Raw genomic sequence first — 108,399 nt, forward strand, 5'->3', positions numbered from 1 at the left:
TCCAAGATTTACTCACAGTTCTTAGACAGTCCACAGGTGCACTGTACTGGTGCAAGCCTCCCGCGTCGCACTGCGTTCTCTGGGCAGGGGTTCAGTCTTTCCTCAGGCAGTTCGGGTGTACCTGGCAGAACCCCACTTTCTTATGTACCTCTCTAGACCGACTTCACGCTGGGTCTTACTCCCTCCTGCCCTGCCCTTCCCACTGTGAATCCTGTTCGGGTGCTGCGAGGTCCCCCCTGTCCGTCGGAGTTGCTCAGACCTGCTTGACCTTACTTGGATTGAAGTGGGGGTTTGGCTCCTGGCTATAGAAGTCAGAAGCCTCCGGTTTTTCCAGCCGAGGCCTGAAGTAGCACGACTGGGCCAGGGGCCGGTCCTCTTCTTGCGGCCTAGATCCTCCTGACACTTGGCAGGTTCGGGGTGTACGGGTGCCGCCTGCACTTGCCGTACTCCCCTAGGATCCCTTTCACAGAACGGAGCCTACTCCCTGCTCCCCTCCTGGGCCTCAGTCCTGGGCCCTTGTAGTGGAGCAGAAATCCTACAGAGACTCTGCTCCCAGACTGTTCCTCTGAACTGTCCCTACTCCAACTCGCTACCGTTAAGATGTCTACCTTTTTAAATATCTACTGTATGAGTGCTCCCATGAACTACTTCCTCCACCCACACCCACTACTGGTTCCCCCTACCTTTGGGTTCCCCCCACCCCAGCCAGGGTCAGGGCTCAGCAGAAAACTACATTGCGTCTTGCCCCTCCTGCTGGCCTGGGGTAGTGTAGTGTTGGATGCACGTGTTGGGGTTCAGGGCAGCACTCCCTTCTTACCTGAGAGAAGGGAGACACCACACCTCTGGGTGAGGTGCAGTACCTCTGTGGCGACCAAACCCTCAGGGGCGCCACACCTGCACTACAAGTCCCAGCACCACCCACCACCAAACTCCACACTGCCCCGGGGGCCCGCTCCACCTGTGGGGAGCAGAAACACCTTAGCTGCCATCCCAACACCCCCAGAGGTCTGAAGCAGCGCTGGTAATCATTACCAGGTACCACAGGTGGCGTCACAAACTATTTACTTTATTTTTATTGTCTATCCAAGTTCCAATCCCCTTTTTCAAGAGTGACCCCAGGGTACGGGCCTGAGAGCCGACCACCGCGACATCCCCAAAACCCGGCAAAGGCCCGGGTACCGAGTCATCCCCATCCCCTGGGTGCGACACACCCCCTTGGTCTTAGCATAAAATAGAATCTAAACTTAACAAGCTAATATCCCTGCAATGGAGAGAAGTTTGAAAAAATAGGTTTTATTCAGCTGTGCAGCCACTATTCTTGTCAGCAGGATTTCACACCCCAAACTATTTATATGCGCATATACTGCAGCTCTTTCAAAGACAAGTCTAGTAATACCTTTACATGGCCAGTCCTTTCCTCCATTACTGAGAAGTTAATCAGCTTTTAAATTGATATGCAAATGAGGCTGAAGAGTTATTTGTAGGTCTGAAACCTCTGTCATTCCAGTTCTATTCTCGACCAGTATTGTCTCCTCCTACTTGACTGACAGCTCCTGAAGTCACACAGCATAGAGGCTGTCAGTCAAGCTGAAGGAGGCGGCTCTGGTCAGGGAATAGAGCTGGAGTGACTGAGGCTTCAGATCTACAAATAGGACTTCAGCCTAATTTATTTATCAATTTAAATGCTGATTTCTCAGTAATGGAGGAACGGCCTGGCCATGTAAAGGTATTGCTGGACTTGTCTTCAAAAGAGCTAAATGAGCATATACTGTAAATAGTCTGGGGGTGAAATCCTGCTGACAGATTCCCTTTAATGGTTCCTTTTCAGAAGAGGCACACAGCATAAGGGTTACACATCCAAAAATGCACACAGTCTTTGTGATTAAACATTCAAAGAGGCACAAAGCTAAATGATTATATATCCGAAAAAGAGCAAGTCTGGGTGTTTATTTATCCGAAGAGGCACACAATGGTGAGGCATCCAAAGAGGCACATATTCTTAGGCATGACACATCTGAGGAGGCACTCAGTCTTAGTGATGACACATCCGAAGAGGCACACAGCCTCAGTGGTGACATATCCGAAGAAGCACACAGTCTCAGTGGTGACACATCCGCAGAGGCACACTGTCTTAGTGGTGACATATTCGAAGAGGCACACAGTCTTAGTGGTGACACATTCGAAGAGGCACACAGTCTTAGTGGTGACATATTCGAAGAGGCACACAGTCTCAGTGGTGAGACATCCGAAAAGGCACACAGCCTCAGTGGTGACACATAAGCAGAGGCAAACAGTCTCAGTGGTGACATATTCGAAGAGGCACACAGTTTTAGTGGTGACACATTCGAAGAGGCACACAGTCTCAGTGGTGACACATCCGCAGAGGCACACAGTCTTAGCTGTGACATATTTGAAGAGGCACACAGTCTTAGTGGTGACACATTCGAAGAGGCACACAGTCTTATTGGTGACACATCCGCAGAGGCACACAGTCTTAGCGGTGACATATTCGAAGAGGCACACAGTCTTAGTGGTGACACATCCGCAGAGGCACACAGTCTCAGTGGTGACACATCCGCAGAGGCACACAGTCTTAGCGGTGACATATTTGAAGAGGCACACAGTCTTAGTGGTGACACATTCGAAGAGGCACACAGTCTTATTGGTGACATATTCGAAGAGGCACACAGTCTAAGTGGTGACACATTCGAAGAGGCACACAGTCTAAGTGGTAACACATTCGAAGAGGCACACAGTCTTAGTGGTGACATATTCGAAGAGGCACATAGTCTTAGTGGTGACATATCCAAAGAGGCACACAGTATTAATGGCGAGACAGCCAAAGAGGCACACAGTCTCAGTGGCGAGACATCCGAAGAGGCACACAGCCTCAGTGGAGACACATCGGCAGAGGCTAACAGTCTCAGTGGTGAAACATCCGCAGAGGCAAACAGTCTCAGTGGTGACATATTCGAAGAGGCACACAATCTTAGTGGTGACATATTCGAAGAGGCACACAGTCTTAGTGGTGAAACATCCGAAGAGACACACAGTCTCAGTGGTGAAACATCCAAAGAGGCACACAGCCTCAGTGGTGACACATCGGCAGAGGCAAACAGTCTCAGTGGTGAAACATCCGCAGAGGCAAACAGTCTCAGTGGTGACATATTCGAAGAGGCACACAGTCTTAGTGTTGACACATCCGCAGAGGCAGTCTCAGTGGTGACACATCTGCAGAGGCACACAGTCTTAGTGATGACATATTCGAAGAGGCACACAATCTTAGTGGTGACACATTCGAAGAGGCACACAGTCTTAGTGGTGACATATTTGAAGAGGCATACAGTCTTAGTGGTGACACATCCGTCGAGGCACACAGCCTCAGTGGTGACACATCCGCAGAGGCAAACAGTCTCAGTGGTGACATATTCGAAGAGGCACACAGTCTTAATGGTGACACATCCCAAGAGGCAAACAGTCTCAGTGGTGACACATCCGCAGAGGCACACAGTCTTAGTGGTGACACATTCGAAGAGGCACACAGTCTTAGTGGTGACATATTCAAAGAGGCACACAGTCTTAGTGGTGACACATCCGAAGAGTCACACAGTCTTAGTAGTGACACATCCGCAGAGGCACACAGTCTTAGTGGTGACATATTCGAAGAGGCACACAGTCTTAGTGGTGACACATCCAAAGAGGCACACAGCCTCAGTGGTGACATATTCGAAGAGGCACACAGTCTTAGTGGTGACATATTCGAAGAGGCACACAGTCTTAGTGGTGACACATCCGAAGAGTCACACAGTCTTAGTAGTGACACATCCAAAAAGGCACACAGTCTCAATGGCGAGACAGCCAAAGAGGCACACAGTCTCAGTGGTGAGACATCCGAAGAAGCACACAGCCTTAGCAGTTTTATATCAGAACAGACACATCTCTTCCTTTCTCTGAGGCGTCACGCTCGCTATAACGCAGGTAGACTGACGTCTCTGATTTCCCGGGACACACGATCAGCACACAGGAAAACTCTCTTCTTCACCTGCCTGTACTTCTAACACAGGGACCCTTCCATGGTTGTCTACAAGGCCATAAACATTATACACTTGACAGATGAATTCTATCTCTCTAGATCCCCCCCCCCCCATAAACACCCATGGAGATGTATGCGCAGCTGAGCATGCATATGTTCTGTATGGGGAGAGAGGGGTTAGCGGATGCCAGACTCATGGGTGGTGGCTTATCTGCCCTAAATACAAAAGGATTCGGCATGTTAACATACAACTGTCCAATACTTCTCTTCCCTGAGATCTGCCACCAGGGGAGAGTAGGAAGAGCCCCGTGCACATTAGACAGTTGTCCGATCCTGATGAAAACACTGGGTTCTGCCGACATTAGTCTCATGCACATGCGCAAAAACCTAATCTCTTGTTGCATTTTATTCTGTTCCGACTCTGACACACAGTGCATGACCTCGGCTGTCAGGAGTGGGATGGCATAGCTTACATTGGTAGCTGTCACTTTCACTAGTGACTGGTGATAAGGATTATTGCTCCTGCGGTTAGTACATGACAATGTGATCTATTTATGGCGGCTTTACGAGATTAGACAAATAGCGTGATACATCCCTGGGTACATACTCAGGGTATTCATGTGTTAAAAGTAAACAGCCTTTATTTCTAAAGGAGCCCTGTAAAAGTTATGCCAGGAAGAACTTCATATTTACTTTTATGACTTATTGTTTGCTGAAGTCCTAAGGTATTAAGAGCTCCTCTACGTCAAACATGACACAGTGGTAATAGCGGTAATGTACCTGTGTACACTGCGGTAATAAATCATAGGACATGCATGACAGACAGCAGGGGCCAATATGGCTGCCATCCCAGCGCCTCATAGGGTTTATCAGCTGTACCAGACCCCTCTATAACATGGTGATACAGATCCAATCATCAGGGCTCTAGGAAAGCTGGATGACAAGCACCGCAGAGCTGGTATTCTTGCAAATAACAATTCTGGAACAACTCTGCATTCTGCTGCTCCTCTGTTATTCCTACAGGAAATACATGAATAAATTAATTAATGCAAGTTACCATTCCCCTTAATGGGGTTGTCCAGGATTTTAATATTGATGGCCTATCCATAGGAGGTCTGATCGGTGGGGGTGCGGCATCCAGCTCTCCCGCCAATCAGCTGTTGCCGGTGTCGGCCGAAACTGCTCAGTTGCGGAGCTTCACAGCACAGCTCCCTCGACCGTACAGTGGCCGCGGCCGGGTACTGCACATCTGCCCCTATTCACATCAATAGGTGGAGATTGTGCATCGATGCAGCTGTCCTGTGCAACTCCGCAACTGAGCAGTTCTGGCTGCTGCCAACACCGGGAGCAGCTTATCGACAGGGTGTCACACCCCCACTGACCAGACATTGATGAGCTATCCTAAGGATAGACCATCAATGCTAAAGTCTTGGACAACCCCTTTAATAGGTTGTTCATAAAGGGGGCTCCCAATAGGACCCTAATGAGAGAATGGCTTGTCTAGGTATGACAAAGGGGATTTTTTATTTTAGAGGTAAGTCCTCTTTAAAGGGGTTGTCTCAATATCATAAATGGTTAAAATGGTTGTCCACTACTTTTACATTGATGATCTATGCTTAGGATGGGTCATCAATGTCTCATCAGCCGGGGTCCGACACCCAGGACCCCCGCTGATCAGCTGTTATGTCTGATGGAGGAGCTTACTTGCCGAGCTGCTCCTTCTCCTTATAGTGGCCGAGGCTTGGTACTGCACATCCGCCTCCTATTCAAATCAATATGAGGCAGATGTGCAGTACCCTGGGCGGCCACTATCAGAAGATGGAGCAGCTCGACAAGTGAGTACTTGACATCGATAACTGCTGATCGGCGGGGGTGCTGGGTGTCGGACCCTGGCTGATGAGACATTGATGACCCATCCTAAGCATAGATCATCAATGTACAAGTAGTGACAACCTCCTTAAAATCGCAAAGCCCTTGTAATAACAAGCAATTCTTCAATTTCCCTTCCATTAGAACTCATCTTCGTTCTCAAGAACGGGGCCTTTTTAGTCGTATAGTTTACTGCTCGATGCCAAGGTTACCAGCCACCTCTGCAGTGTATCAGCAGTGGAGGGTCTCCTGGACAAGGAGTGCAGCGCTTACCAGCTCTTTGCTATATAGCTTGTTAGCGCTGCTCTGAAGCTGCCGGATTGCTGGATCCAGCCTATGTCTGTGCACTCTCCGATGCTGCAGAGGTAAAGCTGCTTGTGCTTTTGACGCGCCCCCTGGGCCATATTCTTTAGGGGAATACCCGGAGCCGGATCAGATGGGGGTTGTAGTCTCCGAGTGGCTGTGACCCGGTCCGTGCCCAGGGTGTCAAGCTCAGAGTATGTGGCAGTCCTACAGATGTTACAAAGTTCGTTATGTCGACTACGCCACCCGTTGGATTGCGGTCACTACGGCCGCCGCTGCAGCAGGGTCCGCTGAGGCTGATGGTGTTGGTGCAGCTTTAGATAGTATAACCCCCAACGGGAGGGGTATGGCCTCAGGGGGTCAGGTGCAGAGGATGGGGGTTGTGGTGGTGCAGCGTAGATGATAATTAAAGACAGAGTCGGGTTGTGCAGTTCAGGGTGTTTACTTACTGCAGATATTCCGGTCACTCCGGCCTTAAATGACCACCCGAGCCGTGCTGCGTCCACCAGGTCCTGGATTCAGCCAACCCCCAAGCAAGTCCGGAGCGTGTCCCTGAGCTCCCGTTCTGACCTGTCCTCGTCTCTGGCCTTCCCCACCAGGGATCCACCTATGTCCGGCTCCCTCGGGCCTTCTGTTGGTAACCCTTGACTCTGGGTTCCCTGACCCTACGCGTGGTCTGCCTTCCGGGTGGATATGGTGGGTGGCCGTGGCAGATGCTGCCCACGGCCTCCGGTCTCTGGCTGAGGTATGCTGTAGCCCCCACCAGTTTGGGATCCGGTACCCTGTTGCCAACTCTTCACCCGGTGATTGTATTTGGGCTCTCAGAGTTCCTTCTTTCTCCCCCTCTGGGTCTTTCTTTCTCCTCTCTCTCTCTGGGCCTGGGGCTGCTCTGCTCCTCTGCTCTCTTCCACTCCTCTGCAAAGACTGATGTCTCTCTGTCTTCTCACAGACTGACTGTGGCAGACTGACTGACTGACCCTGATCTTAGATGGTGCCCACCTTAAATACTCCCTCTATGTGTGAGCTCAGGTGACCAGCACCCAATGAGCTCCTATCTTTACCCAGGCTGCTCCCCCTATCTGCCCCTACACTACTGGGATGTACCACCCCCCTCCCACTCCAGCCAGGAACAGACTCGGTCGTACCTGCACATTTCTAAGTGGGAGTACCGTTGGTCTGCTCCTCGGAAATGGGATGTGTGTAGTGCATGCAGCTTTCTGAGCTCAGTTCCACACTCCATCCTTACCCGGGAGTGGAATATCACACCTCTGGGTTGAGGTGCAATACCCCTGTAGCAGCCGAATCCTCAGGGTGCTACATTCCCCCCTGGTAAATCACAGCACGTCCTCGGGCTGTAAGATACAAAAACACCAAAACATACAATTTTTGCATAAACAACATAATAAAACATATAAAACTTTTCATATAAAACTTTTCATAAATAACACTCTTGTCTTCTGGTACCTCCTCCTCCGGACACTGTGCAACGTATGCCCGGGAAAAGTGCGACAGTCTCTTAGAAAAATGGTTTTCCTATAAAACCGGTAGGGGGCGCTTTAGGAAGCGCAACTATATACAAGGGATATGGCCGCTCTCAGTCCTCGGCCAGGTATTTAGGAAAGGGATGACCGTTCTCAGTCCTCGGTCAGTGGGGATAGGGACACACGGGTTAACAGTTCAGTTCTCTGGTCCCAACGGGGACTATATTAGCAGCAGTAACAGTTCACTGTGCCCCGACGGGCAACTATATACAGCTTCTACTCTGCTGTACTCAACGACGACGTCCTCCTGCTCTTTCTTTGTGGACAGTTTCAGTTTCAGACCCGTCCGGGCACGTATGCTGGGCAAATAAATCTTCTCCCAGATGCGGCACTCTTGGTTTTATGGGCGCGGTGGTGGTGGCGCCCGGGTTGCCCAGGCCTTGCGGCCAGGCCTGGGGCACCTGGAAAGTGAAGGGCACCGTAAGGACGGCGGCGCCCTGGGCTACTTGGCCCTGCGACCAGGCCGGTGGCTCCGCGGAGGTAGGGGGCGCTGTTGGTATTGCGGCGCCCGGGGGTACTAGGCCTTGCGACCAGGCCGATGGTACTTCCTGCTTGGTCACGCTCGGGGTCGAGGCGTATGACGTCACAGGGGTCGCGGCCGCGGCTTCCGGTTGAGGCCTAGTCTGTGGCGGTGACGTTGCGGTTACGGGCACGGCAGGGGGTACTTCGGGCTCTGCGACGGGGAGCTGGGGCAGGTACGCGGTTTCCCGGTTTGGGGTAGAAACGTCCCCTTTACCTGCCTCCTTTCGTTCGGCTCCCTTCTCGGCGCCGTCTCCGGCCTTCAGTCCTCCTGCGCCATCCTCAGAGGCGGTCTGTCTCCTCGTCTCGGGTGGCGTGCTCCGCTGACGAGTCTCGGTCCGCTGGGCCATTTCTCGGCTCCACTCCGCCAACGTCTCTCGTTGCACCCGGGCCATCCTCCGTGCGAGGCCCTCCAGCGCAGTCTGTGCACACTCCCGATCTCGGGGGAGCTGTGCCAAGACCTCCACTAAGCCTAGTGGGGTCGTTGCTTCTAGCAGGCTCCTGACCAACGGGTCGGTGCTGCTCTGCTCTCCTCTCGTTGTCTCCAGCAGGCTCCTGGACAGCGGGCCGGTGCTGCTCTGCTCTTCTTCCATCTCCGGGTAAGCTTCTTCTGGACTCAGCTCTAGGCTTCTTGTCTCCGGGTGCGCTCTCTCCAGACTGCTCCAGGCGACACCCATCTTTGCTCTCTCCTTCTCAGTCCTCCCACTTCGAGGGCGGTCCCGGGGCCACTTGGTGATTGTCAGCTCCAGGGGCAGTTCTTTCACGCTGACAGACACCTCTAGCATCACAGTCTCTGTTGGTGGGGGCGGTTTCCACTTTTGGCGCCATTTTCGGTCCTGGCCCACGATGGGAGGTGGCCTCTTGCCACCCTCTGGCACGCCCATAATGGCGTCCGCTCTTCCAAGGCGGGAAACCTTTGGAAATGGCGGGAATCGTCTCCCAGTGGCGGGAAACTCTGCAGATGGCGGGAAAAAGCTGTTAATGGCGGACAACCGGCGGGAATCGATCTGTGACGGAGTCCGATGGCGGGGACCCTCCGGAACCGGCAGGAGACTTCTTTTTGAGGTAAACTTGTTCTTTTCTTCAGGCACGCAGTACCCGGGTGTTGCGGGCACGTAATCCTGCCGACTACGCCAAAGTTGACGCGCCCCCTGGGCCATATTCTTTAGGGGAATACCCGGAGCCGGATCAGATGGGGGTTGTAGTCTCCGAGTGGCTGTGACCCGGTCCGTGCCCAGGGTGTCAAGCTCAGAGTATGTGGCAGTCCTACAGATGTTACAAAGTTCGTTATGTCGACTACGCCACCCGTTGGATTGCGGTCACTACGGCCGCCGCTGCAGCAGGGTCCGCTGAGGCTGATGGTGTTGGTGCAGCTTTAGATAGTATAACCCCCAACGGGAGGGGTATGGCCTCAGGGGGTCAGGTGCAGAGGATGGGGGTTGTGGTGGTGCAGCGTAGATGATAATTAAAGACAGAGTCGGGTTGTGCAGTTCAGGGTGTTTACTTACTGCAGATATTCCGGTCACTCCGGCCTTAAATGACCACCCGAGCCGTGCTGCGTCCACCAGGTCCTGGATTCAGCCAACCCCCAAGCAAGTCCGGAGCGTGTCCCTGAGCTCCCGTTCTGACCTGTCCTCGTCTCTGGCCTTCCCCACCAGGGATCCACCTATGTCCGGCTCCCTCGGGCCTTCTGTTGGTAACCCTTGACTCTGGGTTCCCTGACCCTACGCGTGGTCTGCCTTCCGGGTGGATATGGTGGGTGGCCGTGGCAGATGCTGCCCACGGCCTCCGGTCTCTGGCTGAGGTATGCTGTAGCCCCCACCAGTTTGGGATCCGGTACCCTGTTGCCAACTCTTCACCCGGTGATTGTATTTGGGCTCTCAGAGTTCCTTCTTTCTCCCCCTCTGGGTCTTTCTTTCTCCTCTCTCTCTCTGGGCCTGGGGCTGCTCTGCTCCTCTGCTCTCTTCCACTCCTCTGCAAAGACTGATGTCTCTCTGTCTTCTCACAGACTGACTGTGGCAGACTGACTGTGGCTGACTGACTGACTGACCCTGATCTTAGATGGTGCCCACCTTAAATACTCCCTCTATGTGTGAGCTCAGGTGACCAGCACCCAATGAGCTCCTATCTTTACCCAGGCTGCTCCCCCTATCTGCCCCTACACTACTGGGATGTACCACCCCCCCTCCCACTCCAGCCAGGAACAGACTCTGTCGTACCTGCACATTTCTAAGTGGGAGTACCGTTGGTCTGCTCCTCGGAAATGGGATGTGTGTAGTGCATGCAGCTTTCTGAGCTCAGTTCCACACTCCATCCTTACCCGGGAGTGGAATATCACACCTCTGGGTTGAGGTGCAATACCCCTGTAGCAGCCGAATCCTCAGGGTGCTACACTTTCAGCATCGGAGTGGGAACAACCATGGCACTGATGAGCACTGGCATCGGGAACACGGCGCTCACTGGCAAGCAAAGCACTGGGAGGCAGGGGAGTGGTGCGCTCCTTGAGACCCCTGTAATACATACTCTGATCATCTTTGTCCCATTGTAAGAATGTTACAGATGTCCGGACACTACCTACCTGCCCATTTCCCTAGAGCCGTCCTGCTGGTTCCCATTGAGGAGCTAATGAGATGGTGTTGTATGACTCCGCAGGGATGTAGGATCATCAGTACAGTACCCTGATGAACTCGCTGGGCTGGTTCCTGCAGATTCCTAATGCCGTCCGTATAATAAGATTTTTCTGAATAGCACTGATGATGGAAATGCAGGAGTGATATATAGGTCATCTGGATGTTTAACACCCGGTGATAATAGCCGGACTGATGCGTAATAATGATCAGATGTCGTGTGCTGCAGTCAGCTCTCACCCCGCAGGAGGCCGATCAGACCTGCATGTACTGAGTGCTGGAGGGGGAGAAAACCTGTTCAATGAAAACAGAGCTACAAACAAGCGGCCAAGGGGGTAAGAAACCAGACCTCAAAAAATGCATCCTCAAAGTGGTGACACACACTGTTATGGGGCATCTGCGGCTGACGCACACTGTTATGGGGCATCTGCGGCTGACGCACACTGTTATGGGGCATCTGCGGCTGACGCACACTGTTATGGGGCATCTGCGGCTGACGCACACTGTTATGGGGCATCTGCGGCTGACGCACACTGTTATGGGGCATCTGCGGCTGACGCACACTGTTATGGGGCATCTGCGGCTGACGCACACTGTTATGGGGCATCTGCGGCTGAAGCACACTGTTATGGGGCATCTGCGGCTGACGCACACTGTTATGGGGCATCTGCGGCTGACGCACACTGTTATGGGGCATCTGCGGCTGACGAACACTGTTATGGGGCATCTGCGGCTGACGCACACTGTTATGGGGCATCTGCGGCTGACGCACACTGTTATGGGGCATCTGCGGCTGAAGCACACTGTTATGGGGCATCTGCGGCTGACGCACACTGTTATGGGGCATCTGCGGCTGACGCACACTGTTATGGGGCATCTGCGGCTGACGCACACTGTTATGGGGCATCTGCGGCTGACGCACTGTTATGGGGCATCTGCGGCTGACGCACACTGTTATGGGGCATCTGCGGCTGACGCACACTGTTATGGGGCATCTGCGGCTGACGCACACTGTTATGGGGCATCTGCGGCTGACGCACACTGTTATGGGGCATCTGCGGCTGACGCACACTGTTATGGGGCATCTGCGGCTGACGCACACTGTTATGGGGCATCTGCGGCTGACGCACTGTTATGGGGCATCTGCGGTTGACGCACACTGTTATGGGGCATCTGCGGCTGACGCACACTGTTATGGGGCATCTGCGGCTGACGCACACTGTTATGGGGCATCTGCGTCTGACACACACTGTTATGGGGCATCTGCGGCTGAAGCACACTGTTGTGGGGCATCTGCGGCTGACGCACACTGTTGTGGGGCATCTGCGGCTGACGCACACTGTTATGGGGCATCTGCGGCTGAAGCACACTGTTATGGGGCATCTGCGGCTGACGCACACTGTTATGGGGCATCTGCGGCTGACGCACACTGTTATGGGGCATCTGCGGCTGACGCACACTGTTATGGGGCATCTGCGGCTGAAGCACACTGTTGTGGGGCATCTGCGGCTGACGCACACTGTTGTGGGGCATCTGCGGCTGACGCACACTGCTGTGGGGCATCTGCGGCTGACGCACACTGTTATGGGGCATTTGCGGCTGACGCACACTGTTATGGGGCATTTGCGGCTGACGCACACTGTTATGGGTCATCTGCGGCTGACGCACACTGTTATGGGGCATTTGCGGCTGACGCACACTGTTATGGGTCATCTGCGGCTGACGCACACTGTTATGGGGCATTTGCGGCTGACGCACACTGTTATGGGCCATCTGCGGCTGACGCACACTGTTATGGGCCATCTGCGGCTGACGCACACTGTTATGGGCCATCTGCGGCTGACGCACACTGTTATGGGGCATCTGCGGCTGACGCACACTGTTATGGGGCATCTGCGGCTGACTCACACTGTTATGGGGCATATGCGGCTGACTCACACTGTTATGGGGCATATGCGGCTGACGCACACTGTTATGGGGCATCTGCGGCTGACGCACACTGTTATGGGGCATCTGCGGCTGACTCACACTGTTATGGGGCATATGCGGCTGACGCACACTGTTATGGGGCATCTGTGGCTGACGCACACTGTTATGGGGCATCTGCGGCTGACGCACACTGTTATGGGGCATCTGTGGCTGACGCACACTGTTATGGGGCATCTGTGGCTGACGCACACTGTTATGGGGCATCTGTGGCTGACGCACACTGTTATGGGGCATCTGTGGCTGACACATACTGTTATGGGGCCTATTATCATCATATGGCACATTGCTGGACATAGGTTAGCACACAGTATATGTGGCTGGTGCATTATGATGGGACATGGTACACTACTGAGGGATGTTCACAAGGAGTAAATTGATCTAAAAAAATATATATATTTGCTATGAAATCTTAGGCTGATGGTTGCTGCGTGCAATGAACGGTGCAGTTGTAGGACGGTGGCTCAGTGGTTAGCACTGTAACCTTGCAGCGCTGGGGTCCTGGGGTCAGATCCCACCAAAGACAACATCTTTCAAAGATGAAAACATGGTACAGTATGTACCCCAAATAAAAGGGGGCCCCCCCAGAGTACAAGGCGGCCCCCCAGAGTACAAGGCGGCGCCCCAGAGTACCAGGCGGACCCCCAGAGTACCAGGCGGACCCCCAGAGTACCAGGCGGACCCCCAGAGTACAAGGGGGCCTCCCAGAGTACAAGGGGGCCTCCCAGAGTACATAAGCAGCCCTCATACAGCTCCTCTGACGTAAAAATAGAAAGGTTACACATTTTGGGAAGTGACAAAACTAAAACGTTTGTTTAAAAAAAAAAAGAAAAAACTTTTACAAACTTTCTTAATTTTTTTTCGCCACTAAAATACTGTAATAATAATAAAAATAATAATAAAAAAAGATACAAGATTGGTATTGCTGGACTCGTACGACCCTGGAGGATCGGTTTACGTCGTAACGTCAAAAAAATACAAAACCTAAAAAAAAAATGTAAAAATCAAATTTTTTCATCATTTCTTCCCACTTGGGAGTTTTTTTTTTCCTTTGTGGCAAAGTGAATGGTGTCCTAGAAAACTACAACTCGTCCTGCAAGAAACCTGCCCTGATAAGGCTATGGGGACGGGAGAACTAAGAGGTGTCCGCCATGGGGCCGGTCTCCCTCAGTGTGCCGGTCTCACACTCTCCCTCAGTGTGCCGGTCTCCCTCAGTGTTCTGGTCTCCCTGTCTCCCTCAGTGTGCCTGTCTCCCTCAGTGTGCCGGTCTCCCTCAGTGTGCCGGTCTCCCTCAGTGTGCCGGTCTCCCTCAGTGTGCCGGTCTCCCTCAGTGTGCCGGTCTCCCTCAGTGTGCCGGTCTCCCTCAGTGTGCCGGTCTCCCTGTCTCCCTCAGTGTGACGGTCTCCCTCAGTGTGCCGGTCTCCCGGTCTCCCTCAGTGTGCCGGTCTCCCGGTCTCCCTCAGTGTGCCGGTCTCCCGGTCTCCCTCAGTGTGCCGGTCTCCCGGTCTCCCTCAGTGTGCCGGTCTCCCGGTCTCCCTCAGTGTGTCGGTCTCCCGGTCTCCCTCAGTGTGCCGGTCTCCCGGTCTCCCTCAGTGTGCCGGTCTCCCTCAGTGTGCCGGTCTCCCTCAGTGTTCTGGTCTCCCTGTCTCCCTCAGTGTGCCGGTCTCCCTCAGTGTGCCGGTCTCCCTCAGTGTGCCGGTCTCCCTGTCTCCCTCAGTGTGCCGGTCTCCCTCAGTGTGCCGGTCTCCCTGTCTCCCTCAGTGTGCCGGTCTCCCTCAGTGTGCCGGTCTCCCTCAGTGTGCCGGTCTCCCTGTCTCCCTCAGTGTGCCGGTCTCCCTCAGTGTGCCGGTCTCCCTCAGTGTGCCGGTCTCCCGGTCTCCCTCAGTGTGCCGGTCTCCCGGTCTCCCTCAGTGTGCCGATCTCCGGGTCTCCCTCAGTGTGCCGGTCTCCCGGTCTCCCTCAGTGTGCCGGTCTCCCGGTCTCCCTCAGTGTGTCGGTCTCCCTCAGTGTGCCGGTCTCCCTCAGTGTGCCGGTCTCCCTCAGTGTGCCGGTCTCCCTCAGTGTGCCGGTCTCCCTCAGTGTGCCGGTCTCCCTGTCTCCCTCAGTGTGCCGGTCTCCCTGTCTCCCTCAGTGTTGCCTGTCTCCCTGTCTCCCTCAGTGTTGCCTGTCTCCCTCAGTGTTGCCTGTCTCCCTGTCTCCCTCAGTGTTGCCTGTCTCCCTCAGTGTTGCCTGTCTCCCTCAGTGTTGCCTGTCTCCCTCAGTGTTGCCTGTCTCCCTATCTCCCTCAGTGTGCCGGTCTCCCTATCTCCCTCAGTGTGCCAGTCTCCCTATCTCCCTCAGTGTGCCAGTCTCCCTATCTCCCTCAGTGTGCCGGTCTCCCTATCTCCCTCAGTGTGCCGGTCTCCCTGTCTCCCTCAGTGTGCCGGTCTCCCTGTCTCCCTCAGTGTGCCGGTCTCCCTGTCTCCCTCAGTGTGCCGGTCTCCCTCAGTGTGCCGGTCTCCCTCAGTGTGCCGGTCTCCCTGTCTCCTTCAGTGTGCCGGTCTCCCTGTCTCCCTCAGTGTGCCGGTCTCCCTCAGTGTGCCGGTCTCCCTCAGTGTGCCGGTCTCCCTCAGTGTGCCGGTCTCCCTGTCTCCCTCAGTGTGCCGGTCTCCCTGTCACCTTCAGTGTGCCGGTCTCCCTGTCTCCTTCAGTGTGCCGGTCTCCCTGTCTCCTTCAGTGTGCCGGTCTCCCTGTCTCCCTCAGTGTGCCGGTCTCCCTCAGTGTGCCGGTCTCCCTCAGTGTGCCGGTCTCCCTCAGTGTGCCGGTCTCCCTCAGTGTGCCGGTCTCCCTCAGTGTGCCGGTCTCCCTGTCTCCCCTGTCTCCCTCAGTGTGCTGTCTCCCTATCTCCCTCAGTGTGCCAGTCTCCCTATCTCCCTCAGTGTGCCGGTCTCCCTGTCTCCCTCAGTGTGCCGGTCTCCCTGTCTCCCTCAGTGTGCCGGTCTCCCTGTCTCCCTCAGTGTGCCGGTCTCCCTGTCTCCCTCAGTGTGCCGGTCTCCCTGTCTCCTTCAGTGTGCCGGTCTCCCTCAGTGTGCCGGTCTCCCTCAGTGTGCCGGTCTCCCTGTCTCCCTCAGTGTGCCGGTCTCCCTGTCTCCTTCAGTGTGCCGGTCTCCCTGTCTCCCTCAGTGTGCCGGTCTCCCTGTCTCCCTTAGTGTGCCGGTCTCCCTGTCTCCCTCAGTGTGCCGGTCTCCCTGTCTCCCTCAGTGTGCCGGTCTCCCAGTCTCCCTCAGTGTGCCGGTCTCCCAGTCTCCCTCAGTGTGCCGGTCTCCCTCAGTGTGCCGGTCTCCCTCAGTGTGCCGGTCTCCCTCAGTGTGCCGGTCTCCCTGTCTCCCCTGTCTCCCTCAGTGTTGCCTGTCTCCCTGTCTCCCTCAGTGTTGCCTGTCTCCCTCAGTGTTGCCTGTCTCCCTCAGTGTTGCCTGTCTCCCTCAGTGTTGCCTGTCTCCCTCAGTGTTGCCTGTCTCCCTGTCTCCCTCAGTGTTGCCTGTCTCCCTCAGTGTTGCCTGTCTCCCTATCTCCCTCAGTGTGCCGGTCTCCCTGTCTCCATCAGTGTGCCGGTCTCCCTGTCTCCCTCAGTGTGCCGGTCTCCCTGTCTCCCTCAGTGTGCCGGTCTCCCTGTCTCCCTCAGTGTGCCGGTCTCCCTGTCTCCCTCAGTGTGCCGGTCTCCCTCAGTGTGCCGGTCTCCCTGTCTCCCTCAGTGTGCTGTCTCCCTGTCTCCCTCAGTGTTGCCTGTCTCCCTGTCTCCCTCAGTGTTGCCTGTCTCCCTGTCTCCCTCAGTGTTGCCTGTCTCCCTGTCTCCCTCAGTGTGCCGGTCTCCCTGTCTCCCTCAGTGTGCTGTCTCCCTGTCTCCCTCAGTGTTGCCTGTCTCCCTGTCTCCCTCAGTGTTGCCTGTCTCCCTGTCTCCCTCAGTGTTGCCTGTCTCCCTGTTTCCCTCAGTGTTGCCTGTCTCCCTGTCTCCCTCAGTGTGCCGGTCTCCCTGTCTCCTTCAGTGTGCCGGTCTCCCTGTCTCCTTCAGTGTGCCGGTCTCCCTGTCTCCCTCAGTGTGCCGGTCTCCCTCAGTGTGCCGGTCTCCCTGTCTCCCTCAGTGTGCCGGTCTCCCTGTCTCCTTCAGTGTGCCGGTCTCCCTGTCTCCCTCAGTGTGCCGGTCTCCCTGTCTCCCTCAGTGTGCCGGTCTCCCAGTCTCCCTCAGTGTGCCGGTCTCCCTCAGTGTGCCGGTCTCCCTCAGTGTGCCGGTCTCCCTCAGTGTGCCGGTCTCCCTCAGTGTGCCGGTCTCCCTCAGTGTGCCGGTCTCCCTGTCTCCCTCAGTGTGCTGTCTCCCTCAGTGTTGCCTGTCTCCCTCAGTGTTGCCTGTCTCCCTCAGTGTTGCCTGTCTCCCTCAGTGTTGCCTGTCTCCCTCAGTGTTGCCTGTCTCCCTATCTCCCTCAGTGTGCCGGTCTCCCTGTCTCCCTCAGTGTTGCCTGTCTCCCTCAGTGTTGCCTGTCTCCCTATCTCCCTCAGTGTGCCGGTCTCCCTGTCTCCCTCAGTGTGCCGGTCTCCCTGTCTCCCTCAGTGTGCCGGTCTCCCTGTCTCCCTCAGTGTGCCGGTCTCCCTGTCTCCCTCAGTGTGCCGGTCTCCCTGTCTCCCTCAGTGTGCCGGTCTCCCTCAGTGTGCCGGTCTCCCTGTCTCCCCTGTCTCCCTCAGTGTGCTGTCTCCCTGTCTCCCTCAGTGTTGCCTGTCTCCCTGTCTCCCTCAGTGTTGCCTGTCTCCCTGTCTCCCTCAGTGTTGCCTGTCTCCCTCAGTGTTGCCTGTCTCCCTGTCTCCCTCAGTGTTGCCTGTCTCCCTGTCTCCCTCAGTGTTGCCTGTCTCCCTCAGTGTTGCCTGTCTCCCTGTCTCCCTCAGTGTTGCCTGTCTCCCTCAGTGTTGCCGGTCTCCCTGTCTCCCTCAGTGTGCCGGTCTCCCTGTCTCCCTCAGTGTGCCGGTCTCCCTCAGTGTGCCGGTCTCCCTGTCTCCCCTGTCTCCCTCAGTGTTGCCTGTCTCCCTGTCTCCCTCAGTGTTGCCTGTCTCCCTGTCTCCCTCAGTGTTGCCTGTCTCCCTGTCTCCCTCAGTGTTGCCTGTCTCCCTGTCTCCCTCAGTGTTGCCTGTCTCCCTATCTCCCTCAGTGTGCCGGTCTCCCTGTCTCCCTCAGTGTGCCGGTCTCCCTCAGTGTGCCGGTCTCCCGGTCTCCCTGTCTCCCTCAGTGTTGCCTGTCTCCCTATCTCCCTCAGTGTGCCGGTCTCCCTGTCTCCCTCAGTGTGCCGGTCTCCCTGTCTCCCTCAGTGTGCCGGTCTCCCTGTCTCCCTCAGTGTGCCGGTCTCCCTGTCTCCCTCAGTGTGCCGGTCTCCCTCAGTGTGCCGGTCTCCCTGTCTCCCCTGTCTCCCTCAGTGTTGCCTGTCTCCCTGTCTCCCTCAGTGTTGCCTGTCTCCCTGTCTCCCTCAGTGTTGCCTGTCTCCCTGTCTCCCTCAGTGTTGCCTGTCTCCCTGTCTCCCTCAGTGTTGCCTGTCTCCCTGTCTCCCTCAGTGTGCCGGTCTCCCTGTCTCCCTCAGTGTGCCGGTCTCCCTCAGTGTGCCGGTCTCCCGGTCTCCCTGTCTCCCTCAGTGTGCCGGTCTCCCTGTCTCCCTCAGTGTGCCGGTCTCCCGGTCTCCCTGTCTCCCTCAGTGTGCCGGTCTCCCGGTCTCCCTGTCTCCCTCAGTGTGCCGGTCTCCCGGTCTCCCTGTCTCCCTCAGTGTGCCGGTCTCCCGGTCTCCCTGTCTCCCTCAGTGTGCCGGTCTCCCTGTCTCCCCTGTCTCCCTCAGTGTGCTGTCTCCCTGTCTCCCTCAGTGTTGCCTGTCTCCCTGTCTCCCTCAGTGTTGCCTGTCTCCCTGTCTCCCTCAGTGTTGCCTGTCTCCCTGTCTCCCTCAGTGTTGCCTGTCTCCCTGTCTCCCTCAGTGTTGCCTGTCTCCCTATCTCCCTCAGTGTGCCGGTCTCCCGGTCTCCCTCAGTGTGCCGGTCTCCCTGTCTCCCTCAGTGTGCTGTCTCCCTGTCTCCCTCAGTGTTGCCTGTCTCCCTGTCTCCCTCAGTGTTGCCTGTCTCCCTGTCTCCCTCAGTGTTGCCTGTCTCCCTGTGTCCCTCAGTGTTGCCTGTCTCCCTGTCTCCCTCAGTGTTGCCTGTCTCCCTGTCTCCCTCAGTGTTGCCTGTCTCCCTATCTCCCTCAGTGTGCCGGTCTCCCTGTCTCCCTCAGTGTGCCGGTCTCCCTCAGTGTGCCGGTCTCCCTCAGTGTGTCGGTCTCCCTCAGTGTGTCGGTCTCCCTCAGTGTGTCGGTCTCCCTCAGTGTGCCGGTCTCCCTGTCTCCCTCAGTGTGCCGGTCTCCCTCAGTGTGACCCCTGCGCTCTCTCCGCCATTACTCCTCGCTGTAATGTGAGCTCTGCTGCTGTTTTTTTTATTATTTCCGGTAACACACAGACTGCTCCATCTGTAGAACTAGGAAGAAGCTCTCACTGACACTCTCTGAGCCCCGCACTCAGGGGAGTGACCCCGCTGTGTGCACAGAGCCCTGCGCCATTTACCCGGAGCGCAGCGCCCCCCGCCGGACAGCGCAGGACACGGGGGCCGGAGCGGGCAACCTCCACGCTGCCCAGGTAAGGAGGGCTGCTGGGACTTGTAGTGAGCGCCTGCATATGGCTGACCCGTGAGTGCTGCACTGTGGACTGACAGTCCTCCCTGTGCCCTGTGGAGTGAGAGGACCCCCAGCTGCTCCACTGTACTAATGGGGTATACAGACCCCACGTGAAACATGGTGGACACAGACTGCCCACCATAATTGCGGACCACCGCGGTGACCACTCATACATTTCCGCTACAATCGCATGTGTTTGCAGGGCGACTTGTGTCTTTTATATCCCCTATTATGGGGCACAAATAATATATTGTGGCTTCATTATTTTATTTATTTTTTTAGGGGTGTGAAAAACAGTAACTCCTATCCGCCCCTCTATGGGGTTCTGTATTTAGGACGTGATCACTCCTCTGTGTTTGTGCAATTGCAGCCGTACAACATTGATATATTCTATATATTTTTAGGTTTTGTTTTTTCCTTTTTTTAAATACACTTTTTGTGTGACATCTTGTATTTTTACATTTTTATTGGTGGCATTTTAGGGTTCGTACTTTTTTTTTAAAATGTATTTTATTTTTTCCCAGTAGAGGATTTGAATAATATAATGCACTGCAATTGTTAGGTTTTCTGGTGAAATTTTTTTTATGGAGGACTATGTGGGGCACATAATATTGTATGGAGGACTATGTGGGCCCATTATTCTGCATGGAGCACTATGTGGGGCCCATTATACTGTATGGAGGACTATGTGGGGCCCATTATACTGTATGGAGGACTATGTGGGGCCCATTATACTGTATGGAGGACTATGTGGGGCCCATTATACTGTATGGAGGACTATGTGGGGCCCATTATACTGTATGGAGGACTATGTGGGGCCCATTATACTGTATGGAGGACTATGTGGGGCCCATTATACTGTATGGAGGACTATGTGGGGCCCATTATACTGTATGGAGGACTATGTGGGGCCCATTATACTGTATGGAGGACTATGTGGGGCCCATTATACTGTATGGAGGACTATGTGGGGCCCATTATACTGTATGGAGGACTATGTGGGGCCCATTATACTGTATGGAGGACTATGTGGGGCCCATTATACTGTATGGAGGACTATGTGGGGCCCATTATACTGTATGGAGGACTATGTGGGGCCCATTATACTGTATGGAGGACTATGTGGGGCCCATTATACTGTATGGAGGACTATGTGGGGCCCATTATACTGTATGGAGGACTATGTGGGGCCCATTATACTGTATGGAGGACTATGTGGGGCCCATTATACTGTATGGAGGACTATGTGGGGCCCATTATACTGTATGGAGGACTATGTGGGGCCCATTATACTGTATGGAGGACTATGTGGGGCCCATTATACTGTATGGAGGACTATGTGGGGCCCATTATACTGTATGGAGGACTATGTGGGGCCCATTATACTGTATGGAGGACTATGTGGGGCCCATTATACTGTATGGAGGACTATGTGGGGCCCATTATACTGTATGGAGGACTATGTGGGGCCCATTATACTGTATGGAGGACTATGTGGGGCCCATTATACTGTATGGAGGACTATGTGGGGCCCATTATACTGTATGGAGGACTATGTGGGGCCCATTATACTGTATGGAGGACTATGTGGGGCCCATTATACTGTATGGAGGACTATGTGGGGCCCATTATACTGTATGGAGGACTATGTGGGGCCCATTATACTGTATGGAGGACTATGTGGGGCCCATTATACTGTATGGAGGACTATGTGGGGCCCATTATACTGTATGGAGGACTATGTGGGGCCCATTATACTGTATGGAGGACTATGTGGGGCCCATTATACTGTATGGAGGACTATGTGGGGCCCATTATACTGTATGGAGGACTATGTGGGGCCCATTATACTGTATGGAGGACTATGTGGGGCCCATTATACTGTATGGAGGACTATGTGGGGCCCATTATACTGTATGGAGGACTATGTGGGGCCCATTATACTGTATGGAGGACTATGTGGGGCCCATTATACTGTATGGAGGACTATGTGGGGCCCATTATACTGTATGGAGGACTATGTGGGGCCCATTATACTGTATGGAGGACTATGTGGGGCCCATTATACTGTATGGAGGACTATGTGGGGCCCATTATACTGTATGGAGGACTATGTGGGGCCCATTATACTGTATGGAGGACTATGTGGGGCCCATTATACTGTATGGAGGACTATGTGGGGCCCATTATACTGTATGGAGGACTATGTGGGGCCCATTATACTGTATGGAGGACTATGTGGGGCCCATTATACTGTATGGAGGACTATGTGGGGCCCATTATACTGTATGGAGGACTATGTGGGGCCCATTATACTGTATGGAGGACTATGTGGGGCCCATTATACTGTATGGAGGACTATGTGGGGCCCATTATACTGTATGGAGGACTATGTGGGGCCCATTATACTGTATGGAGGACTATGTGGGGCCCATTATACTGTATGGAGGACTATGTGGGGCCCATTATACTGTATGGAGGACTATGTGGGGCCCATTATACTGTATGGAGGACTATGTGGGGCCCATTATACTGTATGGAGGACTATGTGGGGCCCATTATACTGTATGGAGGACTATGTGGGGCCCATTATACTGTATGGAGGACTATGTGGGGCCCATTATACTGTATGGAGGACTATGTGGGGCCCATTATACTGTATGGAGGACTATGTGGGGCCCATTATACTGTATGGAGGACTATGTGGGGCCCATTATACTGTATGGAGGACTATGTGGGGCCCATTATACTGTATGGAGGACTATGTGGGGCCCATTATACTGTATGGAGGACTATGTGGGGCCCATTATACTGTATGGAGGACTATGTGGGGCCCATTATACTGTATGGAGGACTATGTGGGGCCCATTATACTGTATGGAGGACTATGTGGGGCCCATTATACTGTATGGAGGACTATGTGGGGCCCATTATACTGTATGGAGGACTATGTGGGGCCCATTATACTGTATGGAGGACTATGTGGGGCCCATTATACTGTATGGAGGACTATGTGGGGCCCATTATACTGTATGGAGGACTATGTGGGGCCCATTATACTGTATGGAGGACTATGTGGGGCCCATTATACTGTATGGAGGACTATGTGGGGCCCATTATACTGTATGGAGGACTATGTGGGGCCCATTATACTGTATGGAGGACTATGTGGGGCCCATTATACTGTATGGAGGACTATGTGGGGCCCATTATACTGTATGGAGGACTATGTGGGGCCCATTATACTGTATGGAGGACTATGTGGGGCCCATTATACTGTATGGAGGACTATGTGGGGCCCATTATACTGTATGGAGGACTATGTGGGGCCCATTATACTGTATGGAGGACTATGTGGGGCCCATTATACTGTATGGAGGACTATGTGGGGCCCATTATACTGTATGGAGGACTATGTGGGGCCCATTATACTGTATGGAGGACTATGTGGGGCCCATTATACTGTATGGAGGACTATGTGGGGCCCATTATACTGTATGGAGGACTATGTGGGGCCCATTATACTGTATGGAGGACTATGTGGGGCCCATTATACTGTATGGAGGACTATGTGGGGCCCATTATACTGTATGGAGGACTATGTGGGGCCCATTATACTGTATGGAGGACTATGTGGGGCCCATTATACTGTATGGAGGACTATGTGGGGCCCATTATACTGTATGGAGGACTATGTGGGGCCCATTATACTGTATGGAGGACTATGTGGGGCCCATTATACTGTATGGAGGACTATGTGGGGCCCATTATACTGTATGGAGGACTATGTGGGGCCCATTATACTGTATGGAGGACTATGTGGGGCCCATTATACTGTATGGAGGACTATGTGGGGCCCATTATACTGTATGGAGGACTATGTGGGGCCCATTATACTGTATGGAGGACTATGTGGGGCCCATTATACTGTATGGAGGACTATGTGGGGCCCATTATACTGTATGGAGGACTATGTGGGGCCCATTATACTGTATGGAGGACTATGTGGGGCCCATTATACTGTATGGAGGACTATGTGGGGCCCATTATACTGTATGGAGGACTATGTGGGGCCCATTATACTGTATGGAGGACTATGTGGGGCCCATTATTCTGTATGGAGGACTATGTGGGGCCCATTATTCTGTATGGAGGACTATGTGGGGCCCATTATTCTGTATGGAGGACTATGTGGGGCCCATTATTCTGTATGGAGGACTATGTGGGGCCCATTATTCTGTATGGAGGACTATGTGGGGCCCATTATTCTGTATGGAGGACTATGTGGGGCCCATTATTCTGTATGGAGGACTATGTGGGGCCCATTATTCTGTATGGAGGACTATGTGGGGCCCATTATTCTGTATGGAGGACTATGTGGGGCCCATTATTCTGTATGGAGGACTATGTGGGGCCCATTATTCTGTATGGAGGACTATGTGGGGCCCATTATTCTGTATGGAGGACTATGTGGGGCCCATTATTCTGTATGGAGGACTATGTGGGGCCCATTATTCTGTATGGAGGACTATGTGGGGCCCATTATTCTGTATGGAGGACTATGTGGGGCCCATTATTCTGTATGGAGGACTATGTGGGGCCCATTATTCTGTATGGAGGACTATGTGGGGCCCATTATTCTGTATGGAGGACTATGTGGGGCCCATTATTCTGTATGGAGGACTATGTGGGGCCCATTATTCTGTATGGAGGACTATGTGGGGCCCATTATTCTGTATGGAGGACTATGTGGGGCCCATTATTCTGTATGGAGGACTATGTGGGGCCCATTATTCTGTATGGAGGACTATGTGGGGCCCATTATTCTGTATGGAGGACTATGTGGGGCCCATTATTCTGTATGGAGGACTATGTGGGGCCCATTATTCTGTATGGAGGACTATGTGGGGCCCATTATTCTGTATGGAGGACTATGTGGGGCCCATTATTCTGTATGGAGGACTATGTGGGGCCCATTATTCTGTATGGAGGACTATGTGGGGCCCATTATTCTGTATGGAGGACTATGTGGGGCCCATTATTCTGTATGGAGGACTATGTGGGGCCCATTATTCTGTATGGAGGACTATGTGGGGCCCATTATTCTGTATGGAGGACTATGTGGGGCCCATTATTCTGTATGGAGGACTATGTGGGGCCCATTATTCTGTATGGAGGACTATGTGGGGCCCATTATTCTGTATGGAGGACTATGTGGGGCCCATTATTCTGTATGGAGGACTATGTGGGGCCCATTATTCTGTATGGAGGACTATGTGGGGCCCATTATTCTGTATGGAGGACTATGTGGGGCCCATTATTCTGTATGGAGGACTATGTGGGGCCCATTATTCTGTATGGAGGACTATGTGGGGCCCATTATTCTGTATGGAGGACTATGTGGGGCCCATTATTCTGTATGGAGGACTATGTGGGGCCCATTATTCTGTATGGAGGACTATGTGGGGCCCATTATTCTGTATGGAGGACTATGTGGGGCCCATTATTCTGTATGGAGGACTATGTGGGGCCCATTATTCTGTATGGAGGACTATGTGGGGCCCATTATTCTGTATGGAGGACTATGTGGGGCCCATTATTCTGTATGGAGGACTATGTGGGGCCCATTATTCTGTATGGAGGACTATGTGGGGCCCATTATTCTGTATGGAGGACTATGTGGGGCCCATTATTCTGTATGGAGGACTATGTGGGGCCCATTATTCTGTATGGAGGACTATGTGGGGCCCATTATTCTGTATGGAGGACTATGTGGGGCCCATTATTCTGTATGGAGGACTATGTGGGGCCCATTATTCTGTATGGAGGACTATGTGGGGCCCATTATTCTGTATGGAGGACTATGTGGGGCCCATTATTCTGTATGGAGGACTATGTGGGGCCCATTATTCTGTATGGAGGACTATGTGGGGCCCATTATTCTGTATGGAGGACTATGTGGGGCCCATTATTCTGTATGGAGGACTATGTGGGGCCCATTATTCTGTATGGAGGACTATGTGGGGCCCATTATTCTGTATGGAGGACTATGTGGGGCCCATTATTCTGTATGGAGGACTATGTGGGGCCCATTATTCTGTATGGAGGACTATGTGGGGCCCATTATTCTGTATGGAGGACTATGTGGGGCCCATTATTCTGTATGGAGGACTATGTGGGGCCCATTATTCTGTATGGAGGACTATGTGGGGCCCATTATTCTGTATGGAGGACTATGTGGGGCCCATTATTCTGTATGGAGGACTATGTGGGGCCCATTATTCTGTATGGAGGACTATGTGGGGCCCATTATTCTGTATGGAGGACTATGTGGGGCCCATTATTCTGTATGGAGGACTATGTGGGGCCCATTATTCTGTATGGAGGACTATGTGGGGCCCATTATTCTGTATGGAGGACTATGTGGGGCCCATTATTCTGTATGGAGGACTATGTGGGGCCCATTATTCTGTATGGAGGACTATGTGGGGCCCATTATTCTGTATGGAGGACTATGTGGGGCCCATTATTCTGTATGGAGGACTATGTGGGGCCCATTATTCTGTATGGAGGACTATGTGGGGCCCATTATTCTGTATGGAGGACTATGTGGGGCCCATTATTCTGTATGGAGGACTATGTGGGGCCCATTATTCTGTATGGAGGACTATGTGGGGCCCATTATTCTGTATGGAGGACTATGTGGGGCCCATTATTCTGTATGGAGGACTATGTGGGGCCCATTATTCTGTACGGAGGACTATGTGGGGCCCATTATTCTGTACGGAGGACTATGTGGGGCCCATTATTCTGTACGGAGGACTATGTGGGGCCCATTATTCTGTACGGAGGACTATGTGGGGCCCATTATTCTGTACGGAGGACTATGTGGGGCCCATTATTCTGTACGGAGGACTATGTGGGGCCCATTATTCTGTACGGAGGACTACGTGGGGCCCATTATTCTGTACGGAGGACTACGTGGGGCCCATTATTCTGTACGGAGGACTACGTGGGGCCCATTATTCTGTACGGAGGACTACGTGGGGCCCATTATTCTGTACGGAGGACTACGTGGGGCCCATTATTCTGTACGGAGGACTACGTGGGGCCCATTATTCTGTACGGAGGACTACGTGGGGCCCATTATTCTGTACGGAGGACTACGTGGGGCCCATTATTCTGTACGGAGGACTACGTGGGGCCCATTATTCTGTATGGAGGACTATGTGGGGGCCCATTATTCTGTATGGAGGACTATGTGGGGCCCATTATTCTGTATGGAGGACTATGCGGGGTCCCACTATTCCGTATACTGATTGGCCGTGACTTTGTACAAGTTTTTAATTTTGGCTCTCTGTGTGTTTGCGTTTAACATCCCTATTCTAACTACTTAGATGCATAATCTAAGGGGTTAAACGGACGTTCAGGATCAGCATTCTCCCTAGTCTTTGTGTTAGGCCTCATTCAGACACCCTGGTTCGCAGCAGAAAAATTGAGACATGTCTGATTTTTATCCATATCACACATACAAGTCTATAGGGCCATGAGGAAAAAAAAAAATACCATAGATGTCATCCATGTGTCACCCGGGTGCTGTCCGATATTACTGTTTAATGGCTAGGATTCCGTGCTCATGGTTAAACTTGGCAAAAAGTGCATGAAAGTCAGATACAGAACACGGATCAAAATCGATGATTGGGGGTGTATTAGGGTGGGGTGTCTGCTGTTCTCCTGGGCAGCTTTTTCAGAGAAAGACTATCTTACAATATATTTTTGAGCTTTGTATGATAGAGTGAGCGGCCGGGTGACCTATAGCGAGCACATATGGGGCATCAGGATCCGGCACCTATAGAGCGGTGTAAGGATGAGGTTCCTTGTAGAATCCATCAATGGAGAATGAAGAGTAAGATCGGCGGCAGGATGTCTGCACGTTCCGGGGTGAGGGTAGTCCCTGTAATGGACCATGGTAGAGATATAGGGGGTACCGGCGAAGTCACATGTGACCCGCGACCACAAATCCATCAGGTTTTGGTTTGGCCCTTGTAGAAGAGCCTTTAATTGACTGCTGATTGTCTTGTGATATCAATGATCCCTTAGGTCACGTATGTGGTTGGTGCTTCCCTTCAGGGGTCTCATTTTTACTGATAGAAATCCCGATAGACCCCATTATAAGTCTGTGGGGTCCATCGGTTCTGGCAAACCGCTAGGTCCTTGTGGTTGGACAACTGGTTCAGCCTTGTGAGAGCGAAGCCATGACTGCGATTATCCCGCCTGCGGCAGGTCATTATTTCTAGTATTATATGTCCGTACAGGTGACTCTATATACTCCATGGCTCCACCGGGACCACCACGGCGGTGCACCAGTCTACATGTTGTCTTCTCAGCCTCAGGGTTTTTCATTTTTCTGTAATTGTCTTCTGCTTGATCCCTCATTACCTCCCAAGGAGACTGATGCAATATTTTAGTAAACTTTGTTATAATTTGAAGATTCTATTTTTCTTTTGTTGCACAATTAGAATGTGGGATGGTAAGACGGATGGCTGAAGACGTCAGAGCCATTCCTGGTGATTATGTGTGGATTAGGGTGGAGCGTGCGGGATTAACGCTGCAGTATTGTGCGGAGCGTGCTGGACTGGCCGTGTATAGCGGTGGAATCACACGGTATTAATAGACGTGTCAGAGACGTGTCCGCTACACGCAATGTGTTCCTGTTTGTCAGATGTATATTCTGTAGTAAATATGTGCATAATGTAGGGCGGAATAAACCTGTAAGGCTGCATCCATTGCACTACACATGTGGGCACTGCAGGGGCTGGGGGCCGTATATCTGACTATATGGGCACTGCAGGGGCTGGGGGCCGTATATCTGACGATATGGGCACTGCAGGGGCTGGGACAGTATATCTGACTATATGGGCACTGCAGGGGCTGTAGCAGTATATCTGACTATATGGGCACTGCAGGGGCTGGGGGCAGTATATCTGACTATATGGGCACTGCAGGGGCTGTAGCAGTATATCTGACTATATGGGCACTGCAGGGGCTGGGGGCAATATATCTGACTATATGGGCACCGCAGGGGCTGGGGGCCGTATATCTGACTATATGGGCACCACAGGGGCTGGGGGCAGTATATCTGACTATATGGGCACTGCAGGGGCTGGGGGCAGTATATCTGACTATATGGGCACTGCAGGGGCTGGGGGCTGTATATATCTGACTTTATGGGCACTGCAAGGGCTGTAGCAGTATATCTGACTATATGGGCACTGCAGGGGCTGGTGCCGTATATCTGACTATATAGGCTCTGCAGGGGCTGGGGGCCGTATATCTGACTATATGGGCACTGCAGGGGCTGGGGGCCGTATATCTGACTATATAGGCTCTGGTAATAATCACTATATGGACATGGTATGGAGTTAATAAAATTAAGACTGATGTAAGATAAAATTAAAGATATTGAAGACTTATCCTTAAAGGGGTTTGACAGTCAGTTGTTAAATTTGCCAGATGGGCACCAGACCAGAAGTGATGATGTCCCCAAATTTAGTGACCTGACCACTGTGCTCGCTGATTGGTTACAGGGTCACCCTCTCAGCCAATGAGCGACCACAGTGGTCAGGTCACTAGTGGTCGCTGATGTCATTGCTTCCTGTCTGGCGGTCAGTGCTGGAACAGAGTCCAGGAGTGAGAACTTCTTTTATTGTTTTACCACCGTTTCCCCTCTGGCAAAGTTAACAATTGAGTGAAGAACCCCTTTAAATCAGTGGAAGTCTGACCTCCGGCATTCATACTGCTATACAGTATGTCACCAGATCCTGTGATGGAGCAGCACGGCGCCGTACACGGTACAGTGGCCATTCTCGGGTACTGCATCTGAGCTCTTATTGATGTGAATTGGGGGCTAAGCTGCAGTACCCAATGACTGCCACTACACAGTGTACGGCACTGTTGTTTTTCGGCTATGTACACTTCTAGTGGTCTTGGGGTTGTCATTAATCCCCGTAGAGGGTGATTGCAGACTTGTATCCTAAGGCCGGACAACCCCTTTAAATACATGTATTGGGCTCAAAATAATTTTTGTAATCGGATTACATTGTAAATTGTGCAGCGTTTGTCTTCTATAGTCGCTGTGCTGTACTGTCTATTGCTGGCTGCAGAATGAGTGATCTGAGAATCTGTCAGTGAGCGCTATGACAGTCCTGTTTTCTCTTTTATCTGTCTTTTTCTGACCTCTATGTCCACAAACCACATCAAAGTTGAAAGTGCTGGGAAACAAGAGAGCCCATAAAAGCAGTGCAAATTGTTTAGCTAAACCCAATAGCAAAAATTATTTTTAACCCCCAAATACATACATTTAAGTAAAAAAAATGTCCCCAAAAGGTGGACAACCCCTTTAAGAGGATTGGACTGGAGTACAGAAAAAATGTCCCCAAAAGGTGGACAACCCCTTTAAGAGGATTGGACTGGAGTACAGCAGTAAGTCTGAGCTGTCTTCCTGGACCAGTTTAGGTGAAAAAACCCTTTGGTTTTCTTATTACCCTACATTGTGCCGTTCCTCTGTTATCCTTCCTGGAAATATATAAGTAAATGACAGCTGGGCGTTACCAGATGGAGGCGTATCTCTACACACTGGCCAATCAGTGCAGCCTGTGGAGGGACACGCCCCTTCAGAAGGCAAATTCTAAAACTCATTGTCAGTTTGTTTTTTGCATTTCCAGGAGGAGTAACAGAGGAGCGGGAAAATTATAAGAAAAGAGGCTCCAAAATTACAATTTATAGGGAACACAGGTACTAATACAGACATGTCAGGGGAGGGGAGGTGGAAGATCCCTGGCCGTGTTTTCTGGGGGGAATACTTATTCATTCTAGCTTTGGGGCTTTCCATTTATAGTTCCTGTGCGTCTGCTGTAGATGTGTAGATACGGTATATACATTGATATGTGTCGCTACACGCCCTGGTACGTCCATGTGAGATCCAGGCACCGGCATGTTCCTGCAGGACCGGATGCTGCCGCAATCTGATCTTGTGGGGGCTCGGGGTCTGATGCCAGGATTGTGTGTGATTTTCTGGATTGAATCCCACAATAATTACTCCCACAGTAGTGTGGAGCCGGCCGTGGGCACGAACAAAGGAGCCAGTGTGCGCGGCTCTGCTCCAGCTGCTGGATGTGCTGCAGACGTCATAGGTATCTATAGTGTCCATGTGTCAGTGGTCCCACTATAAGGCCCATTCATCGGCAGCCAGAAACGTCCTATTGTGGGGATGTATGGGATAACCGCGGCTCTTCCTCCTGAACGTCCATTACTATAAGAAGCACTATGGATGTGGTACTGATTGTGAGGGGCGACGCACATTCAGTATCATTTCCTATAGAAGTCCTCGCACTTTAATGGAGACCTTTATGGCGAGTCCATTTGTGCATTGGCTGGGACGGAGACTTTCCTTTAATTCTGCATGGTCTGATACTACTGATGGGAACGTAACTTAGCAGGGAACGGACAATAAAAAGAAAGATTTCGGCTTTGAAGTCTTCAAGATGTAAATGCGGCTCTGAGTTACAATACAGACTGAGGAGAGAAGTGCGGAGATGCCGTCATTTTTTCCCCCTTACTCCAACACAAAGACTAAAGCCTCTTCTGGTAATTTCTGGCCCCTGCCAGACCCCTATTGGTGCTGCCCAACCATGATCCACATCTTCATAAAGAATGTATTAAGCTTACACTGTATATAGATATGACGCAGGGGGGCACTTAGTTTCCTCCACAGCTCTGTGCAGAGGACCTTTCACCAAATGTTTCCTGTTGAATTGAGCAGGTGCTGTAATAGTGCGGAATAAAACATTTTTATTTTTACATTTCGCCTCTTCGTTGCGGAGATATTAGCAATCAAAGTATTTGGCGCCTAATGAGTTAACTTTAGTTATCAGACAGTTTTCATTGGGGGCGTGTACTTCTGCCTCCTGTATGACGCTGACCAATCATAAGCAGGCAGCAACATAGAAGTGCAGAAAGATCTGTGAGGTCAGCAGGGTCACATGACCTGAATCCCACAGGTCCTGGCAGCCGGAGTGTGCTGCCTAAATAACTACTGAAGATATATTACACCACACAGAAGTTAATATTTCCCCACTTCTCTGCTGTGTATTATGTATTGTTGCCCCTCACAGGCCGTACAGCATCGTATTCTGCAGAGTATAAGTGACTTCAGTCCGTAGATAAGTCAGAGCGAGGGATCTACGATATCCGTCATGAATTTATTAGCAGAGCAGATATAAGTAATTCTGTTTTAATCGTATGTCTATTTAGTAGACATCCCCTTTAACTTACGATGTGCATTTATGTCACCGGAAGTGTATGGAGCGAGCATAGGAGCTGAGCCCGCTTCAAAGATGGCGGGTGCCTGCTGTGTCACACAGCTGATGCCCCCCTGCCAATGCTCTGATACCGAGGTAGCGCTAGTGTCATCAGTTTGACCCCTTTGACACTGTGATCAATACTGACCGCAGCTTCTGAGCAGTGAGGTAAAAGGTGAGGGGTCCCCTCTGTTACTCCATCAACCAGCCCCTCCACACGATCATGGGACTTCAAGGGTTATTCCCTTCAGAATAAATGGTTAAAATTGCAAAGTGCTTGTAAAAACAATCGTAATAATAAAAATACTCTCTGTTCTCAAAAACTGAGGAATTTCTAGACCACCAGTTGTGGCTGTTCTCCTAGCGCAGTTCTTACAAGCTCTCTTCTATAAAGCTTGAAGGCGCTGCAGTGAAGCTCGACAGATCGCTGGATTCGGCCAGAGTCAGTGCCCCTGCGCTTCTCCCATGCTACAGAGGTAAAACTGCCTCTACTAACAGAGACCGCAGAGTGCGAGCTAGCAGCTGGTCAATCAAGCAGGAGCACGCTGCCCTTTTGAGGCCAGGGAGAGGTGCGCTCTCAGTCGTAGGGTCGTGCCCGGAGCAGCTCCAGTCACCGCTGACTATGCTGTGAGCTGTGACTGTAAGCTCGCCCCGGCATTCTGATTGGCAGCCTGCTCTGCACAGATGTGCTGCACCCCGAGCTGTCAATCAATCTGCCGGGCCGTGCTTACAGTGTAGTCACATGGCGGCTCTCGGGAGGAATAAAGCTCATTCTCTCCCATTACCATGCTTTCAGTAAGGCGGCTAGGCAGCATTGTGACACTCTTTACCTGCAGTTGACCCTATATCTGTAGGTAAATAAGAGTTTTTCAACCTGACAGGTTCCCTTTAAATAAAATAACTAACTCCAGTGACGGAAATATAAAATATTTTGGGTCTAAAATTAAATTTTTTTTTCAAGTTTCTTTTTTTTATGTTCCAAAAATAAAACTGTACCAGCAAAATAAATGTTCTGACAGTGAACCAAAAAGTTTGTTTTTTTTTGTACATTTTACCCCGCAGATTTTTTTCCCCTTTTTACCAGTACATTATATAATATACCATTAAAGAATATACAGTAAAACAAAATTAAAAATTTTAAGTCGTCTGAGTCGGCAAAAGATTAAATGATAATCTATGGCTGTTGGAAGAAGAGAAAGTAAAAGCGAAAGTGAAAATGAGCTATAATTGGTGTGGTGGTTAGAGGGTTAAGCTTTGCCCCAGGGGTGCTGGTAGAAACTCTGCCCCTCTACCTTGCACTGCCCGCTCCCGCCTCTGATTATCTGAGAGAAATACCACTTCCCCTCTCGCGCTGAACATTGTGCTGCGAGCTTGCCAAGAACAGCAGGCTGTCTGCGAGCTTCCTGCCCACAAGACCGCCGAGTCCTGACCGCCCGGCAGCCTGGCAGCACCTGTATCTCAGCTGCTCATGTCCGTCTCAGCTCCTTGGTTTGGGCGACTTGAGCATCTAGCGAAGGCTGACACAGCGCAGAAGGATAGGAAGGAGACATCTGCGGCCAGGTAGGAGGAAACTTCTGGTTTATGGGAAGGTCAAGGGTGCAAAAAGCGGGTAAAATCCATAAACCAAAGCTGTGAGCCAGTGATTATAGCGGGGTGGTTAAAGAGAGGATTAGCCTGATCCACAGCTGCTGGGCATCGTATCTGTGCCATCTCCTTTTCCGTGTCCTTGGATTAGTTTACCATAAAAGAAAAAGTTTTGAAAAACTTTTGGTGCTGTAAGTTTGATGCAGAATCACGTGGGTTTCCTTTTAAAACATGAGGCAGACATAACATGTTATCAGATGTCTGAGTGTCGCGCGTCTGACGTGCGTGATGAGACTTGCGTGCGGTTAGATTCCCCCCTCCCTTTCTTTGTCTAATAGACGCCACTCCAAACGCCAAGGGGAGTGAAATGCTGCTCACGTGGTGATCACATCTACGGCGGTTACTTGTACACGGCATCATAACGCTCTTCAAATACTGCACATCAGAACATATTGCGATTTTTGCAGATTCGATTATGGAGTTGCTTAAAGAGCAATTCATAATGTAGTGCAGTGAATGGAGACATTCACGTTGGCACTGAGATGAGTAGTTGGAGGGGATTCCTCACCCCCCAGAACATCTGTAGACTGAAGCTTCTAGTAAGTGCTGGTTCTCCTTTTAAAGGGCTTTTCCAAAATTGTAAGTTTTTCTCTATCCATATGATATGGGATAACTTGCTGACCACTAGGACCCCTCATGATCCTCCGAAGGGGGCTCTGCAGCTTCGTCTTGAATGGAGTAGAGGTGGTCGTGCTCGACCTCCGCTCCATGCCTTGTCTATAGGACTGCAGGGAGCGCTATTCTCTGCTTTTTTTTTTCTGAAAACACTACTCTTATAAAAATGTTAATTTATTGAGAAATACTTTTAAAAAAGGTGAAAAATATACTTTAAGCTACCTGACTTATTCATCAGCCAATGCACAGATATACACAAAGGGGTTAGAAGATCACTGTATTACAGTCTGGGTGAATAAAGATAATTAAGAAACTCAACGCTTTTCCACTTTGTCTCAAAGGTTCATCAGGAGTATATAACACTATGGTGCTTAGCTTGTATTGTTAACAAGAAATCATTCTTAGCACATATAGAGATGGAAAGATAAAGTGGCGTATACACAATGGTACTCAGCTTGTGCAGTATATTAGTTCTCGATAAGCTCATGGTGACAATGTAGTGCATTGGTGGTCAGTGCTGCCCCTTCCCTTTCCTATTAGACCAGGGATGTCAAACGCAAATACACAGAGGGACAAAATATAAAAATTTGGACAAAGTCGTGGGTCAACCCTAATATTTATTAAAAAAAATGTGTACAATTGAGGATGTTTTATTTTTAATGATCAAATATAAGATGAACCTTTTCATATGGAAACAAACTTAAAGGGTTTGTCCCACAAACAAAGTACATTTTAATTAATAGATCTTGCAATAAAATATTGGAATGATATAAAATGTTATGTAAGAACAGTAAAAAGCATATGTCTCAATAGCCTAATTTAAATATGTAATAATGGATTAAAAAAACTTGAATTAATAAGTAATACAGATAACAAAGTATGATGCCAACATAAATGCCCCCCAAACCCTGTATGATACCCCCATGGGGAATTCTTCCACAGTACCTTCCACATGCACAGTATGATGACCCTACTGTACCCCCACAGCAAAGTATGGTGACCTGAACTGTGATCACCACACAGCCCTTCACACAGAATAATGGACCCCACATAGTTCTCCATACCAAATAATGGGCCCAACATAGTCCTCCATACAGTATAATGGGCACCACATAGTCCTTCATACAGAATAATGGGCCTCACATAGTCCACCATACAGTATAATGGGCCCACATAGTCCTCCATACAGAATAATGGCCCCACATAGTCCTCCATACAGAATAATGGGCCCCCCACATAGTCTTCCATACAGTATAATGGGCACACATAGTCCTCCATACAGTATAATGGGCCCCCACATAGTCCTCCATACAGAATAATGGGCCCCCCATATAGTCTTCCATACAGAATAATGGGCCCCCCATATAGTCTTCCATACAGTATAATGGGCCCCCCATATAGTCTTCCATACAGAGTAATGGGCCCCACATAGTCCTCCATACAGTATAATGAGCCCATATAGTCCTCCATACAGTATAATGAGCCCACATAGTCCTCCATACAGAGTAATAGGCCCCACATAGTCCTCCATACAGTCTAATGGGCCCCACATAGTCCTCCATTCAGAGTAATGGGCCCCACGTTAAAAAAGAAAAAAGTAATACATACTCGCCTCTCCACCGCTGCTCTGGTCTCGGCAGTAAGAGCTCTGAAACTCTTCTCTGCTCGGCACAGCAGTTTCAAAATAGCGACGTCATTGTGTCTCTGTGTCTTGTCTCTTGTAGACTAGCTTATAAAACCTACCGTTCAGTTAAAGGGGATGTCCATATGCTATTTGGGCCTATGAACATCCTGGAGTGGGGTCCTTCTATCAGGACTCTCCTTTCTGAGACAGATCAGAGAGCCATTCTCTGTCCTCTTGTTACATGGACGGACAATTATTTGATTAAACTCCCATGTTATAATAAATAAATCTATATAATCCATTTCTAAATACCCTATTTTGGTTCTTGGAGAAGTTCCATCTTTCGGTACCCCCATCTCTTACTTTGCAGGACCCAGTGCCTTCATGCATTACATGGAAAGCTCACTAATTACAATGGTCCCTGTGTAATGCTTCATTCCTCCTGTGGTGGCGCTGCAGGGGAATTTGACTCTTGCTGCTGCTTTCCCAGGGGTCACTGACACAGCAGGCCCCATGAGCTGCTTTCCAAAGTGGACTACCCCTTTTAGAGAGATTTTGCCCACGTACCTATAACGCTGCCCCTTGTTTTGTTGGTGTTAACCCTTTGATAAACCCACCTTCGCTTGATCTGATATGAATCAGACATGTACAGGGGACGTCGGGGACTTCCATCGGCCCCGTGATGGGCAGCATGAATCACTGAGCCTTCACTATTCAGCCAGGCAGTGCTGTGCTGAACGTGGAAACATGAAGTCACCAATCGGCTGCATAGATTTCCTGTACCTGACACATTCGAGTGCGCTGGACGGTGATGCGCTTCCTCTGTAGGTGAGCTGATTTCCTGTCGGCCTGCTGCGTAGCGGACTGCTGACAGATAATAACACAGTCATCGGATCCTCTTTACCTCTCGCTGTGATGAGACACACTTCCTTCTTTTTCAGGGCAGATGTAACCCACAAGAGCGCAGGGTGACACTTCCTTCTGTTCTCTTGCCGAGGTCATTGTGCTAGTCAGGATTTGCACACAGAGCTAGCACTTGCAATAATTGTGATAGATCCCAACTCCAGGCGTGATGCCTTCACCCCTGCGGGTGCTGAACCTTCCTTAGCTAAGCTGTATTTCCTCAATATGGCTAACGCGAAGTCCACACAGGTCAGAAATTTTGCTTTTTTTTAGTTGCGGTCTTGCTCTCCCAATATCTGCAGCAGAATCCACACCACGTAGAGTATGTTGCAGATCATTGACAAATATCACTTGCCATAAATACGTAATTCTCTCACCTGGTGTAAATGCCGCTGTTCTCCTGAATCCGGCTTTGTTTTTCTTTTGTTTCTGCTCCTCTCCGTTCCGGAGATATGGCCTTTTCTTCCTTGTGTATAAAACAGGTGTTGTTAGCGATCTGGGTGTGGTCTTCAAGAAGAGTAGAGGGCAACGCCCACTTAGATAAAAGGGTTAGATTTACATACAGGAAAGAATGGGCCTTATCTCAGGAATGAAGAGGCCCAGGAACAAAAGATAAACTACGCCGGATTCAGGAGAACAGCAGCATTTATACCAGGTGAAAAAAAAATTATTCATGGCAAATGATGGATCCCCTTTAAACATGTTTTTTTTTGGTTTTTTTTTTTACAAATTTTTCCCAGTTGACTTTAAATTAGAAGAAACTGTTTGCCATCAAATCAACCTGTAATGTAAGGTTGCAGTTTTGCTTTGGATAATCCATAAATACGGAGTTTAAATCTAATCACCTTTTTCTTTTTCTGCAGAAGTAAATGCACAAGATATAGTGGAACAAATGCAACCCATGTGCGCTTAGCTTTAAGGATTTTGTTAGCTATAACATGGGCGCAGACTTGTACTGCAGGACTTGTCCAGGAATAGATAAAGTGACTGCTTTCTTCCAAAAACAGCACCACATCTGTCCACAGGTTGTGTGTGGAATTGCAGCTAAACCCTATTCACTCCAATAGAATGGAAATGCAATATCGGATACAACCCATTGACATGTGTGGCTCTGGGATAGTAAGCAGCCATGTTTTTCTAATCTTGGAGAACCCCTTTAATGTAGACAGGAAGGCTCTCCATGACACTGGCCGTCAGCCTTCTGTCTAGCACAGTTGACATTGCGGTAACCAGTAGTGTGCGGATGTGAGGTTTTCCTGTTCATCTGGAAGGAGCCGACGGTGGTACAGTGTTGTGGTATATGGCGGTGTGTGTGTGTGTATGTATGTATGTATGTATGTATGTATGTATGTATGTATGTATGTGTGTGTGTGTGTGTAAATATATATATATATATATATATATATATATATATATATATATATATATATATATATATATATATATATATATATATATATATATTCAGCTCTGGCCCGGGATAGCACGCGTGCGGGGTCACGCGTGCAATAGTTAAAAGTGCAGTTATACAATGGCAGTTGGACAGGGCAGGAGACAGGTAAGGTGCATAAGATATTCATACAAACATGCTTCTCGGTCAGTCATACTGCATTATGCATTAGTCTTATCAATCTGCTTTTTATTTGTTTTCACTTCTGCTTTCTCACAACTCGCCCACCCTTTAACACATTCTGTGCACTCTCTCTATATCAACCCCTCCCTTCTCCCCTCTCCCATGTATAACTCTGAGGCTCTACTGACATTCCTCACCCACTGCAAACCATCCTCTGCCTCTATACAGCACTCAAAACGTTCATACAAATCATTGCACCACCTGCTCTTTCTCTTCTTTCTCCTTTTACTAGTCGCAGGCTACATCTCCCCCAACCCTGGGCCCCCCTCCACTAGCATACATTACTCTCCTCCAGCTGCATATAGAAACCCTGCTAATCTTATTAACGTTCTGTGCATGCCCTCTCCTATCGATTTCCATTGTGCTCTCTGGAACGCACGGTCTGTGTGTAACAAACTAACTTACATCCACTAATTTTTCCTCTCTAATTCCCTTAACCTTCTGGCTATCACAGAAACCTGGATTCAGCAGCCAGACACCACCGCTGCTGCTGCTCTCTCGTTTGGTGGGCTGAAATTTTCACATACCGCCAGACCTGGCAACAGACAGGGTGGAGGTGTTGGTCTGCTCCTTTCCTCACAATGTGCTTTCCAGGTCATCCCCCCGGTTCCCTCACTTATGTTTCCTTCCTTTGAAGTCCACACCATCAGACTCTTTAAACCCTTCTCCCTGCGAGTGGCAGTTGTGTATCGCCCTCCAGGCTCCTCCCACCAGTTCTTGGATCACTTTGCCACCTGGCTTCCTCACTTTCTATCCTGTGACATCCCCACCCTCATCATAGGCGACTTCAACATCCCCACCGATGATCCCCTCTCCCAATCTGCCTCTCATCTACTTTCTCTAACCTCTTCATTCCGTCTCTCACAGTTTACTAATTCTCCTACCCATGAAGACGGGAATACTCTGGACCTGTTTTTTTCCAGTCTCTGCTCGCTGGATGACTTTACCAACTCCCCTCTCCCGCTCTCGGACCACAACCTTCTTTCCTTCTCTGTCAAGAATTGTCTCCTCACCCGGGACACCCCCACTTACCACACTTATAGGACTACACGTACCATTAATACCCAGCAGCTTATGGACAATCTCCACACATCTTTAGCCCCCTTCTCCTCCTTTTCCTGTCCAGACTTAGCATTGTCACACTACAATAATACACTGAAGAGCGCCCTAGATGAAGCAGCTCCTTCTACACGCAGAAAGACCCGACACAGACAGTGGCAGCCCTGGAACACGCTGCAAACACGTTTTCTTCAGCGTTGCTCAAGGTGTGCTGAGCGTCAGTGGAGAAAATCTCTTTTAGCAGAAGACTTCATCCACTATAAATTGATGCTCAAAACCTATAACTCTGCCCTTCATCTGGCCAAACAATCCTACTTCACCACCCTCATCACTTCAATGTCCAACAATCCAAAAACGACTTTTCGAAACCTTAAACTCCCTCCTGAAACCTAAAGCACAGGCCCCCACCACCAACCTCAGCGGGGAGGATCTGGCCACTTATTTCTTTGAAAAAATCAACCATATCCATCAGGACATCTCAGCCCAATCTCCTCAGCGCCTGGATCCCCTTCCCTGCCGCACTTCAAGCTCACTTGCCATCTTTGAGCCTGTTACAGAAGAAGTTACCCATCTCCTCGCTTCTTCTCGGCCTACAACCTGCAACAGTGACCCCATTCCTTCACATCTCCTGCAGTCCCTCTCACCGGTGTTCAACACTCACCTGACTAAAATATTTAACCTCTCTCTTTCTTCAGGTATCTTTCCCTCCTCATTTAAACATGCCATCATAACCCCTTTACTTAAAAAGCCATCCCTGGACCAGAACTGCACTGCTAACTACAGACCTGTCTCTAATCTTCCTTTCATCTCTAAACGCCTGGAACGCTTGGTCCACTCCCGTCTAATCCGCTATCTCTCAGATAACTCTCTCCTCGATCCTCTACAATCTGGTTTCCGCTCCTTAAGCCCCCGTCTCACATAGCGAGATCGCTGCTGAGTCACTGTTTTGGTGACGCAACAGCGACCTCACCAGCGATGTCGCTATGTGTGACCCTTTGCAGCGATCAGGCCCCTGCTGTGAGGTCGCTGATCGTTGCAGAATGTCCTGGACCTTTTTTTGGTCGTTGCCCTCCCGCTGGTCAGCACACATCGCTGTTTGTGACCAGTGGGAGCAGCGATCAGGCTGGTAACCATGATAAACATCGGGTTACTAGGGGCACACGCGCACCTAGTAACCCGCTGTTTATCATGGTTACGAGCCTGCTAAAGTGAGCGGTAACCTCCCGATCACCGTAGCAGAGTGGTAACCATGATAAACAGTGGGTTACTAGGTGCGCGTGTGCCCCTAGTAACCCGATGTTTACCATTGTTACCAGCCTGCTCCTGCTTCAGCAGGCTGGTAACCAGGAGCAGGACATCGTGGAAAGATTCTTTCCACGATGTCGCTGCTCCCCTGATCGTTGGTGAGCCTCCCTGTTTGACACCTCACCAGCGACCACATAGCAACGCAGCAACGATCCCTGACAGGTCGTATCGTTGTCGGGATCGCTGCAGCGTCGCTAAGTGTGACGGGGCCTTTATACTCCACTGAAACTGCCCTCACTAAAGTCTCTAATGATCTACTAACAGCCAAATCCAAAGGTCACTGCTCCCTGCTGATTCTCCTGGATCTCTCTGCAGCATTTGACACTGTGGATCACCAGCTCCTCCTCACTATGCTCCGCTCTATAGGCCTCAAGGAAACCGTTCTCTCCTGGTTCTCCTCCTATCTCTCTGACCGCTCCTTCACTGTATCTTTTGCCGGCTCCTCTTCCCCTCCTCATCCCCTTACTATCAGGGTTCCGCAGGGCTCAGTCCTAGGCCCCCTCCTCTTCTCTCTATACACTGCCCCTATTGGACAAACAATCAGCAGATTTGGGTTCCAGTATCATCTCTATGCTGACGACACCCAATTATACACTTCTTCCCCTGACATCACCCCTACCCTAATACAAAATACCAAGGATTGTCTGTCTGCTGTCTCTAACATCATGTCCTCCCTCTATCTTAAACTGAATCTCTCCAAAACTGAACTTCTTGTGTTTCCCCCCTCTACTAGCCTAACTCTACCTAACATCGAAATTACCTTGGAGGGTTCAACCATAACTCCCAAGTAGCACGCCCGCTGCCTTGGGGTCATATTCGACACTAACCTTTCCTTTACTCCCTATATCCGATCACTCGCTCACTCTTGCCACCTGCATCTTAAAAACATCTCCAGAATCCGATCTTTTCTCACTTTTGAAACTGCTAAAACTCTTACTGTCGCTCTTATTCACTCTCGTCTGGACTACTGCAACTCTCTTCTGATCGGTCTCCCTCTTACCAAACTTTCCCCTCTCCAATCCGTTCTGAATGCGGCAGCCATGGTCGTATTTCTGTCCAGCCGCTTCACCGATGCCTCCACCTTGTGCCAGTCATTACACTGGTTACCCATTCGCTACAGGGTCCAATATAAACTCATTGCTCTCACCCACAAAGCTCTCCACAGTTCTGCACCACCTTATATCTCCTCTCTCATCTCAGTCTATCGTCCTACACGTGGCCTCCGTTCCACAAATTACTTAAGACTAACATCCCCCATAATCCGAACCTCGCACCTCCGTCTCCAAAACTTCTCTTGTGCTGCGCCAGCTCTCTGGAATGCTCTACCCCAGACGATCCGATTGATGCCTAGCCCCGATGTCTTCAAGCGCGCTTTAAAAACCCATCTCTTTAAACAAGTCTACCACCTCAAATACCCAGTAAACTAACTTTCCCCTGTTCCCTCCCAAATACTATTCAGAATCTGCTCCCTACTGTTCATCTGTCTCTACACCCTCCATGCACAAGATAACTGCACTCGGTAATTGAGTATTTCACTTGAACATACAGGCTGATGACCGGATCATACAGCTTTATATGATAATCCCGACTTATTATAATTGCCAGACCTGAAATAACAAGCACTTTTCACCTATTGTGTCCCCCTTTTCCTTGTAGAATGTAAGCTTGCGAGCAGGGACCTCACTCCTGATGTAACTGTTAAACTGTCTCACCTTGTGTTGAATTTATTGTCTGTACATGTCCCCGCTTAATTGTAAAGTGCTGCGGAATATGTTGGCGCTATATAAATAAAAATTATTATTATTATTATGTGTACTGCATATTTACACCTTCCTCTGCTGCATTTCCCCTGTGTGCTGCTTTTAACCCATAACCAGTGCAGTCACATCTTTCTGCCACTTTTGGATGAACCTGACTACTTATTTACCAAATTTGCTCACATACAGGTCGTTCGCCCAGTATGGGGTCGGGTACCAGTAAAAATTTCACACCGTTTTTGCTTTTACAGGCTCTTTGTTTCCCTACACATTCAACTTTAGTGTGGTGATCTGAGGTCATAAATCAGATGAGAGGCCAGAAAAAGGCAGATAAATGAGTTTCAAACTGTCTTGCCAGAAGGAACTCACTGATGGATTCCCAGTTAACTCATTCTAAGCTAGCAAAAGACAGTGAAACATTGAAGCTATAGAAGGCAAATGCAGTAAAATTGTTATTGAATCTTAATTGCAAAACTGATTTTGGCCACAAATAAATGCATTTAAGTAAAAAAAAGGCTCCAAAGGTGAAAGGCTCCCCTTAATTTTGGACCTCCATGACTCTGCATGATCCTGAAATATCATTCAGTGATGGCATACCCCTCTAACAAAAGCCTATTTTTACATTATGAATATAAATCGTCTTTAAAACAGAAGCTACGATGCCAGTGTGAATACAGCCTTGCAAAAAAAAAAAAGGCTTGTCTATAAAGTCAGAGAACATGGCACCATAAATATAATGTTCCCAGCGTGTATCCCCTCACTTGTCAGACCCTTATGGCTTTTCCTGTGGGTACGCTATGGATCATTCAGATGGGACAAGCCGTTTTACAAGAACGCTTCTATTCACTGAGAGAAAGCAGAGATCTCGAAATTGGTGTGAAATACCACGCATAACCTATGGACAGGTGTGGCGCTGTTTGGGAAGAAAGCTAATCTTGGACAGACTTTTATCTGTATACGTAGATAAGTCTGATTGAATGTAGTCATGTCTGTCGATGGCTTTTTTTTCCTTTGTATTACAACCGGCTGCGGATCTAAACCCCCTCACCCCATACTAATGTCGGCCGCATCGACAGGTTCAGAAAGTCTAATGTATATGGGGCTCCGGCCGACTGATGGTCAGGGAGATGTGGATCGGACATGTCACATTTCGGATTGCTGATCGCGTTGTTCTCCCGGAGATAAGATGACGGCCGATGCTCCTGTGTATGGGAGAGATGGCCGATGGCCGGCAGCCATGTAATGAGCATGGCGCTTGGTAACTGTTCGCTGTTACTATCCCCCTCCAGCACAGTCAGTGTTAATATCTCTCACACCGCCTGTGCTTCCAAAATAAGATGTCTGTGCGGACAAGCCCAGGAGCTGCCCACAGGCATGGCCCCAGGAGCTGCCCACAGGCATGGCCCCAGGACCGCTCCTGTCACCGTTCTGGTTTCCAGTAGCACGTGCTCCAGTGATGCTGGGAGGGAGATGAAGCAACATGTTCCAGAAAATCCTCCGTGTGTCATGTGGGCCGAGGGATGATCAGTCATGGATTTTGTCTGAAGGAGCCTGAGGGTGAAGTACTTGCTTCATAAGCCGCATTCACACATCTGTGTGTCACGGCCTGCGAGCCCTGGCGACGGCCTGCGAGCCCTGGCGACGGCCTGCGAGCCCTGACGACGGCCTGCGAGCCCTGACGACGGCCTGCGAGCCCTGGCGATGGCCTGCGAGCCCGGATGACCCAAACTTGTCGGGCCATGTTGTTATGGGTTTTTTTTTGTTTTTTTTAAAAGAGAAACATGGCTATTTTCTCGTAGCAGTAGTGCCACCCTTGTCCCTAGGCTGTTCCTGGTGTTACATCCCACCCTACAAGAAGGCAGCCATGTTTTTTTCTGATGGCATACATTACTCCCGTCTGCACCCGGCCTAGATGCGAGGGCAAAAGGGGAAGAGATATTTGCTGTATGGGCAGACATCAAAGCGTTCGACACAATGTCCTACTGCACAGACCTCAGCGATCAGCGCTGATCTGTGGGGAAACATGGCAGTAGGTGTTTCATTTCCCAGCAGCGCCACCGCAGGGGAAATAAAAATAACACTGTGGCCATTGAGATGAATGGGTTGTCTGTGTAGGACAGGACTGGTCCTCCAGAGAGTGATGCTCTTTGTAACCACTCCCCACATTGACCACGAGATAAGGATGCAGAAAAACAGACCCCCGTGTCACCTCAGAATCGCCTAATTCTTCTATACAAATGGCCTCTCGAAACTGAATGGGGGCAGTAATAGGTCATGAATGGTCACTATGGCTCCATAGCCGGTCATCTGCAGTCTACTGAGGCTACCCCATCAGTATTGATGGCAGAGACCCCGCTGTACTCCGTGGTGTACACCCCATTGTGCCAGTGCCGTATGCTGCCGGTGATCGGTCATGTAATGTTCCTCACCGTGAGGATTGTACATTGACCGTTTCCTGTTACACATTTACTGAAGAGGTCACAGCAGCGATGAGGACACCGGCCTCCTCTGTACGGAGGGCACAGAGGGTCGCCGCTTACAGTCAACACTTTTTACAGCAGGCTGTAAACTGAGGACAGTGGATAGATTAGTTGCTATGGGAAACATTCACTGTGGATACATGAGTAGAATATGTACAATGTGTGTATGTGGCGCAGTGTGTACGGGGCCAAGAGTGTGTGTGACCCACAGCGATCATGTGTGATGTGTGCGTCTCCTGCATAATGTGTGTCACCTACCTGTCACATGTATCTCTCATGCCCCTCTCTTATATCTCTGTCTCATGCCCCTCTCTTATATCTCTGTCTCATGTATGTCTGTCTCTCATGTCCCTCTCTTATATCTCTGTCTCATGCATCTCTCGTCTGTCTCTCATGTCCCTCTTATATCTCTCTCATGTATCTCTCATCTGTCTCTCTTGTCCCTCTCTTATATCCCTCTCTTATATCTCTCTCATGTATCTCTCGTCTGTCTCTCATGTTCTTCTCTATCTCTCTCATATATCTGTCTCTCATGTATCTCTCGTCTGTCTCTCATGTCCCTTTCTTATATCTCTTTCTCTCATGTATCTCTCATCTGTCTCTCATGCCCCTCTCTTATATCTCTTTCTCTCATGTCCCTCTCTTATATCTCTCTCTCTCATGTATCTGTCTCTCATGCCCCTCTCTTATATCTCTTTCTCTCGTGTATCTCTCTCGTCTGTCTCTCTTGATCCTCTCTCTTCTGCGTGCCCACGTTGCGTATTACAAGCGTATATGCTGTGGAATTTCCGCAGCGTAAACGCTTGTAAAACGCATGTATATCCGTCCCCAATGGCATTCCGCAATGTCAATGCCCAGAGTATATGCTGCGGTCAAAAATCCGCAGCATGTTCATTAATTTTGCGTTTCCGCATGCGGAATCAATGTGCGGATGGTACCCAAGTCTGGAGGAGAGGAGACTCTCCTCCAGACCTGGGTACCAAAGAACCTGTAAAAAAAAAAAAAATAATAAAGTTTATACTTATCTTCTGATGTTTTCCCGGTGTTTTCCCTCCGTCGCGCTGTTGTGTGAAGGACCTGCCACGTCATTGAGTCATGTGACCCATCACATGACTCAATGACTTCACCGCAGGTCCTGCACACAACAGCGTGAGCCGCTCAAGACTCCGGACGGGGCAGAGAATGCATCGGAAGGTGAGTATAAACTTTATTTTTTTATTTTTTACCATTCTGATTCTTTTTTTTTAACTATTTGGTCACACTATATAAATCCATGCCGGTTGCATGGATTTATATAGTGTGAACAAGTTGTCAAGCACTTTCCAAGTGATGCTTAAATCACTTGGAGAAGTGCTTGATAACCCGCATGCGGAAATGCATGCAAAGACGCCTCACAAACGCTTCTACCTGGTGGGAAAACCGCATGTAAAATCCGCATGCGATTTTCCCGCCAGGGAGAAGCGTAAAAAATATGCTTCATTTCCTCAACGTGGGCACTTAGCTCTTCCCTTTCTTGTGCACATTACTGTCATCTCTCTGTTTTTCTCGGTCTGTGTATCTCTTTCCTTATCTTTTTCTGCCCCTCTCTTTATTCCTCTCATTATCTGTCTTTCTGGCATGCACCCACATCTCTAATATTTCTGTCTCCCTCTTTTTTTTTTCTTCTTTTTACTGATGAACCTTCCTCTCCTTTCTCTCTCTAGTATCTTTCTATTTATCTCTCCCTCTTTCGCTGTCTCACATGCATCTCTCTCTTTCATGTGTTTCCTATTCCTGTCTATCACTATCTCCCTCTTGTGTCTCCTTGGCTCTCTCCTGGTATATCTCTCCCTTTTATTTATTTTTCTACTATGTATCTCTCTCTTTCTTGTATTTCTCGATTTTCGTTTGGTATCTCTCTTCTTTTCTCATGCATTTCTTTCTCTCTCTAGTCTCAATCTTTTTTCTCTTTACTGTGTGTCTTTTCGTCTCTCTTGCAATTCATTGTCTTTCTCTGGTATCTCTCTTTTTCTTTCTCTTGAGCATCTGTATCTGATCTTAGTGTCTTATCCCTTGGGCCCCATACACATTAGACTTAACGCCAGCCCAACCCCATGGTCTAATGTGAGTGGTGAGCTCCCGACTCTGATGTTGAGTTAGGGAAAGATCAAGCATGTCGGATTTCTAACGGCCAATCCTTTTGTTCTCCCAGACAGAAGCCGCTGCAAGAGGAATCGGATGTGTTGGGGATTTGGGGAAAACAGCTGTAGGTCGAATGATCATTCAGCCGATCTAATGTGTATGGGGGGGTAGTTTGCATTTAAAATGGCCTACCACGTCCGGTTAAGTGAACTTCGATTGGCTTTGTCAGGGGGAGTCGCAGATCCCACCGCTGCCACCAGTTTGTCAAGGAGATGCAACTCCGCTTCCTCTAATCATCGGGACAATTAGTGATGAACGAGGCCGCGGCTGCTTCCACTACTAGGCCAGTTATTGGGGAACTCACAGTGAGCATATGGTATCTACACCTCAACGCATGGAATATATATTTATATACCCTGGTACGGTCACTGCCAACTCCACAATAACAAAGGAACTACTAGTTGCCACCACCAATCGTTTATACAGGCCAATTGGACACCCATTACAGGTAGCGTATGGCCTCAAGGGTGCAGTTTACAGAACAAGAGGAACAGAGCTATTACATTTTATAAATTTAATCCAGAAAGGTAGGCAGTGTTTATAAAAATATACAAATATGATACAAAATAGGAACAAACAATATGGTATATACAATTAAATGGCATAAAAAGGAATAACGAAAGAGAAGTACTAAACCTGATGTCCCAGGAAGGGCTCATATCTTTATGGAGGGAAGTGCTCCGATTAGGAAAATGGAACACTCTCACAGAGAACTGTGTCTTCCAGAATGAACAATGACAGAACCCCAGACCCTGGTTTTTATTAGATCCAGGTTACACCCATATACCTCCCCTTGGTGAGCTCATATGGGGGCTAGTTGTGGGATGTGCTAGGTTTTTTAGAGCGTTATGAGATCTTCAACTGTCAGGATATCCCAGCGGTAGATATTTCGATTTTACCTTTCTATAGTGATTAAACATTACATGGATAACATCATCCATCTGACCCGATACTAAGTTTAAAGGGTTAGAATGGCCTTACGGTGATGTGAGTGAATGCTTTATGTTTGTCTCTTTGCTATGACGCCGGAAATATATTTCCTACAAATATCGGATCAATGAAAGCCGCAGTATTCATCACTGACCACTTGCTCCAAAGTCTCAGATGAGCCCTTTGAACAGAGGAAGCTCTTGCCTCAGATGTGCACTTCTCAGCATCTGCGTAAACGAATCCCAGTCCTGGTGGCTGGTTCCCAGAGCAGATCTCTGCTGTTGTGAATACTTGGTCACGGCAGGAGGTCTCTACTTCAATGGAGGTTGAATGTCAGCTCTCTTTCTCACTTCCCTACTTATAATTAGTTTCTCACTTCCCCAGATATAATTAATCCCAAATGTTCAATGTCAGGGTGATATGTCCCTTCTCTGGAGATGTCTTATGGGTTTTTAATTTTCCTCTATGACAGGCTGCATGTAAGCTCATTGGTAGATATTGTTCAGACAGGCCCGACCATTCCTCAATGTGACAAGATAATCATATTATCAGCACCACGTTCCTTGTTTAACCAGGACGATGTGCTGCTGAGAACGAGGATTTAGACGCAGGCGTAAAAATCGTTTTGCTCGTTCATCAGGAGATTGGCGGCCTGTTTTAGACCAGCCGATAATAGAGGAAACAAGCTTTTCTAGGAACTCTTATTTCCCAATTATCAGCCAGTGTAAATGCACCTTATTCTTGTCTTTCTCTCCTGCACCTCTATGTAGTACCTTTCTTGTCTCTCTTATATCCCTGCCTTTCTTTCCTCTTTCTTACTCATCGCTTTGGTGTTTGTAGTTCGGTATTTTTCCCCCTCAGCCATATCCATCGTCAGAACATCCTGCCGTTAAGATCTTTCTGAACTTAGCTACAAATAGTTTTTTGTTTGTTGCTGAGGAGCTGCCTCTGACGTCAGATATTTTGTGTTTTTCTTCCCTCCAACGGTCTAGGTTTCCATTAGTCCTGCTTTTTTCCATTTTAGTCATTCTTCTCTGTTGCTTATAGATTGTTATTATTAGTTATGTTTCTGCAGATTTCCAGGGGAATATTGCGTTGCTCATGACACACAAGTCGATGTCACCCGGCTTTGCTTGCGCCTTTCCATATGGCCATCGCATATTTAAGCTGCTTGAGGCTTTACTAGTTTTGCCATTCCAGTTTAACCATTAACCTTTCCTCTCTGTTTGCTTTTCTTCCCCTGTCTTCCAGGGCAGATGTTAATGCGAAATCCTCCAAAGTGACTATGAAAACTGGAAATCACCCAGCGCACGACTCTAGGAATCCATATTTTTTGGCCAAACTGTAAACCCCTAAATACAAATGAGCAGCGTGAAATGGAAAAGCAGCAGCTTTCGGTGGATGATGACCTCCTGCCTATATATTATCTTCGGCCTGACATAAGAACAGCTACCTTTTCTAGTGTTTGTCAGGAGCACGAGGGTTTTACATGTGGTGCTGATGCCAATCTCTGCCCCTCAAAGACTTATGAGAGGTCTTCGCTTAATAAAAGTGATCGCAAAGACCAAACAGAGACCAAAGAGTTTGGCTTTATCCCAGGTACCAATGCCGAGTGTAGAGACCAGGCATATTTGGAAGTCCACAAAGAAGTCCATCTTAGTTCTCGCCAACCCACCAACATGAAGGCCCAAGTCAACCCGTTGGCCAAGAACTGCTCTGCTCAGGATGTCTTTTTGGCTAGTTTACTTCAGGCACAACTTTGTGTTATGGATCTCCAAGACGAGATCGATCATTCTGAGATCTGTCCGCCCCGAGGATGGACTCCGGAGCCCAAACCTCACATTGAGGTTGAGGCTTTAATGAACGAGGAACTTCCCACTTTGGAAGAGGAGCAGGAAAGCGACGACACTTCCTATTCTGAAGTGGAGGTAGAAGACGAGAGCTTATTTTGTGATAATCCTTTGTTCAGGAACTCGTTGAATTCAGATCCTACGTCTCGGAGTAAACTGCAATGTATTCCTGCAGGCGATTGTGAATATGGATATGACACTTGTGACAGGGCTGAGGCCCCCGAGACCAGGCTAGCATTGGCTCAGAACGTTTGGGATCTTAAAATATCAGGTACGAAAACAGATGCCTGGCATCAGATAGCACGGGAAGAGTCACTGGAAGAGCTCCAGATTTACGAGGATGAGTGGGAGGAGAGGAGGGCGTTGTCTGCCAACCCAAGGACCAAGAAGTGGCATGTTCCTGACTGCCAACACAGTACGCAGGAGGTATGTGACTGCCTATTAAATATTGTCATGATATGCAAAGATCTGGTTCTGCTTATACAACTATTTCATTATACAGAAAATACCAGTCCTGTATGCACAGTTCCTCCATGTTCTCCATTAAAGAAGCCCTCTCATGACGTTCTTTTTGTTCACTAAATCTGTATAAATGGTAATGTAGAGTCAGTGTGTTAATATACTCACCTAGCACCACCTTCTCCGTTATCCAGCGGCGTTGTGCTCCTCTTCTCAGCAACGTCACCAGCTCCCCCATTACAAAGAATTATGAAATCATAGTTGTAAAAGCACTGAGCACAGTGAGAAGTCTAGGGAAGGCCTTGTTCACACGCTGTATTTTTGCCGCAAAAGAAAACCCACAAATCATTTGACAGTACCAGCAAAGCAAATGAGATTTTAGAAATCCTATGCAAATGTTGCCTGTTTGTTTTTTCCTTGCAAATGTGAGCCATCAAAGCGTTATTTTTTCTTCAAATTTTAAATAGGAAAAAAACGTGGGCAAAATCGTGCATACAGTCTTGGCCGAAAGTATTGGCACTCTTGAAATTGTTCCAAAAAATGAAGTATTTCTCCCAGAAAATGATTGCAATTACAAATGTTTTGTTAAACATGTTTATTTCCTGTGTGTGTATTGGAGCAATGCAAAAAAAACTGAGAAAAAAGGCAAATTGAACATAATTTCACACAAGACCCCAAAAATGGGCCGGACAAAATTGTTGGCACCCTCAACTTTAGTATTTGGTTGCACACCCTTTGGAATAAATAACTGCAATCAATCACTTCCTATAACCATCAACAAGCTTCTTACACCTCTCAGCTGGAATTTTGGACCACTTTTCTTTTGCAAACTGCTCCAGGTCTCTCATAGTTGAAGTCGTCTTCTCCCAACAGCAATTTAAGATCTCTCCACAGGTGATCAATGGGATTTAGATCCGGACTCATTGCTGCCACTTCAGATCTCTCCACTGCTTTGTTTCCATCCATTTCTTGGTGCTTCTTGATATATGTTTGGGTGGGTTATTGTCCTGCTGGAAAACCCATGACCTAAGAAGCAAACCTAGCTTTCTGACTCTGGGCACTACATTGCGACCCAAAATCCTTTGGTAATGTTCAGATTTCATGACACCTTGCACGCAGTCAAGGCCCCCAGTGCCAGAGGAAGCAAAACAAACCCAAAACATCTTTGAACCTCCACTATATTTGACTGTAGGTACTGTGTTCTTTTCTTTGTAGGCTTCATTCTGTTTTCGGTAAATCATAGAATGATGTGCTTTACCAAAAAGCTCTATCTTGGTCTCATCTGTCCACAAGACGCTTTCACAGAAGGATTTTTGCTTACTCATGTACATTTTGGCAAACTGCAGTGTAGCCTTTTTTTTTGTCTCTGCGTCAGCAGTGGATCCTCCTGGGTCTCCTGCCATAGAGTTTCATTTCAGTCAAATGTTGATGATAGTTCACGCTGACACTAATGCACCATTAGCATGCAGGATATCTTGAATTTTTTTACAACTTGTTTGGGGCTGCTTATCGATCATTAAGTCTGTCCTGTGTTGCAACCTTTCATCAATTCTGTCATCCACATCCATGGACATTAGCTGCAGTGCAACGAGTTGTAAACTTCTTGATAATGTTGTGCACCATGGACAGAGGAACATCAAGATCTCTGGAGATGCACTACACACAAAGGAAATAAACATGTTGTGGTAGAACGGCTCACTCAGCTGGACACGGAGGTGGAGATATGGTGAACAGCCTCCCACCCGCTCTACAGATGTTCATATAAAATCCTAGCCCATTAAAAATGGCCAGTTAACCCCGAGACACATAGCTTGCTGGAGAAAACTTCTTTGTTTCAACTCACTGAAGCGAATATCCTCAGTGAAACATATCTCCCCTCCAGTACTTTGTCAATGGTTTTGTTACAATGTGTGTATCAAAACGTGTAATTGCATTAATTTTCTGGGAGAAATACTTCGTTTTCTTTAGCTATTTCAAGGGTGCCAACACTTTCCACCATGACTATATTTTACGCATCGGTTTTCTTGCTAACACTGTGCTTTTTGCTGCAGAAAAATCTGCTGCAAATACTCAATATGTGTACATACCCCAACTCTTCTCTGACTTCTCCCTATCCAAAAAGATCTATAAATGAAGGTGAGCCAGGCGGGGAGAAGCCAGAATCAAGTCCAAATATGTGAACCAGGCCTTAGCCTGTAAAGTTGTTAATGCAGAGCTGTCACGCCAGGTGTGGGAAAGACTTAGTGCAACACAAAGGGAAAGGGAGCCCAGACTCTAGGGAAAGGGGGAACGGGAGACCTCCTAGTCTGGTCTAGTGTCATCCTGTCTCAACTACCGTCCCTATATTGGCTCTTCACCAGTCGCTGAACTTGTGCCTCGCCCTGACTTACCCTGGCGTATGGCTTAGGATAGGAATGGGAGGAGATGAGCACTAGTCGATCTCCACTAAACTCTATAGACAACAAGGGTAGACAAACGGGGGGGGGGGGGATTACTTAGCTTTAGACGACTCCAGACAAATGCGCACACGGCCTCAAGCTCCAGAGAGGACGAAGTACTGCTCTTGCTAAAGCCTCACAAGTAGTAATGAATACCGCCTGCACCTCCCTCTCAGACACATCATGTATTTATACACCCAGGCCAGGGAGCTAATTATCCAGAGGGAGGTAGCCGCTGGGTCCTAGAGACAGCCAGCCTCTAAGAAGATGTCTGTAATGCCAAACGTAGAGATCTCCTGCAACCAACTGCAGGGCGACTTCTTTGACACACCCACGACAAGAGCTCACTTTTCTATCATATCTGTGACTGACTGCATTTCTACATTTTGTGTATTCAGCTTGTACTGTGCCCACTGTCAGTATTCACCTTTAGGTGACATAGGACTTACATTTATGGTAGAAGACTGCCATTATTAGTATATGGTGTGAGCTCGTTCCCTCCGGCGCAGGTCTCAGCTTTGTTATACAGCTGGCGCTCAAGATTAATTGCCAGAATCTGATCTGGTCCCAAACACAACAGTTTAACCTCTAAGATGCTGCTGTCAATTGTAATAGCGGCTTTTAAAAAGTTTGGAACGGGGAACAGTCACTTTCAACACCCATCGGCCCCTTCAGTACAATGGCATCCAGATATATTTTTCTCTATAACTCCAGTATTTCACATAAAATATAGTTGGAAGATCCGAGGGCAGCATCGGGCCAGTTTAGTCTCCTGCTCTTCCCAGCGCCGCCCTAGGTGATTGACAGATCTCTTGCTATGGAATAGACCTGTCTGTCACCTCCAGCCATACTAGTCCAGTCTCCGGCTATGATCCCTGGAGTGTTTCAGAGAAGTCTGATTCCATTATTTAACCCATAAGGTATAGTCCGTAAAACCAAAAAATCCAAAATGCCAAAATTGCTGTTTTTAGTTGCTGCACCTCTTATAAAAAAAATGCAATAAAAAGCAATCATAACATAATATGGCTCCCTAAATGGTGCCACTAGAAACCACAGCTCTACATCCCCCAAAAAAGCCCTCCTACAGCTTCAGCGACAATAGAATTAAAAGTTAAGGGTCTCCTAAAATGATGATACAAACCAAATGTTTTTTATTTTTTTTACAAAGTTCAGAATTTTGCTAGGTCTCTAAAATGACCAAAAATAGTAGTTTGATGTTGCTGTAATCGTACTAACCTGGAGGATCACTTTGCCAGATTATTTAAGGCACAATGAGTACCGTAAAAACGAAACCCAAAAAGTTGTCCCTTTAGGAAGAAAGGGAGGGGAAAAAAAGGTGCAAAAATGAAATTTGTCTATGGCGTTAAACTTTGGGTTTTGTTATAAACTACGAGTTTAAAAAAACTAAGTGTAAATATCTTTTTTTGATGGATTACTTGAATCCCTGTAAAAACAGATCACGGTGACGCAGCGAGATAGGGGTTTATTTGCAGGTGGTTGATTGTTTGGTTTTGCAGGCAATTAACTAATCTTTCAAGGCCGGGTTTAAAATAATGGAGAAAGAGCTCCTCACCTGCACCCATGCCCCACAAGTCTCATTTCTGGTCTCCGCTGGTCTGAAACACACAGGAAATCGCAACTTAGCAAATCGCCGTGAGACAGGTCACTGGAATGGTCTTTTCCAGTTTGTCCAGAGTGGGATCGGGTAAGCGCAGAACTGACGCATGTGGATGCATTTGAGCACTACTTCTTTTGCCATTTTTATCTGGTCTTTTAAAAATTATTTTTTATCACCTGCAAAACATCTTTAAAGGAAATCTGTCAGTAAGATCAATATTACCCCCTAACCATATATATGGGCATGCAGCTCTATGAAATGTAAATCCATCAACACCTTTTTATCTTCTATCTGTTGCTGTACTCCAAAGAAATCAGTGTTTTCAATCATATGCAAATGAGGAGTTAAGTGCTCTGGGCATGATAGCACATCCTGAGCTTCTGCCTCCTGAGTTTGTTTCCACACCCAGCACCAGGGACTTTAGCCTAATTGATAGATCACTGTCTGTGTAACATCAGGTTCCAGGGAAGGAAATCAGACACTGAGCTATCAATCAAGCTAAAAAAGCTGGTTCTGGATAGGGAAACAGTGTGGGGCGGCAGAGGCTCACAAAGTACTCTGTTATGCACAGAGCACTTAACACCTCATTTGCATTAAAACACTTGAGTTTTCAGAAATGCAGTAACAGATAGGAGATATAAAGGTGTTGAAATCCAAAACCTGTGTGCCCATACAGTGGTGTAAAAGTGTTGTCCCCTTCCTATTTCTTACTCTTTTGCATGTTTGTCACACTTAAATGTTTCAGATCAGAAAACAAATTTAAATATTAGACAAAGATAACACAAGTAAACACAAAATGCAATTTTTACATGAAGGTCTTTATTATTAAGGGAAAAAGAAATCCAAACCTACAGGACCCTGTGTGAAAAAGTGATTGCCCCCCCTTCCTTAAAACATAAATTAACTTGGTTTATCACATCTTTGGGAAGCTGAGTTCAATTTCCCTAGCCACAGACAGGCCTGATTACTGCCACATCTGTTCTAAATCAAGAAATCACTTAAATAGCACCTGCCTGACAAAGTGAAGTAGACCAAAAGATTCTCAAAAGCTAGACATCATGCTGCGATCCAAATAAATTCAGGAACAAATGAGAAACAAAGTAATTGAGATCTATCATCCTGGAAAAGGCAATAAAGCCATTTCTAAAGCTTTAGGACTCCAGCAAACCAGCCTTTAGCCTCAAATGACGAAAATATGGAATATTGATGAACCTTCCCCCAGGAGTGGCTGGCCGACCAAAATTACCCCAAGAGCGCAGCAACGACTCATCCAAGAGGTCACAAAAGACTCCACAACAACATCCAAAGAACTGCAGGCCTTACTTGCCTCAGTTAAGGTTAGTGTTCCTGACTCCACCATAACAAAGAGACTGGGCAAAAATAGCATGCATGGCAGAGTTCCAAGACGAAAACCACTGCTGAGCAAAAAGAACATAAAGGCTCGTCTCAGTTTTGCCAGAAAACATCTTGATGATCGCCAAGACTTTTGGGAGAATACTCTGTGGACTGACGAGACAAAAGTTGAACTTTTTAGAAGGTATATGTCCCGACACATCTGGCGTAGAAGTAACCCAGCATTTCAGAAAAGGAGCATCATACCAACAGTAAAATATGGTGGTGGTAGTGTGGTGGTCTGGGGCTGTTTTGCTGCTTCAGGACCTGGAATACTTGCTGTGGTAAATGGAACCATGAATTCTGCTGTCTACCAAAACATCCTAAAGGAGAATATCCGGCCATCTGTTCGTGACCTCAAGCTGAAGCTCACTTGGGTTATGCTGCAGGACAATGATCCAAAACAAACCAGCAAGTCCACCTCTGAATGATTTAAGAAAAACAAAATTAAGACTTTGGAGTGGCCTAGTCAAAGTCCTGACCTTAATCTGATTGAGATGCGGCTCATGCTCAGAAACCCTACAATGTGGCTGAATTACAACAAGTTTGCAAAGATGAGTGGCCAAAATTCCTCCAGAGCGCTGTAAAAGACTCATTGCCAGTTATCACAAACGCTTGATTGCAGTTGTTGCTGCTAAGGGCGGCTCAACCAGTTATTAGGTTTAGGGGGCAATCACTTTTTCACACAGGGCCCTGTAGGTTTGGATTTCTTTTTCCCTTAATAATAAAGACCTTCATTTAAAAACTGCATTTTGCTTTTACTTGTGTTATCTTTTGTATAATATTTAAATTTGTTTTGTGATCTGAAACATTTAAGTGTGAAAACATGGAAAAGAATAAGAAATCAGAAAGGGGGCAAACCCCTTTTCACACCACTGTATATGTGATTTGGCAGGGGTTGATCTTACTGACAGATTCTCTTTAACATTGTGCTGGGACTTTTGGTTTCGAGAGGGTCAGAGAAAATAAGTGACCGGCGACGCTGGACTTTTTTCAGACCACCTTTATGCATACAGCCACAATTTGATGTGCTGTATTTACTAAGGCGTTGATCGGGCGTCCTGGATTTTGTGCGTAACAGAGGCGTGAAATCTACGGTGGATGTTTTCGAACAGATTCATAAAAATTGTGATTGATCCTGGTGACTTATAATGACGTCCACCGGTTTTCTTTCCAAGACAGGAAATCCAAAAACTTTTTTTCTCTACACATCTGTGAATTTTCGTGTTGTCTTTCCCCATTTGTGGTACAGATTTAGTGGTGGCCTACGTGATGCAATGCTTTATCGGGTTTTCTCTTCCTCTGCTGGGACCAGCAGTAGTTACACAGAAGAGAAAGTCACATGTCTCTGCTTTCATTGTGGCGGTCTCTGTACTGACATCCGTTTCGGCAGAAACCACGGGTGTGTACAGCCCTCGCTGTGAGTGACACTGGCATCTTGGCGTCATCTCTGCTCGGCGAGGACTTCTCGGCACGGCACATAGCAGCAGTCCTTTTCTAATGGTCTGTACCTTTCAGGATGTCCTAAGCTACAGAGAAGAAGCGGAGAACATTATGACGGCATTCACCTCTGCAGCGACCATGCCGGAAACTTGTAAGTGTGAATTTCCTTTCCTCTTAATCATACATACATGCCGACATTAGCTTATGATTACCAGACTCCTTCTTCGTAATTAATAGTATTGGTGGGGTGTCCATGTGCCGCGAGTCCTACGGACTGTGGTGGTCTTCAGATCAGTCTGCTCTTCTGGCTTCACTAAGGAGAGATGAAGGAAGACCACCGGAACAGATTACAGTCTGTGGCTCGTCTTCTTCTCTACCGGATGTAGAAACCCGAGCCCCGAGAACATGGCACCTTTATAATGAATCTTGATAGATCTGCTAGCAATGCTACATCTGCTTGTGTAGGAGATAAATTTTTAAGCAAAATTTTAGGATGTATTGGTCATGTGTTGCTGATTTTAGTCAAAGTCAATTCACGTGAAATCTAAAAACAAATTTTTTAGACCTTACACCTTAAAATGTATACTATTCGGTACCATTTATTTTATTTTTTTTTATTATGGGACCCTATTGTCAGAGTATGCCACTGTATATCATGCTGTAGTCTTTCGGCACAGACATGCACTTGGACCTCCTCCCCATACCTCCTCATAAACTACTGACTGAACCTTAGCTCGCAGCCTGCACTCTCTATTCACATTAATATTTTACAGAGTAGAAGACGACACAAATTTCTGCAGACGTTTACTTATTTCCCCTAATAAAGTTATAGCTAAATATTTTACCAAACAAAAGGTGCTTTCTGTGTGTTTGTCACTAAATGGTTTCTCCTTAATGGTAGTTTAATACAGTCCTGTGATTACAGCAGCATCGGCACACATTCATATTGTGAGTAACAAGCTTGTAGGAACAGTGCTTATAACTAAATAGACCATGACTTGCAGACAATGATGTCTTGTCAATATATTGGGAAGCAAAAGTCTGTAACACAAGCGTCTGAGATTTGAAAGGAAAGGCTCCAAGATGCTTCTTATACTTGAGTATGTATTTGTGTTTCACTGGAGGTGCAGTGCTTTCTTGTGTCTGTAAGTGGAACGTGGTAGTTTAACACAGTCCTGTGATTACAGCAGCATCGGCACAATTTCCTTTCATATTGTGAGCAGCAAGCTTGTAGGAACAGTGGCTATAACTTAGTAGTTGAAGGGAAAGGCTCCATAAAAGTACTTGAAGTACATGAGAATAGTAGAATACATTTTTGTTACTGAACACTTTAATTTAAAGGGGTTGTGCTGAGATTGTAAGTAATCCCTTAACCACAGAATAAGGGATAATTTACTGATCAATGGGGTCCGACCAGTGGATCCTCCAGTGATTCCAAGAATAAATGGAGCCAAGATGGTACATGAACACCGCTGCCTCATTCGTTTTTAATGAGACTCCTGGAGAAAGCAGATGTCAGCGTGGCTATGTTTGGCAGTCGCATAGCCCATTAATGGAGCAGAGGTATTCCTGCTCTTTCTTCTCTACACCATTCAGAAGAGGAGAGTCCCTTTTGTAGGATCAGTATGGGTCGTAGTAGTCAGACCCCATTGATAAGTAAGTTATTCCCTATTTTATTGATGAGTAATAATGGAAACAATAGATGATTCCCGTTTCTTCATTTGTCATTTTTCTTGACTTGCGATGTATGTTGGACCATTATCGCAACTTCTGTGACCACCCATATAGCACACTTATTGCATATGTGACCCTCCCGCACATAATGGTTCATTATTAATTCACCATCCCCCATGAAGACAACATATAGTGTAAAATTAGTGAGCTGTATTCTGTAAAATTAATTTCCTAAAATTCTATGGATTCCCATGTGACTGAAGGCTTACTCAACAGTCACATGGTGGATGGTGTTTTTTTTTTTTTTTTGCTTTTTTTTTGTGTACATTGTTGCTCACTGCGGAGTTTCCCTTTTAAGTGCATAATTCCTATCATTAGCCGTGACATTTCATACAGATGTGGTGTTATATGAGAAATGTTATATGTGATCCACGCTTCCCCAAGTAATAGAATAAATACCGCAGTCATTACCCAGCGCGCGTTGTGGTGTAGGGCGTGCTCCACCCCTGTAAATCCATAGTTTACAACCTGCTGTAGAAATACCACAGTAAATGTCTGCACATTCATGAGAAGACGATGTGTATGGGCTCGTTACGGTATATATCTCACAGGAATCTGTAATGTGTGTGTCATTTACATTAGCCGTGTCCTCGTGTAATTAGGACACCAGTAATTTACCAAAATTGCAGGAGATGTCTGGCAATCACAGGGGATTTTTTTCCATCAATACCAATATATGACCTGACTAATGTCCACTTCCTGTAGGTAGGGTCTGAGGTTTCTGTCCACTGTCACTTTTGTTAAAGGAGCTCAGACACATCAGATAACTAGTGACTTGTTGATCAGAGAGCAATCTTTCCGTAACCCCTTATACACATGGATGCTGTGACTGCTTATCTCCTGGGAGGACAAAGGGAGTGGATATTTAATAAACTGTCTACTCTTCTCTTCTCTACTCTTATTGTTTTTAAATCATTTTTTTTTTTGTTACATGTATTTTTTTTATTTAGCATAATTTTTTTTTCTTTTCATTAACTTTATTTAAAAAAAAAAACAATTAGTAATCTTGCAATTTTCACACTGGGATTTTTTAGATTTCTATACTTGCTATCTTTTTTGGAAGAGTTTACAGCAGTTTCCTTATCATCAGAGGCAGGATTACAATGATGACCGATAACACCTGTATAAGCACGCCAATCACAATAGGTGATGGCACAGCTGACCTCCTCCCTCTCCCTGCACAGTGACCTTTGCACACATTCAATAGATGCTTCAATAGAGGCGGGATCTGTTCATTGTGGCTAATGTACATGTTATGTTTCCTAAGATAGGAAGAATGGGTATAAAAAAAAAAAGCTCAAGTGGCCAGTGTGAAAAATGCAAGATAAAACATTGACAAAAATAATTTAAAAAAAAAAACATTTTACATAGCCTATAGATTAAATTAGACTTTTATTTTCTGATCATGGCTTCCCTTTAAGTGTAGTTTAGTGGGAATTCTTGCACATGTTATTGACCCCTTAGCCTCTGCTTGTGGTGATGCTAAAAAGTGAGAGCATTATGGTAACTGAGAGTCCTACTTCACTTATCGAAGGCCAGGGTGCTGCATCCTTGGCATGTAACATGCTTAAAGGGGTTGTCTATTTTAGAAAAACAACCCGGCCTCGCCTTCTACAAATGGAGCAGAGTCATGCTTTGTAGTATTCGGCTGCCACAAGATGTAATAACAACTGATCGGTGGGGATGCTGGGGGTCAGAACCCCACCAATCAGATATTGATGGATAGGTCTTCAATATCATATGATCAGACAACCCCTGTAAATGAACACAGTGCGGTCCTCACGCCTTTTGAGGATTGACCACAGGTTCTCAATGGGATTGAGATCTGGGAAGTTTCCTGGCCATGGACCTAAAATGTCACTGTTTTGATTACCGGCCACTTAGTTATCTCTTTTGCCTTGTGACATGTTCTCCATCATGCTGGAAATTTTGGCTCCATGACCAGGAAACTCCCCAGATCTCATTCCCATGGGTAATCTATGGTCAATCCTCAAAAAGCAGGAGGACAAACAAAACCACAGACATTGTGATAAACTCCAGGTACCGATTAGACAAAAATGGGCCATCAGTCAGGATTTGGCCCAGAAGCCAATATCCAACTGCGATGGTGAAGTGCAGAAGTCTGGAAAAAATAAAGGTTTAATGCTGTTATTATTGAGTCTTTGCATAAACTTGATGTATTTGTCCATAAAAGTGTAAAAACTTATGAAATGTTGATAATTGTAACCATAGAAGACGAAAAGATCTAAAAACACAGAAGTGGCAAACTTTGTGACATCCAAAATTTGTGTCAAAACTTTTGGCCACGATTGTATGGTCAAGGGACATTTGTAACACTAGGAATTGGTCAACACTTTTAGGAACTATGGTTGTAAACTAAATGCATCATTTTCGCTGGGGGGGGGGGTCCTTTTTAGGCTGGAAGTTTGTGAACCCTTTTTTTTAATTTTTTTTAATGTTTTTTGCTCTTTTAACCTGATTGAGCGAGATCTGTAAATGTGCAGCCCTTGCTCCCTGTGTCATTGTAAGTTTATGGCTCGGGATTAAAGCTCCTGCAAACTTATCAGGAGCATGTCCGGTCCACGGCAATCACAGCCAGCCGGGGACACTGGTGAGAAGACAGAAGTGGTTTATTACCGCATCTGTCTTCTCTTTTGCCAGATGAATAGCGCTGCAGAGCAATGCCAATCAGGCTGTGGAGTCAGTAACCAAACCTCTGACCCCTCAATTTCCATGACACCGACTCCTACTCCCTCATACATGGCTCATGTTTAAGTGATAAATTTACTGTAGCACAGATTCATCTCAGCTAAAAGTCTAGAGCCTTAGTTCAGAAATAGGACAGACATTTATAGGACATTTCATAACTTTCCCAAATTCTTATGAAAAAATATTCCCCACAAACTGCATTGAACTACTGTACCTAATTTATTATTTTAGGAGTCTGAGTCGGTCCATTTTATACCGACTCCGACTCCGATTCCGACTCCACCAAAATGGACACCAACTCCAACTCCACAGCCCTGATGCCAATGTCTACCTAGCCTAAGAAAACTGCTGTTTCCTAGCAGACCCGAATTAGCTCTGCCATTGACTTCTGTCAATGTATTGGATGTTAGACGTAAGACGGGGATCTTCTGTGTCTCTCCATCAACGTAGCTGAAGATACAATTCTTCCCTTAAGGGGATTGTGTCAACATCTATTTTTTCAGGAGCGCACTGCTCCCCGGCCTTGTGGCTTCCTGCTTGCAGTGGTGGTGGTGTGCTCCTGAATAATTGACCGCTCCTTTGATGGTGCAGAGGAAGCTTTGCCCCTGCACCATCAGAGGAGCGCATGGATAATTAAACTAGCCATGGCACTCTATAACTAACCTTGTGCTCCTAGCTTAGGAAGCCGACCTTTGCTGATAGACTGCAGAAGTGGCCGGTAACCTTGGTAATGAGCAGTAAGCTAAAAAATTAAAAATCCCTCCACTCTTGAGAACATAGAGAATTTTTAATAAAATGTTGCTGGTTTTAAAAAAACTTTAATTTTTCCCTTTTATGATTAACTGTTCATTGATTTCTATCAGTATTACTGGCTAATACACGTCCGTACCAGGAATGGCTAACTCCCCCTTAATCTTATCGTAGCTTCCAACCACGAGACGGGTGTAGAAGACGAGGGATTGCTGTTCTCCGATACGGGTTTCTGGACCAAATTGTTAATAGAGGATGATAATTTTGAGCAGAAGAATCCACCTTCTCCTTCATCTATGGACCATACGCTTCTTCCTCCATCCGAAGAGACCAGAGAAGAACTTGTGCTCTTGCATGATGGAGACATGCTAATAGAGGACCATGAGAAAGAGGGCGCTCATCTGCTATGCCAGGGCTGCCAAGGCAAGGAACATGTGGGCAGTAGATTTCCATCTCAGGGTGAAACACAAGAAATGGATTGTAAACCTCTGCTAGATATTCCAGAAATTGTGATCGAATTATCTGATGATGTGTCCACAGATCTGGAGACTTCTGGGTAAGTTCACAATGGAAGTGATGGCGAAACTAAAGGTTGCTCATACAACTTCATAAGTTGGCAAATGGCTATTCTTCATAACCCCCCATGAACATGCACCATCGATGCATGTGTCTTCAAGCCATTGTACCTGGAAGCAGCTTATCTCCCGTAGACTTGACTCGACATGGACAATTAATCCATGTATGAAATCCAGGTAAAACATTAGAAAATCTCTACATACCTACATGTAAACACTAACTTGTTTTTTTCTTTTGGTTTGCAGCTCCGAGGATGTGACGTATGTGGAGGCCATAGCCAGGACTCAGGATGTGGAGGCCGCCCGATGCTTAGCATTGAAATTATTCCAGCTGGACGGTTTTGAAAAATCTCAGGTCGCTCCCTACCTGCAGAAAAAGTAAGAGAAAGTCTCACAACGCATCCATAGACTACAATTCAGGCAATTCTTATCATGTCAGACAAACCCTTCCTGTATATATTGTCCCTATTTAGAGCTGGTTTTGGGGAAGCTGCTTATGAGTCCTTAGTGGTTTTGGCAGGAGAACGTACTCTTTGTGCAGCAAACACCATAAATGGTTCTTATATGGTCGGACGAGCAAGGACCTCCCCAGCGAGACAGCAGCGCTCCATTGTGACTGGTAGCAGAGGACCCCAAGCATGACAGTCCTATCTATGTGCTCTAAGCTCTTTGTAATGAGTTGTAGAGCAAAAATACAGATCCCATTTCTGTTGTGCCAGATGAACACTTCCTATGATCAGGACTAGTCACTTCAGTAATGTAACTGGTAGCCACAGTTATGCCATTATTAATTCTCATCACATGTATGAGCACCTTTAATACTCTCTGTCCTCGGCTCCCCAGCACTGCTCCGGTGCCAAGAGTTTTGGCTGCAGTGTGCAGTGGTGATGTCACATGGTCAACGCGCATCAGCACTGCAGCCAATCACCGAGCTCGGCAGCTCGTGCTGTTTACATCAGCAGAGCCAATGAGTTTAATGATTGGCTGCAGCAGTGATGTGAGGTGTCGACTTGACATCACCGCTGCAGCCAAAACACTGAGACCGGAGCAGCAGACGAGACCCGCTACTGGTCCTGGGGAGGATAAGGACCTGGTCTGTTATGGCGCTTATACATAAAGCACTAATTACACTACAGGCGGGAGAGAAGTGGTAATAATCCCATGTGCCTCCTTCTCATAAAGTGACTGTCGGAGGCTTTCATTAGGTGGATTATCTCCCCCTAGGCCTGTGTGTAGTGACGTAGAGAAGGAGACATAAGTGAGCAAGGTGTAATAACACGTACAATAAGAAAATTGTCTTATTTCTGTTCAGCAATGACTTCAGCGCCCTGGTGGCTGAGGAATACCTTGCACTTTTCGACTTCACAGGGAAAAGCCTGGATGTGGCTCTCAGGTGAGACACGATTTTATTTCATTTTGCAATGAAAAATTTTGATATTTAGTTTTTTGATTTTACTGTTAAGGAGGTTTGGATGGTGCCATAGATTTATACATACGGTCATAGAAAACAATAGATCCACTCATTCTTCACCCGCACGCTGAGCCTTCCTGCCTCCCATAGACACTGAGTGTAAACGCTGAACCCGAGGTTGCCATTTCCGTAGCTCTTAAGAAGGCGACAGTCGCATAATTTTTCCATGAGTCCAGTTTCCCTGTTGCATCTCTTTTATTTATTTATTTATTTATTTTACTTCTATAGCGCCATTCATTCCACAGCACTTTACGTTCATTTTCAGCACTGTCCCCATTGGGGCTCACAATCTAAATTCCCTATCAGTATGTCTTTGGAGTGTGGGAGACCCCGGAGGAAACCCACGCAAACACGGGGAGAACATACATACTCCTTGCAGATGTTGTCCTTGGTGGGATTTGAATCCAGGACCCTATCGCTTCAAGGCTGCAGTACTAACCACTGAGCCACCGTGCTGTGCTATCAGAAAGTATTTGCACATGCGCTGAATGGTCTCGGATCCTGCGTAGGAGAGGAAGCCACTGGTTAAGCTTTTTGCATGGACCAATGATTAGTACATTTGTAGGTTGTGTATCTCTGTACATTCCCTCCCTTTAGACATGAGGGTCACACCAGTTTCGACTTTTTAGGTCTCTGCTGCAAGAACTGGTACTGACTGGGGAAACGCAGGAGCGAGAGCGGGTCCTCTTCCACTTCTCCAAACGCTTCCACAACTGCAACCCTAAGGATTTTCGATCCGCAGGTGAGTGATCCTGATGTGTGGATCATATATCATATCGTGGTCTGTTCATTCGTGATCTGTGGTCAGACCGAAGCCCAGCTCACCAAATGTCATTGTATTTCAGATGCTGTTCATACCATGACCTGTGCCCTCATGCTGCTCAATTCAGACCTACACGGACAGGTAACCTGTGAGTGACACTGACCTGCCTGTATCACCTGTCTATTAGATCTCTGTGGTTGTAATCGTAATTATCTATGCAGAAAACACAAAAAAAGGCCACACTGCCCAGTACCGATGTGATGGAGACATCACAGGTGCAAAATGCTGATGACCACCCACTCACCCACCTATCATACATGAGGGGGTGTAATCTCAGTGGTATAAGTGCACATGGATAAGGCTTCCGTAAGGTGACACATACGTGTAGTGCACCATGCCATCTTGGTGTCTATACTATTAGATTTGGCAGCATGCCCAGCATCATGTAAGTACACCCCAAGTATCTATGCAACATTGATCCATTTTTCATGTGCTTGTAGGCTGAATTCATAGAATCATAGAATGTTAAATTTGGAAGGGACCTCCAGGGTCATCTGGTCCAACCCCTGCTCAATGCTGGATTCACTAAACCATCTCAGACAGATGTCTGTTCACATGTAACAGTAGTTATATCCGGCCAGTTGCCTTCTGCCGGTTACAACTGATGCCAGAATTATACACTATGTGCAGATGTGTAGCGTCCTAGAAGTTGGTTAGGACTTGCCCTACCCCAATATCAGATCGGTGGAGGTCTGACACCTTGCTTGGTGGCTGGATGTGCACAGTGTACAGAGCTGGGAAATGGCTCCGTACATAGTGTAGTGGCTCAGATGCCAATAACACCATGTACGGGGCTGTGCGCTAAATTGTGTACATCCAGCCCCCACAAAAGCTGCAGGTAGGTGAAGGTCATCAATATCTAAGCCCTGGAAACCCTCTGGTTCTGCTAAGAAAGGCATCCTACTGCAAAAGAGATGATCCTATACATCTAAGAAACTATGGGACCAGTCGTGTCAGGAGTTCCCTTCTGACGTTTTTGTTCTATACAAGAGGAAGGTAAGACTGGTCCCCGGATTTACAGTATTGTGCAATTTTTCCTAACCTGCCTAAGAATACACATTCAAGAATAGAAGCGTTAATGATTTATTTTTATTAACAAAATTCAAAGTGAATGAACAAAAGCAAAATGAAATCAGATCAATATTTGGTGTGACTGCACTTTATCTTCAAAAGAACTAAAGCCTCAGTTCTTCTAGGTACATGTACTTGTTCACAGCTGTTGAAGAAATTCAGCAAAGAGGTTGTTTCAAACATCTTGGAGAACTAACCACAGATCTTCCACTTGTGTAAATCCTTCTGTCTCTTCATATAATCCCAGACAGACTGGATGATGTTGAGATTAGGACTCTGTGGGGCCGGATCATTACCTCCAGGACTCCTAGTTCTTTACACTGAAGATCGTTCTTAATGACATTGTATGTTTGAGGTCGTTGTCTGGCTGCAGAATATATTTGGAACCAATCAGACGCCTCCCTGATGGTATTACATGATGGATAAATGTCTGCCTGTATATCTCAGCATTGAGGACAACATTAATCCTGACCAATTCTTCAACTTCATTGGCTGAAATTCAGCCCCAAACTTGCCATGCCTCCACCATGCTTCACTGTTTCTTCAGACACTCGTTATTGTGACTCTCTGCAACTCTTTAGCAACAAACTGCCTTCTGTTACAGCCAAATATTTCATATACTCATCAGTCCAGAGCACCTGCTGCAATTTTTCTGCACTCCAGGTCCTATGATTTTGGGCACAGGTGAATTGCTTGGCCCTGTTTTCATGTGGAAGGTTTGCATTTTTGGCTGCAATTCTTCCATAAAGACCACTTGTGGCCTGACTTCTCCAGACAGTAGATGGGTGTAGCTGGGTCGCACTGGTTCTGGCCCGTTCTGAGCAGATGGCACTGCTGGATATCTTCTTATTTTGAAGGAAAGTAAACATGATGTGTCTTTCACCTGCTCAACTAAGTTGTCTTGGCCAACCAAAGAATATACAATCTTCAATGTTGCCCATTTCTTGGTGCTTCTTCAAAAGAGCATCCACAGCACATCTTGGTAACCGTTTGCCTTGGAAGAGACCTTGCTGATGCAGTATAACTACCTTGTGTTTTGTTGCTTTACTCAGTCTTACCATGGTGTATGACCTGTGACATGAGAAACTGTCTTCCACAACCTCACTTTTTGTAGCAGAGTTCAGCTGTTCTTCACCCAGTTTTAAGCCTCCTACACAGCTGTTTTTGTTTCAATTAATGACAACCTACATGTGAAAATGATAATAATTATCACCGGTTAGGTGTAATCGGTTACTTTTATACCCGACTATAATTGTACAAATTCCCTGACTTTGTATAAGTGTAGCTAGAAGAATTGAGACTGTTTTGAAGGGAAAGGGCGGTCACGCCAAATATTGATTTTATTTCGATTTCTCTTTTGTGTATTCACTTAGCATTTTCTTAAATGACAAAAATAAATGATTAACACTTCTGTACTTGAAGGCATTCTTATTTTGCAGCATTTTTTACACACCTGCCTTAAATTTTTGCAAAGCACTATGTGTGTACCAGCTTTTAGAGTACAAACAAAGTGCAGAATAAAAATGAAATTTGTCCTTTTTAAGTATGTAATCGCTTCCCTCCGAGCGCTCAGAAGACACAATGGTGTGTGACACGGGTTGCAGAAAGATTGCAGGATGACCATAATGCAACCCAATATTCTTCTATTGAAAAAAAGTCACAGGCGACTTTATGGCTGTGCAAAAGCAGTCGGCATCAGTTATTGGTGTCATAAGTTGTGCAGAAAAACTACATAAAATGGAGAAAACGTGTGGCTTACCAGAGGTTAATATGGGAATGGCCGCCCTAGCAGGAATCTGTACACTGATCAAATCAATGATTGCATCTTATCTCAACTCATGGGAAAATATATCCTGTATGTTTTATCTTTACCTTCTTAAAGGGAACCTGTACGATTGCAGTCAGCGATGCCGCGGCATTTCAGAGTAAAACGTACCTGGCTGCAAAGAATTTAGTAACATGTTGACTTTATGTGACCTAACACTTTGGTATTGGATTGTCTGAGAATTTGACATTGCTGGTCTTTTGATTTTGGGTAGTGTGACTGCTTGCACATCCACGATCTGCTGATTGAAGGGGCCACAGCTCTCCAGCGAGTGCCGCCACCTTGTCTGTAAGGTGCAGGGCTGCACAATAAGCTGTGGTGGTGCTCGGCATTACTGTTCACTTCCATTCACTTCAATGGTGCTGAGCTGCAATTAGCCTCAAAGTGTACGGAGCTGTGCCTGGTACACAAGGAAGAAGGCAAGACGCTCATGGTACCACCACGGCCTCTTTAATCACCCGATCTCTAGGGGTGCCTGCAGTCAAACACCCACCAATCTGATATTAACGGTTTATCCTAAGGATCAATATCTTAATCTCAGAAAACCCCTTTAAAAATGTGACAATCTTTGCACAATATGACCCTCCACGTTGACCACCATCACATCCTTATCCACATTAGGTGGACAGTATAACGATACACCAGGCACTATGTTCTGATTTCTGACCATTCCTTTCTGCAGAATATCGGGAAGAGTATGACATTACAAGATTTCATTAATAACCTTGATGGGATGAACGATGGGACCAGTTTTCCTCGGGAGCTTCTGAAGGTAAAGGACTTTCTTTTTGTTACTGCAGTCATTTATATTATCTTTCCCACCAGTAAGAACGATCAACACCATAAAGGGCTCTGCTGAGTATGTTTATTTTAGTGAGAAGAAGGGAATATTCTGCCGCCAGATCCCTCGATCACATACACTTTAGATACGCGATGTGTCGACCAGCAGCTGTCTCGCCCCAGCTCCCCCATACACATGAGCGCTCTATCTGCCGAGCACTCCGGTGTTCTCTATTAGAGAGCTGCCGTCATACTTCTCTGGTGGTGCCTTATCTCAGGGAGAACTAAAGGATCGACAGTCCGCAATCAGACACACAAGATCCTTTTGTTTCTCTACAGTCATCTGTCAGGGGCCTATACACATTAGACTGTTGGCTTAACTCGTCAGTATCAGAGGCCGACGTGTATGGGGGGTCTTAGGACTCCCTCCTGTATCCAAACCCTTCAGCTTTACAAAACATCAGCTCAATATGGAGGTGTGATAGGGCAGCGCCGATGGGAACTGCTACAAATTCTACTATAGCCCATTGCTTACAGCAGTCTGTAGTCTGCACATGGGACGCAGACTATCTGTGATGTAAAGTGAAGATGAATTGGATAACCACAATCTTGCCCTACAGTTTTAATTGGTGGCTATCTCTAGATGCATTCACATCTGCATTATTGTGTCATTTATGCACTATATGACTCCATTTTCTTTTCTTGTAGGGCTTTTACAACTCGATCCGAACTGAGAAGTTGGAATGGGCAATGTGAGTAGACGGTAAAAAAAAAAAATTGACCATAGCCTCTTACCAATTTATTTCTAAGACTGTGGTGTTATATGCTTCACATAAGGACGCGCGTAAGGACACGTGTCCGTCTCTGCTCTGACTGTATTGTCTATTTGGATATTTAGACATATGAATATGGATATTTGGATATATGGACGTCCCAAGTCCAACAAATAAGAGCTGCTACTTGGTAGACCCAGTAATAGGGCATGTGGACATGAGATGATCTTTCAGGACAAGCCCTTATAAAGGGGGTTTGCCCAATCTAAAACATTCTATAAAATATCAGTAGATGACACCTAGTCCTTTATTGTGTACATATCAAGCTCTACTAGATCTGTAACTTACTAGATACATGTGGCCATGTCTGCTTTGAGGGCAAGGGACTGAATCCTTGGAATAGGTGAAAGTTCAATAAAAGGGGTTGTCGGGCCCTGGAGAAATGTATATACACACTGTCAGGATTCAGCTCCACTTGCCGATTCCAGCTGTCATCATGTAACCACAAATATGCAATTTGAATACTTGTAGTTACATGACGATGGGATTCTCTCATTTATATATTTTCCTTGCTTATATAGTACTATCATGTTCCACATCCCTGTACAGACATCATCATCACTGTCCCAATCTAAATTGTAGTGTTGGAGGAAACCCACGCAAACACGGGGAGAACATACAAACTCCTTGCAGATGTTGTCCTTGGTGGGATTTGAACCCAGGACCCCAGCGCTGCAAGGCTGCAGTGCTAACCACTGAGCCACCGTATTATCCCATCACCAACATAACAAATCATTATACAGAGATTGTCTCAGTGGGTAAAATAAGGAGTCACAGTTATCCACCTCGATTCCCTCGTTATCTCCTCCCTACAGACTGCTGTACACATCCGTGTTAGAATCATAGAATGGTAGAATTGGAAGGGACCTCCTGGGTCATCTGGTCCAACCCCCTGCTCAAAGCAGGATTCACTAAATCATCTCAGACAGATGTCTGTCCAGCCTCTGTTTGAAGACGTCCATTGAAGGGGAACTCACCACCTCTCGTGGCAGCCTGCTCCACTCATTAATCACCCTAACTGTCAAAAAGTTTTTTCTAATATCTAATCTGTGTCTCCTCCCATTTAGTTTCATCCCATTGCTTCTAGTCTTTCCTTGTGCAAATGAGAATAAAGATGATCCTTCTACAATGTGACAGCCCTTAACATATTTGTAGACAGCTATTAAGTCTCCTCTTAATAGTGTTTTTACCTTTCTCTCACCCTCTGGTTGCTAACCCGCTTATTGTTGTTGTTCAGGAGTGAAGAAAAACTAGCAAACCCTCTGCTCACAAGACAGGAGACCATTATGTCTATCCGGAAAAAGAGCAATCCTTTTCTGGACATACCCGCTCCCAACCCTGATGATCCGGTATACAAGCAAGGGATGCTCTGCCGGAAAGTACACGCTGATATTGATGGGAAGAAAAGTGAGTCCGCACCTTGTTGTATGTATAACTGCATCATCAGACACCCTCCTAAAGTAGTAGAATATGACTATGTACAGTACTGAGAAAAACTTATCAGGTGGGGAAAATATGCTGCAAACTAAGAATAATTTAAATAATAGAAATGTTAAAGGGGTTGTCCACCACTCGGACAACCCCTTCTCAATCCGAATCTTTACACCTTTTAAAATAATAGCATTTATACTCCCCTCCAGTGCCAGCTCCGTTCCAGCACTGTCGGCACTGGTTGTCCTGAGGATCACATTGTCATATCACACGATCCGCTTCACTCTCCCTGCCTTTCCATGTTTCACCACCGGAACGACGCCGGCACCGCAGCGAGTATGAGTGTTATTATTTTACTGGGGCACACATATGGATTGCGAAGGGGTCAACCCCTTTAATAGTTATATTTTTATCAATTAACAAAATGCAAACTGAATGTAGATAAGAGAAATCTAAATCCTATAAGTATTTGGTGTAACCGCACTTTGCCTTCAGAGCGGCATCACTTCTTCTAGGTACACTTGTACTTGCACATAGTTTTTGAAGGAACTCGGCAGGGAAGTTGTTCCAAACATCTTGGAGAATTAACCACAGATCTTCTGTGGATGTCACTACTACAAATCCTTCTGTCTCTTCATGTAATTTCAGACAGAGCCCTGATAATAATAATCTTTTTATTTATAAAGCACCAATATGTTCTGCAGCGCTTTACAATTCAGACAATTTACAAACATTATCATCACTGTCCCCATTGGGGCTCACAATCTACATTCCCTATCAGTATGTCTTTGGAGTTTCCGAGGAAACCGGATAACCAGGGGAAAACCCACGCAAACACGGGGAGAACATACAGATTCCTTGCAGATATTGTCCTTGGTGGGATCTCAACATCATCCAGTCTGTCTGGGATTACATGATGAGACAGAAGGATTTGTACAAGCGACATTCACAGAAGATCTGTGGTCAGTTCTCCAAGATGTTTTGTGCAACTTCCGTACAGTGTTCCTTCTAAAACAGGTGACCAGTGTACCTAGAAGAATTGATGGTCACCAAATATCAATATGATTTAGATTTCTCTTTTGTTCATTCACTTTGCATTTTGTTAATTGATAAAAATAAACTATTAACATTACTATTTGTCAAATCATTCTCACTTTGTAGCATTTTTTCCACACCTGCCTAAAACTTTTGCCCACTACTGTTTGTATAAAAAAGAAAAAAAAAAAAAACATTCAGCTACAGCTTAGTTTGTTCCTCTTCCTCTAGTGACATTGAACATAAATGGGTGTTTGTGGGGAACAAAATGGAACAAGAAGTTCAGCTCTTTTGTGTTTTCCCGCACAATCCCAGGCGGATCCAATGCACGGATTTCTTGGAGCACAAGATTGAATAACTTACAAAAAAAAATTATAGCAGCTAGTCATTTGCCTTGACTAAACCATACTCCTTTATTGCACCCTTTTAAGCCAAAAATAACAATTTATCTCGTTTTGTATGGCGACTACCAAGGTTTTTATAATGGTGAAATAAAGAAGAATACTTTTGACAAGGCAAAGAACTGGATGCCGGGGTTTGCTAGGGACTTAAATGAAGTGACTGTGTCTTCTACTGAGCGCCGTGCCCCGATCTTCTGAGAGTAACGTGCCCTTTAAGTTCTCCCAAGAATTCAGTTTCCCTATTCTTGTCTGAGTGAAGTAATGTAGTATCTAGTTCACAACGAAAATTATCCCTAAAGAGTAACTAAGTGTTTTAAGTGGATTTTTTTTATACATTTACTGTAGATCGGTAGAGGTCTGGGTCCTGACACCCCCTCCGATCGCTCAAGAAGGCTGAAAAGTGCAGCGCTAAGGAGGCAGGAGTGCAGCCCCGCTGCCTGAGTGACTTGGCTGAGTGGATTACATAATTCAGTAGAAAGTCATAGGCCGCTCTGTGTGCTCCTGCCTCCTAAGCTGCACACTTTTCAGTCATCTTCCAAGTGACTGGTGGGGGTCCCACTTCAGAGACCCCTATGATCTACTGACACTGATATATAGGCATTCAAATAAAGCGCCTACAAAATATAAAAGAAAACCGTGTAAACTTTTAGTTTCTCAACTTTTTCTGAATCTCGTTTTTCCCCAGTAAAATAATAACTCCTATACTCACCTCTGGTGCCGCACAGTTCCAGCAGTGTCGGCACTGACTCTCCTGCAGGGACCATGTGACATTATGTCACGCAATCCCTTCAGCCAATCAGCACTGGCTTCCCCTCTTTTGGACAAATCAGACATCCGGAGTAAATGAGAGCGCAGCCTTGGCTCTCACTAATTTCCGATGTCAGTTACGTCAGAAGGTGGGGAGAGTGAAGCCAGTGCTGATCGGCTGCAGGGATCGCATGACATAATAATGTCACACAAGCCCCGGGAGAGACAGTGCCAACACCGCTGGAATGAAGCCGGCACCAAAGGTGAGTATAGGAGTTATTATTTTACTGAGGGAAACATAGGGATTCAGAAAGTGTTGACCGAGTAGTGGACAACCCCTTTAAATGATTGGGCCTGAAATGAACACATTGCTCAGCAAAGGGCCCCTGTGACCCCAGAAAACTTACAGGTAGATTCTGTTCCCATTAATGTCCCGGCAAATGTTTTTCTTATCTATATAGATAATATCAGCACTTACAACCATCAGATATTCCTAGTGTAGCGTTGAATTTGGTAGTTTTTATGCACTTTTATGACTTTATCAGGTGCCATTTTTGTTCACCATTATCCTTTGCTCCTGCTCACATTACTGTCACGGCTTCTGTTATTAGCGCAGTCATGTCCGCTACACCAGATCTGTGTTCAAAGGGTTAATGACAAATCTTAAAAGGCCCCATTAACTTTGATAGGGATAATCGGGGGTCCCAGCATTATGAACAGCAACATTAGTCTTGTTTTTTATTATTTTGCTTACATCAGATTATGCATTGCCCCAAAACCTCAGTACATTTTCTGACATCGGTGCTGTCACCTAGAGTTATTTGTATCACACCTTGTAACGCTGGTTCTCCTATCATTACAGCTCCATGGGGAAAAAGAAGCTGGAAATCCTTTCACGCTGTATTAAAGGGGATGCTGATCTTTTTGTTAAAGGTGAGACTTCTACCAAAAAGGAAAAGGCATTGTCCTCTGTTTGCTGCATTGTGAAATATCAATCTTCACTGGTTTTGTATTTTGGTTAGGACTTGTAATTCAAGGAATAACTAAACTTTAAAAAATATATATATATCCACATATCAGAAGTTTTGAATGGTGAGGACCCTGACGGAGGGGCAGTGGGGCTCAGCAGACTCTTGAAGCACCGATGGACTTTCTGTGAGTCCATACTTATTCTACATGCACTTTCTGGAACTTCTGAGAGTTTCTGCTCCTCTGTTTCAGTGATTGGTAAGACGCTCAGGAACAGGAATGCCATCAATCAAAACTTCTGACATTTCAAAAGTTTTTGAAAAAGTTTAATCACACTTTAAAGTGATCCCTTCAGTTATAGATACAGTCATGGCTGAAAGTGTTGGCACCCTTGAAATTATTCTAGATAAGGAAGTATTTCTCCCAGAAAATTATTGCAATTACGCACGTTTTGTTATACACATGTTTATTTCCTTTTTGTGTATTGGGACAACACAAATAAAACAGAGTAAAAAAGGCAAATTGGACATAATGTCACACTAAACCCCAAAAATAGCCTGGACAGAATTATTTGGTTGCACACCCTATTGTAATCAATAACTGCAATCAATCGCTTTCTATAACCATCAACAAGCTTCTTACACCTCTCTACGGGAATTTTGGACCACTCTTCTTTTGAAAACTGCTCCAGGTCTCTCATGTGTGAAGACGTCTTCTTACAACAGCAATTAAAAAATCTCTCCACAGGTGATCAATGGGATTTATATCTGGACTCATAGCTGACCACTTAAAAACTCTCCAGTGCTTTGTTTTCATCCATTTCTGGGGGCTTCTTGAAGTATGTTTGGGATCATTGTCCAGCTGAAAGACCCATGACCTAGGACGACACAAACCTAGCTTTCTGACACTGGGCACTACATTGCGACCCAAAATCCTTTTGTAATCTTCAGATTTCATGATGCCTTGCACACAGTCAAAACACCCAGTGCCAGAGGCAGCAAAACAACCTCAACAATCTTTGAACCTCCCTCATATTTGACTGTAGGTACTGTGTTCTTAGTTCATTCAGTTTTCGGTAAACCGTAGAATGATGTGATGTGCTTTACCAAAAAGCTCTATCTTGGTCTCATCTGTCCACAAGATGCTCTCCCAGAAGGATATTGGCTTACTCACTAACATTTTGGCAAACTGCAGTCTAGCTTTTTTATGTCTGTGTGTCAGCAGTGGGGTTTTCTGGGTCTCTTTCCATAGCGTTTCAATTCATTCAAATATTGACGGATAGTTCGCACTGACACTGATGCACCCTGAACCTGCAGGACAGCTTGAATTTCTTTAGAACTTGATTGGGGCTGATTATCCACCATCTGGACTATCCTGCATTGCAACCTTTGATGAGTTTTTCTCTGCCCAGGGAGATTAGCTACATAGTCATGGGTTGTAAACTGCCTAATTATGTTGCGCGCCGTGGACAAAGGAACATCAAGCGCTCTGGAGATGGACTTGTAACCTGGAGATTGTTGATATTGTTCAACAATTTTGGATCTCAAGTCCTCAGACAGTTCTCTTTTCCTCTTTCTGTTCTCCATGCTTATTGTAGCACACTCAGACACAATGCAAAGATTGAGTAAACTTCTCCCCTTTTTATCTGGTTTCAGGTGTGATTTTCGTATTGTCCACACCTGTTACTTGCCACAGGTGAGTTTGAACGAGCATCAGATGCTTGAAACAAAGTTGTTTACCCACAATTTTGGAAAGGTGCCAATAATTTTGGCCTGTCCATTTTTGGAGTTTTATATGAAATTGTCCAATTTGCCTTTTTTTTTCCCTCTGTTTCTTTTTTGTGTTGATCCAATACACACAAAGAAAATAAACATGTGTATAACAAAACATGTATAATCGCAATCATTTTATGGCTGAAATACTTCATTTTCTGGAACAATTTCAAAGGTGCCAACACTTTCGGCTATGACTGTATATAAAAAGCATACGGTTTTTGATAGAAATGCTGTGCTGCTCATCAGTAACTAACACAAAGGGGCTGCAGGGGCGGACTGTGAAATTTCTTCTTATAGTTCTAAGATTTATCCTGGGTTTTATTTTTTGGAGAGGTCAATAAGCAAAAAAAAATAAAAAATTGTTGTATGTTACAAGAATGAATGAATTATCCTTGGTTACTCTTGTCTTTTGGGCAGGATGAGTACAGGTTGGACTTCCAGTCCCCGGAGGAGGTGATCAGTGCGCACCATTCTCTGGCTGAGAAAGCCAGCGAGTACACCAAGAGGCCGCACGTCTTTCGGCTGCAGACTGCTGACTGGCGGGTATTTCTTTTCCAGACTCAGTAAGTAACATCGACCCACCTTACACCTCCATATCCTGCAGCGAATGCAGATGTATCTCACATAGGACCTTAATAATTCACTGGTACACATTCATGGTATTCTTGTATATCCGGTACTGGTGTCCCCTCATATTGCACCCCATAAGTATCAGAGGAGCTGCCTGTATTGTGGGCATTCTTGACCATTGGTTTTCTCCCGAGGTTAATAAGACTTTTACCTTTCTGACTGGATAATCAAAGATGAGTCTTCTTGTCTATAGTGCTGACTCCCACCGACCGCTAAAAATTGAGGGGCAGAAGATTGAAGATGGGCTCATAAATTTTCTACATCTCAGAAGAGCTTCTGTCCCTCTGTTTTACCACCCGACTGCTGTCTGGTCAAAATTTGTGACATCTCTATATAACATTAACACTTTTCTGAAAGTGCAGTTACATGTATACACAATCGAAAGAAAAAGCCGCCGAGCTCAAGATCGGCCCAGACCACAACGAGACTTCGCCAATAAAATGCATGGAAAAAATAAATCCTATTTATTCTTAATCGCTTCCACTAATAACGAAATGTATTATCTGGCTCTTATTAGGACACCAGAAGAGATGAACTCGTGGATCACCCGTATTAACTTGGTGGCCGCCATGTTTTCATCACCGCCATTTCCAGCTGCTGTGGGTTCTCAAAGAAGATTTTACAGACCCATCCTCCCCTCGGCTCCGTGCAAACTGGACCTGGTAGGTGCTGATGTAAGACTTACCCATCACTTCTACATGTAGGCGGTGCACACCTACCATGACACCATCTGATGGTTCAGAGTCCACATATATGATTCCAGAATCGTGGGTACAGGAACCAGTATTCATCAGGGCGCCGAGATAAGAGACTAGAGAATGGTGGTGGGGTACGACACGTAATAAAATATTGATGATTTGTTCTGTGACCTGCACAGGAAGAGCAGCTCCAGGCCCAAGAATCCTTGATGGACAGGTTTACGGACGACCTGACAGAGCACCAGAGAAATCTTCCAGACTCGAAGAGCAAAACGCGTGAATGGGAGGACTATCACCTGCGTGGAGACTACCTGCGTTTTGAGGTGCGGTTCGATTTTTATATATCTTGTTACATCAAAGTTTCTGATGTCCGATTTCCAACAACTTGTAGATAGAAGCCCTTTAGCATAGTGAAAAGTACATTGTCAGTGATGAGGACAGTTAGGAGGTCAGTCGGACGCCCGAGCGTCTCTCCATTCATTCTCTATGGGGCTGCCAGAAAAATGCAAATTCCATAGAGAATGATTGAGCGATGGTCGAGCATGTGCACTGCAGCGCTCGGCAGTCCCATAGGGAATGATTGAGCGACAGTCAACCACAAGCACTGCAGTGTCGGTAGTCCCATAGGGAATGATTGAGCAACGGTGGAGCACGTACACTGCAGCGTTCTGCAGCCCCATAGGGAATGATGGAGCGACAGTCAAGCACAAGCACTGCAGCGCTCAGCAGCCCCATAGGGAATGATTGAGCGACAGTCAACCACAAGCACTGCAGTGTCGGTAGTCCCATAGGGAATGATTGAGCAACGGTGGAGCACGTACACTGCAGCGTTCTGCAGCCCCATAGGGAATGATGGAGCGACAGTCAAGCACAAGCACTGCAGCGCTCAGCAGCCCCATAGGGAATGATGGTGCGACAGTCAAGCACAAGCACTGCAGCGCTCAGCAGCCCCATAGGGAATGATGGTGCGACAGTCAAGCACAAGCACTGCAGCGCTCGGCAGTTCCATAGGAATGATTCAGTGACGGTCGAGCACGTACACTGCAGCGTTCAGCAGCCCCATAGGGAATGATGGAGCGACAGTCAAGCACAAGCACTGCAGCGCTCAGCAGCCCCATAGGGAATGATGGAGCGACAGTCAAGCACTGCAGTGCTCGGCAATCCCATAGGAAATGATTGAGCGACGGTCGAGCACGTACACTGCAGCGCTCAGCAGGCCCATAGGGAATGATGGAGCGACAGTCAAGCACAAGCACTGCAGCGCTCAGCAGCCCCATAGGGAATGATGGAGCGACAGTCGAGCACAAGCACTGCAGCGCTCAGCAGCCCCATAGGGAATGATTGAGCGACAGTCAAGCACAAGCACTGCAGCGCTCAGCAGCCCCATAGGGAATGATGGAGCGACAGTCAAGCACAAGCACTGCAGCGCTCAGCAGCCCCATAGGGAATGATGGTGCGACAGTCAAGCACAAGCACTGCAGCGCTCGGCAGTTCCATAGGAATGATTCAGTGACGGTCGAGCACGTACACTGCAGCGTTCAGCAGCCCCATAGGGAATGATGGAGCGACAGTCAAGCACAAGCACTGCAGCGCTCAGCAGCCCCATAGGGAATGATGGAGCGACAGTCAAGCACTGCAGTGCTCGGCAATCCCATAGGAAATGATTGAGCGACGGTCGAGCACGTACACTGCAGCGCTCAGCAGGCCCATAGGGAATGATGGAGCGACAGTCAAGCACAAGCACTGCAGCGCTCCGCAGCCCCATAGGGAATGATGGAGCGACAGTCGAGCACAAGCACTGCAGCGCTCAGCAGCCCCATAGGGAATGATTGAGCGACAGTCAAGCACAAGCACTGCAGCGCTCAGCAGGCCCATAGGGAATGATTGAGCGACAGTCAAGCACAAGCACTGCAGTGCTCAGCAGCCCCATAGGGAATGATGGAGCGACAGTCGAGCACAAGCACTGCAGTGCTCGGCAGTCCCATAGGGAATGATTGAGCGATGGTCGAGCACGTACACTGCAGCGCTCAGCAGGCCCATAGGGAATGATTGAGCGACAGTCAAGCACAAGCACTGCAGCGCTCAGCAGGCCCATAGGGAATGATTGAGCGACAGTCAAGCACAAGCACTGCAGCGCTCAGCAGCCCCATAGGGAATGATGGAGCGACAGTCGAGCACAAGCACTGCAGCGCTCAGCAGCCCCATAGGGAATGATTGAGCAATAGTCAAGCACAAGCACTGCAGCGCTCAGCAGGCCCATAGGGAATGATTGAGCGACAGTCAAGCACAAGCACTGCAGTGCTCGGCAGTCCCATAGGGAATGATTGAGCGACAGTCAAGCACAAGCACTGCAGTGCTCGGCAGTCCCATAGGGAATGATTGAGCGACAGTCAAGCACAAGCACTGCAGCGCTCAGCAGCCCCATAGGAAATGATGGAGCGACAGTCGAGCACGTGCAGTGCCGTTCCATTGTAACCGGGAGTTCCCTGTTCTGCGGTCAGACCTCCACCAGTCAATAAGTTATCACCTATTTTATCGAGCGACGATAACTTTCTTTTAACCGGACAAATCATTTAATATGTAGATCTTATGATAACACTAAACCTCTGATCTTAAAGAACGCCATCATTTTGGCGATGTTTTCTTCAATTTCAATTAATCAAAATCAAATTAAGACTTATTTGATGCAGATTTTTCGCAGAAAAAAAAGCAAACGAAATAGTGCGAAATTTACCTTTTTCATTGCTAAGAGTAAAATCCTCTGTCAAAATCTGCACCAATGGTCAATTACCGCTGCGAATTTCCTCCACTGAATTTTGCTCAATGCTCATACTGAAATACTTTTCGCCCAAAAAAGTCCATTGCTGATCTGACCCTATTTGGTTTTCCTCTCTCTAGAAATTACGGTACGAAACGTACGTGAAGCTTTTAGCCTTATGGATGGAGAACGGCTGCGAAGATCTCCAGGCCTTAGAGTCTCGCATTACAGAACCTGATGGAGGACAGGAGAACTCCGGCCTAAAAAGGTCCTACTCCAGTCCCTCACTGAACCCCGAGAACTCTCCCATGGCGGTGAAGGTGAAACGTAACATCTCCGAGCGTCGGACGTATCGCAGGATTATCCCCAAGCGTAATAAGAACTTGGTGTGACTGGAGAACCCTGCTCAGGACCGATGCTGAATGGACCTTCTGCACTTTTCATGGTACCTCTGTATGTGCAGAACAACAGAGAAATCTGCCATAGGCTGCAAGAGGATATGGTGCAAGGTTATCGGACGAGGAGGAACCCTATGGGATTCCTAATCAGTATTGTATGTGTTTAACAATCAGACAAAATGGCTTTTTTCAGATTTTTACAGATCTGTGGATTCATAGTTACTCACCTAGGAGCCAGATCCTCCATAAGCCTGCGTCAACCTGCACTTATAGCTTGATGCCACTAGCTGGCACTGTTGCACCACTGAGCCGCTGTAGACTTACTGAAGACCAGGATTTCGGAGGAGAATGTCCCCTCAGACAGGAGAGGAACTATTTATTGGGTTGTCTGTCTTATCTGTTCCGGAGAAAGCTGGGTGACCATTATTAAAACTCTCCTGTAATGGCCTTGGAAGCCAAGATTGCTCCTCCCATATTAAAAGGGCAGTCTGGTATGTGGCCACCCCTCTTACAGTAGTTATCCAGGGACAATTTTTTTTTTTTTTTTTCTTAAATGGATGTATTTTAGGCTAAAAATAATTTTTGCAATTGGGTTTATTTAAATATTTTGCACCATTCTCCTATAGCTTCTGTGTTGCACTGTTTATCGCTGGTTGCAGAAAGAGTTTTCTGAGACACTGTCAGTGAGCTCCTGACATGGAGTCTCATCAGTATTGCTAAGCTCCTCTCTGCTGATTTATGACCACATGAAAGTTTAACTGGTGAGAGGAGCTCTGAAAATGACAGGTAAAGGAGTTACAAACTCTCCTGTCAGAACCAGCTCACTGACGGACGCTCAGTTAACTCATTCTGCAGCCAGCAATCAAAAAAATCCTGTTAAAAGCCAAACGGTGCGCAGTTTTTCATGAAACCCAACTGCAAAAATAATATTTAGCAGAAAACACATGAATCTAAAGGGGTTCTCCTGGATAAACCTATTGATCATCAATATCAGATTCTAAGTCTTCATTCTATGAAATCGATGCCTCCTTTTAAGGGGGATGAAAAAACTGACTTTGCCAGGGACATCGGTTTTACCCAGCGTTCCTAAAAACGGCTATAACTAGGTATTACTAGAAAAGGGGCAATTCATGGATTTGCCTTTACCGGTGACTGTTTATGGTGAAGCTCTTCATTCTGGTTGGTTCTCTTTTAATGGGATTGTCACGTACAGAACATCTGTCCCCTGTCCACAAGATAGATGATAAATGTGTGATCGCTGGGATTCGATCCCCTCACTAATCCTGAGTACAAGGGACCTAAGTTCCCCTATGGGAATGGAGCCGTACTGAGCATGTGCGACCATTACTCCTACAGACAGCCAATGAGGGAGCGGTCGCACATGCTCAGTACTACTCCAAACAGAGGACATTAGTGCCCCCATCTTGTGATCAGTGCGGTCCTAGCGGATCCTACATGGGGCGACCCTTGGTATTTGTACGACTATCGAGGTAGACAACCAGGGTGTATGTGAAGATGCCAGTCACGCCTGAATTTGAGTGGTCATGACTAGGTGCTATCCTTGCCTGACTGATGAAGGCAGTGCCGGGCCATGCCCTTCTCGTACAGGTATCATATGTACTTTGGTTTGTTTGGTACTATATCTATGTAATGATGATGTGTTATTGTCAGGGGGAGACACCTCCGCTCTTGGCTCACCCCTCCTTGGATCCCTCGGCTCTCCCAACATGTCTGTTTAGCGCTTACTGGAATCTCCCATTGTTTTTTTTTTGCTGTTCTTAAAAGAAGTTGTGTTATCCCCTTGTTATTCCTCCTGAAAATGTAGGACTAAATTGCCAAGTGGCTGATACCATTTTCCTCACCAATGATGCCTGTCCCTCTGGTGTCGCCTGTCCCTCTGGTGTCGCCTGTCCCTCTGGTGGCGCCTGTCCCTCTGGTGTCGCCTGTCCCTCTGGTGTCGCCTGTCCCTATAATGACACCTGTCCCTATACTGAAGCTGTCAGATCAGTGCTAACCCTTTCAGGCCCTCTAGGGACACTCCCTATATAAATATTGTCAATTTTTCCAAGAAGAATAACAGAGGAACAAGGTAAAGCAGAATACGAATCCTTCCTAAGTGGACGTGTTGGGGCGGTGCTTTCTGTACATTGGCCATTTTCTGCCTGTCCTCCTCCGTGTTCTCGGTGCCCTCTGCAGCCATGTTACCTGCCTGTATGATTGTATGTGCACAGTACGGCCCCCTCTTGCTCTACCTGGAGGAGGGGGGGAGCTGCCGGTCACTTGTTTGTTATATTTAACCCTTTTTCTGAGCCTGATCTGAAGCCGCGGCTCTCAGCCATCCTGCCAGGTACTGAACGTCAGGTGTTTATATCCGCAGTGGGGCTCGCCCTCATTGCCGTCTGCATTTTGCACTGGAAAATCAATAAAACAATTGAAACGATGCTGGGGAGTGATTCTGTGCAGTATCGGTGCTCCGGGATACTGGTGGGGGGCATGGCGAATCCAAGAAGGCGTGGGAAGTCACACTGGTGGTCCCGGCTCATGTACTCCCTGTATAGCCAGATACCGATCCCTCCATCAATGATACGTGAAAGTTCCGTTAACCAGTTTTTCTTTCCTTTTAGAATTTTGAGCCATTTTAAGTAAGCCATGGGGATACAGTATGATTTTACAAAAGGCATCCCCAATACAATCTCCACTCTGCTACATCTGTACCTAGGATAGAGGGTTAGATGAGTTCAGACATCTTCTGCTGTTTAGAAAGAAACCTCCCGGTTTCGTAAAGGACAAGTTCAGTACGTGATGGTATCTGGCTGGTGAGTCCTGCGAAGATGCCGGGAATCTGCTCCTTGCACAACACCTTGTGCTCTGACGCAGGTCTGACTCTTTCCTAACTTCTTGAGCAGTTGAGAGGCCGCAGAGAAGAGCTGCCGAACCACACGAGAGAGCACTCGTCTCCTGCGGGATCAGACTGTTCTTTATGCTTCCAGTTGTCCTATCGATTGCGCTTTGGGGCGGTCAATGTGCTCCTTTTTTTTTTTTTTGCATTTTCTGACATTGGGGAGTGAAAATTTGTACAAAATTCTCAGATTAGTTAAAAAAAAGAAATAATACTCCGTTGACTGATCCCCACCGCTAACGTGTTACCTGCTGCAGTCATGAGCAAGGAGGAGCATGTGGCTGTAGAGGATTACTGCTGCCCAAAATGTAACACCATGGAGTTTTTAGGTTTAACATTCTATGCCAATTTATCTGTGCAAATTTCCTCTGAAGAGGCAATTTGCATATTTAATTTCCCAGAGGAGCATGCATGGCCTATAAGTCTCCTTACACTGGCATGCCAGGCCTGGCTTGTCACAAGGAGAAACGTTACCAGATCCCAATTTGTTATCTAACATACACTATGTGGACAAAAATAGGAGAAACCTTTAAATGTGCATTTCAGATTTGTCATTCAGTCCATTGCACCTTGTGTATAACCTCCGGCCCCTCGCCCCCCCGGTGTATAACCTCCAGCCCCCCCGCCATGCCGTTTGCCACTACTAACATGTGACAGAATGGCTGGTGGTGCAGAGCTCCCTGATATCAGCGCCGTCCTGTAATAGGAGCAACTGGGGTAATAAGTCAGATCATGGCATTTCTTCCCTCTTAAATCTTCCCCCATCACCTGTGAGAAGTGGAAGGAACCGCAGCAGCTCAAAAATGGAGACCCCGTAACGTTACAGAGTGGGGAGCAGAGGGCAGAAAAGTCACCAACGCTCTGCTGACTTCATAACTGTCCAGACCTCCTCTGGTATTAAAATCAGGACAAACACTTGGCCCCCGCCAGGAGCTTCATGGCCAAGGAGTTGCATGCAGCCGTACATCACCAAGCACAATGCCGAGTGTCGGATGAAGTGGTGTAAAGCCGCCACCACTGGACTCTGAAGCAGTGGAAAAGTGTTCTGACTGCACCATGCCAACTGTACAGTTTAGTTGAGGAGGGATAAAGCTAAGGGGGTTGTTTTCAGGATACAAAACATTTTGGACAATTGTAGCATCCAACTTTGTGGAAACAGTTAGGGTAAGGGCCTTTTCTGTTCCCCTTGACTGTGTCCAGTGCACAAGGTCCATAATGACAAGGTTGGGGGAGTTTGATGTGGAAGAACATAACCGGCTGCACAGAACAAGGACCTCACCTCCATCTAACACCTTTGGGGTGGACTAGAATGAAGATTGTAAGCCTGACCTCTCCTCCAACATTAGTGTCTGACCTCACAAATGCTCTTCTGGATGGATGGACACAGGCACCAGCAAAATCTTTGTTGAAAGTCTTCCCAGAAGAGCGGAAGCTGTTATAGCTACAAAGAGGGGGACCAACTCCTTTAATGCCTATGGATTTAGAATGGGAGGTCATAAAAGCTGCTATAGGTGTAATGTGGAGGCGACAAAATACTTTTGTCCATATACTGTAGCCCCATTTTACAGAGCTGTAAATCACCTGAATAAACAGATAAAATTCTGTCTCTCTGCAGCCACCACTAGAGGGAGCTAACTGTATACTGTGTTATTATGTAGTTGGCGCCCTCTAGTGGAGGCTGCAGGTGGGGCACCTGTCACCATATCTTAGTGGCTTTATAGTTCTGTCTGGAAATGTACATCTTAGTATTTGACAGGTTTCTCACTACACACAATGATCAGTAGCTCGAGGGTGAGAGGAGTGTGCCCGATTAGAGGATGCGGACTCACTAAAAATGTTAATATTAAACAATAAAAAACATTAAAAATCCACGACTCGGATAAAAACAAAGCACACGTCCGACCCCTAGACTATAATGGGTAGAAACATGGATATGACACGAACGTGAAAACCTGTCTGAATTGCAACCTAAGGCAGGATGTCTTCTCTGAGCTGCTTGTATAAGCCGCCAGGCGTTTTCTCTTTTTCTTTTTTTGCATTATTCTGTTGCGATTTGGCATCATTTTGCAACACAAAAAAATATGCCGCAGCTGCAAAGTGTGAACGCAGCAGTACTGCAATCACAATTTTTGTCTGCATTTTTCCCATTGATGTCAATAGAGGTAAAAAAAAAAAATCGGAAAATATAACTAAAAAAGCTGCAGTGAAGGTGGATTTTATGTGGAATTTCTATCCACGTACAGCGCCACCCTTGTCGGTGGGCTGTGTCTGGTATTGCAGCTCTTCAGCGTTTCAGGATCTTTTTGTGAGATGAAAGCCGCCGTCCATCCCGTTTCTGTACAGAGCGACTGTAGAGGGAAATCTTGGTAGACAAAGGACGTCTTTGTTTTTGAGCAGTGAAGCTTGTTAAGGAGCTTCAGGAGGTGCAGACATTAGTGGTACGATGTTGTGAGAGCTTTCTGGGACTATTACTGGTTTTGCCCATCCGTGCCCGCTCTCATCATCCGTGCCCGCTCTCATTCGTGCCCCTCTCATCATCCGTGCCCGCTCTCATGCCCGCTGTAAAGGTTTGCCATTAGAATAATTAGCGGTATTATGGGATATTTCTACCCAGGTGGCTTCTTCTCCCCTGGTTGTAATATAGAGGGGTCACGGGGTATGGCGGGTGTACGATGTGTCACGGATTGGCACCATATGTCCCAGAACCTTAATTTAGGCTTGTTCCTCTGGCACAATTGTGAAGGTCTATCATTTACAAGTAGGGCGGGATATTCCCTGTTCTGGGGTAAAGGGTCCCCGAGGGCCCACCCTTTACCACGGAGAGAGGGCGGATGGAGCAATGATCCTGAAAATTGGCACATCTGTATGATTTGCTTTTTTATTTTCTGCTTCGTGAACTTTTATTTGCAAATCCTAACCCTCCGCCGACACCCCCCATCTTAACCTCCTTAGCTTCCACCCCCCCGAGACCCCTGTTCAGTGACTGATTGTCCACTTCCTCCAAGGTAATCTGTAATTTGGGTTTTGTAAATGAAGGGGGTGCTGATCGTTCCTTTATGGAGAATAGAAATTGTCATCATTTTTCTTGGATCCAGGATGCGGAGGGTTAACCTGAAGGTACTTTTTTTCCTAACCAGATGAGGGGCAGTGAGCGCAGCAGCGTTTTGGCTCTGTGAATCCATCCTCCCCATCATGATCCGGGAGGAGGCAGAATATTCAGCATCTTATAAGTGGTGGGGGGCTCGGGGGTAAGGGAGGGGGACGGCACTGAATGGTGGGTGTAATGTTTCTGCTTCCTGCTGTTACTGGTTTGATTTATCCCTAATGAGTTCTCAGCACATGAATGATCACAGCTCTCCTAGGAGCCTGCCCCATAATGCCGCATCCTGGGGCTCCCAGACACCTCCCTGACGCTGGCAGGATAGATATAGCTCCAGCTGCACACAGCAGCTATATACTGTGCTCCTGATATACCGCAACACTGCTGTATGCACCTCATTGTATCTGCAGAACTGAGGCTAGTGTACCGCAATACAGTGTATATATACAGCACCTGCCCCTAGTGTACTGCAATACAGTGTATATATACAGCAACTGCCCCTAGTGTACCGCAATACAGTGTATATATACAGCACCTGCCCCTAGTGTACTGCAATACAGTGTATATATACAGCAACTGCCCCTAGTGTACCGCAATACAGTGTATATATACAGCACCTGCCCCTAGTGTACTGCAATACAGTGTATATATACAGCACCTGCCCCTAGTGTACCGCAATACAGTGTATATATACAGCACCTGCCCCTAGTGTACCACAATACAGTGTATAAAATATAAATACATCACCTGCCCCTAGGGTACCACAATCCAGTGTATATATACAGTACCTACTGCACCGCAATACCACTGTATATATGCAGCACCTGCCCCTAGTGTACCGCAATACAGTGTATATATACAGCACCTGCCCCTAGTGTACTGCAATACAGTGTATATATACAGGAACTGCCCCTAGTGTACCGCAATACAGTGTATATATACAGCACCTGCCCCTAGTGTACTGCAATACAGTGTATATATACAGCACCTGCCCCTAGTGTACCGCAATACAGTGTATATATAGAGCACCTGCCCCTAGTGTACTGCAATACAGTGTATAAAATATAAATACATCACCTGCCCCTAGGGTACCACAATCCAGTGTATATATACAGTACCTACTGCACCGCAATACCACTGTATATATGCAGCACCTGCCCCTAGTGTACCGCAATACAGTGTATATATACAGCACCTGCCCCTACTGTACTGCAATACAGTATATAAAATATAAATACATCACCTGCCCCTAGGGTACCGCAATAGTGTATATATACAGTACCTACTACTAGTGTACCGCAATACCACTGTATATATGCAGCACCTGCCCCTAGTGTACCACAATACAGTGTATATATACAGCACCAGCCCCTAGTGTACCGCAATACAGTGTATATATACAGCACCTGCCCTAGTGTACCCCAATACAGTGTATATATACAGTATCTGCCCCTAGTGTACTGCAATACAGTGTATATATACAGCACCAGCCCCTAGTGTACTGCAATACAATGTATATATGCAGCACCTGCCCCTAGTGTACCGCAATACAGTGTATATATACAGCACCTGCCCCTAGTGTACTGCAATACAGTATATAAAATATAAATACATCACCTGCCCCTAGGGTACCGCAATAGTGTATATATACAGTACCTACTGCTAGTGTACCGCAATACCACTGTATATATGCAGCACCTGCCCCTAGTGTACCACAATACAGTGTATATATACAGCACCAGCCCCTAGTGTACCGCAATACAGTGTATATATACAGCACCTGCCCTAGTGTACCCCAATACAGTGTATATATACAGTATCTGCCCCTAGTGTACTGCAATACAGTGTATATATACAGCAACTGCCCATAGTGTACTGCAATACAGTGTATATATACAGCAACTGCCCCTAGTGTACCGCAATACAGTGTATATATACAGCACCTGCCCCTAGTGTACTGCAATACAGTGTATAAAATATAAATACATCACCTGCCCCTAGGGTACCACAATCCAGTGTATATATACAGTACCTACTGCACCGCAATACCACTGTATATATGCAGCACCTGCCCCTAGTGTACCGCAATACAGTGTATATATACAGCACCTGCCCCTAGTGTACTGCAATACAGTATATAAAATATAAATACATCACCTGCCCCTAGGGTACCGCAATAGTGTATATATACAGTACCTACTGCTAGTGTACCGCAATACCACTGTATATATGCAGCACCTGCCCCTAGTGTACCACAATACAGTGTATATATACAGCACCAGCCCCTAGTGTACCGCAATACAGTGTATATATACAGCACCTGCCCTAGTGTACCCCAATACAGTGTATATATACAGTATCTGCCCCTAGTGTACTGCAATACAGTGTATATATGCAGCACTTGCCCCTAGTGTACCGCAATACAGTGTATATATACAGCACCTGCCCCTAGTGTACTGCAATACAGTATATAAAATATAAATACATCACCTGCCCCTAGGGTACCGCAATAGTGTATATATACAGTACCTACTGCTAGTGTACCGCAATACCACTGTATATATGCAGCACCTGCCCCTAGTGTACCACAATACAGTGTATATATACAGCACCAGCCCCTAGTGTACCGCAATACAGTGTATATATACAGCACCTGCCCTAGTGTACCCCAATACAGTGTATATATACAGTATCTGCCCCTAGTGTACTGCAATACAGTGTATATATACAGCAACTGCCCCTAGTGTACTGCAATACAGTGTATATATACAGCAACTGCCCCTAGTGTACCGCAATACAGTGTATATATACAGCACCTGCCCCTAGTGTACTGCAATACAGTGTATATATACAGCACCTGCCCCTAGTGTACCGCAATACAGTGTATATATACAGTACCTGCCCCTAGTGTACTGCAATACAGTGTATATATACAGCACCTGCCCCTAGTGTACCACAATACAGTGTATATATACAGCACATGCCCCTAGTGTACTGCAATACAGTGTATAAAATATAAATACATCACCTGCCCCTAGGGTACCACAATCCAGTGTATATATACAGTACCTACTGCACCGCAATACCACTGTATATATGCAGCACCTGCCCCTAGTGTACCGCAATACAGTGTATATATACAGCACCTGCCCCTAGTGTACCGCAATACAGTGTATATATAGAGCACCTGCCCCTAGTGTACTGCAATACAGTGTATAAAATATAAATACATCACCTGCCCCTAGGGTACCACAATCCAGTGTATATATACAGTACCTACTGCACCGCAATACCACTGTATATATGCAGCACCTGCCCCTAGTGTACCGCAATACAGTGTATATATACAGCACCTGCCCCTAGTGTACCGCAATACAGTGTATATATACAGCACCTGCCCCTAGTGTACCGCAATACAGTGTATATATACAGCACCTGCCCCTAGTGTACCGCAATACAGTGTATATATACAGCACCTGCCCCTAGTGTACTGCAATACAGTATATAAAATATAAATACATCACCTGCCCCTAGGGTACCGCAATAGTGTATATATACAGTACCTACTGCTAGTGTACCGCAATACCACTTTATATATGCAGCACCTGCCCCTAGTGTACCACAATACAGTGTATATATACAGCACCAGCCCCTAGTGTACCGCAATACAGTGTATATATACAGCACCTGCCCTAGTGTACCCCAATACAGTGTATATATACAGTATCTGCCCCTAGTGTACTGCAATAAAGTGTATATATACAGCACCAGCCCCTAGTGTACTGCAATACAATGTATATATGCAGCACCTGCCCCTAGTGTACCGCAATACAGTGTATATATACAGCACCTGCCCCTAGTGAACTGCAATACAGTATATAAAATATAAATACATCACCTGCCCCTAGGGTACCGCAATAGTGTATATATACAGTACCTACTGCTAGTGTACCGCAATACCACTGTATGTATGCAGCACCTGCCCCTAGTGTACCACAATACAGTGTATATATACAGCACCAGCCCCTAGTGTACCGCAATACAGTGTATATATACAGCACCTGCCCTAGTGTACCCCAATACAGTGTATATATACAGTATCTGCCCCTAGTGTACTGCAATACAGTGTATATATACAGCAACTGCCCCCAGTGTACTGCAATACAGTGTATATATACAGCAACTGCCCCTAGTGTACCGCAATACAGTGTATATATACAGCACCTGCCCCTAGTGTACTGCAATACAGTGTATAAAATATAAATACATCACCTGCCCCTAGGGTACCACAATCCAGTGTATATATACAGTACCTACTGCACCGCAATACCACTGTATATATGCAGCACCTGCCCCTAGTGTACCGCAATACAGTGTATATATACAGCACCTGCCCCTAGTGTACTGCAATACAGTATATAAAATATAAATACATCACCTGCCCCTAGGGTACCGCAATAGTGTATATATACAGTACCTACTGCTAGTGTACCGCAATACCACTGTATATATGCAGCACCTGCCCCTAGTGTACCACAATACAGTGTATATATACAGCACCAGCCCCTAGTGTACCGCAATACAGTGTATATATACAGCACCTGCCCTAGTGTACCCCAATACAGTGTATATATACAGTATCTGCCCCTAGTGTACTGCAATACAGTGTATATATACAGCAACTGCCCCTAGTGTACTGCAATACAGTGTATATATACAGCAACTGCCCCTAGTGTACCGCAATACAGTGTATATATACAGCACCTGCCACTAGTGTACTGCAATACAGTGTATATATACAGCACCTGCCCCTAGTGTACCGCAATACAGTGTATATATACAGTACCTGCCCCTAGTGTACTGCAATACAGTGTATATATACAGCACCTGCCCCTAGTGTACCGCAATACAGTGTATATATACAGCACCTGCCCCTAGTGTACTGCAATACAGTGTATAAAATATAAATACATCACCTGCCCCTAGGGTACCACAATCCAGTGTATATATACAGTACCTACTGCACCGCAATACCACTGTATATATGCAGCACCTGCCCCTAGTGTACCACAATACAGTGTATATATACAGCACCAGCCCCTAGTGTACCGCAATACAGTGTATATATACAGCACCTGCCCTAGTGTACCCCAATACAGTGTATATATACAGTATCTGCCCCTAGTGTACTGCAATACAGTGTATATATACAGCACCAGCCCCTAGTGTACTGCAATACAATGTATATATGCAGCACCTGCCCCTAGTGTACCGCAATACAGTGTATATATACAGCACCTGCCCCTAGGGTACCGCAATAGTGTATATATACAGTACCTACTGCTAGTGTACCGCAATACCACTGTATATATGCAGCACCTGCCCCTAGTGTACCACAATACAGTGTATATATACAGCACCAGCCCCTAGTGTACCGCAATACAGTGTATATATACAGCACCTGCCCTAGTGTACCCCAATACAGTGTATATATACAGTATCTGCCCCTAGTGTACTGCAATACAGTGTATATATACAGCAACTGCCCCTAGTGTACTGCAATACAGTGTATATATACAGCAACTGCCCCTAGTGTACCGCAATACAGTGTATATATACAGCACCTGCCCCTAGTGTACTGCAATACAGTGTATAAAATATAAATACATCACCTGCCCCTAGGGTACCACAATCCAGTGTATATATACAGTACCTACTGCACCGCAATACCACTGTATATATGCAGCACCTGCCCCTAGTGTACCGCAATACAGTGTATATATACAGCACCTGCCCCTAGTGTACTGCAATACAGTATATAAAATATAAATACATCACCTGCCCCTAGGGTACCGCAATAGTGTATATATACAGTACCTACTGCTAGTGTACCGCAATACCACTGTATATATGCAGCACCTGCCCCTAGTGTACCACAATACAGTGTATATATACAGCACCAGCCCCTAGTGTACCGCAATACAGTGTATATATACAGCACCTGCCCTAGTGTACCCCAATACAGTGTATATATACAGTATCTGCCCCTAGTGTACTGCAATACAGTGTATATATACAGCACCAGCCCCTAGTGTACTGCAATACAATGTATATATGCAGCACCTGCCCCTAGTGTACCGCAATACAGTGTATATATACAGCACCTGCCCCTAGTGTACTGCAATACAGTATATAAAATATAAATACATCACCTGCCCCTAGGGTACCGCAATAGTGTATATATACAGTACCTACTGCTAGTGTACCGCAATACCACTGTATATATGCAGCACCTGCCCCTAGTGTACCGCAATACAGTGTATATATACAGCACCAGCCCCTAGTGTACCGCAATACAGTGTATATATACAGCACCTGCCCTAGTGTACCCCAATACAGTGTATATATACAGTATCTGCCCCTAGTGTACTGCAATACAGTGTATATATACAGCAACTGCCCCTAGTGTACTGCAATACAGTGTATATATACAGCAACTGCCCCTAGTGTACCGCAATACAGTGTATATATACAGCACCTGCCCCTAGTGTACTGCAATACAGTGTATATATACAGCACCTGCCCCTAGTGTACCGCAATACAGTGTATATATACAGTACCTGCCCCTAGTGTACTGCAATACAGTGTATATATACAGCACCTGCCCCTAGTGTACCGCAATACAGTGTATATATACAGCACCTGCCCCTAGTGTACTGCAATACAGTGTATAAAATATAAATACATCACCTGCCCCTAGGGTACCACAATCCAGTGTATATATACAGTACCTAGTGTACCGCAATACCACTGTATATATGCAGCACCTGCCCCTAGTGTACCACAATACAGTGTATATATACAGCACCAGCCCCTAGTGTACCGCAATACAGTGTATATATACAGCACCTGCCCTAGTATACCCCAATACAGTGTATATATACAGTATCTGCCCCTAGTGTACCGCAATACAGTGTATATATACAGCACCAGCCCCTAGTGTACTGCAATACAATGTATATATACAGCACCTGCCCTAGTGTACCCCAATACAGTGTATATATACAGTATCTGCCCCTAGTGTACCGCAATACAGTGTATATATACAGCACCAGCCCCTAGTGTACTGCAATACAATGTATATATACAGCACCTGCCCTAGTGTACCCCAATACAGTGTATATATACAGTATCTGCCCCTAGTGTAACGCAATACAGTGTATATATACAGCACCTGCCCCTAGTGTACTGCAATACAGTATATAAAATATAAATACATCACCTGCCCCTAGGGTACCAAAATAGTGTATATATACAGTACCTACTGCTAGTGAACTGCAATACCACTGTATATATGCAGCATCTGCCCCTAGTGTACCACAATACAGTGTATGTATACAACACCAGCCCCTAGTGTACTGCAATACAGTGTATATATATAACACCTGCCCTAGTGTACCCCAATACAGTGCATATATACAGTATCTGCCCCTAGTGTACCGCAATACAGTGTATATATGCAGCACCTGCCCCTAGTGCACCGCAATACAGTGTATATATGCAGCACCTGCCCCTAGTGCACCGCAATACAGTGTATATATACAGCACTTGCCCCTAGTGTACCGCATTATAGTGTATATATACAGCACCTGCCCCTAGTGTACCGCAACACAGTATATATATATATATATCTGCCCCTAGTGTACTGCAATACAGTGTATATATACAGCACCTGCCCCTAGTATACCGCAATACAGTGTATATATACAGTACCTGCCCCTAGTGTACCGCAATACAGTGTATATATGCCGCACTTGCCCCTAGTGTACCGTAAAACAGTGTATATATACAGCACCTGCCCCTAGAGTACCGCAATACAGTGTATATATACAGTACCTGCCCCTAGTGTACCGCAATACAGTGAATATATGCTGCACCTGCCCCTAGTGTACCGCAATACAGTGTACATATACAGTACCTGCCCCTAGTGTACCGCAATACCACTGTATATATGCAGCACCTGCCCCTAGTATACTGCAATACAGTGTGTATATACAGCACCTGCCCCTAGTGTACCTCAATACAGTGTATATATATATACAGCACTTGCCCCTAGTGTACCGCAATACAGTGAATATATGCCACACCTGCCCCTAGGGTACCACAATGCAGTGTATATAGGCAGCACCTGGCCCTAGTGTACCGCAATACAGTGAATATATACAGCACTTGCCCCTAGTGTACCGCAATACAGTGAATATATGCCGCACCTGCCCCTAGTGTACCACAATGCAGTGTATATAGGCAGCACCTGGCCCTAGTGTACCGCAATACAGTGAATATATGCAGCACCTGGCCCTAGTGTACCGCAATACAGTGTATATATGCAGCACCTGCCCCTAGTGTACCGCAATACAGTGTATATATACAGCACCTGGCCCTAGTGTACCGCAATGCAGTGTATATATGCAGCACCTGCCCCTAGTGTACCGCAATGCAGTGTATATATGCAGCACCTGCCCCTAGTGTACCGCAATGCAGTGTATATATACAGTACCTGCCCCTAGTGTACAGCAATAGTGTATATGTACAGCACCTGCCCCTAGTGTACCGCAATACAGTGTGTATATACAGCACCTGCCCCTAGTGTACCGCAATAGTGTATATATACAGCATCTGCCCCTAGTGTGCCACAATACAGTGTATATATACAGCACCTGCCTCTAGTGTACCACAATACCACTATATATATATATATATATATATATATATATACACAGTACATGCCCCTAGTAAACTGCAGTACAGTGCATATCTATAGCACCTGCCCCTAGTGTACCACAATCCAGTGTATATATACAGTACCTACTGCTCGTGTACCACAATACCACTGTATATATGCAGCACCTGCCCCTAGTAAACTGCAATACAGTGTATATATACAGCACCTGAACCTAGTGTACTGCAATACAGTGAATATATGCCGCACCTGCCCCTAGTGTACCGCAACACAGTGTATATAGGCAGTACCTGCCCCTAGTGTACCACAATGCAGTGTATATATACAGTACCTGCCCCTAGTGTACAGCAATAGTGTATATATACAGCATCTGCCCCTAGTGTGCCGCAATACAGTGTATATATAGAGCACCTGCCTCTAGTGTACCGCAATACAATGTATATATACAGCACCTGCCCCTAGTGTACCGCAATACAGTGTATATATACAGTACCTGCCCCTAGTGTACTGCAATAGTGTGTATATACAGCACCTGCCCCTAGTGTACCGCAATACAGTGTATATAGGCAGTACCTGCCCCTAGTGTACCACAATGCAGTGTATATATACAGTACCTGCCCCTAGTGTACAGCAATAGTGTATATATACAGTACCTGCCCCTAGTATACTGCAATACAGTGTGTATATACAGCACCTTCCCTTAGTGTACCGCAATACAGTGTATAAATACAGCACCTGCCCCTAGTGTACCGCAATAATGTGTATATATACAGCACCTGCCCCTAGTGTACCGCAACACAGTGTATATAGGCAGTACCTGTCCCTAGTGTACCGCAATACAGTGAATATATGCAGCACCTGCCCCTAGTGTACTGCAATACAGTGTATATATACAGCACCTGCCCCTAGTGTACAACAATAGTGTATATATACAGCACCTGCCCCTAGTGTACCGCAATACAGTGTATATATACAGCACCTGCCCCTAGTGTACCGCAACACAGTGTATATAGGCAGTACCTGCCTCTAGTGTACCACAATACCACTATATATATATATATATAAATATATATATATATACATACACAGAACCTGCCCCTAGTAAACTGCAGTACAGTGCATATCTACAGCACCTGCCCCTAGTGTACCACAATCCAGTGTATATATACAGTACCTACTGCTCGTGTACCACAATACCACTGTATATATGCAGCACCTGCCCCTAGTATACTGCAATACAGTGTATATATACAGCACCTGAACCTAGTGTACCGCAATACAGTGAATATATGCCGCACCTGCCCCTAGTGTACCGCAACACAGTGTATATAGGCAGTACCTGCCCCTAGTGTACCGCAATACAGTGAATATATGCAGCACCTGCCCCTAGTGTACTGCAATACAGTGTATATATACAGCACCTGCCCCTAGTGTACCGCAATACAGTGTATATATACAGCACCTGCCCCTAGTGTACCGCAATAGTGTATATATACAGCACCTGCCCCTAGTGTACCGCAACACAGTGTATATATACAGCACCTGCCCCTAGTGTACCGCAATACAGTGTATATATACAGCACCTGCCCCTAGTGTACCGCAATACAGTGTATATATACAGCACCTGCCCCTCGTGTACCGCAACACAGTGTATATAGGCAGTACCTGCCCCTAGAGTACCGCAATACAGTGTATATAGGCAGCACCTGCCCCTAGTGTACTGCAATACAGTGTATATATACAGCACCTGCCCCTAGTGTACAACAATACAGTGTATATATACAGCACCTGCCCCTAGTGTACCGCAATAGTGTATATATACAGCACCTGCCCCTAGTGTACCGCAATAGTGTATATATACAGCACCTGGCCCTAGTGTATCGCAACACAGTGTATATAGGCAGCACCTGGCCCTAGTGTACCGCAATACAGTGAATGTATGCAGGACCTGCCCCTAGTGTACTGCAATACAGTGTATATATACAGCACCTGCCCCTAGTGTACCGCAATAGTGTATATATACAGCACCTGCTCCTAGTGTACCGCAACACAGTGTATATAGGCAGTATCTGCCCCTAGCGTACCACAATACTGTGAATATATGCTGCACCTGCCCCTAGTGTACCGCAATACAGTGTATATATACAGCACCTGCCCCTAGTGTACAGCAATACAGTGTATATATACAGCACCTGCCCCTAGTGTACCGCAATACAGTGTATATATACAGCACCTGCCCCTAGTGTACCGCAATAGTGTATATATACAGCACCTGCCCCTAGTGTAACGCAACACAGTGTATATAGGCAGCACCTGCCCCTAGTGCACCGCAATACAGTGTATATATACAGCATCTTCCCCTAGTGTACTGCAATACAGTGTACTGTATATAGGCAGCACCAGGCCCTAGTGTAGCGCAATGCAGTGTATATATGCAGCACCTGCCCCTAGTGTACCGCAATGCAGTGTATATATACAGTACCTGCCTCTAGTGTGCCGCAATACAATGTATATATACAGCACCTGCCCCTAGTGTACCGCAATACAGTGTATATATACAGTACCTGCCCCTAGTGTACTGCAATACAGTGTGTATATACAGCACCTGCCCCTAGTGTACCGCAATACAGTGTATATAGGCAGTACCTGCCCCTAGTGTACCACAATGCAGTGTAGATATACAGTACCTGCCCCTAGTGTATAGCAATAGTGTATTTATACAGTACCTGCCCCTAGTATACTGCAATACAGTGTGTATGTACAGCACCTTCCCTTAGTGTACCGCAATACAGTGTATAAATACAGCACCTGCCCCTAGTGTACCGCAAAAGTGTATATATACAGCACCTGCCCCTAGTGTACCGCAACACAGTGTATATAGGCAGCACCTGCCCCTAGTGTACCGCAATACAGTGAATATATGCAGCACCTGCCCCTAGTGTACTGCAATATAGTGTATATATACAGCACCTGCCCCTAGTGTACAACAACACAGTGTATATAGGCAGCACCTGGCCCTAGTGTACCGCAATACAGTGAATATAGGCAGCACCTGGCCCTAGTGTACCGCAATACAGTGAATATATACAGCACCTGCCCCTAGTGTACCGCAATAGTGTATATATACAGCATCTGCCCCTAGTGTACCGCAACACAGTGTATATAGGCAGTACCTGCCCCTAGTGTACCACAATACAGTGAATATATGCAGCACCTGCCCCTAGTGTACCGCAATACAGTGTATATATACAGCACCTGCCCCTAGTGTACAGCAATTCAGTGTATATATACAGCACCTGCCCCTAGTGTACCGCAATACAGTGTATATATACAGCATCTTCCCCTAGTGTACTGCAATACAGTGTACTGTATATAGGCAGCACCAGGCCCTAGTGTAGCGCAATGCAGTGTATATATGCAGCACCTGCCTAAGTGTACCGCAATGCAGTGTATATATACAGCACCTGCCCCTAGTGTACCGCAATACAGTGTATATATACAGTACCTGCCCCTAGTGTACTGCAATACAGTGTGTATATACAGCACCTGCCCCTAGTGTACCGCAATACAGTGTATATAGGCAGTACCTGCCCCTAGTGTACCACAATGCAGTGTAGATATACAGTACCTGCCCCTAGTGTATAGCAATAGTGTATTTATACAGTACCTGCCCCTAGTATACTGCAATACAGTGTGTATGTACAGCACCTTCCCTTAGTGTACCGCAATACAGTGTATAAATACAGCACCTGCCCCTAGTGTACCGCAAAAGTGTATATATACAGCACCTGCCCCTAGTGTACCGCAACACAGTGTATATAGGCAGCTCCTGCCCCTAGTGTACCGCAATACAGTGAATATATGCAGCACCTGCCCCTAGTGTACTGCAATATAGTGTATATATACAGCACCTGCCCCTAGTGTACAACAACACAGTGTATATAGGCAGCACCTGGCCCTAGTGTACCGCAATACAGTGAATATAGGCAGCACCTGGCCCTAGTGTACCGCAATACAGTGAATATATACAGCACCTGCCCCTAGTGTACCGCAATAGTGTATATATACAGCATCTGCCCCTAGTGTACCGCCACACAGTGTATATAGGCAGTACCTGCCCCTAGTGTACCACAATACAGTGAATATATACAGCACCTGCCCCTAGTGTACCGCAATACAGTGTATATATACAGCACATGCCCCTAGTGTACCGCAATAGTGTATATATACAGCACCTGCCCCTAGTGTATCGCAACACAGTGTATATAGGCAGCACCTGTCCCTAGTGTACCGCAATAGTGTATATATACAGCACCTGCCCCTAGTGCACCGCAATACAGTGTATATATACAGCATCTTCCCCTAGTGTACTGCAATACAGTGTACTGTATATAGGCAGCATCTGGCCCTAGTGTACCGCAATGCAGTGTATATATGCAGCACCTGCCCCTAGTGTACCCCAATACAGTGTATATATACAGTATCTGCCCCTAGTGTACCGCAATACAGTGTATATATACAGCACCAGCCCCTAGTGTAACGCAATACAGTGTATATATACAGTACCTGCCCCTAGTGTACTGCAATAGTGTGTATATACAGCACCTGCCCCTAGTGTACCACAATACAGTGTATATAGGCAGTACCTGCCCCTAGTGTACCACAATGCAGTGTATATATACAGTACCTGCCCCTAGTGTACAGCAATAGTGTATATATACAGTACCTGCCCCTAGTATACTGAAATACAGTGTGTATATACGCACCGTCCCTTAGTGTACCGCAATACAGTGTATAAATACAGCACCTGCCCCTAGTGTACCGCTATAGTGTATATATACAGCACCTGCCCCTAGTGTACCGCAACACAGTGTATATAGGCAGTACCTGCCCCTAGTGTACCGCAATACAGTGAATATATGCAGCACCTGCCCCTAGTGTACTGCAATACAGTGTATATATACAGCACCTGCCCCAAGTGTACCGCAATAAAGTGTATATATACAGCACCTGCCCCTAGTGTACCGCAATAGTGTATATATACAGCACCTGGCCCTAGTGTATCGCAACACAGTGTATATAGGCAGCACCTGGCCCTAGTGTACCGCAATACAGTGAATGTATGCAGCACCTGCCCCTAGTGTACTGCAATACAGTGTATATATACAGCACCTGCCCCTAGTGTACCGCAATAGTGTATATATACAGCATCTGCCCCTAGTGTACCGCAACACAGTGTATATAGGCAGTATCTGCCCCTAGCGTACCACAATACTGTGAATATATGCTGCACCTGCCCCTAGTGTACCGCAATACAGTGTATATATACAGCACCTGCCCCTAGTGTACAGCAATACAGTGTATATATACAGCACCTGCCCCTAGTGTACCGCAATACAGTGTATATATACAGCACCTGCCCCTAGTGTACCGCAATAGTGTATATATACAGCACCTGCCCCTAGTGTAACGCAACACAGTGTATATAGGCAGCACCTGCCCCTAGTGCACCGCAATACAGTGTATATATACAGCATCTTCCCCTAGTGTACTGCAATACAGTGTACTGTATATAGGCAGCACCAGGCCCTAGTGTACCGCAATGCAGTGTATATATGCAGCACCTGCCCCTAGTGTACCGCAATGCAGTGTATATATACAGTACCTGCCTCTAGTGTGCCGCAATACAATGTATATATACAGCACCTGCCCCTAGTGTACCGCAATACAGTGTATATATACAGTACCTGCCCCTAGTGTACTGCAATACAGTGTGTATATACAGCACCTGCCCCTAGTGTACCGCAATACAGTGTATATAGGCAGTACCTGCCCCTAGTGTACCACAATGCAGTGTATATATACAGTACCTGCCCCTAGTGTATAGCAATAGTGTATTTATACAGTACCTGCCCCTAGTATACTGCAATACAGTGTGTATATACAGCACCTTCCCTTAGTGTACCGCAATACAGTGTATAAATACAGCACCTGCCCCTAGTGTACCGCAAAAGTGTATATATACAGCACCTGCCCCTAGTGTACCGCAACACAGTGTATATAGGCAGCACCTGCCCCTAGTGTACCGCAATACAGTGAATATATGCAGCACCTGCCCCTAGTGTACTGCAATACAGTGTATATATACAGCACCTGCCCCTAGTGTACAACAACACAGTGTATATAGGCAGCACCTGGCCCTAGTGTACCGCAATACAGTGAATATAGGCAGCACCTGGCCCTAGTGTACCGCAATACAGTGAATATATACAGCATCTGCCCCTAGTGTACCGCAATAGTGTATATATACAGCATCTGCCCCTAGTGTACCGCAACACAGTGTATATAGGCAGTACCTGCCCCTAGTGTACCACAATACAGTGAATATATGCAGCACCTGCCCCTAGTGTACCGCAATACAGTGTATATATACAGCACCTGCCCCTAGTGTACAGCAATACGGTGTATATATACAGCACCTGCCCCTAGTGTACCGCAATACAGTGTATATATACAGCATCTGCCCCTAGTGTACCGCAATAGTGTATATATACAGCACCTGCCCCTAGTGTATCGCAACACAGTGTATATAGGCAGCACCTGTCCCTAGTGTACCCAATAGTGTATATATACAGCACCTGCCCCTAGTGCACCGCAATACAGTGTATATATACAGCATCTTCCCCTAGTGTACTGCAATACAGTGTACTGTATATAGGCAGCATCTGGCCCTAGTGTACCGCAATGCAGTGTATATATGCAGCACCTGCCCCTAGTGTACCCCAATACAGTGTATATATACAGTATCTGCCCCTAGTGTACCGCAATTCAGTGTATATATACAGCACCAGCCCTAGTGTACCGCAATACAGTGTATATATACAGTACCTGCCCCTAGTGTACTGCAATAGTGTGTATATACAGCACCTGCCCCTAGTGTACCGCAATACAGTGTATATAGGCAGTACCTGCCCCTAGTGTACCACAATGCAGTGTATATATACAGTACCTGCCCCTAGTGTACAGCAATAGTGTATATATACAGTACCTGCCCCTAGTATACTGAAATACAGTGTGTATATACGCACCTTCCCTTAGTGTACCGCAATACAGTGTATAAATACAGCACCTGCCCTAGTGTACCGCAATAGTGTATATATACAGCACCTGCCCCTAGTGTAACGCAACACAGTGTATATAGGCAGCACCTGCCCCTAGTGCACCGCAATACAGTGTATATATACAGCATCTTCCCCTAGTGTACTGCAATACAGTGTACTGTATATAGGCAGCACCAGGCCCTAGTGTACCGCAATGCAGTGTATATATGCAGCACCTGCCCCTAGTGTACCGCAATGCAGTGTATATATACAGTACCTGCCTCTAGTGTGCCGCAATACAATGTATATATACAGCACCTGCCCCTAGTGTACCGCAATACAGTGTATATATACAGTACCTGCCCCTAGTGTACTGCAATACAGTGTGTATATACAGCACCTGCCCCTAGTGTACCGCAATACAGTGTATATAGGCAGTACCTGCCCCTAGTGTACCACAATGCAGTGTATATATACAGTACCTGCCCCTAGTGTATAGCAATAGTGTATTTATACAGTACCTGCCCCTAGTATACTGCAATACAGTGTGTATATACAGCACCTTCCCTTAGTGTACCGTAATACAGTGTATAAATATAGCACCTGCCCCTAGTGTACCGCAAAAGTGTATATATACAGCACCTGCCCCTAGTGTACCGCAACACAGTGTATATAGGCAGCACCTGCCCCTAGTGTACCGCAATACAGTGAATATATGCAGCACCTGCCCCTAGTGTACTGCAATACAGTGTATATATACAGCACCTGCCCCTAGTGTACAACAACACAGTGTATATAGGCAGCACCTGGCCCTAGTGTACCGCAATACAGTGAATATAGGCAGCACCTGGCCCTAGTGTACCGCAATACAGTGAATATATACAGCACCTGCCCCTAGTGTACCGCAATAGTGTATATATACAGCATCTGCCCCTAGTGTACCGCAACACAGTGTATATAGGCAGTACCTGCCCCTAGTGTACCACAGTACAGTGAATATATGCAGCACCTGCCCCTAGTGTACCGCAATACAGTGTATATATACAGCACCTGCCCCTAGTGTACAGCAATACGGTGTATATATACAGCACCTGCCCCTAGTGTACCGCAATACAGTGTATATATACAGCACCTGCCCCTAGTGTACCGCAATAGTGTATATATACAGCACCTGCCCCTAGTGTATCGCAACACAGTGTATATAGGCAGCACCTGTCCCTAGTGTACCGCAATAGTGTATATATACAGCACCTGCCCCTAGTGCACCGCAATACAGTGTATATATACAGCATCTTCCCCTAGTGTACTGCAATACAGTGTACTGTATATAGGCAGCATCTGGCCCTAGTGTACCGCAATGCAGTGTATATATGCAGCACCTGCCCCTAGTGTACCCCAATACAGTGTATATATACAGTATCTGCCCCTAGTGTACCGCAATACAGTGTATATATACAGCACCAGCCCCTAGTGTACCGCAATACAGTGTATATATACAGTACCTGCCCCTAGTGTACTGCAATAGTGTGTATATACAGCACCTGCCCCTAGTGTACCGCAATACAGTGTATATAGGCAGTACCTGCCCCTAGTGTACCACAATGCAGTGTATATATACAGTACCTGCCCCTAGTGTACAGCAATAGTGTATATATACAGTACCTGCCCCTAGTATACTGAAATACAGTGTGTATATACGCACCTTCCCTTAGTGTACCGCAATACAGTGTATAAATACAGCACCTGCCCCTAGTGTACCGCTATAGTGTATATATACAGCACCTGCCCCTAGTGTACCGCAACACAGTGTATATAGGCAGTACCTGCCCCTAGTGTACCGCAATACAGTGAATATATGCAGCACCTGCCCCTAGTGTACTGCAATACAGTGTATATATACAGCACCTGCCCCTAGTGTACCGCAATAAAGTGTATATATACAGCACCTGCCCCTAGTGTACCGCAATAGTGTATATATACAGCACCTGCCCCTAGTGTACCGCAACACAGTGTATATAGGCAGTACCTGCCCCTAGTGTACCGCAATACAGTGAATATAGGCAGCACCTGCCCCTAGTGTACTGCAATACAGTGTATATATACAGCACCTGCCCCTAGTGTACAACAATACAGTGTATATATACAGCACCTGCCCCTAGTGTACCGCAATACAGTGTATATATATACAGCACCTGCCCCTAGTGTACCGCAATAGTGTATATATACAGCACCTGGCCCTAGTGTATCGCAACACAGTGTATATAGGCAGCACCTAGCCCTAGTGTACCGCAATACAGTGAATGTATGCAGCACCTGCCCCTAGTGTACTGCAATACAGTGTATATATACAGCACCTGCCCCTAGTGTACCGCAATAGTGTATATATACAGCACCTGCCCCTAGTGTACCGCAACACAGTGTATATAGGCAGTATCTGCCCCTAGCGTACCACAATACTGTGAATATATGCTGCACCTGCCCCTAGTGTACCGCAATACAGTGTATATATACAGCACCTGCCCCTAGTGTACAGCAATACAGTGTATATATAGAGCACCTGCCCCTAGTGTACCACAATACAGTGTATATATACAGCACCTGCCCCTAGTGTACCGCAATAGTATATATATACAGCACCTGCCCCTAGTGTAACGCAACACAGTATATATAGGCAGCACCTGCCCCTAGTGCACCGCAATACAGTGTATATATACAGCATCTTCCCCTTGTGTACTGCAATACAGTGTACTGTATATAGGCAGCACCAGGCCCTAGTTTACCGCAATGCAGTGTATATATGCAGCACCTGCCCCTAGTGTACCGCAGTGCCGTGTATATATACAGTACCTGCCTCTAGTGTACCGCAATACAATGTATATATACAGCACCTGCCCCTAGTGTACCGCAATACAGTGTATATATACAGTACCTGCCCCTAGTGCCCCTAGTGTACTGCAATACAGTGTGCATATACAGCACCTGCCCCTAGTGTACCGCAATACAGTGTATATAGGCAGTACCTGCCCCTAGTGTACCACAATGCAGTGTATATATACAGTACCTGCCCCTAGTGTATAGCAATAGTGTATATATACAGTACCTGCCCCTAGTATACTGCAATACAGTGTGTATATACAGCACCTTCCCTTAGTGTACCGCAATACAGTGTATAAATACAGCACCTGCCCCTAGTGTACCGCAAAAGTGTATATATACAGCACCTGCCCCTAGTGTACCGCAACACAGTGTATATAGGCAGCACCTGCCCCTAGTGTACCGCAATACAGTGAATATATGCAGCACCTGCCCCTAGTGTACTGCAATACAGTGTATATATACAGCACCTGCCCCTAGTGTACAACAACACAGTGTATATAGGCAGCACCTGGCCCTAGTGTACCGCAATACAGTGAATATAGGCAGCACCTGGCCCTAGTGTACCGCAATACAGTGTATATATACAGCACCTGCCCCTAGTGTACCGCAATAGTGTATATATACAGCATCTGCCCCTAGTGTACCGCAACACAGTGTATATAGGCAGTACCTGCCCCTAGTGTACCACAATACAGTGAATATATGCAGCACCTGCCCCTAGTGTACCGCAATACAGTGTATATATACAGCACCTGCCCCTAGTGTACAGCAATACGGTGTATATATACAGCACCTGCCCCTAGTGTACCGCAATACAGTTTATATATACAGCACCTGCCCCTAGTGTACCGCAATAGTGTATATATACAGCACCTGGCCCTAGTGTATCGCAACACAGTGTATATAGGCAGCACCTGTCCCTAGTGTACCGCAATAGTGTATATATACAGCACCTGCCCCTAGTGCACCGCAATACAGTGTATATAGGCAGCACCTGTCCCTAGTGTACCGCAATAGTGTATATATACAGCACCTGCCCCTAGTGTATCGCAACACAGTGTATATAGGCAGCACCTGTCCCTAGTGTACCGCAATAGTGTATATATACAGCACCTGCCCCTAGTGCACCGCAATACAGTGTATATATACAGCATCTTCCCCTAGTGTACTGCAATACAGTGTACTGTATATAGGCAGCACCTGGCCCTAGTGTACCGCAATGCAGTGTATATATGCAGCACCTGCCCCTAGTGTACCGCAATGCAGTGTATACACTGTGTTCCAAATTATTATGCAAATAATATTTTCTCAGATTTTCCCAAATTACCTATATGAATTGCAGTCATTGTAATTTTCCAGTCAAATAACTATTAGAGTACAATTGAAAGGTTTTTGTACAAACTGCCTATGATAACAGTATATTTTTAAAAAAATAAAAAACTCAAACTGCACTCAAAATCCATGTTCCAAATTATTATGCACAGCAGAGTTTTCAACCTTTTCATTTTAATAAAGAACAAAAAAATGGTCATTTTTGAAATTATAAGCATTAGCAGGTTATTACAAACTGAAATCAAGCAGTTTTCAACTCAAAACTTTATTCTAGGTGATGTTACATGGCACATAGGACCCCTTGTTCGAAAGGAGCTTCTGAACTCTCTCGTCCATTGAATTTGTCAGGTTTTGGATGGTTTCTGCTTCAATTGTTTTGCATGAGGACAGAATACCCTCCCAGAGCTGTTGCTTAGATGTGAACTGCCTCCCGCCATCATAGACACTCCTTTTGATGATGCTCCAGAGGTTCTCAATGGGGTTGAGGTCAGGGGAGCATGGGGGCCACACCATAAGTTTGTCCCCTTTTATGCCCATATCAGCCAGAGATGCAGATGTGTTATGTGCAGCATGAGACGGGGCATTATCATGCATGAAATTATCTCGATGGTCCAGATGGATGGAGTGGAGGATGGCGGGTTGATGGACACCCCATGCAAACACGGCTGTGGCGCTAACAATGAGGAGGTGGAGTAATGTTTTGGGCTGGAATCATGGGGAGAGAGATTGTCGGCCCTTTTAGGATCCCTGAAGGGGTAAAGATGAACTCCATAATGTATGTTGAGTTTCTGAAACAGCACTTCCTTCCATGGTTCAAGAAGAAGAACCGTGCATACCGCAGCAAGATCATTTTCATGCATGATAATGCCCCGTCTCATGCTGCACATAACACATCTGCATCTCTGGCTGCTATGGGCATAAAAGGGGACAACCTTATGGTGTGGCCCCCATGCTCCCCTGACCTCAACCCCATTGAGAACCTCTGGAGCATCATCAAAAGGAGTGTCTATGATGGCGGGAGGCAGTTCACATCTAAGCAACAGCTCTGGGAGGGTATTCTGTCCTCATGCAAAACAATTGAAGCAGAAACCATCCAAAACCTGACAAATTCAATGGATGAGAGAGTTCAGAAGCTCCTTTCGAACAAGGGGTCCTATGTGCAAATGTAACATCACCTAGAATAAAGTTTTGAGTTGAAAACTGCTTGATTTCAGTTTGTAATAACCTGCTAATGCTTATAATTTCAAAAATGACCATTTTTTTGTTCTTTATTAAAATGAAAAGGTTGAAAACTCTGCTGTGCATAATAATTTGGAACATGCATTTTGAGTGCAGTTTGAGTTTTTTATTTTTTAAAAAATATACTGTTATCATAGGCAGTTTGTACAAAAACCTTTCAATTGTACTCTAATAGTTATTTGACTGGAAAATTACAATGACTGCAATTCATATAGGTAATTTGGGAAAATCTGAGAAAATATTATTTGCATAATAATTTGGAACACAGTGTATATGCAGCACCTGCCCCTAGTGTACCGCAATGCAGTGTATATATATATATATATATATATATATATATAGTACCTGCCCCTAGTGTACCGCAATACAGTGTATATATACAGCACCTGCCCCTAGTGTACCGCAATAGTGTATATATACAGCACCTG

At 46.7% G+C, this 108,399-nt stretch overlaps 1 protein-coding gene across 6 annotated transcripts; it reads left to right on the plus strand.

Moving 5' to 3' along the window:
- The first annotated feature begins 11,073 nt into the window (after window positions 1-11,073).
- LOC141166786 (uncharacterized) lies at window positions 11,074-83,096 on the plus strand. Of its 6 annotated transcripts, XM_073653814.1 has the most exons (17): window positions 11,074-11,227; window positions 19,368-19,543; window positions 49,323-50,347; window positions 57,347-57,422; window positions 62,639-63,020; window positions 63,286-63,417; window positions 64,352-64,432; window positions 65,140-65,252; window positions 65,356-65,414; window positions 68,912-69,001; window positions 69,718-69,761; window positions 71,080-71,249; window positions 74,319-74,389; window positions 76,618-76,763; window positions 77,348-77,492; window positions 77,708-77,851; window positions 80,427-83,096. In XM_073653814.1, the coding sequence occupies exons 3-17, from the start codon at window positions 49,448-49,450 to the stop codon at window positions 80,676-80,678; spliced, it is 2,805 nt and encodes a 934-aa protein (XP_073509915.1). In that variant the 5' UTR covers window positions 11,074-11,227; window positions 19,368-19,543; window positions 49,323-49,447; the 3' UTR covers window positions 80,679-83,096. The 6 variants fall into 6 exon arrangements, with proteins under 6 accessions (XP_073509915.1, XP_073509916.1, XP_073509914.1 ...); XM_073653815.1 differs by lacking the exon at window positions 19,368-19,543 and having other exon boundaries at window positions 11,075-11,227; XM_073653813.1 differs by lacking the exon at window positions 11,074-11,227 and having other exon boundaries at window positions 19,320-19,543.
- The last annotated feature ends 25,303 nt before the right edge of the window (window positions 83,097-108,399 follow it).

Source organism: Phyllobates terribilis, unplaced genomic scaffold (assembly GCF_046119375.1).
Source record: "Phyllobates terribilis strain yellow unplaced genomic scaffold, ASM4611937v1 Scaffold_11__3_contigs__length_659146591, whole genome shotgun sequence".
NCBI lineage: Eukaryota > Metazoa > Chordata > Amphibia > Anura > Dendrobatidae > Phyllobates > Phyllobates terribilis.

Coding starts and splice junctions, on each gene's coding strand:
- LOC141166786 (XM_073653814.1), top strand. CDS start 49,448: ATGGAAAAGCAGCAGCTTTCGGTGGATGATGACCTCCTGCCTATATAT. Junction 71,250..74,318: donor TGATATTGATGGGAAGAAAA/GTGAGTCCGCAC, acceptor CTATCATTACAG/CTCCATGGGGAAAAAGAAGC. Junction 77,493..77,707: donor CTCCGTGCAAACTGGACCTG/GTAGGTGCTGAT, acceptor TGACCTGCACAG/GAAGAGCAGCTCCAGGCCCA.